Here is a 137,398-nt window from a genome sequence, read left to right on the forward strand (position 1 = left end):
AAGTTTCTCACGTCACATAAAATAAAGTCCTTAGTTCGAGGTGCGGTGCCAACTGGAAGCAAAAGCAGTTTGCCGCGGTGCAGTGCTCTCAGTCAGACGTTTGTGCTGCATTAATAAAAGCTAAAAGCACGCGCGAACGACGGGTTGCATCGCGCCAGGCGCGTGAATTACCTTGCTCCCAGGCTGGATTAATGGTCAATTACGGGGGGAGCGCGCGTAAAATTTTACAGCCGCAAATGCATCTTTGGGGATAAATGGCGCGGCTTATTCTTTTTCTCTCGCCTGTTCTTCCTATTTCATCCCTTGCGTGCACGTGTTTGTATCTGTTTTGCTGCTGGGCGAAGAAGAGGAAAGGGCTGCTGCCACAACCAGCCAGAGAAGAAAGAGAGAAAAATGCTCGGGCCGCAGCCAGCCATGCAAAATTGCTGCCGCTCATCCCCTAGACAGGTAAACTTGACGTTTTCCTGATGACAATCATAACCATCCATCGCACCCTCGGGATTCGCAGCGAAACGAGATTCTGCCGGCCCGTGTCTGTCTTCGACACACTGCACGCACCTCAAATAAATGACTCAATTAAAGGAACGCGGGGCGCGCCCTCCGATACTCGGAGCCGCCTTTTTCCCTTCCTTTCTTCTTTCCTAGAGAAGGCCAGGTGTGCGAGTCGACCTAAAGTGGGTCTTGCCTTGAATTGCTTGCTTAACTCGTCAGGACTTTAGTGCCAGCTCACTCCTCCAGACGTGCGAAAGGGTGCGTTTCCCGCGCCAACGCACTTTTATGCTAATGCGCGCCAGTAGTCTGATGGAACGAGAGATAAACTCGCAGAATCATCTCCCACGACAACAAAACTAGACGCACAATATGGCCACTTTGTGTTTCAACTGGCAAATCAACATTTTTAGATAAATAAAATACACTTGAGCGGGAAATAAGATAGATAAGATATAAATAAAAAATATTTATCTCTGTAAAAAAGGCAACCCCCATTTTATTATTTTTAGGTGGGCCATTATTGGCAGCATTTCCTACTTTGTTTCGTCAAAGAAATCTGAGAATCGCATGCTATTCTGCAATCTATTTTTAGGTCAAAAAATTTACCTAAATTGGTGTTTTTAACTAACCCGATTTTTCTAATTTTCCCCATGATTATTTGCTCTCCATGAATCTAATTCTGAACCCTTTCCATAATTTTTAATGCCAAATTTAGTCTCGATTTATACATATATTTCCTTCATAATACTAGCCTTTCAAAACTAATTCTTACAATTTGGCCCATCTCCTATTTTTTCTCTTAAATTAGCATTGTTAAGTGGTTCATTCTTGTCTCATTCCCTATCATTTTACTTTTAATTATTAATTTTTCAACCTTTGCTTAGCATACCCCGTGGACTATGAGCTCACCGGGTCCCAATAACACCGCCGAACGGATAACATATGGGGCCCCGAGTGGTCGCAGAGGAGCTTTTACCCAATGTGACCATCTTTTCGCCTCTCCGCACCGATTGTATTGAAACACCAGACAGCTGGAAAGATGCGAAAACCAGCAAGTGGCGAGTCGGCGCCGGTGCGCCCCCCATTTGGAGCGATTATTATAAATCTAAGAAACGTTTTATACCTTCATGTCCAATTTATTCCGAAAAATTAGCCATAGTTACGTTAACCATCGTTTTACAGTTAGAATCTCGTTTCCTATTTTTTATTCCTAGATTTAAGAACTAAAAATCAGATTCTAAACTGGTCATTAAATATTTGCAGAAAGTTGAAATAAAACCTCACTGCATTTAAATGTAATATTTTCTAGCCTTATTTCAAAAGCAGTCCTAAATTAATCAATCGACAGCAAAAAAAATATTATTTGATTTTGCCCAAAACAATAAATATTTTAGGTAGCCGTCTAGAGTGTGTTTAAATGACAGCTTTTTTGTTTTAAGATGCTTCTGTGTGGATAATTAGAAATTTTCCTTTCCTTGATATGACCCTGTCTCAAGGCACCAAAGCAAAAACGAGCAGTAAACCGTGATATCCTTATTTATCTTCTCTTTTGCACACTTTCGTCAGTGTTTAATAAAGCTTTCTTTCATTTTAATAAAATAAAATTATTTTTAGACATTTTAACGATTGAAGCACCAACGACCATGGAAAATATTTTTGCAAAGAAACGATTTGCAATGTGCAGCGATAAGTAATTAAATCTGGAAGTGGCGGTGGCAGTTAACAGCGTGTCAGGCTGTCGTGCAGGTGGCATAACAACAAGGCAAACAGAACGCACGCAAATTAAGCAGCGGCACACGCGATTTCGGGTGACGAGCGTGCGAAGGGGCAAGTGTGCGTGTGTCCGCTCGCTCGCTTTATGCCCCGGCAATAAATGGGCACAATGCGCGGGGACCACCTGTTAGGGGTTAATTATTTGCATGTGCCGCAGGGTTTGTTCTCTCCGCCGCTCCCTAATGAAGATTTAATAACGCCTGAGAGGGCTTTTGTTCGCTGAGTCTCAAGCATTAATTTGGTCCGCCTCTTCATTTCAGCAAAATGCTCCTCTCGTTCGTTTTCGCTCGCCTTTTTCTTGCGAGATGCAAAACAAAGGCAAAAGACGACCGAGACCGGGAGAAAGAGAAAGACAGAGAGAGAGCAGCGTATATCAACAGTAACGATCGCCCCCCGCGACTATTTGCATTCGCTGGTCCACGCTTGTTTGCTTTAGCCCCTTTGCGCTTAATGCTCCTCCATTTGGGGCTGATCAAACAGACTTTTACCGTCTTGTGTACGCCTCTATTTCCGTGCAAAAACAACCAAGTCGATTTCACAGCGGACTGACTTGCTTTTACAAATTCACTTGCCTGCTTGGCTCACTTCATTTTTTGTTCTTTAGAGACAGACGACTCGTGTATCAACCAGGATCAATTGAACCTTTTTTTGCGGCAGAAGAATATCCACGGAATTGTTTAAAATTTTGCTAGCAGAAAATCAAGTTTTTGGCCACTAAACTTTTGTTAGTGATATTTCGACATCTACTGTAACAAATGTTCGGACAGTATACATAGGAGATTGTTATAACGTTCTACCGGATATGTATTAAAATAGAGTACAATAATTAATTCCAAGTCCTAAAAGTATGTCTTGTTAACAGAGCTGTCATGTTGGCTATTGAAAATTTTAAGTGTTTCGCCTATATTGGTAAATGTTGAGACATATTATTTTCATCATTATCAATTATATCAATTATTGAGCCTGCGAAAGGTGCTTAGATGACAGGCTGAATTCTGTGACTGGGGAATGTGGAGAATTAATTAATACCATCATATTGAACAAAACTGGTTCTTTTCAATGCTTTTTTGACAGGTTTATCATGTAAAAGAAATAAAAATCCAAACAGTGTCAGTATGCAAAATCGTTTACAGTCAAAATCAGTGTCAAATTAGGGTTGCAACAATTTTTTGCTCGAATGAGCGGCAAACGGGGCTTTATCAAGCGTGACAAGTGAGGGGCAGCCTAAGGGCGCAACTCTTTCCCTCGCTTGTAAAATAATTAGCACCGAACACACATTCACATTCGCCCTCGTCTGACAGATGAATATTCATGCGGCCAGACAGTTTTATGCTCTAATTAGCCGGCCGGCTGCATTTGTGTGTAACACGCCGTGTGTGTTTGTACTCGCGGGGGCGAGCGAAAGGGAGAGAGAGAGAGAGAGAGAGAGAGAGAGAGAGAGAGAGAGAGAGAGAGAGAGAGAGAGAGAGAGAGAGAGAGAGAGAGAGAGAGAGAGAGAGAGAGAGAGAGAGCAGTCCATTAAAGCCGCAAAATAAAAAGCAGCTCACCTGATCCGTGTGTGTCGGTGGCGGCGCACGTCAAACGGCCGGATAAATACATCCAACTCCATCATTCTGTACAAACGGGATGCTTCTCTACAATTTCGAAAATGGATTCGATGGCCGTGTGTGCATAAATTATTAATATTCGAGTGCATTGCATTATTTGACTCACTCGCGAAATATATGTTTGTCGACCAGCAGGAAAATATTGTAAATATGCTTTTACAATTATCATGCATGATTTTGACCAACCTTTTTCAGCAACAATTTATGACTATAAAAAAAATCTGTGTGATCTAGAATAAATAATTGTAATAATTTTGTAAATGATCAGCTGCTAACAAATTAATAAATTCCAAGGAGGACATTTTTATAGTTTTTGTAGGTACGTTCACTGTTGTTGTTTATCTCTTTGCGCACTACTTAATTAAAATTTTTGATGCCTTACCGTACAAGTAAATATAATATTTAAACCTCCTATCAAGGAATTTTCTTAATTTGTTACTTCATTGTTAATCGGTCGAGGCATCTTTAATTTAATCCCGCGTGAACGGGTGCACTTCGAATATCAGCTTCAATTTAATTCCTTAAAAAATTAATACCTGCAAATTTTAAAATAAACAACAAAAATTGGGGGAAAACAGGCTTGACGTTGAATCGACCCGTTGTTTAATTCTCAACTGTCAAAAAGGGTTAAAATTCAAAAGAAAAATATTCATTTCCGGGACACTTTGGTCTTGTTACACATTTAGTAACCAAGGGATTGTTTTGTTTTTCCAAAAGTGCTGCCAAACTGATCAGATTTCACTTAAATAGCTCAGATTAATATAGTTTTTTTTTTTAGAAAATTTTAGGACATGAAAATTTCATTTGTTAAAAAATGGAGCTAAAAAATTTCTGCCAAAAAGGGACCAACAAAAATCAGCTTCGCTCTGGTATATTTTTAAAATAAAAAAAATCATTATATACCCTGGGGAGACCAAGATGAAAATTTGCTTAGCCATGAAAAAGGTTTCAAAATACTCCTAAACATGAATACAATTCGAACTTTAGTAAACATTAAACAAAATCCTCACAAAACTTGTAGTCAGCATTTTTTTTCTCTAAATCTCTCCTTCCACCTTCAATTTTGGCTTTCAGGCGAATGAGAATTTTACTGCCTCAGTCTACAAATGCAACAAATTGACACGACCAGAAAAGAAGATTCAGCAACCGCTGGCAGTGAATTGGAGGCGAAATAAAAAGCAGCCGACTCTGGCGAGCCAGCTCTGACAAATACAAATTGCGCTCGGGCACATCTGACGCGGTGTTTGTTTGGAGTCAATAACGACGTCGGCGCTCCCTTGAGTATTCAAAATCCACTTGATCCGTGCAACTGGAGTATAACTGCTGCAGTTAGGTCGGTCGGCAGTGCTGTGCTGTGCTGTGCTGGCAGGGGCGGCTTCGGATCAAGTCGTAAAAGAGAGGTCTCGTCCACTGACCGCCAGCCCAAGTGTTGATTGCTGCGGCACGTTCGCACCTTGGCTAGATCAATCTCCCGCCGCATCTGCTGCCCCCAGCCCCGACCGACCGACCCACCGACCGACCACCTTCGGCCCAAAGTGGCCGACGATTGACTCAGCGAGCTGCGTAGCTCTAAGTGAATTAACAAGCAATTGGACCAATTTGCGGTCCGTTTCACTCCAGCTGGATTAGGGGATGGACCGCAATATTTGCCACGGCCCAATTCATAAGCTCTTCACTAGACCTAATGGGATTTCGCCGCACACGCATTGGCGTCTTCTTCTTCTTCTACAGCGGCCATGCACTCCAATCACCAGGAACATAATTATGTTAGCAATCGGCGTTTTGCAAATAATAAACTCGTTGAGTTTTTATGCTGTTGTCTGTCGTAATGTGAACCAGTTTACCGATCAAAATGTTTACCTTTGAAAAGTTTTCATTTAAAAATTTATATTGTAACTCAGGCTTTGGTTGCATGTGGGGAAATTAGGTTATAAAATCATTTTAATACGAAAAATCGGTTCATGGGCCAATTTTGAACTGTACGGAGGAAAAATACGAGTTTTTAAACTAAAACTAAAAAAAATTGTAAGCTTACATTACATTCTTAAGTTATTTTTCATGATGACTATATTACTCGGTTTTTGTTGCAATTTTCTTTCTTACATTTTAAAGTTTAAATAACCATAATGCTAAATTACTTTAATACATTTCTTGTCTATTTTGTTCTTGAACTAATTTTCCTGTTAGTCAGCTAATTAAAATTTAATAAATTCGTATTTTCTGTCTTCTCACAAAATCTCAGCATGTTTGAATGAAAACTGGCTTTAAAATAATCCGATTTCAAAACCATTCTCGTGTTGAGGACTTAACTATTTATTTCATTCCTTCACAAATAACACATTTGAAATGGTGATTATGCCCCACGGAAAGTGCTCAAATTCTAAGGAGTTCATTGTCAGAGAAGTAAGGAAGGCAGGAGGAATAAAATCCATAGCAGTATTGAACATGTAATTGCATCAATGCTTGTTTATATTTATTGGCATCAACGGTTTGTTTTTCATGGTAATATTCGTAATTTATCATATACACAACAACACCGACTTTTCTGGCAGCACACACACTTAAGTATTAAATAACCTGCATCGTAGTATGTATATATGTATGTATAGTGTTACACAGAGCTACGCGCGTGTATAAATCAGCTCTAAACACCGCAGCAGTGCATAATCTTTATTACGCAGCCCCAGCAATTCGCGAACCATGTAGTATAGAAGTATGGCCTAAAACATCAACAGGCGTATCACAAGTAGCAGAAACAGTTGTCCACATAGTCGTGTGGAGTTGGTTCCTCGGGAGCCGAGTGTGCCTTCCAGGGTGTCCCTGGTCATCTCGTTCGAGCAGCGGCCGATCGTGTCCAGGTCGAGCGACTCGATAGTGCGGCCGTTGACCTCGAGCGGCGAAATGCAGAAGTTCCTCCGCTTGAAGTCGGACGTGTTGGCCAGCGAGCTGGCCAGCAGCGTGTGCAGGTGGCAGTCGCACGGGAAGTGATTGTTGATGACGCTCAGGTGCTCCACGCCGTCGATCACCAGGCCCGTCAGGGTCGGCGTCTCCAGCAGGTGGTTGCCGTGGAAGCGCAGCGTGCGCACCTTGCTCGCAGGTTTAATCACCAGGCCCCGGATCGCGTCGATTTTGTTGTTGATGATGTTCAGGTTGGTCACCAGCGACAGCCCGTCGAACGCCCCTTCCTTGATCACGCCAAGGTCGGACTCCTGCAAACAGAACCAACAGGAAAGACGGTTTAGAATAACTAATGGGTTTGTACAGAGTTCTTCAGTCAGGTAAGGGCTTTAAAAGATGTTGAAGAACACTGAAATTTTCAAAATTGGATCCAGAAAATGGCCAACTACATCGCGAACAAATAATATGGGCGCACGGGCCTCTTTGGAGGAGGTGCTGTCCAGAAAAGGACCAAAATTGTTGTGGAAGCTTTTAGTCATTTACCTTGTCATTTTTAGAGACCTAAATATTTCCTTCAAATACAAATATAAATAGTGGTTTTTATAAGCCCAAGTCTGGATTTGTCCACAAATTTTTAAATCTCTTCAAACTAAGACAGTTTGCTGGGATGCTGCCATTTCTTAATTGATTGGTTGATTTTTAAAATCTAATAAACCGGCCGAATCTGTTTTCAATTTTTTTTTTTAAATCTGCTGAAGGTCTACTCTTCTTACCTGTATTGTGAGGACGTGGACCCTGATCAAGTTCCGAAAGGTGTGACTCTGCATGGCTTGCAGGTCCATGAAGGCCATCTTTAAGAGGCCCACGGTGTCCAGCCCGTTGAATGCATCGGGTTCTATCACTTTCACACCTTCAAACAGAATTCATTCAAACTGTCAGTCACGAAGGTTGTAAACGATTTGTTTAATATTCGGTAGTCACAAAAAAACCTTTATTGAAATATTGATTAAATAAACTGTTAAAAAATTAGAATAAAAAATATTAGGTTGCAATAAACACGTCAATTAAATTATGTTCAATAATTTCAAAAATTTTATTGCAAAATTTATCTCGATTTTATAGACACAAAAACAACTCTCAATCACAACTATGCTGATATATTTGCATTTTTGTGGCTGGATATTGCAATGTATGGGGCAAAACCTGCAGAACCAACCACAAGAATGTTAATTTTGAAACTAAATCATTGCACTTTATTTTCAGATTTTATTCAGCATTCATGTAGATATTAACAGCAGAAAAATCTAAATTTACTGTGTCACACATTTGGCGTTTTCATTATTGCATTAAAGGTAGTGTCGATATCTTCTTTATATTAAAGAAAAATTCATTTGCTTGAGCACGTGAAAATTTGTTGTTGCTAAAATATGGCTTCCATTTCCCTACTCGTGTACATTAAAGGATGAAAACAAATTATTTTTGTTAAAAGGAAATAATTCGATTAAATAATATGGCTTGACTCCTCTCTGGCTTTAGGAAAATTGCACTTCCTAATTTCAGGTTGGAAAACACTCACCCGACGGAAGTATGATGTGCTCGACGTGGGTGAGACCGGAGAAAGCCGAGGCTTCGACCCTTTTGAGCGGGTTATTGTTGAGGAGCAGCAGGCGGACGTTGGACGTGCCTGCGAACGCGTATCCCTCGACCTTCTCAATCTGGTTGTGGCCGAGGAAGATGTGCGACACGTTCTGCAGGCCGGCAAACGCGAACTGCGCGACCAACCTGAGCGGCGTGTGCTGGATGGAGATCTCCTTGAGGCGCGGCAGGCCACGGAATGCGAACGGTTTTATGACGGAAATGTTGTTGCCGTCCAGGTGCAGCCTCGTCAGTCCCTTGAGGCCGTTGAACGCGTCCGTCCTGATCACGGGAAAGTTGTTCTTGGTCAGCGACAGGTGCTGCACGGTCGTGGGAAGGTCCTTCGGTATTTCAGTCAGACCCCCAGTGTTGCAGAGGATCTGCAATCAATGTTGAGCAAGGAAATTAGCTGTCTTTTCATTTTTAACTTGGATGCAGCTGCAGTTATCTTAAAATAGATCAAAGATAAATAGCGCCTATGTCACTGCGAATCCCTTATTGTACAAATACAGGATTTCATTCGAAATTGCTGAACGCTCTTAGCGTAAGAATATTTTTCATTGAACACGCTATGTTTTTGGGTAACAAAAGAAGAGCCCAAACACATAATCCTCGACCATCTGTATTTCATTTCGTAAGGATGCTTTAAGTGCTCATGTAAATTGTGGTGAAACTATTGCTCACTGACATACCCTTCGGCCATGTTTTCCTTCGGGCGGAGCACCAGCTTGTCTCTATATACCTGTGGACAAAATATCCCTCGGATCACGTGAGAGTTGTTTTGCCACACGTTACAACGGGCAAGTGTGGGAGACGTCCGCAGACATAACATCACGAGTTAGGCAGAGTGAGTGGTGAGACAAGTTTTCACTGAGCTTAATTTCAATTTTTTTCTTGTCAAGTAATTAATTCCGAACAAAAGTCCAATTCAATTTGCTTACTCCGTTCCTATTTATATTTTAATTAATTCAACAGCGTTCGAAAAAGAGTCAATGATTTTGAGGGAAACATTTCATTTTAATTACACACAATATGATTTATGCTGTATCATTTAAGTTCTTGTTTACAATATAATTTAGATTGTTAAATATACAAATTAGCCTCTATCATTGCTTTGCCCTAGTAATTAAAGAAACTACGCGATCTTAAGCCGCTCGTCTCAAATATATATTTTATCTCAATTTAATTTCATTTTCTAAATTAATAAATTAAATATTAATAATATTTAAATTCATTTTAAGTTCTGAGAATAATTCTTTTAACGTAAGTTTCAAATCTTCCATTTCCAACTTTGGGAACTAATTAAAGTTGGTGGTGTCAGAAATAATACTGGAAGGGCACGGCTTCACCGGGAGGGTGACTACTGGGAAGTTCTGTCCTGCGGCCCGAATTAATGTCTGGGTACGCGAAGGTTGCAACGTAATTCTAGATAAAAGGCAAATTTTTGAATAATTAATCAGCTAGATTACTCCTGACTAAGTTGCAATTCACATCACTAACTTTTTTTAGCAATCTTTTTGCGTTCTGATTTTTTTTTATAATTATGAAAAGAAACGGTTTAGAAGTAAATCAACAAAAATATTTTATCTGCATGAAAAAGAAAATCTGTTGCATTCATAGTTCATAAAGGGCTGGGAATTCAAGACGTTTCTTCCGGTGAAAATGATGGTTGTCGGAGATAAATTTTATCAGAATTATTTACTTGTAAATGAACTCACATTATGAGGGGTTGCAATTTTGTTTAACGATTTTTGTTTTAAAATATTGCTTCAAGGTCAAATTTAGATGAATATTATCATCGAAAACCACTTGCAGAAAACTAGGAGCATCTAAAGCAGGTTAAAATCAACGTCAAATATTTGTTGTACTGAAAAATGCCGAAGCAAAAGCGTAATAAAGATGTTATAACTTCAAGGAAAATTTCCGATATTTCAATTTAACATGAACATAATAAATGTTTGTTTCTTGGTAAAAAGGCGGAGAAAAAACCAGACTTACTTTTCACATTTTATTAATTTCATCAAAGAAGATTTGTTACCACTTGTACTGAGTAGAAAACTTGTCATTAAATGCATCAATGCGTGCTTGAAAAAAAACTCTACTCATTTTTACTTGCAGTTTTTAAGGTTTGACGAGCGCTGTAAGCGAACGCTTGATATAAATCGTGCCGCCGTGCATGCACTGTTTATTTTACCCGATGTTTATAGAAACGTCGACACCACGCTATATAAATGTTACGGCTACTAAAAAGGGCTCCAGGAAAGTTTGACTGGGAGAAGTTTGCAGAGGCAGATTGACACCCGTGGGCATTTGAGCCTGTATAGCAATTCGCTCGCTGGTCACATCCGAACGACACAATTCAGTCTTTCACGCCGCTGGGGCCAAATCGGAAATATTTAGTTAAAGCTGGTCATAGGTTACGAATACAAATTATATGCCCAGGTCCAGGTGTTCCTACTCTTGTTTGCAAGGAAGCCAAGGGAAAAAATTCACAATTGAATTCCAAGTATAATTAAAAGCACCCTTTTTATGGCGCTGCCAGTAAAATCTCGATATCATCGAACCACCATCCTCGCCGGCCAAATGAATATTTTAACAAACATCACTCGGGCTGAGTGGAAATTCAACAGGAGCGGGACGTGTAATCTCCTGCCGGCAGATTGATTTTGGGGGCACGGCCGACTAGCTGGAGCAGCCTTTTTTGCGCAAAGAGGGAAGCGGACGGCGGGAAGCTTATAGCACCAGGGAAATGACTGCTGCGAGGATTGTTAAGTGGGCATGCAAACAAGCGAATATGTACACGCGCCGCGCGATGATGAAATATTCAGCCATCTTTTGATTGCGGTGGCCGCTTTGCTCCTTTGTGAAGCGCACGCGGTATTACTTCATGCATATATGTCCGCTGCTTGCTTTCCAATGCGTGAGCGTGGCATTGTGCGCTGAAAAGTAAACGCCCTGGCATTTTCGAGGCGGAAAGCTAATTTCATCAACTATTTATCACAAAACATCAAGCTCGCGGACAGGAGATTAAGAAAATTGGAGGAGCAAGCAACTTTTGAGACAGGGAGTTTCCTCTTGTTACGCCAACTTTTTAAGAAAGTTGAAAATTATGAGTAAAATAGACCATTAAAAATCGTACAACAAGATCTATGTACTTTTTTACGCTTAAATTAGGAAGCAGTAGAAATGGATCCCTTTGGTATGGTAATTAAAGACGGATTCAGTCAGATTTTCAACAAACTAGGACATTTTAGCACTTTTCGAATGAGAGGAATCAAGGTCACATATTCGTGATTTTTTGGAATTGATTTATTTTCATTCCCAGGTTAAGCCTTGTCGGTCCATGCCCTTTTGCAGTTCAGAAGTCACTGCCCTAAAAATATATATGGTAAAAGAGATTGATGGAAGTAGAAGCAGACAAAAGTTAGTTGATCATTTAATTTCACAGCATCATATTTTGAAATTTTTTTATAAAACGACAATATCGGCTGGATTTCCGACTTTTATAAAATTCATATTCAGTCGTGGTCGTCGGAAGTGCCTAGCGAATTAAAATTAGAAAAAAAAAGCGGCTCAAAACTGACGGTCTGCCCGTTGGCAATTAAATAAATTACGCGCGCAGCAGACGCACGCACGAGGGCGCGGATGAAAGAAGAGCTGCAAATGAGGTTAGCGCAGGATCCGCTCGCTTTTATTTTTCCTCTCTCTCATCCTGGCTTACGCACGCTGGGCCGGGTCACACATGCATTAAACATTGCAGCGTGCAAGTGCCGGCAGCCAGATTATCGCCGGCGTTCGCTGCGAACAAACTGATTTTTAAACACCTTGCCGGTAGCAGTAGCAGCAGCAACGAACGTGTTTCGCAAAGAGCAAGCCGTAAGCCGATCTTCGATTTTTGACTAGCAAAGTGTGTGATTCCGTACCTGCGACTGCGACAAGCAGAGGCACTCCTCAGGGCAGTTGGGCACCAGGCCTTGCACCTCCACCAGAAGCAACACCAACAGTGCCCACATTGTTTTCAGTCAACCTGCGAGCAGAAAACAAGAACGGTCGGCTTTTAGAAAGCAATGAAATTCATGACTTGTTGTGGAAGTAGATGGAATATTTCAACCCTCGATCGAGTTCAAACGGTCAAGCGATCGAACCAGCACCGAAATTTTTTTCTTTGAATGTTGATAAAATAGAAACTGTCCAAACAGCAATTAAATCGCACATAAAATAAATTGGCAATGAGGAAAGTTTTTCTTAAAATAAATATTAATACACTTCTTCCGTTATTTAATCCCTTCGAATTTTTCCTCGTGACGCGCATAACAACCAACAAAATACACCACAAAAATCTGTTTAAAATGGGTATTTCCTTATGCTAAAAACGGATGGGGAAATGAGGAGAAACTCATGCACACGCTTACAAACTGATTGTGAGTAGAAAGCTTTATTCGAATTTCCCTCTTACCACTTTATCATTTTTTTAAATTACAGGAGAAGTCATTTTAAAACCAACTAGCTTGCAGTATAAATTCGCCCTCTATAAGACTATCGTTAAAATATCTTGGAATTCCAGAACACTTTTGTTGGCAAAAATGAATTTATTAACAGATGATTTTTTCACGGGTGGGCAGAATTTTTCATTTTCATGGAGTTTTTAAGAGTGGTGAGTTAAACCTCATTGGTTGGGTCGAAATTAGCTTGAGCTATCAACTTTTTAATTACAAAATTATTGAAAATCGAATTGATTTCGTCTCTAATTAAATATGGTGAATATTTGCGCAATATATTATTAATGTGACGTTTTCCTAGACAAAAAATATAGGCCAATAAGTTGCAACAAACGTGCATTCGAGTTGGGGTTCTTCTGTCGTACGTTATGAACATTCAGACCACTTTTTGGCTGACAAAATCGCAGCGCCCCTCAATTTTTCCGAAAAATATACACATTTTGAGAGTTGGCTACGAGTGCACTACAAATTGTGAATCTTTCCATTGAGTATGTTAATGCAACCCATTCAAACGCGCGTTTATTTTTAACTTAATAACACATTTTTTCGTTTAGAAACATTCTCATTGATAATATATTCCGGAAATATTCACCATTTTGAATGCCAAACGAGTGCAATGCGATTTTAACAAATTTTTTAAATAAAATTTGAAGGGTCAGTTGAAGGGTTGAGCTAATTTTTGGGCGCCCCACTGACTCGGATGATGGGCACCACGCCACAAAAGCAAATATTTAGTTTCGTAAAAGCCAGGAAACAAACATATTTCCGCTGAATTCGCGGCACCGAGCGAGCATGAAATCGAATCAGAGTGCAATGCGAGTTTCACAACAAGAGCAATCGTCAAACTCGCAAATCGGCAGGCGCGGAACATTGATTTTTGCTCTTAAAAATTAATAAGGGAGCCGCGTTGCGCTTGTATAATTTGTGGGCGTTATTTGATTAACAAAACGCGCCCCCCGGCGTCGGCACTTAATTTCGCCCCTCGCGCCGAGGTGTCATCATCATCATTTTATTATTGCCAGCACGCGGCGTCATTCGCCGGCGGGAGGCCATTCAACAGCAAGCGCGCCCTGAATAAATAAATAATCCGGCTGGCGGTTCTGATTTTATTGCAACGTTCGATTGTATTGCCGCTCGTTGATCACCCACGGATTGCCAAAAATGTTTGCACGCCGAATGGCTCACGGGGGATGAGTGGACATCACGCCGCTCAACCTCTGGTCCAGCCTGCAGGCAGGACGTGTGTATCGCTGTTTTATTCTGATCTGTGCTCGGCTCAAATTTTAGGCTTTAATTGTTCAGAAAAACTCTTGTAGCAGTAATTTTTGGCTTCACAGTATTGGTTTTAAAATTTAAGTGTGTTGCTCATTTTTATTTTTATCTCACTTCATTTTTACAAGATAAAGGGAGCGGGTTTTGAATGATACAAAAATATCCTTTTTGCAGGGGTTGAACGGATTTATTTACAATACAGCAATGTTGCATTTATTCAGCGGAAACGGGGTGAGTGCTGACGCATTTGAGTGGATATTATGAGCACTCAGGTCACAAAGGAACGCAGCCCACGCAGGATGAGTTGCCCTGGCATATGAGATACATATTATGTATTTGTCCCGGGATGCCTGAACTCAAATTATGGGAAAGGCTCAAACTGGCAAGTTAACGCGTCGGGTTTGCTTTCAAATATTTCCCGATATCCGAGATGGACTATTTGACGCTGTGCGCCGAGTTGAATTTATTAATTAACTTGCGAGCAGGTTTCCCACAAGTTACTCAAATATCCAATATCTCACGTTATTGTTGTTGTGCGGCATTATTTGCTCATTCCGATTTTGCTATGACTGGTTTAATTCTCGTCAAAGGGAAAATCTGGTATTCAATAATATTAAACATTTGGATTGTATCTATTCTGGTTGTTGTTGAAATCTGATCAGTTGTTTTCCGTGTAGTATTCTCTAATTCTCTGATATTTGTTACAAAATTCCGACTGTTAATTTTTCGTAAAACAAATTAAACACGAATTCATGGGAGAAATAAGGGCCAAACTGGTAAACGAGTTTATTAAAGCCTTTTGTCCGCAGAAGCGAGCCTAAAGTAATGTGTGTTAATTACCAAAGTAGCTTTTAATATTTAAAAAGCATGACCCGCTCTAGAGTTGTAACTTTTTAAAGCTATCCCGAATCAACTTCACTAATTTATTTTTTCCGGACAGAAAAGTAGGATTTGAACAAATGATTTACTTTGAACTTGACAGCGTACAACAAAGAGGAAAAACATATTTCAAATCATCACTGATATTTACATTTTTGAGTTGCGGAGTGTCAAATAAATCAAGAGGGAGGTGTTTAATCACAAATCAATATAGAGTAAAAATTGTGTTTTTTTTTCTCTCTCATGGTCGTTCGATATACCACAAAAACCTAAGTTTTCACAAGCTGTACATGCGTGAATTGAGATAAACTGACAAAAGGGAATACATAAATTAGTACTATTATTTGGGACTTAATGGGCTTGAACTACATTCTTCTCCAAATTTTAAGCAACCTATTTGTTTTAATTCTTTAATCTTGATTCTCGATAGATGCTAACAAAGGCAAAATTACGCGAGGCTGTCATTGTAAAAAAATGTGTAAAAAATTGTAAAAAGAAAAATAATTAAAAATAATAAATGTAGTTCCTTCGGTGTGTAGCAAGCTCTGACCGTTTTGTTATATTTAAATACGAAAAGTCTGAAGCTATTTTATTACAATTTTCAAAAACGTGTCCCAGGTGGCAACATAATAAAATGAACCCCATGCAGCAGCAAATAATGGCGCAGAATAAGGACGGTATAACTAGGACTATGGCGGACACCGCCATTTTTACAGACGGAATATTTCCCCTCTCTCGGCTATATGGCGCTTGCACTCTGCGGTAAGGAGAGTAACCTTTACTTTCCTTACGCCAGTCCTGGTTATCCGGCGATTGCAGCGCAACAAACGCCCGCACAAATGTCGCAGCCACAAGCTATAGCCAAAACCAGCCAACGCCGCAAATTAATGTCTGGCATGCAAAACCAACCACTGGACCAGCCGCAAACCATGAACCCTCAAATGGCCCAGCAGCAGCAGCAACAACAACAACAACTACAGCAATTGGGCGGAGTGCAGGCCCAAATTCAAGACCAGCAGGCGCCGGGCCAGCTGCTGGCTGGAATGCAACAGCCTGCCTGTGGCAGGGAGAGACAGACCATCTGGTCTGGCTTGTTGGAATGGATGGAGAAAAAAAGGAATTCTGACGGGCAAAGGACGTCCAGAAGCATTCCCTGCCAGGTCTCAGCGTTTACTACAGATGACGAGCCTGAGTTGTGAGTTTTTACAAAATAATTTGGATGTATGTATATTTTATTCTTCATTGTTCAGGCGAGCGGATGATTGGCCGTCCGAGCTTTGGATGCAGCTGATGCCTAAACATGTGATTGGAAGTATCGACGAAGAATATTTTTTGAAGAATTCTAAATCAGTTTTATTAAACCCGCAACCCTGTGAGGCTCTGGACGCTTTAACTAGAGTCATGAGTTCTGGTTTTGTAAGTTTATGACTGATTAATTTTTTCACTCAGTCATGTTATGATGACGCTGAACGGATATTTGAAGTGGGTTTGAGGTCCCATTCTCATTACACAACCTGAATTGAGCCATCAACCGCTTTTATCACTTCTCTAATATTCAGTGTTTTAAAAATTCAACTATAATTCATAATTCCAGGATGGATGTGTCCACTTCACAAGCCAACCAACAAATGCATGCGAACTCAAAGTTCTCATTCTGCTATACTCTGCAGAAGAACGCGCTTATTTGGGCATCATACCGAATGACCAGACAGCCTTTGTGGAGCACCTTCGCAAAGTAATTCTGCACCAAAGGTCCACCCAAGGCATCCAGCGGGGGCAGACTGGCGGCCCAGGAATGGCTCCTGTGGGGCCATCGCCTGGACTTGGCCCCGCCATGAGCCAAATGCAGGCGCCCATGCAACAGCAGCAGCAAGCACAGCAACAACAGCAGCAACAACAACAGCAGGGCATGATGACGACTTCGCAGACCAATCCAATGGTCACGGGAGGCGTCCAGCTGACTCAAAATAATGTTCCCGGGCAGATTCAGCCGCAGATGACAAATATTGGACAGCAGAGGCCGCAGATGAACGTTCAACCTGGATTGGAGGTTAATATAAGCATCATCTTTTAGGAACTAACGTGAAAATTGTAAAACTTCTAGTTTAAGGTTGGCCTGAAAAATCAAACAGTTTTGTATGCGTTACATATTATGCACAATGTTTTAAGGCAAAATATGACAGCTTTCATAGTTTGAATAGTCAGGTCAGGGGGAAATAGGAAATATTATATTTTATCGTAACCTTAAATCTTGGTGTGGTCACAGAAGGTGGTACAGAAATAGTACAATTGATTGTGCATGTTGTGTCATTGTACAAAATAGAGTAGCTAAATAAATGCAACAAATCTTATCAATTTCAGGCTGGCGTAATGTCTACAGGACAGCAGCCTGGCGTGATAAGGACTCAGGGTATGATGCCCACGCAGCAAGCCGGCCTGGTTATCGCAGAAGCTATGCAACAGCAGCAGCAGGAGCCATAGGTGTTGAAATTTGGAAATTTAAGTATTTTTGTTCCTTGTAATTTTCTCTAACTCTCTGATATGAGTTACAAAATTTCGATTTCTGTATAATAAAATTTCAAAAGTTATCATAATACAAATAAAAATCGAACGTATGGGACCTAGAGTAAACGAGTTTATTAAAGCCTTCTCCGCAGAAGTCTTGCAGAGTAATGTGTGTTGATTGCCAAAGTAGCTTTTTATAATTAACAAGCATGACCCGCTCTAGAGGTGTAACTTTTTAAAGCTATCCCGAATCCACTTCACTAATCTATTTTTTCTAGGCAGAAAAGTAGGATTTGAACAAATGATTTGTTTTGAACTTGACAGCATATAACAGAGGAAAAACATTTCAAATCATCACTGATATTTAAATTTTTGAGCTGCGGAGTGTCAAATAAATCAAGAGGGGGGTGTTAAATCACAAATCAATATAGAGTAAAAATTGTGCTCTTTTTCTCTCATGGTCTTTCGATACACTTAAAAAATTTAAGTTTTCACAAACTAACATGCGTTTCTTATACATATTTTTAAAAAGAGCGCTTATGTTGGGGTATAAAAATCTGGATCCATCATGGATTTATTCAAAGAAGGGCAACTTCTCCATGGCTCTAATTGTCAGTTCATAGACGAGAAAACTTAAGTTAGATTATCTGCCAAGAAGATGAAGTTGCATAATTTGTTTTGCAGACTTGATTTCATGAATGTGCTTAACGAGAGTGCCTCTATTGTGAATTTCTTATACCACTGATTCCATTATATTTTCAATATCTCATGATCTTTAGTAAAACAAAACTGGTTTATGACCGTTTGCTAAAATTCAATTCAGTTTGAAAAAAAAGATAACTTACAAATAAATAATACTGCACCGTCAATGTGGGCAAAGACCGTCTTGTGTTGACTTCTGACCTAAAAAAACTGGGGATGATTTAGCTCTATTCGTTTAAATAAAAAAAAAACAGAAACTATCCGACAGAGCTGTTTTAAATAATTAAATGAAAGGAAGCAAAACCAGTGTCTTATCTTCCATTGTCTTCTCAGGCAGGACGGCAGAAGGTCGCCTTAAAATATGGTTGTGCGCGACCGGCACGTCACTACCGATCAACCGGTTGCATATGCCGTCCTCGCGGGTGTTGCTGCAGATATAAACACGGGGAGGGCGGGGGAGGGGGGACGTCTCACTTACTAATCTGCATGTGGCCAGCGGTCTCGCATTCTAATTACGATGGCAATTAGTTTCGCGCTGCGCAACGATAGTTAATTTCGCATTACTCACACTCCGACACTAATTTTAATCACAAGCCGAGATCACAGCGCGCCGCGCCCAAGCCCCGCGGGGCGGGGGTGGTCCACGCGGAGAGAGAGAGCGAGCGAGCGAGAGAGTCTCTGGCCGGGGCCTCTTCGATTTGCATACGCCGAATTTGCATAAATTAAAAAATCTCATCAGCAGGTCCTTTGTGGCGGTGGTAATGCGTATGTCGCTGCATGCCTGCAGGCCGCAAAATAACCAGCTTCCTGCCTTTGTGCACGCGCGCTCTTACACTGTGTGCTAATCCAATTCCACCTGCAGCCGCGCGCTTCCCTGCCTGCCCGCAAAATATTTTGCTACACCGCACAGCCCGCTTTTTGCTCTCCGCGCGCGCACACCTTTATTTTCGTTCCTACCGTGCAACTTTAGATTACAACTTGGTCTTGTTAGACTTTCAAATCCGGCCGCCACTCACTCAAACACACACGCTGGCCAAAAATTGGTCGACCACTTTTCAGTTTTCTGCTGCTGTACGCGTTTAGCTAAGCCGCCACTCGTGCACTTTCGGCTTCAAGCGGCTCTCGTGAGCTTCATCACTTCCGGCACTGCTTTTCGGCTAATCCTTTTTGCGTGCATGCTGCTCGAGATAATTCTCTGCGACTCTAACGAATCCTAATTATTTTAAGTGAAAACGTTTCCCTAAACAAATGACATTATTTGCAGGTAAGATTTTTTAGAAATTTAATATACTTTTCTTGTTTATTTAGTTTAGAGAAATAGCTTTGATGAAAAAACTGAATTTGGGGGATAAGCAATAATATTTTCATTTTATGCCTGAAAAAATAAATTATTCGCGAGACGGAATAAGCTACTGAAAAGATGTTTGCCTTTTTTTTGAAAACTGTAGGAATTTTCGAATTAAAAATAAATATAGACCACCAAATGGACTCCATCAATTAAGTACTTTTTTATCCTCTTTTGTTGTCTCCGTTCTTGTCATTTTTCAAATTAATTAATTAATTTCCCATAGCTAAAATTGCTTTAACATTTTCGTTTTCGTTGTTTATGCAAAAAAACCGCAGTAAAAATATGTTGGGAAAAAACATGCACGAACATTGACAATAAGTGACAGACAGGAACTGCATAAATGCGAGAAACGAAAATTGAATTGACGGTAGCATGTGCAAGTAATCAAATTAATCATATTCCAAAACACATTAAAAATAGCACCACAAGAGCAGCTTGCACTTGAACAAAAACTTGGACGCGTGTCACAGTTCTTTAAACTTTGTTATAGATCATTCCAAGGACTTTTGAGACGACTCAAAAGTGACAAATAAATCTATTTAACTTTTAGTGTAGACTGTAGACTCAAACTTAAATTCCAGAAAGCATTTCCTAGATATTTCTCTTGGGTTTTTTACCCTTCAATTCAATATGTTTAGTGAGAAATATTCAATTAATAAAAGATCATTTAATTCCCTTCCTGCCCTCCAAATCAAAGTTAGTTATTTTTTAACCTTCAGTCTAGCACTAAAATGATGCATATCCTTAAGTATTACTATTTCCTTTTTTTCAATTGTGGCTGCGTAAACCTGTTTTGCAGGGGCCACGGTTGAATGTTTAATTCAGCCAAACAAAGCATCATCATTCTTTTCAATATTTATTCCAATCCGCAAGAATGGCTACATGCGCGTGTACACACGCTTAAAATTTCACCGCCCGCTGAATAAAAAAGTTTATATGCACGCGGTTGTGTAGAGAGCAAAGTTAGTTTTTGGCTCTGCGCCACGCATTTCCTTGCTCGGCGTTCGCCGGTGAGAGTGAATGTGTATGCCAGCGCTTATTAAATATTAAAAGGATGCTAATAGCGCGGCGAACAATAAAAAATTTCGCGGAAAGCGCAACCATCTTCCCATTATCGTGCGGGCATAAATCTTAACACGGGAGCTGTAAAAAACGACTATTTTTCTCCGTGAGAGATTCACTATTCAATTGGTTTCCCCATCATCCTTAATTTTTTTATTCAATTGAAGACAATTGTTTTCTTAATAGCACAGATTTAGTGCTAGTCGTTTTTGATAAAAAAAATCACATTTACTCCACTCAAAGTAATTTGGAAATCCTAATTTCCACTATAGAAATTTTAACATCTTTTTGTTAATATTTACATAACCTATTTTACAAATTCCTCCGTTATTCGTCAAGAAGAAAAGCAACCGTTTTTCGTATAATGAACTGCTTCGCTCGGGTGAATTAATCCTTAAATGCACATTCCACATTTCTGGGAAAAAGGCAAATGTGTTCCGCGCGAGGGGAAATAATGCCGGCCTCTTTTATTGGCATTCAAATTCGGTCCGTTGGGAAGTCGCAGTGGCGGCACAAGCGTAATAGCGATAATTACATTTCCATACTATGCGCGCGCGTGTGTGTGTGGTGGTGGCTTTCTGAAGGGCTCTTTTTGACTTTAAAATTAGCGTGGCACACGGTAGTGAAACGGTATTGCCAAAGAGAGAGAGAGAGAGAAAGCATCTGCGCCAGAATTATCTGCATTTTGCTGCTCTGAAGGAGAACGTGAAGCAGAGCTTTTAATATTTTCATTTCTACCACCGAAAAGTGTTGCTGCCAGAAATGGTCGGATTAAAATTTTAAAGAACACGTGCTAACTGATTTAACTTATTAACACTTAAAAAGACACGTAGCTTCAAATTAAATTTTCACTTCATTTTTGAAGTGTTAAATCCCCTTCAGTCATAATATTAAATAATGGGATTTTTAAAAGTTAAATTTGTAGGCTATGAAAAAATTTATGGGTTCATCTGTTTATTTTACAATTATTACTATATCAAAACTTCCCAAATATGTATATAGGCAGGAGTTTAGAATTATCAAAATATACTCTGATGAATATTTAAAGCTTTGAAAGTGTTAGTTTGGTGATGATGAGGATCAAAGTTTTTGAATGAGCAAGAAACAGGATTCCACTTCTTCATTAATATTGAAGTCTTATTATTCCCATTTATTGAGGTTGTTTGTTTTTGCTTGATTTAATTAAAGGACTCGATCCGGTTGAAGACACGAATGCATTGCGATTGTTAAAATATGCAGACGTGTCTAATGAATGAGCGGCGGTCGTAATTATCATTAAATTTCGACGTGTCAGTCTGTTTGTGTTTGCTTTCTCTCTCCGATTTCAATCACAATACAAATACCCACACACATACTCGGCGCGCACCACGGCAGAGGAGGCTTTAGGCTTTTGTCTGCTCCGACAATTAATTATTCGGCAAGAATATGCAAATGATGCCAATATAAAGGCGGGCGGCGTTGTTTGATTTGTTCTTGATACCTCATGAATAACTCATCTTATTGGCTTTGATGTGGCGCGCATTCGTTTATAAAAGTAGTGAGCCTGTTTGTGCCGATTTGCATAGAGCGTCAACAGTTTCACCTGCCATCAACAGCCAACCGAGCTTCACCAGCAAATTTTCACCTGACGCTTCAGATCTCAACTGATTTGCATGCAGTGTTTATTCAAGGAGGAACCGAATAAAATCGATTCAGCAGCCGTAAATTACAATAATTGTGAAAATTTAATTTTCAACTAAAGCTAAAATATTACTCAATGGTTTAATTAGAAATGAAAGGGGAGCAAAGGTGAAAATTGGATAACAAAATTTTTATCACACGCAATGGGCCTTAAAAAAAATTAACTCTCTATCCAAAATAAACTAACTATCCCTTGCTTTTAAAAATTGATAAAACAAAAATAATTGAGAACAATACGTAAAATAATCCTAAATTTGTATTTCCTAATGATTATTAGATTAAGACAGCATATAAGTGCCGACAAACTCGACGAATGAGAATTTATTCGCTGGCCAAGCTCAATTTGAAAGCACAATTACACAAATCCCCAGGCGGATACTCAGCAAATCGTGAAATTAATCCATCACGCAAGTCCCGAAGTGCAAATAGCCTGCTGGCTTTCGTAATGTCGGGTGATGCGTATTCCGCTTCACTGCTAGTTTGTTTGCTATCAATTGAGCTGCTCAGGCTCGTGCAAATTTGATAAATTATGACGGACGCTTGAACAATCTGCGCAGCATTATCGGCGATTGCAGGATCAAGAGCGTTGGTAAATGTACGATAGAAAGCGTTTCCTGCAAATTTAATGCTGGATATCGTGCTCAAACCCAAATTTCCGTCAGCATAAATTCAAATTAAAAGAAGAATAAACAATTTGGATTTATTTGTTCGCATCCAGGTTTCACTGTTGCATGGAAATCAACAGAGCGCAGCCACGGGTCTTAAAGGTCCGCACGCATGTTCTTTCGGAATATAAAAATAATCGTTAGGCAACTCCATGATCGCACTCGTGTTGCCTGCTGCAACCTGGATATGGGCGCCCATGTTGCTGCTCCCCTTTTTATGAGTGTCCATCGTAAACTTTTAAAAAGCAGCGAGCAGCGAGTGCGTTCAAGAGAGAGAAAGAGAGAGAGAGAAGCAGGGGCAGAATGGGTTTCTTCGGCGTGTGCGGCGGCCGAGGAAGACCATAATATGTAAGGCGGGCGGTTAATTGAATTTAGTCTGCATGCTACTTAAGGGAGGCAGATGATGCTGTGACGAGGGGAGTGGGACTCGCCTTAAAGGGTGTTTACGCCCGGAAAACCCACCTTGAAAATCCTCTGCTCTGCAACCATTCCTTAACTCAGTAAACTAAATATATGAGAACCCCTTCTTAATCCCTGAAATTATCATTTTAAATTTTTCCAATCAGGACTTGAAATAATTTCTAGTTGCGAAAATTTGATTTTTCTTCTCTGAAAGCGGAACTTTTTCTTGAGGGAAAATTAACAAAAGTTTTCAATTGATAATCTCCTTGATGGCGTCGTAGAAAGAGACGATTCCAGGTGAGGCCTGATACATTTTCCATGAAATTCGATTTTCACTGCGCTCCCTTCTCCAATTTGGAGATTGTCTCGTGCGCGCTTTTATCCGATGTCTCTGCTAGCTGCGTGGCAACTTCATTTATACACGCACCGGATATCACCTTAACTTTTATCTTTGCGACAAAAGGACTCGGCAGCGTGCGCGCCAAACAACTTCACACTGTGTGTGTGTGTGTGTGAGAGAGAGAGAGAGAGAGAGAGTCCAAGTTTGCCAAGCCGCTGTTTATGTGCGTAGAAGAAGGCGGAGGACGAGCTGCGCGCGGCTGCGAAATAAAGAAACAAGTGTTAAAGATTTAAGACAATCAGAAGAGGCTTTTAATTTCCGCTCGCCCTGTCAGCAAATGTGTGTAGCGCCGCGCCGAGGAAAAAAGTTAGTTTGCCCAGAGATGCTGTTTGATAGCGGCGGAGAGTTGAGAGCTGTGGTCGCACGTGACCCACACAAGAATTGAACCAAGCTTCTTTTCACTCCCACATCACCACTCGAATTCGGCGCAGCATTTATCATGCAATTAAATTATCTGCCCCCCGGAACAGACAAAGAAACCTTTTCTGTCGCCGCGCTTCTGGCCCGGAGATAAAGAACCCTAAAAGCTGGGGTCAGCACAGTTTCTGGATCCAATAACGTTGGACCGCAGAAATTCGTATTTTATCAACGGCTCAATTATTTAAATTAAGATCTTTAACAGATCATCAAGCTATATAACAAATTTTTGTGTTTTCAAATAATGTGGTCAATTTGGTGGATTAAATGTTGTTGCTACTCATTTCAACCGCCAAAACCCATCTCGTCCAGATGTAATTCATTTGGTTAAATAAACAAGAGTCAAGCATTAAAATATAATATTTTCAACAGTGAGATAATGAAGTATCATCGAAATCGCCAATATTGACAGTGATTTTGTGTTTTTTTTACTACTTTTTGGTTTTTGCTTGGAGTGTCAATGCATAATTTTTTTTAGATGATGTTGAAAAATGTAAATTGATTCTTCCCTCCTAATTTATTTAATAATTATTTATCAGCGGACGAGCTGTTTTTTCATGTCCAGGATCTGCTGAATTAAAACTAATTTGCCTACGTTGATTGTAATGCCCAAAAATATTAAACTAAAGATTTTAAATAATTAAAATTATTTGTCCCCCCCCCCTGAAAAAATAAAAAAATAGGGTCAAGTTTTAAAGAATGTGTCGTGCAGCTAACTTTGTAAGAAGCTAGACTATATAGTCTCTTACCTATTACATACAAATTGGACACAGTTTATTAATTAATGTTATAGTGGCTACTCCCATAGGTTGGTTGGTTGAATTTTTATAAAAACAAAATAATATTACACGTTCTAGTACCGTACATCGGCTGTTACTGCCCCGCAGGCCCCCTCAGCAGTACTTTAACTCCAAAAGAAAATTCATGGCAACGCAGTATTAGCTGCATTCTTATTGCCTAGGAGAAACCATTGTAAATTAAATTAATAATTAATTTGACTGGCCCTGTTCTCTCTGCACTTCTTTGGAAATAGGTTGATATTATACGTCAACCATTTACAAATTTTCAGCAACAAAAATTCAAAGTTCTTTCTAAAAATTAAATGGTGTCGTTGGTCTCAGAAATTTCCATTTTATTTAGCAACATCACCTATAGGCCAAAATAAGGCATATATAGTGAGAGTCAAAATCTTTGCACGTAACCCAAAGGAAAGAGCAGGTTTTTTTGCTTCAAGAGCGTGAAAGTCCCGTGACGCCCATTAATTTAGCGGTGGTATCATATAAAACGGGCTGCAAAGTGCCTTCGGCAAAACAAAAAGCTGTTGAACATCGCAGCTGCAGGCGGCAATTGTGTGTTGGCACTGACAAAAGGCGACGCAGCGGTAGAGTTATTTTCAATTGCTTCTCCTCAAAAAGATATAATTTCGATAGAGATGAGGCGAGAAACACGGCCGGGAATGGATTGTGGAGCGTGAGAGGAATCGCGATGGGCTGCGCCTCTCTTTTTCTGATTTGCAGCAGCAGCAGCTCCTCCATCCACCCTGCCGTTACAAAAGAGGAAAGAAAGGTGCGGGGTGGCGGTGGGGCTTTTGCTTAAAATCGGCTGCTTGCTGCTTTTCTCTCGGCGCGTCGACCATCATCTGCCACACCAGCAGCACATAATGCAGCAGAAAGCCAGAATAGACCTCAAAAATACCATAGTAAAATCGTTTTTGAAACTGTAGCAAGTTTATTAATCGTGTGAATTGATTTGCTAATGGAAACTAAATAGGACGATAAATATTTGTATTTTATTCATTGCACGTAAAATTGATTGTATTCTTTATTAGTTATTAGGATTTAAAGCATCTTCCCTCTTCAAGTTCATTTTATTAAAGAAAAAAATCCATACCGGATTTTCTTATAAAAAGGTAAATTTATTTAAAAATACACGGGCTTCAATTTCCATGGGAAAGATTTTGACAATTACAAAATGATGCTGCTTTCAGCAACATAAATGAAAGATTTTCCACCTTTCAATGATGCTCGATTGGGCCTTATTCTTTTCGGACCGATTGAGGACCTCCAACCAAACCGCCCTTTTCTCTTTCTCTGCCAGCTATATGCTGCTACTTTATTCTCTTCACCTATAGCGGCAGCAACCCTGCTCCCGCCTGTATATCAATCTCGTGGAATTGGAGTCAAATGGAGCAAAAGAGAGTGTGAAATATAGCTGAGCAGAGAAATATTGTCCAGTCCCTCGCCTCATAAATATAAAGCGATCGTTATTCATGCGAGCAGCGCCGAGTTGATGGCTCACTTAAAACAAATAGAATAACCGACACTCGTCTTGTCGAAAGAACACAGCAGCTCGCTAAAACGATTCGATATTTCAAAATCCACTGTTATATTTCACTTACCGTGGACACAATACTCGGGTAAATTCATTTCTAGCTTAAGATTTACACTTGAGAAGTTTTGATGAGTCGATCAATCTATTTTACTGAATATAAATTTTAATTGATTGTATATAGATTGAACAAAAATGCATCAACCAATATTACGCTTTCTGCACAACATTAACTTTCGAATTTTTGAAAGATCGTGTCTGTGAGGAAATTGTATACATTATTTGTTTTAAATGCCCGCTGGATATGGAAATGAGGAAAATGTTTCGAATTTTAAAGGAACAGCGAATTCCATTAGCATCAAACACGAGACTTGCTGCTTTGCTGCTTGTTCGCCATTTCTGTTGTTTCTTTGGAGGAACAGCCCCAAGGGCTGAAAGATGTCAAAAGGGCGAACGAATTAATTTCACCCGAGCTCTTCAACCATTTGGCAACTCGGATAAGCTAATTAGCACTCCATCCGACACACTTTTCCAATAAATTGAATTTCTGTTCCTGCTCTTGCTCGCTGGCTGCAATTGAATCATAAAGCTCTTCAAAGACTTTTCACACCACGACCTCTTGCTTGAGAACTCTAGCATAAAGTAAAAAGGAGTAATTATACTTGTAGTTCTTTTGCGATGGGTCACGTTCAATATATAAAGCTTATCGGTTATCCTAGTTTGTTGATGGAAGAGAAGAATTGTAAATCTATTTTGACCCAAAAAAAATGGGATGGTTTTCAATTTAAATTCAAAAAATTTGAATTTAATGAGCAAATTTTCAAATGCTTTTCATCTGTCATGAATTGCATTTCAGGCTTGCAATTTTTGCAGCCAGTCTAGAACGAGTAGCCGCAGAAGAAAAGTCCAGGGGCTATTAGTGCAAATCGCAGTTTAAAGGCGAGTTGGAGCAAATGAAGCGGTCGGCGGCGCAAGCATGTTGGCCTTAAAACTTTGCACGTTATTTCGAACGAAGATGATGAAGAAGACGGAGGAGAAGAAAAACAAAAGGGGGCAAAAATTTGTGCATCGCTAAGCTCCTTTGAGAGGCTGAGTAAATAATTTGCGCAGAGAGTATAACTCCCTGCGTGCTACTCTCCCCATGCATTCAGCCGGTGAAATTGAGTTCCTTCCCCTGCGCTCCATGTACTCGCTCCTTGCGCAGGGAAAAAGTAATAATTCAACCCGCTACTCCCCCTAATGCACACACATAGAGACTTAAAATGAGGCTTTTTATGAAGGTGGGAATTTATTAAACTGAATAATGAGTGTATTAGCGAGAACAGGACAGCACCAATATATTTCACCCGCTGTTAATTACAGAACGTTATTGGCTATGTTAACAAAGTAATAAAGATACAGATATCTGCTTGCATAAAAATAATTTTTGATTTGAAAATTCGTTTCTCAACGTGGCTGGGATGTTTTTTCATAATATAAATTCTAATTTCTCTTTAAGCTTTTCAATTTATTCCAAGCATCAATATCAAATTCAAAAAGTCAGTTGGGTGCAAATTCTGCTCCTTCTGCCTCGCTCCCTTTTGCAGCGAAAAATAATGCGCCTCTGTTGCGTAGCTGTTGTTATTTTTTGCGTCGGTTAGAGAAAATTATTTTTGTATTATTGCCCGAGATTAAAACGGCACGGCAGCGCTGTCACGAGCACGGGATCGGCTAATAATTTTCACCGCCGCACGGTGCAAAACAAAAACCTCTCGAGCAGAACGCCTCCTTTGATTTATGAGGCTATTTTTGCGCCCGCGCTCTCCCTCTCTCTCTTTTGTTTGCCGCATCTCGCAGGCCAGAGGACAATTTGTTTTAATTATCAAAAACCCTTTATAGAGCTGTGTTGTTTCCTCTCCGCTCGGCTCACCGCTCGCGGGCGATATTAACTCCAATTACCAAACACACGGCCCGCCAGCGTCGTCTGCGAAACAAACGCACACATGCGCGAGCGCGTTTAATGCGCACGCGAGCGAAATTACTTTATGATTTTGATGAAAGCATGTGAGCCTGGCCAGCATCATAACGATGACTTCTCATTATACGCCCACCAAATGGATACAAAGTGCACTACTTCCAGGAGACGGTGTCTCAAATTGCAGTTGCACACGCCGGCCCCATACGGACGCGGGGACGCTTTTCTTGCCAGCTGTCGTTGTACCAATTTTAAAAATTAAAAAATCTTTCAATGAATTCAGGTGGAGATTGACTCATTCTTTATGTGTCTCAAAGTTGATGGGCCAAGAAACAAAACATTTTAAAGTGCAACGTTGCATTGCTCAACAACAGAAATATTGACCAACAAATTTAGCAGAATAAATGTGCTATGTTTATTTAGAGTTATTGGCTTTCGACTAAATGAACACTTAAATTAATTATTCAAACAGACGGGATTTAAATTTTTGTAATTTCTGGAAGGTGACGAAAGGGCCAACCCTTGTGGCCACTGGCCGAGGCTGTGACAGAACCAAAATGCGTTGGAAAAAGTTTGTTTCTTTTAAATCCTTGAAACATTCGCGTTAAGATTTTCATAAATCTTTTTTTTCTAAGTGATACTTTTATTCAATTAATACAAACTGAACTGGGACATGGTAAATTCGGTTGACTAATTAACGTGACAATAATTGAAAAATTGCACCCTCTTGTTCCTTTACCACCAAAATCAGATTATTGTTTCTCACGAAATAAAAATGATTCCACCCCAACTCATCCTAAATGTGTGTAGTAAGTGACAAAAAAAATGAGATCTCCTCGACAGCGGCCAAACGAGCGTGTCTCCCTTTTTCTTATTCAATTCAGCCGAGCACATCTTTTAAGTGAATGAAATTTTGCGGGTCACAAAGAAAATCCAGATAAAGAGACAACAGCCTCGCTGGCCGCCGCCGCTGGAGCGCTTCAACCCCATTTGCCGGCAATGTCTGTTGCCTTTGTAAAAAGGAGAGAGAAAAATACAAAAAAAATACACACATAGACGCCGGCACAATATTCCACGGAGAAAACCGAGTGCAGATCTGTTTGTGCAAAAGCGCTTTTCCTCTTTACGACAACTTTGTAATTTCATTTCCGATTAAAATTGGAGGCCACGCGAGACTTGCCAGTCGTGTAAAGTGCGCTGCTGCTGTTTTTTATAGTAGACTCGATCATTAGGTGCTTTATTATGTCATTTGACGTCAGGCCCACCGAGCGACACGAAAAGAGTGGGTGTATGTGTGCCAGTTAGCCAGGCAGCCACCGCTTTTACGATGCTGTCACATTTGTGTGTTGCAGACCCAACGCGTTTGCGCTCCGCTTGCAAATTTTTCAATTGCCTTTAAGGCCTGGCGATTTTTATAAACACCATTAGATTAGTAATTCTAAAATAAATCAAATCATTTTTCAAAGCTCTGACAGTTTAAGGCAATTAGCTCGTTAGTTTCGTTTGCACTCATCTGTATGTATGATTGTCATGAAGCCTTTTCTCTGTCAGATCATATTTTGAAGAAATATTGACAGGGCTGTAAATTTCAGACGGTTTTTCCGGGAAATAGTCGACTATTTTTAGACTGTTTAATATGCGTTCAATTAAGACAGTTCCTGGGCCGGTTTAGACTGTCTTTCGAAACATCGTTTCAGCTCAGTTGACTCGTGCTTACTGTCAAAATATGGTATTTTTGCTGAAAAATCTTAATTTTTGGCCCATATGTTAAGATATTGTCATTTTGAAGAAGGACGTACCAAATTCACTAACGAAATTGAGCTATTTTTCTTTCCGTCTATACTAAAAGATAGTACCAATAAAATGAAGGGTTATATTCCATTTTTTTTTTAATGGATTTGAACACACTTTTAGCTGAACCTTTTTTTAATAATACCTCGCTCTCGCGTTAACGCTTTTGATTTTGACTAATTATGCAAATAAACAAACATACACACATACAAAATTATTGTATAGCAACTTAAATTGCAACTTGCAAAATGTCTCTGCATCATCATTTCCCCAAACCTCCCAATAAACCAAGGCTTTACTTCACGTTCGGTCCACAGCATTTTGCGCGCAAGTGAAAAGTACAAGCTCGTCGTTAACAAGCTCCTTCGCATTTTACTGGCCACGCCGGCTCATTTTCGCCGTTGCAGGAGAAGTACCGTAATTGTTGTCATTAAATTATAATTACCCACTATACAGAGCTGTGCGCGATTCAATTAGCCGGTGAAAAATTGCGAGAATCCATCTGTTGGATTAAGCTGCGCTCGCCCTCCTCCATCCCCTTCCCCTGCGAATAAATACGTTATATTATAATCCGACTGTGTAGTGAATTAGCGCATTTTGCTAATGAATAATCTGACGTGCGCGTGTTGAGCGGCAAATCTTCTGAATCCATAATTCAAACGGCTGCAAGGGAGAGCAGAGTGACTCTGACAAATGCTTCTTTACGCATTTCTGCGTGACGCGAAACGCACTTCTTCGTGTCAAAGTCTTCCTTTCCTTTTTAAGAGGGTTTGATACTACAAAAAGCCTTTTCCGTACTTCATTTCTTATGTAACCAATATAAATTAATGCATGCAGTTAGAGTTTAAGTCAAAATTGATGTTACTTTTTGTAACGATGTGTTGTAGATTGTGCAATGTGAAATTAGCAGAAAAATGTAAATTAGGAAAATGATTAACTCTTTCATTATTTTCTTAACACTAAGGTGAACGTATCAAGAATTTTTACCGCCCCTCAGGAATTGTTTTTGGGGCGGAATAGGCTTGCGCATTATTTCGCACTCAATTTTTTATTTATATATGTTTGTATATTCTCACATTTAGTCATAATAGATTATGTAGCACAGGTCAATTACAAAAAAAGAAAGCATGTATGAATGGGCGACACTTCTGTTGAACACGAAAGTGTTAAAAAATATTGAATAAAAGTTAATCATTTCCATCTTCAATGAGATTTAAACAAAAACCCCATTGCGACGTTACAAAACCTGTATATCCAAACTCAACGATGATTCTGCACTTTTATGGAGTGACGAGGTGCATGCACAAAATGCATTTTCCAACTCCCCGTGTTGAATTTTTGAGCTGTTGCGTATAGTACTATCGAAGACGCTGGAGTGCGTGTCGAAAATCGAGCACTTTTCCACACTAAAAGCACGTGGTGCACTCATTCATTCAGGGGGAGAAAGCGCGCGCGCGAGGAGTGAGAGAGCGATTTGTTATTTCAGCAAAGTGTTGCCGGCTGAGTGCATTTAATTTCACGCACAGGGATATGACAAAGCGCATTACATTTACAAGTCATGTCGGCCGGCTGTCCCGGCCCGGAGTCTATGGAAAATAGAAAAGAGGACGTGTACGGAAATAGAAAAGCCAGAACCGCAGCAAAGGGCGACTACTTTTCGGGACTGCCTTTCACCGCGATTGGAGCTGAGTAATGGATTGACCATCAGCCCTGGGCCTCCAACTCAAGGGACCCCACCGCAACAGCTTCTCCAGACATTTGCAATAAAAATATAAGCCTCTTAAGGAGTGCAGGCTTAAATTAGAAGTCAACTAAAACGGTGTTGCTTTTTTTAATTTTGCCTAGCAAAATATTTATTTGATTCTGATGATGGTAACAAGTTAAATCTTTGGTAATGGCCTCTTTCATGAATTTTCTGGAGAATTTAATAAAACATTTTTATTTTATTCTGAAAAACAGGACATGGATGGCGAAATTTTTTATGTTTGGCAAAATACTATCTGAGTGCAGTTGGCAATTTTGAAATTGGCCTTTTTTCTTTCCTTTATTACCAATTTTATTTAGATTCAAAACTTGTTTTTATGGCAGGAAAGCAGGGTAACTTTACCCCATACTTCCCCATACCCAAATTAAGTTTATTTATACCAAATAGTCATGAAGGCAACAAATGTGTCCTAATCTTTGCCAGCCCTAACGATGTTGAGGTCACAATGTACCGGCCGTGCTCTTTTTATCCAGCCAGTATTAAACTCTCTCTCTAACGCGGTGACCAGTTCAAAAAATTCCAACGATGCCTCGAAATTTAGATTTTTTCTAAACAAGTCAGATATATTTTTAAGAGAAAAAGGGATAATTCCTTTATGAACTGGAAACGACACGAGTGCATTTTTATTTAAAAAAACTGCCTCGCTTGGAGAGGGTCCGTAAATTAAAAAAAAAAAATCCACTACTTTTAAACGGAATGAAGATAGCAGGCAACATTATTCAGCAAGCCTGTTAGGATGAGCGAAATGCCATTACGTCACACGTGAGTCTTCCGTGGAGCCAGTAATGAGAGCTATTGTGCGCAATGCAGACACACAGAAACGAACGACTGGGACCGAGAGAATCGAGAAGAAGTCCTTTCCTTCCCTCACCCAGCACAACATTTCACTTGCATATACGGCACGTGGTTACCCGCTCATTTCCACGTTGCAGCTGTATGGTTTACCTCACTTAATGATAACTACGCCCGAGCTGTGATTTATTTTGCACTAACAACGTTGTTGAAACTTTCTGCTCTGCTGATGTGCACGCGTGCATTACTCGCGGCAGATCCTCCGGGGCTTTGTTTTCGACTGAATTTCGTTAGCTCGAGAGATGTCTTGAGTGCCGGTGGCTCTTGTTGAGTGAATTAACTCAGCTCGCCCTCGCCATGTCTGCTGGGGAATTTTGTGTCATTTTTTATACGAGGGCTATTATATTTCTCGCTTCAGAGAGTACACAAACGCAGCAGAGAGGGAAATAGCTCAGTGGATTTTTGTTAGAAATTTCTGGCTCCGCAGATGCGGCTCTCGGAATATTTCATTTGGTCCGGTAACTTTATTTATTTATATTGTTTTGTGTTACTAATTAAACAGGCCTCAGCAAGAAACGATTCCACGGAGAAAAATACAAAAAAACTAATTATATTTGACATGACATGTTGAATTTAACGGATTTAATGTTGGATTAATTTAATTTTTATAAGCATGACATTAATTTCGAAGCTGCAAATCATACAATTTTACTAGCAATCAATAAACGCATTAAAATCGCAGGTAAATTGCCTAGCACATCTTTGGACGTGCTCTTAAATTGGCGCTTTTGTGACGAGGAAAGGTAGCTAGTAAAAATAAAATTAAGGGTTGCACTAATTTTGAATTAAGAAACAAAAACGTGCAGTGCCTGACAAAGACGCCTGCGGCAAAGCCTTTTCTTTCAGCTTCAGCAGCATCCCATTGTTTGATTCGAGGGGAAGGCCGCGCGTTTTCTATTATATGCCTTTTCCACGAGAATCTTTCCTTCCACTAAATTTATTTTTCGATCGCCAGCCGGCCCGAGTGCAGAATCGAAATGCCGGTGTGTCGGCCAATCGGTGATGGCTGGTAAATGCGGCTGTGATTTGCACAATACTAATTGATCGGCAGCACACGCGGCCCGCTTTGATCTGTCTGAATCCGGCGCGTCCTGGCTGATTAGTATGCGTGCGGCACACTCTGCACACCCAGCAGCTTTTGCTCCTTTTTTATGCTTGACTAACGTGCAGACGTGCCTACCTGCGCGCCCCATATCATTTCCACGCGGCTTTGTTTTTAAATAAATTCGAGCAGGCAGCCAGCAGCCGTCTTCCGACACCCCAAAATGACATTTTGCCGCCGTTGGAACAAGAAACCGAGAAAATGGAAGATGTACATTTTTGAACTGTTGTTGCAGTAATTGGGAATTTCGGTTGATCAACAATATCCTTAGCATAAAATGCTTTTAGGATTAATTAAAAACGTGAGTCTGGTCAAATTTAAAAAAAACCCTTCAAGAGAGATTTTTAGCTAAAAGTCCGATTAAAACCAACTGGATAGGATCAAAAAGCCCTCAAATAGATCTCTAACCATCAAAGGGGCTGGATTTGTAAAAGATTGAATTAAACTGAATGAAATATTGAGAGTAGGGTAAATTTAGGGAGCTCGAGAATAAAAAAAAGCATTTTTACTCATTTTGTCTTTTTTGGAAACAACCAATCCAGAGAAAGATTTATCGATAAAACGAGACTATTGACCTAATAAGACCTAAGTGTAGATCAATCGAAGTCAGTTAATTCTTTTGCTGTTCTTGATCTCACAAAGGACACATATTTTTTTTATAAAGGAAAATGCATTTGTCAAAATTGAGAGCCTTACACGCAATAATTGTTTTGCAAATCTTTCAAGCTGAGAGCACGCATTTCTAAGAGGATTTCATTGGATAGTTTATTTGTTGTGCAAAAGCAAAGAGAAATATCCTGAACGGAAGCATTTACCTTTGGCACCGAGCAGCCTCTCCAGTTAATTCCAGCTGGCCAAGCGGCGAGCCGTTTTCAGCCAAGATTTACACCTTTTCCTATGCACCAGAGTTAGTGGTGTTTTCTCAGATGTCCGCCCTCCCTCGGAACATAATTCTTGCAGTCGGCCGCCCGCGCCGTGGTAATGACCGCACGCAACCCCTCCAATTTCAAAATAGAATGTATTATGCCGAAAAGAGGTCCCAAGGAACATAAAAACTAACGCTTTAAACGCGCTTTTGATGGTCAGAGAACTTAATTTGAAAGCTTTCAAAACCACCATGCATATTGAATATTTTTTAACTCAGTAATAAGATATGAGGATAATAAATATATGTGTTTTGAGGGACATAAATACATTTTTTTCAGCCTTCCGTGCCTGATTTTTTGTTTGCCATAGTAAAATCAGAAGAAAAATACAAATTTGAAATTTTAACTTGAGGGAGGCATTTACTTATCATCTCTTCTGAAAAAATAATAGTTTTTTTTAAGTTTTAGCGCAAAGCTGCAATTAACTTAGTATTATTTGACGCGTTTATTGTCCTTGTAAATTATATCTTATATTTCTATGCTTACGTAATGAACTTCTGATGAAATTGATTTATTAAAACAGGTTAGTAAAATTTTTAAACAACGACCAAAAACGAGGACGAGTTTTTGTTGTGTTCCTGTCAAGAACGACTAAAATGCTGCCTATTTTGCATCGCAGAAGAATTCTCCCCTGATAAAAAGCGAAAATAAGCCATGCTCTTGACTTGATGAGTCTGGAAAGCTTGTTGTTACTCTCAAAAACATGGTAGGGAGCCTTCGAATCCAAGTGAATTCGTGCTTAATTACATTCTCGTCTCGTTTCCGTGTTGAAGAGCAGTAGTTTAAGGCTGAAACTAGCGCAAAATTCACGTGGAGCACGTAAAAGGGAAGAGTGGCTGCAGGTGAAGGACAATCCAAAAGCCGCTTTCTGCCTGAGCACTCGTAACTCGGGTGTCAGGCCACAATTAAATCATCAGTCTCGCTGCAAAAGCTGCACAAGAACGAATTTCACGGCGCGTTAGCCAAGTGCCGGCTGCAAATTCAAATTGGTGCATGCATGCGTGTGTGTTCGATCTCACGGCAGGTTCGCTCCTCCGCGTTCGGTGACGGGCTGATCGATTTTGCAACCGAACCAAAAGGCACAATGCGGTGCGTGCGTTTTAATTGGCGCAGAGGCAAACATTGCCGGGTAAGACGACAACGCCGGCGACGATCTCTTGTTTTATTCACCGAGATGGAGTAGAGAAAGCCGCCTTCAGAGTGACACTCGCGCTGCGTTTGACGCGTCGATCTTAAACTGACACGCGCCGCCGCGCACAGCCTTTCACGCGATAAAACACAAAAGGTGCCAAAAATTTGACACGCCGCACGAGTGCCGGGACGATGGGTCGCTTCCAAAAATAAGTTTCACTTCCTTGTGGCGGGGAGAAACTCGAAACGGAAGGTGCAAGTTGGAAAATAGCCGCGAGCTTAAATGTGATGGAATATATTTTGTGTAGATTGTTTTGTTTGTAACTCAACGAGATGACAAAAGAAGTATTGCTCGATGATTTTCTCTTATATATCAGTACAGTAAAGGTTTATTATTAAATTTATGACGAGCCCACGCTGACTCAATTAGTAGGAAAATTGACTATTTTTCATTCAAATTTAATTATATGAACTTTCTCACGGCAATTCATTGATTGATTCTCAAAATTTCTTGCTAAGCAACTCATCTAGGTTTCTTAACTGAACCAGGGGGTTGCAACCAGAATTGTAGAGAGGCATTCTTTGTTGATAAGACGCATGTTCACGGAATGGAAATGACTGTGAAAATAAATATAAATTTCTGACATATTCAATTCAATTTTTGAAATAGGCGACCACTCGAGGTTGTGTTCACAATGGCAATAAATTAAACCAGGCTTCATCCTCGTTGTGAAAAATTGTCGTCTATAGTTTCGATGTCATCCAGTACGTCCTATTGATGAGGCCTGGTTTAATTTATTGCCATTGTGAACACAACCTCGAGTGGTCGCCTATTTCAAAAATTGAATTGAATATGTCAGAAATTTATATTTATTTTCACAGTCATTTCCATTCCGTGAACATGCGTCTTATCAACAAAGAATGCCTCTCTACAATTCTGGTTGCAACCCCCTGGTTCAGTTAAGAAACCTAGATGAGTTGCTTAGCAAGAAATTTTGAGAATCAATCAATGAATTGCCGTGAGAAAGTTCATATAATTAAATTTGAATGAAAAATAGTCAATTTTCCTACTAATTGAGTCAGCGTGGGCTCGTCATAAATTTAATAATAAACCTTTACTGTACTGATATATAAGATTAAATTTGGTCAAAATTGTCTCAACTAGTCTGAACCTAAAAAATTAAATATGTATAGCAAAGAAATTATGCCATTCTTGACAGAGAAAAAATAACTAAAGGTTGCGGTTGCATTTTTAGAGCAAAATGTATAACGGGACTTCACCTTCGTTGAGTTCAAAGTTTTTCAAATAAATTTGAATCCAGTCCGCTCGATTTCATAAAGTATGCCACAGCCGGCTCCATACGACCAATAAAGAAAGAATAATATTTCCACTCGTTCTATGTTATTTATTAAAAGAGCGTACTTGTATAAAACAGGAAGAGTACTGCTGCTGAAGCCTGAAGGGCCGAAACAGCCACTGCACAGTACGAGAACAAGCAAGATGATTTACTTTTTGAAATTTTACTCGTAGCTGCCTTTCCTTTATTACGCCCACACAGATTAGAGCAATATTTGCAAAAGTTTTTAATCAAATTCCCTGTTCGTTGTTAATTTTCTTGTTGTTAGGCCTTATTGTTAGATTGTCTGTGTGCAAAAACACAACTAAACTATTTTGGGGAAATCTTCTGCTTGAAACTCATGATTGAATTTTTTATCTTTCGCTTTAAGCCAGAAACAAAAAAATCATCAACGTTTTTCAACAAGCAGTAGAATTTTAGCTCTTTCCTTTATCAACTCCCGATGCATCCAACGAAATGCACGTTACCTTATTTTTGCCGGGAGTTTTGAAAGCATTCAATCAAGCTAGCTTGGTTGAGAGGCTGCGTGGCTCGCCTTGGGCCTTGGGGTGTAAATCATATCGCTCGTAAATTAATTTCGAGCCCACTGTTTGTTTTCCTCTTTATACACCGGCGCGCGCGTGTGTAGCCGAGCCATACATACTTGCAAGGCCGTGTTCTCCACGTTCGCTTATTCGCACGCTCCATAACTTTTTTATTTGATTAGGACCGTGCTGCTGCGCTTGTTTGGCATATATCAGATTAAAATAGACACTGCCGCATCGCAGATCAGCGCGCAGGTTTCCACCCGTCCATCCGTCCGCCGGTGATTCCATTTTTCTTCCTGGCTGACTGCTCGCGAGCGCCCTCGGGGGCTGCTGACACTCAGCAACCCCGCGGGACCCCCGAAACTAACTTGACTAAGATACACGGTCGCATCAAGCTACACAAACGCGTCTTAAATATTGATGCTCCTGTCGTCGAGGCGACTATGCAATCCCGCTCCCCAGCGCAGTCACGCAGGTTGCATACCCCAGCCACGCTTTGAGTTTCTCGAGTTTTTCAAGCTAAAAAAGGCCACGGGTTCAAAATTAATTTTATTGTTTAGAAATAAATCATCTTCGTTGGATTTTACATAATTAAGCAGCTAGGCCACTTTTACTAAAGACAATGTAATATTTCATCCCGTTTTTAACAGTGCATTGTTAGCGTAATAATAGTTTCCCAGCACTATTACAATTTCAAGCAGTTCTTTTAGACCTGCATGGCTAGCAAAAGGCATGAATTAATATGAATCAAAGCAAAGTAAGACAGTTAAATTATTCTACGGCAAAGTTAAGATGTCGAAGTGGACACTCAAGGTTGGTTTGTTCTGATGGTAAATTAAAAAGGAAGCTATCCTCGATGTCGTTGATAACATTTTTTGCATAAATTTATTTCGACAAGTTTCCTCATCACAGTAACACCCTATAATTTTGTAGCAAAGAGGATCAATTCCGTTTTAATACATCGATCCGCAATCCTGGTGGATGTTTGAACTCCGAGCACTTGATTCATTCTGGATAATTTTTAATTAGAAAAAGCGAAAGGCTAAATCGGGATAGATCAGATATTTGAAGAAACTCCTGAGACGGCTTTTCAAGCGAGTGAATGTTGGAAAACCCCGCGGCGCACCCCGTTGCTGAGCATTAATTTGATGGATGTTTTGAGTTGTTCGTTTGTCTTGAGGTTTTGCGCGCGGATAATAGAATTTTGTGTGTCTCTCGCCCTGTCTTTTTCACGTCACTCACCCGGTTCCGCGGACTGGCACACAGGTAAATTAGGTTTCCGGCCTCGGGCAGTTCTTGAAAAGAAAATAATTTGTGTTGCCTGGCTGTGAGTAATGAAATATTATCTCCATCTCGCTCAGGGCGGCTGCTGCAATCTTTGTTGCTTCTTAGCTGTGATTTCGCGAAAAGTCACGATTGCTGGGGAGGATTTTGAACGGCTTAACTTTCTACTCTCGTATCGCGAGTTAAATTTAATACAAAATCTTTGGTCTGGTTAGTATAAAGCTATATTTTTAAAACGCAACAGAGAAACTTGTTACTTAGAGTGGTTTCATTAGGAAGTGGAAACTAAATAATAATTATTATTGGTAGAGGTCTTAGCCAGCCGTGTCAGCCGGCAAATTTTGGGTCGCGTGTGCAGCCGCCAACCGCCGTGAATAGATAGAGAGAGAGGCTTTCGATAGTATCACATTAATTTATTCTAATTCATGACCAACGAGTGTTCATGGTAAAGCGAATTTTCTCCCTTATATTTATTTTACTTGCATAATCAAATCATTGTTTAAAAATCTAACAAATAAATTAACGCCCTTGTTAACATTCAGATTTTGATTACTGATTTAATCGGAAATGATTGAATATCATATGTTTATTTGTTTTTGTTGCTGAATGTTTGTGTGCTGTTACCAAAATATTTGGCTAATAATGCTTCCAAACCACATAATTTTAGAAATGACCACCTTTGATAAATTTGATTCCCATTTTTAAAAGTACTGTCAAAACTCACCTGTCATTTATATTCATCAATATAAACAAAACTGGATGTTACGCTAAATCCACAGAAATCGGATAAATTATTTTATTCCTCGAACCGACTCAAAAATATTTGCGAACTGTAAAGCGATTTGCACATATGCAAAGCAAAACTAGCAGCTATTAATACCCACGTGCATTGGCAAGTGGGAGGCTGTCTGATCATCAGCGGGATCGGGTTTATTTCGGTCAGCACCCACCTACAACACAGCACGCTAAATGATCGCAGTCATTATTTGCATGTGCAATCAAATGACAACTCATTTGGCTTGCATGCCAAGTCAATTACGCCAAACAACGCTGCTGCCGCTCTCTGATAATTACCAATGCAACACATGAGGCTGGTAAATTTCAGCCGCCGCTTTCCATTTCAAATTAATTCGATTTTGTTCGAAACACCAGTTCTTTTTCCACAACACCCATTTGTCTGACAGGATTAATGCGTATCCCTGGCAATGAAAAACTGAATAATATTGTAAGCAAAAACCAGTAAAATTTCCACATTTGCATTTAAAATATTATATTTATTCTTCATAACATAACGAGGCAAAGAAAAAACACTCATATGTGGGATTAATCTTTAAATTTCAGAAAAAACTGAATGATTTAACACTGTGGAAAAATTAACCGTGGAAGTTCTGTGAGGAAATATTAGATAACACATAATTGTTGTACAGCTTGTAGATAACTATAATTAATTTCCCACATGGAGTAGAGCCAGTCATTTATTTTTTCTCAAATTTAAATTACAATGAGGTTTTAAGAAATTCCAGAATTACTTTGTAAGTTTTGAAAACGACAAGCACATTTTTACGAGCACTAAATGGAGAGCGAACTGCCTGCTCTCTAAATATTTCTCAATTAGACGAGCAATTAAAAATACCTAATATTGTGAAAGACATCAGTGATGAAAGCCTTGTTTGGCTTTTGTTCGTGACAACTGTTAACCCTTCTTAAGTTTCAAAAATTCTGAAACAAGATTTCCAGGATTTTCCTTCTAGTTTTTATAAATTGGATGCAAAAAGAGGTCTCAATTATTGAAATTAACCCATTAATTGACTTATATACAGATTTTTAAAATTTCGCTTAAAAAGAAAATAGAATTGGTAAATCATGCGAATTGCAAAAATGACACTATGCATTTGCGGAGACTTACCATGCTGTTAAGGTTTGCTCAGGAGCGCGGCAAAAGGATGACTATCTCGAGGGCGAGGGTTGAGAGAACCGCCCTTGTGCGCGGGCCAACCCTCCTGGAACAATTGTGCCGCCCCCCACGTGGCGTGTTTGGCACCTGGATAGAGGGAGAACTTTAGCAGCCACTCTAGCAGAGTCGCTTTGAAACAATCACGCTCACGCTAAAGACCGTTAAATGTACTCCGCAATTTATTATTCAATATCGTGCTTTTGAGTCATTTTTGCTCCTTTCGCTTATAATGCAGTTTGGTTTGATTTATGCCGACATAGGAAACGGGAAAGCATTCGATAAAAATATACTGCACTGATGATAGTGCTCAATTTAGTATAATTAATAAATTTCAGTCTTTATTAGCATTTTATGAAGCATTAAAATAATTAGAATTAGCCATCAGTTTCACAAAAATTATTTTTTCTGGGCACTCACCTTGTTGAATTAAATTTTATTCAGATTTTAGCTATATTTCCCACTACGCATAAAATAATGCGAATGAAAAAACATCTGATATACTTATATTGTGGTATAATACATGGGGAATAATACAGATCTAACTATCTTCATGATAGTAGCACATTTCATTCATTGCTGTACAAAATAAACATCAACAAAATGCACTATTCTGGAAATCCTCATTCATAGACCTGCATTCTCCGGCATTTTCAGCTACAAGAATGATGAAATGGTGCATTTGTGATTTTGAGAAACATTGCTTCATGTAATTTCAAAATTTATTTTGACATATTATTGCGCAATGCAATTTACGCAATGTATGTATTAGCTCACAAGAACCGGCTGCCGGCCGGCAGTGATCTCCAAACTTGAACCTTAAAAGCCATCTATTATTCACTTTAGGAACTATTTGGTCAATACTGCTGCATGCGCAGTAAATTTCAGTGTTGGCAACTTTATGGATTTTACATTTTAAGAAAATTTATTTAATTTGTTTCATTTATAAATTAATTTTGACTGAAAGTTTAACTTCATCGCTAAAAATGTTGTTTTAGTGGTATTTGTAAAAAGTTTCTTCCAAAAAACAATAATTTTCGTATCTAATGTATTAGCAAACGCTTACCCGTTTTAGTGGCTCTACTCGGTTGTTTTGGCAGCATTGCGTGAAATAGCTATCGCCATTTGCACCGTTCTGAACATGGCTCCAAAGGGTAAGAAATTCGCCTCTATTTTTTCCGAAAATTCTCCAATTTTCTAGGTTCACTCAGCTTTTCTATCAACTCTACGCTGTTGCTTGTATATTTGACAACAAATTTCCAAAATCTTACGTTCATTCATAACGAAATAAGTCGCGTAAATTGCTTTCGGTCAGAGTCTGTATCGTCGGCCTCCCCTGGAGGGCACGTTAGATCTTCAATAATTCGCAGCTTTGAATTTGCCGGTTCGTCTTAAGATTTAACTTCATAGTTGTGTTTTCCTGTAATTAATTTCATACACGCTGATGTGCGGACAGTGATTTTATTTTTACATTACGAATTTTCGGGACTGGCTCTGTGCGGTGGTGGTGGAAAGGGGGCAACCAATTGGTGCGGATAGTTATGCGGCACCGAATGGCCTCAAGGACACGTCTCGAAATTCGACTCTCGCGACTTTTCGCTGATTTCGCTGCCTAAAGCGCGTCGTTGTCGCAGCAATTTAGCGATTTCGTGCCGCATTCCGTGAAAAACGACTTTTCTGGAATTCAAAGCATGGTCTTTAGGCTCCATTTTGGATTGTGACCTATTTAAAAAATGGTGGCGACCCACAGTAGCTCAAACCGAACATAGGCAGTCAGGTAATCTCATTCCTGCGGAACGGCCGTATTTCAAGCAAGTGCTATCTTGTTCAGAGTCGTTGCGTCGGAAAAAAAAGCGAACGAGCCGGCATGGATGGCTAGAATTTTACAATAGCGTGCGCGTCTTCTGACTGAACTTGTTCGCCCCTGCGCTGAGTGAGGGGAGCAAAACATTCTCAAGCCATAATTCACCATTCAACATCAGTGAGTGCAGTGCAGTGCAGCGGCTAGCAGCTCAAATATTTTCTTTCCAGCTCTACTGTGTTACGTTACATTGCTACGCAGCAATTTTTTTTTGGGAAGCGAGGCATTAGTTCGTGACAAGATTTTATTAAATTTGTCTGCTCAGCGAAAATTCCCTTGTCAGTACAGCTATACATTTTCATGCATCAGCACAAATTTTTCTAGAATTCTTCTCATTTTCTCGACAGATTTAAACAACGAAGGCTCTCTTTTTATTCTTGCAGGTTGAGTTGTGGCCCCGAAAGTAAAGAACTTGCGAGCGATAGTTGAATCACCGCCCTCGGCAAATAACCGGCAGAATCCGTTCTAGCCCGCCATCGAGAAAATGACTGAGACGGAAGACCTAGACCTGTTCAAGGTGGGGAATGAGGGCGTCGAGGCCTTCGAGGATGACGAGGAGCTCGGATTCACAGGCCTTGTGGACTTCGGAATGAAAGGCCTTGTGGAGTCTAGTCCCATGGAGTATGTGTGCCCCAAGTGCAGCGAGCGTCTGAGCGACCCCCGCGTCCTCAACTGCCTGCACGTCTTCTGCCTCACGTGTCTTGAGAGATCGGTCGAGGAGGGTGCGTCTCATGTCAAGTGCCCCACGTGCGAACTGCAAACCCCGCTCTCCACTTCCGGGGTGAAGAAACTTCTCTCCGACCACGTGTTGGCGAACTTGATGGACGTCGCTGCGATTACGGCCCAAACGGCCCTCTGCACCAGCTGCAAGTCCAGTGACAAAGCTGTCGCTCGCTGCGCTGATTGCGCTAATTTCCTTTGTCCTAACTGCAACAGTGCCCACCAGGTAAAATATCCTTTAATTTTTTTTTTTATTCTTATATGCATCACATAATTTTCTATTTGGCTAACAAATTTATTATCTTGCATTGTCTTTAAAAAAATTAATCTCAAATTGATAATGTACGTTTCAATAATTTTAATGAACACGATTAAATTACCATCGCATATTTCATCTATTCAAGTTTCGTTCCTGACCCTGAACTCTTTAGGGTCTCAGCTTGTGGTCAAGAATGCTGGCATAACAGTAATTTATTAAATAATTGACATTCATTTCTGAGGGGTAATGTGGGAAAGAAAAGCCAAGTGAAAAAGTTTCCTGTTTATTATAGTAATAGTCATTCAAGGAGAGCTATGTCGAGTTCGTTAGCCTCACCACCCCTCTCTCAGGTAGCCCGACCCATAGACCACCCACATACTGAAGCTTTGGGTGAAATTCCAGAAAATTCGTGCGTGAGCATAAACAGCTTTACAATTCCACCCCCACAACTCATCCTTTTGCCTTGTTCAACGAATCCACCTGCGAGCCACCTGCTCAGACCAATTTTTCATTTGTGCCTGCTTAGTTCTTTTTTGGAAACATGACACATGTTTCCTTGATTTTTGTGTGAACTCCCCAAGAGAGTTCAACATACAATGCACAAAAGATTGGAATGTGAGTGCGTGGGGGTCCTCTGAAGCGATTTTTCAAGGGGGTGATAAAATGAAAACCAAATATTGGTGGTGTACCACCAGATGGCGCTACTCGCTCATTATTTGGCTTATATTGAATTCCTGAAGAATTACCTGGTCTTTATTAGGAGACTGAGAGGATCGACTATTTTTAATTTAGCTTTAAGAAAGGGAGAAGTTCGTTATCAACAGAGAAAGTAAATCGCCTGTCTAATTTATTGCTATTTTTCTGTTAAGGCGAAAACGTATTGTGAAAAAGCAATTTTTTATTCATTATTCTTGTATATTTAGAAGTTTGTGAATTTGAATCAGCTCTCCAATGATAAAAAACTTTTCTTTATGAATGTTTCATTGCCATATTTAACAAGAATCCGTCTAATTTGCACGGAAAATGATTATAAATAGGTGACTTTTTCCACACAAAAACGTCTATAGTTCACAACACTGCTTGTTTGGAATGGTAATATATTGATACCATATTTAAACTATGTGTGATGTGTGAAATTTAATTGTTTTGGGACGGTTTGTGCTGAATTTAGTTTAATTAGCTGCACGCGTATTTATAAATCTTTCAGAGGTTTCTGCCGGGAGATTTAAGGCGGCAGCTGGCCATTTTCACCGGTAACTGGCGCGGCTGCCAATACTTTAAACGTGAAGTTTGATAGTGCTTATCGAAGGGCCGGAAGAGACATTTTTTTATCCTGCGCTACTTCGTAATTTTTGACCCTTTTTTACCGGCGAATGGTGAAGCTCAGACAGATTTATGGTGGTTGCCCACGTGACCTAAAATTTACCGGCTAGCGCAGCGCGGCTGGCTGAGACCTTAATCACTCACAGAAAAATGTCTCACTACGAGTACCAAAATGCGGCTCTCAAATTGGTTATTATGCGACTTCGAGTCTCACAGTGGCCGGACGCGTCTCATACTCACTGTGAGATTGAAACACTCGTTCTCAGTTGATACTGAAGCGAGCGAGCATTTTGGTCATCATAGTAAGTACGAGAAGCGACCAGGCGCTTCTGGTTCTCACTGTGATGACCAAACGTTCGTTCTCAGTGGAGACAGAAGCGAGCGAGCATTTTCACCATCACACTGAGTACAAGAAGCGGCTTGAACGTTTTGGTCATCACAGTGAGACTGAAAAGCGGCCGACCGCCTATGATACTCGCTGTAATGACCGAACCGCTCGCTTGCTTTTCAGTCTCACTGTGCGCACATCTCTTTAATGTACTCACAGGCCCTGCAGATCATGGTTTCAGTCATTTTTAATCATTTTATAATTCATATGGATCAGCCCTCATGAATTTACACTAAGCGGCATCCATGTTTGCTTTGATTGGCATTCTCGAGAGTAGTGTCAAGGACAAGGAAATTCGGACAAGCATTTAATTCAGTCGCTAATGAACATTTTTATTGTGTTTTGGCCTGTATACAAGTTACCTCAATTACGCATAATCGCAGCCAAAAGAGGCTTGAGAAGCTTCAATCAGTTAAATTTAGCCAAGAAATATTGGTAAATGAATGAAAATAAATAATGAACGTGAATGTTCCAATATCTGATGAGCTATCTCCTTTCTCTACATGCATTGTTTTAACGGCTGAGTTTTAATTTTGATGTACACGCGCCTCTAAAATATGTAAAAAAAACTCTAATTTTGTTACGGAAAGACTACTGTTTCCGCTGGGCTAGTTCTTATGAGAATCCCAAGTATGGGTGGCGAAAACTGTAATTTTTCCATATTTATTTGCTCTATATCTGTAGCACCCAATGTAAATCTTGTACACTTAATATTATCAAATGATAAATATGTTGATTATAGCTAAATTTTTTATATATTATCTTTCTTTATGCAAGGAAAATTAGAGTTTTTTTACATTTGGAGGGGCGCGTACATCAAAATTAAAACTCGGGCATTAAAGAATGCATGTAGAGAAAGGAGATAGCTCATCAGATATTGGAACATTCACGTTCATTATTTATTTTCCATTCATTTACCAATATTTCTTGGCTAAATTTAACTGATTGAAGCTTCTCAAGCCTCTTTTGGCTGCGATTATGCGTAATTGAGGTAACTTGTATACAGGCCAAAACACAATAAAAATGTTCATTAGCGACTGAATTAAATGCTTGTCCGAATTTCCTTGTCCTTGACACTACTCTCGAGAATGTCAATCAAAGCAAACATGAATGCCGCTTAGTGTAAATTCATGAGGGCTGATCCATATGAATTATAAAATGATTAAAAATGACTGAAACCATGATCTGCAGGGTCTGTGAGTACATTAAAGAGATGTGCGCTCAGTGAGACTGAAAAGCGAGCGAGCGGTTCGGTCATCACAGTGAGTATCAAAGACGGTCGGCCGCTTTTCAGTCTCACTGTGATAACCAAAATGCTCGCTCGCTTCTGTCTCAACTGAGAACGAGTGTTCCGATCTCACAGTGAGTAAGAGTAGCGTCCGGCCGCCTCTGATACTCACTGTGAGACTCCCAAGTTGCATTATCAATTTGAGCCCCATTTTGATCCAGTGAGAAATTTTTCTGTGAGTCCAAATGTACCAGATGATTTTACATATTTGATGGGATGTTGTGACGGCACCCTCACCATGCGTTGATTAGAAAGGAAAACGTGGAAAGCAATCTATAATTAACATAATTATTTATAAATTATCCTATTAAGTCGCGTAATGCTAATTTTGAGTGATTGTGTGATTGCAGCTGATGCGGTGCTTTGAAGGACACCGTGTGGAGTCATTCGATGAGCTTACCAAGTCAGACAAAAAGGTGCCAATACATAAGCCTATTCTTTGTGCTGAGCATCATTTGGAGAGCCTCAAATATTTCTGCAAAACTTGCCAGGTATGTGTTTTGCGTTATCTATTTAAGAGTTAATCCATGCACTACGGTATCTACCCCTCCTCCCAAATGGGCGAGGGGATCGTAATCGGTGCTATAAAAACGAAGAGCATCGTTGGTGTGGACCATATTTCGTTACCCCACACCTGGTTATATCTCTTCAACATTTATTAAAATTAACAGTAAACTGAAACTAGTATAATGAAGCAACTGGAAAATTAAAGACTAATTTTACTTTGGATAATGTTTCGCACAGGTGCCCATCTGCAACGAGTGCATCCTGGTCAACCATACTCAGCCTATCCACAAATTCATAAGACTTGCTGATGCTGAGGGTGAGCAGCGCAAAGAACTGGAGGATCTGGTCTTGAAGACCAAAATGAAATTAGCCGGTTTTGATGAAACCAACGCTCAACTCAGCAACGCCCTTTCAGAGCTCGAAAATCAAAGAGAAAACGCCAAATCGTTGATCGAAGAAACCTTCCAGGTGAGTGGCTGCCACTTCTATCAGCCTCTGCACATTGAGACCTTGTTTGTCGGGTGTCTTAAATTTAATGAGGCCATAGAGAAAGTCAAACTTTTTAATCCGTGACTCTGACCATTGAGTTGCGGCTACCGTGTTTGAAACAAAAATGAGTTATTTGAAGGTGAAAACAAATTAATTTGATATTCCACAGAGCTACAAGGCGCTCTTGGAGAAATGCAGAGACCAGGCGCTGGACAGACTGGGATATCTACATAGCGCCCAGGAATTGCGCATCATGGAAGGAATCTACAAGCAGGAGAAGTTCCAAGACCATACCGAGGAAGCTTGCAGGTTCACTGAACGTCTACTTGAGAATGGAAATGCTGCGGAAGTCCTGTCTCTTCGCAGAATCATTGGAGAGCGGCTGCTCTCTCTTACTGAAGAATCACCTAAGCTGGACCCCAACGTGAACCTCCACTTCGAAACCAATCTGGAAAAGTTTGAGACCGCAGTTAAGGTAGGGAGTGTTCTTTCCTCTCTTTAATTTATCTTACTTAGCATCCTGAATTGCAGGAGCACTTTGGACACTTTAGTTCAAACGAGCAAGAGGCCAAGGTGGACAAATCAGATAAAGATGAGAAGCCTAACCAAGCTGTGCTGGGCCCCATCAAAGTGGATGTCGGGGACAGCCCTTCGTCGCTGCCCATTTCCATGCAGTCCTCTTTCGGCAGCGACTTAGTTCCCCTGCCAACCAGCACTGTTGAGTCTCCAGCCTCTGCCTCCACTGAGCCGCACTCATCTCCACCTGTGCTGTCAAGCTTTTCCACAATCCAGGAGTACAACCTCGCGCAGCTCGCCAACCTGGCCACCGGCCCGGCTTCGCGCAACTCAAACACATCGCCAACAAATGCGTTTGCCATGCCGGAACTCGACCTGGGCACCATGAGCCACGCTTTCAATAACTTGCAAGCACTCGCCAAACTGGGTGGACTGTCCATCGACAACCATGGTGAGCGCCCAGAATCGGCGAGAAATATTGATCGAGTTGGCTCATGTTACCCATATTCAGATCTCACAAATGGGCATTTGAATGGGTCCAGCAATGGTGGAGGCTTTGGCAGGCCTCGAGCACCTTCACCAGGCTTGGATGCTTCTCTGCTTAACAATGCTGTGTCAGCCCTCAATGGCGGCTTCCACTCATCGTCCACTTCTCCTATGCAAGGTAAGTAATTTACAATGTTCTTGCTCTTGATATCAGGCTTGCACTATTTTTCCTGCTCTTTTTTTTCTTTTATGCAAGTATATGTTGGCTTCATGCACCAAAGTCTTGTGCAAGATATTATTTTTACATCCAATCTATTTGTTAGTTTCTGGTGAAAATCTATTACACTTCATTTACAGACTTAAATTATTCTGAAGTGGCTTTTTATAACAATGATAAAAAGCCAATCTTCTCTCATTGAAAACTCTTGTAAACTTTTCTAATATGTTTGACTCGTATAGGAAGAATAAACTATTTGAATATTTATATTCCAACCTCCTATCTGAAATAAGAATATAATTTAAACTATGTCAAAACTAATTATATAATATTGTCGAATAATATTTGAAACAGCTACAAGTAAAATCAGCCTGCAGTTAATTATGTGGCAGTTAATTTTTTTAGATTTGATGGTAGAGCCGCATTTTTTTACTGCTCTAACGACTACTTTTGAAATCAATATATGCTGCATATTTTGTAGGAACTTGATTATTGCTTTTTCGAAACTAAGGTTTTAATCTGTAATCTTGTAGTGTGTGAATGCAGGAAATCTCGGAAAAAAACATCGAATTTTCTTCACAATTGGAAATCATTTGATCTCTTACTAAAATCGGGATATTTGAACACAAAACAATTAAATTATTTAACAAAACCAATTCGTACCCCAAGGATGTTCTTTGCAATGCTGCTATATTCAAATTTGCGCTCTAAAACCAAATTTTTAATTCTATTAGATGATATGGAGCTGATTGGAAATGGGAACAACTCAATGTCCGCTTTCTCTCAACAAGTGCGAAACACAGGCTCAAGCAAAACCACTCCGATGCAAATCCGCTGCAAGTTTGGCCAGCTCGGTCCCAACAAGGGTCAGTTCAACTCGCCCCACGGCTTTTGCCTGGGCAATGATGAAGACATTGTAGTTGCCGACACCAACAACCACCGCATTCAGGTGAACCCGCCGTTTCCCTACTTTAGCTGTTACCAACTATTTTGAGTTTTGATTAGACTAATTGAATGACCTGCAAGGTCTTGATATATTATTGCTCTATTTTAAGATTAGAAGACATCAAATATTTGTGTTTTGTCTATTCTCTTTATTTTCAACAGCAAGCATTAAATAATATTGTTTATTTTTCACTGCAAATAACTTGAGCACCTAAATGACCGCTTGACGTTTCAGGTATTTGACAAAACCGGCAACTTCAAGTTCCAGTTCGGAATACCAGGCAAGGAGGAAGGTCAACTGTGGTACCCACGTAAAGTCGCAGTCATGCGCAATTCTGGCAAGTTTGTTGTGTGCGACCGCGGCAATGAACGTTCGCGCATGCAGATTTTCACCAAAAATGGTCACTTCATCAAGAAAATCGCTATCAGGTATGAGCACATCTACTTACTTAACCCTTGTTGACTGTTACTGCTGCTGAAAACAGTTTGGAACTTTTATGAATTATTAATATATATTCTTTGGTCCTTCTTTGATCCTGCAGATACATTGACATCGTAGCTGGACTTGCCGTCAACTCAACTGGTCAAATTGTTGCCGTGGACAGCGTCTCTCCCACTGTTTTTGTCATTGCTGAAACTGGGGATCTCCTCCGCTGGTTTGACTGCAGTGACTACATGAGAGAACCATCTGATATTGCTATAAGTGGTAGGTGCAATTCGATTTAATTTCCAATCAACATCTCACCGCCTTTGAAATGGCAATGCAGGCAAGGAGTTCTTTGTGTGCGACTTCAAGGGCCACTGCGTTGTGGTTTTCAATGAAGATGGACAATTCTTGCGCCGCATCGGCAGTGAGAGCTACACCAACTTCCCTAATGGAATAGACATATCAGATGCTGGAGATGTTTTGGTTGGCGACTCGCATGGAAACCGTTTCCACGTTGCCGTATTCACTCGCGAGGGCGCCTTGCTCTCAGAGTTTGAGTGTCCTTATGTCAAGGTTAGTTAGATTTTATACTCGATTTGAAGTTTTACTGTACACTCTTTGTCTTGTTTCTCTTGTCTTTGGTAATTCAGTCAATCGTCTAATTTTTTCATTAAGCTGATGAACTGCACAATTTTCTCAACCAATTAATATCTTAATTTTTAATGCATCTTGCTCAGTTAACTGAAAAACTAATAATATGCTGGAATCAGCTGGAATGATATTTATTTCATCAGACTCTCATGTTTTGTTATTCACTGATGGGCTCCAAAAATTCAACATGTTAATATTTTGGGGGTGAAACAAATTGTTGATTTTATTCCTCTTAATAATATCTATGTGATATTTAAATCATGAATAGGTGTCGCGTTGCTGTGGTTTGAAGATCACATCTGAGGGCTACGTGGTCACCCTTGCGAAGAACAATCACCATGTCCTGGTGCTGAACACGCTGTACATCGTGTGAGTCAGCGGCGGCAGCAGCAAAATACAAGGTTAGGCCACTTCAAATGATCTCTTGTGAAAAGTGAGCCTACCACAAACCAATGGTAGAGCTTAAGTTTGCATTTAGCAAAGAATACTAATTATTTACATCACACAAGTATTGGCACACATGTTCCTATTTGAGTGCGCGAGTGTCGAGTAAGCAAAAGAAAAAGTTGAAAAACTCAGGTTCTCTCTCTAAAAGAAAGAGTGTATTGTGTGAGCGATAAATTAGTAATCATAATTCTACACTGCGTTAATATTCAATGGTGCCATATTACTAAGCTGAAAAGCTACTTTGTTTCATCTCTTTTAATTCTACACGTTGTACACATGTTTTAAGTCAGTGAAATTGTAGAGAGGAAATGTGAAACAATGTTGCAAAAGAAAATTATTCCATTTGTGCTGCACTCGACTCGGTTTAAGTGCCTACACATTACAATGTATGCTTACTTTTGTCAGATTGCTTTAGATTCTGCTCAATTCAGTGGTTTTTTGTTTTAAACTGGTTTTTTTTATTCACTACTCTATAATTGATGTCAATCAACTGGTTGCCGAGGCCAATATTAAAAATATTAATTCTTGCCTTTGGTACCCTTTGTTCCTTTCGATCTGCTTATATGTGCAGTACATCAGAAAACATCACAGACTCATTGTTCAATGCTGTGAATAATTTATGTTAATCGCGACTTTTTCAAATCATAACTGTGATAATATTTTATCTTCTCTTTTTACCAGTAACCGCGCTTGGCTCACAAAAGGATTTGCGAACAAAACTCAACACCATAGCCCCATTGTTGCCTCCTCGCGCACAAACTCACAACACACCCACACTTAATCCACAAATACTTGAAATGACACTAAAAAACAACACCCTGTCAGACGTTAAACTTACTGGAAAGTCTTGTGTATCATTGCTCATCAAAGGCCTTTAGTGAAATTTGTGACATGCAAACACACACACGTTTTCTTCACTACAAACATAGTTCTTTCCTCGGGACGCGCGATTTTTCCGTTTCCCAACTCAGTCACCGATTCAAATCAAAAGCAAAAGAGACCCAGCCCTGAGGTCAATTATTCAATTCCCCCCATCGCCATTAATATTTATGAGATGAAATGAAAACACTATGCTCCTCTGGCCTTAATGTGTAAAGTGTTGCTGTCAAAGTGAATGTCTTTAATCTAACTGTACTTGTCGTCTCATCAGTTTTGGCTCTTTTGGTCGGAACACAAACCCTTTGCACAAACAACGAAAGATCTCGCGGTCACTTTTCACACACTCACACTTGTTAAAATCAAAAAGTTACTAACTAACAAACTCCCCAAAAGAAATTCCTCTCTTTTGTGAGCCAAGATCATTATAATAATCAATATATTCGCAAAGCAGCAGAGTTTCCTTAATATTAAAGCAAAAAACGCGTTCTGTGTATTTTTTAAAAACATGAAAAAGTTAGCAAGCAACATAGAGAAACAACATTGCAGTTTTAAAATATGATGTGATGCTGTATCTTGATGAGAAGCAAACAAGGAGAAAAAATTTAACAGAAAACCCAAAAAAATGTTTAGTTTATCATATACATATATATGTGAGGGAGTGATATACAACTCTTGTTTATTTTTTATTTTCAGAACTGACAAGCCATAATGTTCTAACTACTGAAATTATTGTATTTGAGTGGCTCATACTAAAGTGGTTTAATAGATTAATAAACTAAGCTAAATCATCGGTCAGAACCTGGCGCATTACTTTTCTCGCTCGGCTTGTGTCAGGCAGGCAGGCAAGAGTGTGCTGCGCCAATTGCGATTGGTTTATTTCTGGAAGCAAAAACAGATGAATTGATGGAAAATAGCGCGTTGTTATTGTGATAGACATTTTCGATGGTTTTACAATCAGTCGTGTGTACAAAGCAGTCGATCGAGTACACCAACAATTGTTTTTTAATTTAGAAAACAAGCGAAGACAGTCACAGACTCTTACACTAACTAGCAAGTACACTAAAGTTTTGGCTGCGCCTTGCAAAATTGACCCCACACACGGCCGGCGCCTGTATTACAAACAGAAATCTTCACCGTAATAGCAATAATTAGTTGTAAAAAACAAACATGTGGCTGCTAAAATTCGGAAAATGAAAATATATATCACTTCTTTGCGACGTAAAAAAAAATGAAATCAGTTCTGGCTGCCATTTCTGAAGTTGTTTCTCTAATTGTCATTCTATCATTCCATCCATAGGTGAATTTAAAAATACTCCTTTGGCGAGGCCCCTTGGGCCCAAAACTGCCCCCGCTCCACTCGGCGTCGCGCCACAGCTTTTTTTGTTAATTTTTCCTGCCGCTGAAGCCAGATTCTGTCGCCTCCTCCACACTTAATCTTTTTGACGGAAACGCACTCACAAAATCAATTAGCAGCGTCCTGGATGGCCGGCTGGCGACTAATCGCGCGAGTGGAGCGGCCGCCGTACCTTTCCCCCGAGGGGCGTGTCGATAATAATAAATAATGTTAATGAATAATAACAATGTAATAATACTTACGAGATAATATTGGATTGCTGCCTTTGTTCTTGACGATGATGAGAAGAGAGCTTAGGTTCTAATTTTGTACGCCTGAAGCTCTTTGCCCCCGTTTTTGCGCGCGCACCCCCTTCACACACACACACACACGTCATCCACTCCCTGATTCTACTATACTATTGTAACCCTTATTTTATATTATTAGTGTACGCTTAAAGACACAAGGTGTTTTTGGTATTTGCCTTTGAATCTTACTGGTGCTATTGCACCACAAAGACCCCCCTACGAAAAAGAATTTTAATTAGAGACTTGTATTTAAAATGGAGTATATTAACACAGAGAGACACTTGAAAACATACATATATTGTCTTCCTAGGCTAAAATGATTGTGGATGTATCAAACTTTTCGGTTCCATCGTTTCCTGCTGTTCAAATGCATACGAAATCGCAAATCTTTGGAAAGGTACGTTAAGAATAATCGTTGTTGACTCAAATTGTACTGTAGATATTTTCAGCGTTTTACTATCAGTTCTTGTGTCTCGTAATTCACGATGATGAAAAAGCAGAATTGCATTTGGAATTCCTTTTTTTGAAAATTTTTAGAGATTATTGTCAAAACTTATCGATTTTGCAAACACTTGTTTCCCATCATATATTTACAATGTGGTGTGTGTTTTCGATTGATTATTTTTTAAACATAGCTATTGCTATCTCTATAGAAAGATGATGAAGTTGATGATAATGATCATGTAATATGTGCTTTGAAGTGTTCAGTATTCAAACAGGTATTTTTGCTTTCCTTCCTTAAATATTGAAAGCGAGAGAGAAATGAAATTGCAGAAACCTAGAGGCGACATCCGCTCGCGGGGCGTTCCAGCTCATTCGACGAGGCTATTTGCTGCAAACACGCGCGCCCCCGCGGACCAAAAATTAATCTTAGTGGTCATTTGCATGTTTTTTATGTATCTGCCACTCAAAAAATGACGATGAATACAAATATTATTGATAAAAATACGTATTTTAAGGGGATTTGTCCTTAAAAACTAGCCATCGTTCCATGTTTACGATACGAAAAGAATTATTAAGCCGGAGAGAAAAATTTTACCCTAGGGATACACATTTTGCATTGAATCCACCAACAACCACACACACTCGCGGAACACCTCCGGGGATGTGAACTCATTCAATTTGAAAGGGTCGAGTGAAACAGCGGTGATATAATATATCTGTATATTTAGCTTTGTCAAACAACAATTAACACCGAAACACTTTCAACTTGAACTTATTTCGAACTCTTACACCCACTATAAAAGTAGCGAGCAAGGAAGGAAGGAAGTAAAGGGGCAGGTTTGAATCCGCCACCCGCCCGTGCGGGTGGGGAGTAATAATATTTAAGGACTCGTTTAAATTGTAGCTGACTTGAATGTAATGCCAAACTCGTCGTGTAATGAAACCGTAGCTTTTAGCCAAAATCACCGTTTTGGGCCGCTCTTGAGATAAAGGAGGCCTGTGCCAAAAACAATAAATTAAGCGAGAGAAACCAAACTCCGGAATCAGTTTGGGGTGAGGGAGGTAAAGAGAGGAAGCCACCACCGCTTTGCGATTGATTGAATTAATATTATTATTATTGTACTGATAGTTAATTGAACATACACACCTACACACACACACACTCACACATACACACACACTTAGGCTAATGAAACACCCGAACCGCGTGTAGGCTTAAGCATGTAATATTGAAGAAAATATTATACCGTAGACAAACACAAGCTAGCGAGTGTTTACAGAGATGTACATAAGAAAGGTTGTGAGTTTTTCCGAGTTTTCCTGCTGTTTCTTGTTTGTGTTTGTTGAATTAAGTGTTAGTTGCTGGGACTCTTTCATCTCAAATCGAGTGCAATAAACATGTTGGTAGACGTAGGTCGTAGGTAAAATTTAATATTCTATATTATAATATATCGATTCTAGAGAGACGTGGTAACAAACACTCACAGTAAAACGATAATGAAGCTTAGTCTGAGAGGGCCGCCTCCCCTCCATTCCCCTGCCGGCTGCGCAAATATGGCCGCAGCCGGCACCGACCGCTATTGGTCGGCAGAATCCCGCACCCCCCCGTATTTCGCGGAGGCGGCTTATTGGCGTGGCTTCGTAGGAAAAGAAAAGTCGATCCAGATTACCGAGAGTTGTAATTACTACTACATTAATTAACGTTTACTGGCCAAATCGTTCGTAATGTTGTTTTTGGCGATATTAGAACCGTAGCATTCCATTTTGCTCTTTTTGTTTTTTGTTTGTTTTACATAATTATTATATATATTCACCACTTTTTTGAGTGCACCGTAATTCAAGCGAAGTGGTCATTTACATGATGTGTCTCGTATCGTCTGTTAGTCGGTTTTAAAGTACAAATAATATTCAAGAAAAAACTGCATAAAAAATTACAAAAAAGCGAGAAAACGCATGTCCCGTCGTCATCGTTCCCTAATTTTTTATTTCACTGATTATTGACAACATATCATACGCCAATTGAAACTTGGTTGGTTTTTACTTGGTCGGACGAAATTTTTGCATTATACACACATGCATACACACAACAACAACAAAACGTTTAAAAAGGAAAGATTCGAAGAAGACGCTGAAATAACAAAGTGAGAGCGAAACAGTTGTTTTCACACGGGGTCAAGCAGTTGCCTTTAGTCCTTTTGCTAAATGATAACAATAAAAACAATTTTATTGAATTGTCGTCGTCGTATTTTGAAGCGGCTCGTACGGATAGCTTTTCTCATCTGTAGAGTCGTTGTCGAATGAAGCCAATTTTTGAGCAAAACTGAAAATGAAGCCGCCGCAGTCAAACATGTCTATACTTTTAGATTTGGCACGCGTATTAACAGAAAAGAGAGAAGTTCGTAATTTCTTGTTCAAGAGAAGTGTTTTAGCCCTTATTGGCCTTAATGTGATCAAAAATTATTGTAATATTACTACTAAGAGAAACATTTCAAGCATAATAATAAACAATTATACATTTACCAATTCTAGCCTTTACACAATGTTTTCTTTTTTTTTTGGTTTATAGACGATTATTATACAATTAACATTTTGTGTTTTTGCGCATCATTTAGTGTTCCTTCTCCACGTAGTTATTTATTCGATCACATCGTGGACGATTTATGTTTTTAGTGTCGTTGCTCAAGGCATAATTTTTACTATTATTAACAGTAATGTAATTACTTGGACTATATATTGCACTTCAACTGCTATGCATGCGTAATCGTTACTCTCGTAAATGAATGGTTATCATTTCCAGAATCGGTGAAATATAACTGACGAATTATATACACTCTCACACACACACGTCGTTTGAAGATTTGTACACACTTCACACAGCTTCCAAAGGAGTTTTATTGAAAAGAATGAAATCACGAAATAATTGTGCTAGTCTCTCGGCACTGATTTGCACTGTCCTCTTATTAATTAAACTAATTATACAAACAAATATTAAGCTTCTTTGTAAATAAGTGGTAGCGTGTAAGGACTATCATTATATTGAAATATATCGATTAGTTGGTTGGATTTCGTCACCGTCATGAAAAAGCAAACTATTGCCAATGATTGAAAGGCTTTTATTGACCGATTGGTAGTGTAAATAAATACCCAATTCAAATATCAAAGCACAGATCAGCAGTGAAAAATGCACACACAAGCTCTTCGATTTTTTACAATATTCTCGCCTATAAGTACTAACGCTTGTTTTAATTTTATGATGGGAAGGTATTCTTTACTATTTTTGGAATCGAGTTACTCTGATGACGATGATAATGATGTATTTTGTTTCCTTATAATAAATAAAGGTAATCATTGAACAACTGACATTTTATTGTAACCCCTTAATCTTCCATTCCACAGACAGGAGTTTTCCAAGTTTTTCACGGCTATTTGCCATTTTAATTTAATAGTATCATTTATATTGCTGTTTAATCCAAAATGAATTAAATGTGATTTTGAGAAAATACCTAAAGAAAATATAGAATATGAAACACTGGACTTATAGCTCGTTGTACCTCAATTTTGCAAAGTAGAACTGGCCATCCACTAGTATACTAATAGCATAGGAAACAAAGAAGATGAACAAGAAATGCCTGGTCTTTTCTACGAAAAAAAAAATCCTCTCATGCCTCCTTCGCCTACAGCAATGGGTCAATAATTGAGAAAATAGATAGAGGAGGGCAGCAACCATCAGGATGCTCGGCATGCTCGCAAAGATGGTGTGAAGCTGCCTCCCTAAGAAATGGTTATCACAGGTCACACTGGCTAAAGGTGGTGAGACGCAATGCTAAGAATTATTCAGTTTAATTTTCAACCGGCAGCTTCTGCGGTTTCCCTGTTCTTTTAAAGACCTAGCATCCGAGTATACTTGAACAAATACGTATTTTGTCATTTTTCTGTTCTCCTTATGTTGCTCTCTGCTCGTCTCAATTAGAGAAATCACTTATTGCTTTCTTTAGATTTCAGAAAGATGACGACAGTACCAAAGCAGCGAGAGCACTAAGTACAAGAAGGATGCCATGGACCAGCGCAACTTAAAAGACTGCCAATATCTGCCTAAGAATTTAAATACTCGTCAACGTTTTTGCATTCCATTTTTCACCACCATTATATTTACATTTAACAGGAAATAAAGATACAAATCCTTTCAACCAGTAATTTGGCATTTGCTAATTAATTTCTTAAAGGCGTTTAGCCAATGGAGTTTGTAGTATTAAACTGAGCTGACTGAAGCGATGTAAATTAGTTTAAAATTATTCTTTAAGACGGTTCAGCAGGGCAAAGGGCAACTCTGCCTCAGGCAAATAATTGCGTATCATGTTCAACATTAGCATTAAAAAGGGGGTTAAACAATTAGTTTAAAAACTCTTGAAGAACTATTCCTTAAAAAATTCGTGGAAAGCACTTAATTCTTCTTACAGGCACAGATTTGGCGGAAGATGCTTCCAGAGGCGGTGACACTACTTGGAAGCTGTTTTCAGGCACTTGGACACAAAAGGAACCAGCGTATGTACTCTCGTCCTGCCAAACAAATTAACATCATGCATTGAGGTCTGTGGTCACCAAGAAGCTCAAATAAGGTGAACTGTTTTTTTACACACAATTTTGTGTCTGCAAATTCCTTCTATGCATTCCATTTAATATTTGACATTTTTAAGGAGAGCAGAAAGCTTCCGTCTAGAGGGCTCAGCCAGCCGCGCGCTGCGTCAGTCGGCAAATTCTGGGTCTAGTGGGCAGCCGCTGCACCAGCCACGCCAGCCACCAGAGAAAGTAAAAAATTGAAAAGTGCATGAGAAAATATGTCTTGCGGCCTTTCGGGCCACTAAGCACTATCAAACTTGACGTTTAAAATATTGTCAGCCGCCTGTGAAAATTGGCAGCCGCCTCTGCTGGGTAAAATTGGGCTAAATGAGCTGGTCCCTCCAGCCACCGCCTTAAATCTCGTGGCTGAGACCCCCCTACTTCTGTCCATTTTTAACGTTTTCGTTTAAGCAAATTACATTGTTCTGCAACACTTTTAGCTTATTTAGTTGACAAGCAGTGACATTGCAAAATACAATATTAACGTCGTCAAAATGAGGCAAGCTCTTTACAAGTAGTATTCTGACTATCTTTTGAATTTTAGAAAGTTTTCTGACACACGGATAGTCTTTTTCCTTGTGTGTTTTCAATTGATAATAAAAACAGTCAGCTTTTAATATCTCTATTTTAGTAAGTAAAAAATAAATTTTCGCAGTAAATATAGAATGGATAGGCAATCAAGTTGATTAAACGAAAAAATTGAGAAATCAAACTCAATACTCATGCAATGATTAATGAACATCTGTGGCGACCTGTTATATAAATACCATAAATACAAAACAACTTGGTCAGCCAGAAAAAAATGATTTATCTTGGAAAAGTGAGAGACGGTGAGAAAAACAATGTCTCAATGTGCCTCCCTTAAGGAAGATCTATTTACATTTAGCTAAGACGGCGGTCAGATCTACACATTCAGAAGTGCTTTTTCCCCAGAAACACTTGTTTTGTATTTTTAAAATTAGAAATTAAAAAACTCTGTAAATTTCAAAGAACCGAGTTCCACGCACACATCTGGTTTTCCGTATGAACAACAATAACGCAAATGTTGATTTATAACTGAGAGAGGGTAATTGACCTTTTAGTAAAAAAAACCTCGGGTATTTTAAAAGTACATCTCCCTGCATATACCTTTTTAACGCAATCATCACTTTTTGTTTTTCTTAACAAATATCCTGCTTAATCTTGCGCGCTTTAATTAACTATCAGTAACCGTCTCGATTAGTCAGGAAAACTAGATGAATAGCTTGCTTCAGTTTTTTAAATTTCATAGGTAGTTTACCAATCAACAGAGAGAGATACCTAGCTAAAAGAGACATTAATACAAGTAGCTCCACAAAATTGATAATTATTTTTTACCTTTAAAAAATATGATTATCAAACTATTAAAGTTAAAATGTTTTAAAATGAAAATATGTAAATCGATGTGTGAAGAAAATCCTAAACATACCGCAATTAATGCTGATTTATGTAGTTTTTATTGTCTTCCTAATATTCAGCTTTTCTGAGAGCCGCGCGAGAGCCCATCTGATCTCCCGCCACAGTGGCAAAATCTATTTCAACAGAACAAATTTTGCAATAGTTTTTAAATGAACTCAGTTCAAGCTTTCTGAACCATTCTAAAATTATAAATTCAATATTGTATTTCAGCATTAAATATTTGCAAAGAAACAAGCTTGGATAGTGTAAATATTAAGGAAAATTTTAAAATCATTCGGAGACATAGTTGGCAGCCTTGCAATCGAACTTGTCAGTGGCGAACGTCAGGCAAGTAGTGGCAAACAATGACCCTGCGACCCGATTAAAATCTTCTAAGAGTTGGCCCCAGCCTCGCTTTCGTTGATCGTCTGCGAAGGTTGCTGCAATGGATTCTCGCCTTGTCCAGTTTGTTAACTGTCGCCTCCTGCGCGACCACAGCATCGTCAAGGATGACTTATGGGTGAGGAACGGAAAAATCGAAAACCCCGAAAAACTGTTCTTCGACGAAAAGGTGCAGGCCGACGTCCGGATCGACTGTCAGGGTGCCATCATCGCGCCTGGATTCATCGACCTTCAAATAAATGGTACATCTGACACGCGACCCAATTTTCATTCCGACGATTTGGCATTGTTTAGCACTCCGAACAAGTAATAAATTTTATTGCGACAGGTGGTTTCGGGATTGACTTTTCGCACGATATTGCGAAAGTAGAAGAAGGAGTGGCCAAGGTTGCCAAGGGCATTTTGGCACACGGAGTTACCTCGTTCTGTCCGACCTTGGTCACCTCGCCCGCAAAACTGTACCACCAGAATTTACCCAGGATCAAATGCAAGGAGGGAGGAGCACACGGCGCCACTGTCCTCGGAGTGCACCTCGAGGGACCATTCATCAGCCCGCAGAAAAAAGGTGCCCACCCTATCGAATACATCAGGACCCTAGATGAAGTATGGAATGCCAATCTAGTTAATTTTAGGCCTGGGGGTGGAGAATTATTAAATATGATATTTTAATAGTAAAAAGTTATTTTTATTTTTTTTTTGTCTTCATGCTGGTGGGAGATAACAGCCTTTTAGTCATATCAGAAACTCCTTAACAAATAAAAATGAAAAGATAACTTTCATGTACGGTCTTTAAATGTTTTCCGTATTTTTATAATTAAATTTCCCCTTGTAAGTTTTAATGGTATCATGTTTGTTCATGTTACTAATTTAGTTAATTATGTAGTTTTTTAATTACAGTGATTTGTCATTAATTTACAAATGTTTTTAACAAAACGCATGTTTTTCTGGTTTTTCTGACTAGTGGTTTCATTACTAAACACTTGTTTCTCTGTATAACTTGCCCAAGGAGATAGTATTAAGTCGGTTTCTATTTTTTGTTAAGCATTTTTCTTTCTATTATCACATGTCAAAAGAGGGATGCCAAACCTAAAATAGGTTAACTTTAAAATTTTCAATTGGAATGCGAAATTTTTAGTTTTCCTCTTGAATTTTCTCCAAGGTCATTTTTTTGTTAGTCAGGCCCAAAATGAGTTTTTTTTTTGTTATTTTGAGAAGTAATTCAAAGAGACATTTTAATTTTAAAACTTTAAAGTCAATTCTAAAACTGAAAAGAAATAACTATTTAAATTCATTAATTGAACTATTTTTTGTGTTAAAAATAGTACAATACAATAGTCTACAAATCTGTGCGCAAATTGATTTCGCAGGGATTCCAAACACTGATGGACGTGTACAGCACCCTGGACAACGTGAGCATTATTACCATGGCACCTGAGCTTGCAAATGCGCCGGCTGTCGTCAAAGAGCTGTCAAATCGCAACGTGACTGTCTCCGTCGGACATTCCATGGGCGATCTGCGTCAAGGAGAAATCGCGGTCCAGCACGGCGCCACCTTCATCACGCATCTGTTCAACGCAATGCTTCCGGTAATTTGGTTATTGCAAACGTTTCCAGCCTATTCAATGATTGAAACCTGCTCGCAATTCAGTTCCATCACAGGGATCCTGGCCTCGTTGGCCTTTTGACTTCAGACGCCGTGCCTGAAGGGAAGACGGTGTTTTTTGGAATTATAGCTGACGGAATTCACACACATCCTGCTGCGCTGCGCATCGCGCAAAGAACGCATCCTGCTGGTAATTGGCATTTTGTTTCTAATTTGTTTGTAAGTGGCCGGCAATAACTTCAACAAAATATCGTCTTTTTACTGCTTTGTGATTTTTTTAATAGTGGTCTTGCCTACATTCTAATATTTAAAATGTTTGATCAAAAATCATGTATTTAAATGTATTTTTTTCTGAAAAACAACCCCTCAAATTCCAGCGGAAATACTCACATTCTGTCTAATAAGTATTTTTTTCTATTTTGCTCAAGATCATATCATTAAATTAAATCAAATATTCCAGCGACGCATTTTTAACAAATCGCTGAAGAGCAGCAGCAGCAGCTGAAATTTTAGTTTTCCATTGTGTATCTCGCGCGGTGCATATTATAAAGAGCGCGTGAGAATCTGGTCGACACAAAGGATCCAGCTTCTCCCACCCCTTATGCAGCCTATTATTCCCGGCAGAGAGTAAAAGATCAACTGTTGTAATAGGTCTGGTTCTGGTAACGGACGCGATCTCAGCCCTCGGCTTGCAGGAGGGGACGCATCAGTTGGGGCAGATGGTCGTTGAAGTGAAAGACAGCCGCGCTTTTGTGGCTGGTACCACCACCTTGTGCGGCAGCATAGCGAACATGATCGAGTGTGTGCAGCACTTCGCCAAAGCCACTGGTACGTCTGCCGCCCGCCCCGCGTTTTTGTTTCCACTCTCATCATGTTCGCCTTGTATGCGCAGGTTGTTCCATGGTCACCGCTCTGGAGGCGGCCTCCCTGCACGCAGCGCAAACGCTCGGCATTGAACGCAAGAAAGGCACTTTGCAATTCGGCGCCGATGCGGATTTTGTTCTGCTAGAGGACGATTACACAGTCAGATCGACTTGGATTTCCGGCGAATGCGTCTACAAGAATCCTCAGTACAATAAATGACTTAAATTTGAGTCTTTCACCCAGCCTTGAAGGCAGTGTTGTGCCAAAGACTGACTTGGGTTCGCAATCGATATTGCATGTTCATTTACATCATCTGTGATTGTTTTAATGGAGCTTTGGTAATTTACTGTTGAGGTTTATCAACGTTGTTGGTATAATAAAGTTTTTATGTAGTTTGAAACTGAAAGACACGTTTTGAAAATTTTTTCTTTTATTTTCTATGAGATACAAAACAAATACTGCCTTCACTAAGTCGATTTTCATCTAGAAATTAAATACAGAGCATATCATCGGTCATCAGTTTACTTTTTCTTTGTGTAAATAAAAAAAGAGGGTGAGGCGCGGTGACACTTTCTTAAAATGACGCGCCTCTTCTCATTCAGTAGTAGTTTGTGGTCTGCAAAGTATTAAAATATTCTACAGTATTTTACAATCAGAGTAGTGTAATTATTCTTTTAAAATGTTTTTCTCCTTAAAATGATGATTATTCTTAATTTACTTGCTTCTTCTTCATCTCCTTGTTTTTAACTCTTGTAATTTTTCAATGATTCATCCTTGTTTGTTCTATCCTTCACGTGAGGAATGTGTATAGACATGAACACGAGAACAAAATATATTATGTATAGAGGAGTCCTTATGGCGGCCGGCCTCACCACCAATTGCACTTGTTAAGCCACCAGGAGGATTTGACTCCAGCCAGCAGCAGACTGAAGCAGGTACCAAAAGAAAAAGATACACACACTTACACCTAGGAGAAAGACAATGCGCCTAACAAAAATGAAAACCGACTGCATTGCGTGCATCAGGTCAAACCCTCCCAGTTGTATGAAAAATTTTGATACAACAGTCGTCATTGGCTAAGTACAAACCTAAAAATGAAAACTCGTCTGTGTGTGTGTGAATAATTCTTTAAATGTATGTACACTGGGGGGGCGATGGTTGTAGCACAGTCTCTCAGCAGCATTATTATTCTTAAGTTTTATTACTGTTTATTCGTCGTCATCTCCATCATCATCATCGTCGTCGTCAACCTCATCTTCGGAGGCAGGCTTGGCAGGCACTCCAATCGGCATCTTGGCCTTCTTCTTGTAGGCGGTCATCTCCTGCGAAACAGAAACATTTCGAATTCAGCAAATGAAGGGGCAAACGGGGGGCAACCTTGGCTTGAGAGAGAGAGAGAGAGTGAAAAGGACACTCACCCTGTCGTAGCGAGCCTTGTCCTTCTCGGCCATGGCTTCGTACTTGGACTTAGTTTCCGGCTCGGCATCGGACCACCTGCGGCCCAGCTCCTTGGCAATGTCCCCGACTCCGTACTCAGGGTTGATAGCCTTCACCTTTGGCCTCTCATCATTGCAGAACCAGAAGAAAGCAGACCTGCCGACAAGAAACAGAGTGCGTTAGTTTCTCAGAAAAAAAAGTAGCAAGAACGCCGATCAGCTGGCAGATACCGCGCACACACACTTTCTCGCGTCAGGAAAGGAAAAAAAAGAAAAAGAAAGAAAGACAGATATACTCACAGAGAGCGCTTGGGTGCGTTGGGGTCCTTCAAGTGCTTGCGCTTCTTTCCGCGGATCTTCTCACCCTTCGCAGGCTTGTAGTCCTTCATTTCCAGCTCATAGCGCTTCTTGTCCTTCTCGGCCATCTCGTGGAAGCGCTTCTTTTCCTTGTCCAACATGGTCTGCGGACAGAATAGGGCGAAACGTTGAAAGGTCGGCCAAAATTTGCAAAGTGGCAAACAATTGGGCGGTAAGTGAGCGGCATGGGCGAAATTCGAGACGGAGCGAGATAAAAGCGGCAATAAATCGGCCACCGTGTACTCCCCCAGGCGCAGGGCCTCGGGGTCAGAGATGAAAGAAACTCCAAAGTTCTTTTGATTAGCGGACGCGCGCCTTTAGCCCCGATTTGCAGCATTGTGCGCGCGTGAAGAGCGAGCAGAGTGGGCCACTTCAAAGAAGCAGAAGAAAAAGGGCGAAATACGGAGCAGAAACAATATTTGTTTATCGCGAATTGCGCAAAATACTCTCAGCATCCACCGCAGCGGCGGCGGAGGGCGAGAGAGCGGCATCGAGCCAGCCAGCGAGCGAGCGCTGGATTTCACCAATTTCCATTCTCCCCTATTTTAAAATCAAATTGGTGGCGGAGAGCCGCATATATGCGAGTGAGAGAGCGCACTAGAAGCATTTAGAGTGGATCAATATGTGGCAATATATCTGCAGGCACCAACCCCTTTTACATGAAACGAGAGATGCTGGGCAAGAACAGAACACACACTCGCGCGCGCCGCTCTCTCTCTCTCTCTCTGGTGGAACAACTCTAGCGCGCCCCATAATTGATTCAATTTTCCATCTCCGCCGCGTTTAATTCTGCAAAATGAATTTACTCGGCGGCGACGACGCTGGGGCGGACGGCCGGCAAAGAAAAAGCAGCGTGATTTTGAGTGAAAAGTTGCACATTTTATTGAGGTAATCGATAATTATAGACCGAAACAGCGCTCCGGCGGCGGATTCGATAGCCTTGGCGAGCGGTCGTAAAGGCCGGAATAATAATTACAAGTGGAACGGTAATCAAAGTCCTTGGAGGAAAATTTTGCGCAAAGTCGCTTTCGATTTCGGCAGGGCCTATCACGTGCGGCGTCGGCCGCGTTTTAATTTTCTAACATGCACGACGAGCGAATTTAAACTGCTGGCGGATCAATAGAGGAGGAAAGGGGGTATTCTAATTTCCTCCCTGTCCATTTCCATAGCCTGGGGTGCTGCAGCAGAGCTGCTTCGGGGTGGGGGTGCGCCTCAATCGTCCACCGCACTCTGGATGCCCCCGCCCGCCCTCCCCGCGCGCCCGGCCCAATGTAAACAAAGGGGTCAAAGTGGTGAGCCCGAGCCGCGGGGCCCGCCGGGGGCCCAAAATGCGCTGCGTTACGGCAGCGGCGACGGACGCGCCGCGGCGAAATTCGGTCGGAATTGATTTTCGTCAAGTTATTAGTTTGGGGCACAAATGCAGCAGGCAGGCACCCCTAGGGTTGGGGAGATTAGACGAGGGGAGCAGCGGGGTGCGCGCGCACCTGCCAGCCAGCCTTCGTCGCTGCTTGCTCGCTCGCTTGCCGCTTGCTTGGCCGCCGCCGCCGCCACGATCTCCATCCACAAAACCTGTATTCCCACACACCGAGGATCCGGTTCTCTCTTTCTCTGCCAGCCAGTTTATTAACCAGGTGTGGACCTCGGCCAGCTAGCTAGCTAGCTTCGAGAGACTCGCACAGCTCGGCACGAATTATCAAACTCCAATAAACAAAATCCCGACGGCAATATCAAATTTCCCAATCGAAAAGAAACCACCCGAGCGGAAAAATTTAGTCGAAAAAAAGGCTTAAGCTGTGCGAGTCAGATTTTTTTATCTTTCAAATTTAAATACGCAGGCGAGTGTTAATTAGGAATCCAGCGAGCGAGCCAGGAAGAATATAAAAATTAAAAACGCGCGGCTCGCCTCGAGGTTCAACGTACAGATGACCACCGAGTGAAAAAACCAAGCGGCAGAACAAAGCGGGAGAGGGGATGTTGTGATTGTTCCGAGCCGCGCTTTCGAAAGATAAATTCTGCTTCGCTCGTTTGCGTTGCGCCAGAGTGCAGGGCAAATTTTAACGCGAATTATGTGCATTACGCTTTTCACGATGCGAGGTACCACTCAGTCCAGCGCGGCTTCTGAAATCCCCAAAAGCGATAAATCAAGATTGTCCAGATGCCCCTCGCTTTATTCATGCCGAAGCGAAAATCGAAAACGGGATATTTCCAGGAGGCTCGGCGAGGGTAAATGCACGAGAACGAGCATTTTACCGCCGCATCTGAATTATAAACAAAATGGCCGATTCAATTTCGATCGAAAACGTGAGCGAGGATCTGATTATCATGGGATATACTACAATAGCGTGGCTTTACTTCAACGCTGTTCGGAAAATAATGCCAAATAAACGGGTTTTCTTCGCCAGACCGGTTTAAATGAACCAGACGCAAAGAAAAATGGGAAAAACAATTTCTGGCCGAAAAGATCTTTTTCAAAATTAAATTGGTCCGAGCTCGAAAATCCCTAAATTTAAATAACGAGTGGCGGCTGAAGCGATGGCAACGCGGCAATAAAACGCAACATTTTGCTTTCTAATAGGCCGCTCGGCCCCAAGGATTTATAGGCCGCGGCGTGTTATCTGCCTGTGATCGAGAGCTAGCAGCGAAGCAAGCGGACGGTCGGTCGGAGTGGCCGCCGCAGGTCTCGACCTCTCCCCACCCCCCTCCCTCGGCTCGTTCATTGTCAGGGGGAAAGCCGCTACTAAGCGAGCGGGCATGAAACCGGGAAAGGAACGAGAGTGAGCGCACCCAAAGGGAATTCAAAGGATTTTGACAAGAATAGCTATTGATCATCGGCGTGGGCAGTTGCGATTGAAGGTATTATTGGCGCTTTCAGGTTAAAAGGATGCGGGGAGGGTGGGTATTTCAAGTGGATTTAAAAACACCTGGCAAGTAGAACCTTTTAAAAGAAGCGACACTCACCTTCCACCGTTCAGCACACTTCTTCGAGAACTCGGCAAACACGACCGATTCTTCAGGGTGCTTCTTCTTGTGCTCCTCCCTGCAAGTCTGCACGAAGAAAGCATAGGCAGTCATGCGACCCCTAGGCTTGCTAGAGTCTTTGTTTCCACGCGGCATTTTGCCTCTTTGTTGGTGCTGTTGATGCTGTAAGTGGAGTTGCTGCTGTGCTGCGGCCTGGTGCTGCTGCTGATGCTGTTGCTGGAACTGATGGGGTTGGAACTGCGGCTGTAACTGTTGGTGTTGCTGATGTAGCTGGTGCAGTTGACTTTGCTGTTGTGAAGGGTTTTGCGGCTAAAACAGAGAGACACACGCTCACACAAACTGCTAAATTTCGCGCCCCGAACACAGCATCTGCGCTACTGCTTGCTACTCTGCCAGAGTTTGCCTTTCCGTTCGTTCTAATTGCACGCACGGCAGGGGCAGGTGGTTGCTTTTGTTTCCCGCTTTTTGGCGCGCCAGCAGCCAAACGACGCTGGCGGTTTCCTTCGCAGCCGGTTCTCTCGCCCGCTCTCAGGAGAGAGATGGAACGGCCGGCGACCCTGAACACGCACGAATTTAATAAGAGAATAAACTGCGATCGAGCGACCAGATCGTCGCGTTAAACCTTTGCAAAGTACGACATTAAAAAGGAGAAAATATTATAATAATTGGTAAAAATAAGTAAAAAAAGAGATTGTCAATAAAATAAAGTTTTATATGAAAAAAAAAACACGAAACAGGAAATGAAACCATCACCTTGACTAATTTCAAACAAGGATTTGAATATATAGGAAATTAGGTAAATTTTTGAATAATTTTAATGTTAACCTATGGAAGATAAGGGCGCCGTGTTAAATGATTCAAATGGTGAAGGAAACACAGGGAACGTAAATGTACAAGAGGCAATACGTGAAAAACGTGCACCAAATCAAATATGAAAAAAGTAGCGTGATATATATTAACTCCGTCGCACTTGTTTTGATTTAATCGGGGGACAAACAAACACAAGCGGGCTGGCGCGTGATAAAACGAGAGCGCACGCGTATATAAAAAGAAAACTCATTACGGCCGATTCTGATAAATCATTAGCCATTAAAAAGCGGGTTAATATTTAAAAGCGCGGCCGGCGCTGCCTGCCTGCCTCCCTCATGGGCATGGGTGAATTCTTTAATTTATAGTCAAAGTTTGGATGCTGTGGGGACCAACCCTTGACTTGGCTTTCTAATCAATATTCTCCCCCTCTCAACCCTCAAACCCAGAGCGAACGAATGAACACACACGATATTCACAAAAGGAGGGCTGCTGCCACGGCCGCCGCAGCAGCAGCAGCAGCAGTGGTGGCAACATTCGTAATTTAAAAAATTGAGGGCTGGCCGGCCGATAATGGGTCGAGTTGGCAGGCACGGCCGAAAATTGGGGCGAAAAGTTGTACGGGATCGGGAGACGCGGCAGGGAGCGCGGGCCGAGTAATTGGAGGCGAAAAAGAGAGAGAATAAGCGCGCGCGGCGGCAGCGGCACAATGGCCGCGGCGTAAATAAACACGTCGGTCTCATTACACGGCGGCCGAATGAGAAAAAAGGTCTGTGTTTACATTTGGCGGCGCGCGCGGCGAAAACGCCGCTGCTTTTCCGTCCGCAAGACCAAATCGAACAACTGAAGAAAAAGAAGAAAAGTAGAGACTTTCGAACGAGAAACAGAGGAAGAGAAGTGAGAAAGGGAAAGAGAGAAAAAAAGCCGCCGTCGTCGTCGTCGTTTCTGTAGAGGGCAGCGAACGAAGCAAAACAGGTTTTCGCGCCAGCCAGAGGTTAATTAAGAATCCAATTAAAAAATTATCGATCGGGATCGACGGGCCGGGCTGGGCCGGGGCGACTCCTGGGCCCCGTCGTCGGCGGACGCGCGTGATTCCCCTCCGCGGGCGGCTAAATTAGCGCCATCCGGTCGGCGGGCCGCTCCACCACACGCGACGAGCGAGCGCGGGGGCTCCGGGGCCCCGCGGCAGCGGCGCCTGTCGACAGCTCCCGAGCAACCACCACGTGCAGCGCAGACAAAGACGTCCTCGGGTCGGGGGGACTTCGTCGGGGGCCGAAACTAACCACTGAGCCCGCGTTGGTCATGCCACCGTCCATTCCGGGGTAAGACGGCCACCAGCCGGGGGGCGCCACTGAGCCGTCTGGCCTGCCAGGGACCCCGCGGTAGTCAGGGTAGCCCCTGACGCACGGGGCAGCACTAGGGGGTGGGAAATTTTTGTACGGGAACGAGTCCGGGGCTCTGTTGTTCTGGTCGGGAGCGGGCCACCAAACACCCGGGTCCTCCCTCCAGCGTTGCTCCGACATTTTCACAAATTACACACACACACAACACACTACCAGAGCCTCCGCCGCCTCGTTCTCTACTGCCAAGACGCACTCGCCAGCAGACAGGCTTGCCAAGCCGCCGGCTGTCGCGGCAGCCTTTTCGCGGGTGGGGTGGCCGGCTGTCGCCGATTCGGCAATCGGGGGTCACGCCCGGGCGCGAGGATGCCGAAAAGCGGCTTTTCGGCAGGGCTTCCACTCAGAAAAGTCGAATTCGGCGGGCCGATCGGCGCTCGGGCAAACTGGCAACTGCGCTTCACGTTTTTTAAACGGTCCCTGAGCCAGCGCCACTAACGGAATGCCTCGCAACCAGCGCTGGTAATTTAGTGCTAGCCTCGCGCGCCGACCTCCCGAAATGACTGCGTCAAGCCGCGGTGGGTAATTTGTGAGCCGTGCCGCACCGAGGGGGGCCCAAGCCGGTCAATAGCAGCAGCGGCTGGCGTCGTGCTCGCCGCGCCCGTGCCGTGTCGAGCCGGGGTCATGCAAGAGCGCGCCAACCCGAGGAAATAATCACCCCTGCAAATCGTTGCGTCTGCGAGTCGGCCGCCGAAGCGCCGAAAAGGCGCCGACCCGGCCCATTTTTCGACGGCGTTCGATCCGAGCGGCTCTTTTATTCGTTGCTCCAGGTTTTTTCGGCTCGAGCGACGTTTCCCGCAGGGTCGGGAGGAAAAATGAAATTAGGCGAATATTGCATAGCCCCCTTGCGAGGCGGGGAGCTCTTGAGCAGAATGGCTGCTTGGCAGCTGCTGCAGAGCGTGTAAGGTCGAATAAAACTATACGAAAATGGTGAAGGCGAACGGCGTTGCTCGAGTTTTGGGGCTGCGGTCGCGATTTTTGCGAAACCGCGTCCGCCGGTTACTTATTGGAGCAGGATTCGCGCCTCTTGTCAACAAATGACGCACGAGGGCGCCAAGGCAGATGCAACTTCGGGCACCTCAGTTTGCCGCCAATTCGGCCGGATAATATTTACGTTAATATTCCGATTCAGGGGGAGGGGACAACAAACCGTCGTTTCTGGGCCTTGATCACTGATAAATAAATATATGGCTAGACATTTGGAACAAGTTGCCGCTTAAATCGGCATTTAAAATCGCAACTTTCACTAAACAATACGTTTAAAAATCGAAAGCCAGGTTGCGATAATATTGAACAAATAAATTTACTGCTGTTCAGTTTCGCTGATATCAAATTTGGCTCGATATTAACAAATTAAGTGAGAACTTCAAAAGAGTGAATTTGACATGGCAAGCCGGTAACGCATTTCCTAGCTTGTTAACAAACGGAATGAGAAACATTAATAGTGAAAAAACGCAATGTTCGTTAACTAAAGTCGAGTATACCTGAGCCAACAGTGATGCTTCCTGACGTTTGGCAGTTGGCTGCTTACTTAAGGCAGTTGTATGCTCCACAGGTCTACCGCGTCATGGCGCCTCAATTATAAAATATTTCAAGAACCGAGTCGGAAACCGCGAATGCGACACCTACACAGTACTAAGGCTTGTCTAGAGGCCAGATTGTGTATTTCAGAAAAAAATTTGCGCCAAAATAATTAGCCCTTTACAACCCCTAAAGGACAAAAGTGCGTGCCGCTAATTTGTAATTTATATTTTTGTAAGTTCGACCTTCAATTCTCCTCGCGCCATCTTCTGACACGCCATTTTGCTAAAAATAACAAAAATCGGGGGCCCCTGACGGTATATTCGGGCCCCCCGGCTTACTGGGTTATCGTGTCACACGAGCCCCCATGCTAAACTATGGCAAAACTATTTGAGCCGATAAGTGGGCCCAGGGGCCCCGAGCGGGGGTCCCATGAAAGAAAGTCCCGCTCAATTGGGCCGCCGGGCTGGGTGGGGGCAAGAGGCGCGAGGGCCGTGGGCCCTCGGCCCGGCAGGAGACGAACTCGCCCTAACCCTACCGTGTATATAAGGGATAGGGCCATAAGGAATACATGGGCCTGCATATAGCCTCGTATGCTCGCCATTGCGAACCAAGGCGACCACAAATGTTCAAGTTCGGCGAAAATTCGGCCAACCCGCCGCGACCGCGCCGCACCAAAATTCGAAGCAAAATTCGGTCGAATTTTTGGCCGCAGCAGAATCGGCCGCGAACGCTTCCCTGCCGAGCCCCGGGCCGAAACTCGGCGGCCCATGCAAAGCTTATGGCAGCCATTTGCTGGGACGTTTGTATGGAGTGTATACAAGGCTGCGGGACCCGAGGACCGGTGACATCGGCCCCGTAAAAAGGGAGAAAGGGCCCGGCCCGCAGGCCCCGCCATAAATTTGACAAAAATCAATCACCCCGATCAGCATAATTTGCAAACTCTGACAGAAATAGGAAAAAAGGAAAAATGTCACTCACCTCGTAAACGGGCTGCAGTAGATTATACGAATAGCGCGACCCACGCCACTCGTGCGGCCTATGCCAGTAACACGGCTTGGCGCTGATTGGTTGCATTCAGATCCACCGCGGTACGTTAACCAACAGTCGCGCACCTTAATGATTGTGCGTGACGTCACGGCCTCTTGACCAATAGGCGGCCGGCTTCTTTCAAGTCGACGTTATGTTTTACGACACAATTACTCAACAACCGATGCCGATTCAATTTCAGAGTCACTTTCTTTCGTCCTCAAATTTAATATTACGGGCTCTTGGGTATTCTGCAAGGGCCCAAAAGCCCAAATAATCCTATTTTTGGGACTGTTTTGCCTTGGGGGAGCGGGTGGTTCAAATCGACCAATAGCAGAGCGGTATTCCTCTCTCTGAGCGAACCTTTTAGGACATCTAGTGAAAGACCAAGGAATTAATCTCTACGCCGGGCAAATTTTCGCCTACCGGCAATGAATGAATTTACTACGTGAGCTGCTGGCGTGGAAATGTAAAAGGCGCGCAACTGCTGAGGAAACGAGCGCGGGTTTTCGTGAACATGCGCTCACGATTGCTTTTTAACTACCTCTGAAATGATTCAACTACATGGCACACGTTGATATCATAGTATCACAGTACAGTGCTGCACATGGGAGAATGATGCATTCTTTGAAACGTTATCAAATTTTTATAATATCTTGTTTGCCTTTGTCATGTTTAATTTTAAGCATTTTTAGCTATCGTTTATTAATAAAGTTTAATTAATACATTCATTGGATAACTTTATCGACCAAATATATCGACTATCTGCGTTTTTTTAATTCCATTATTTTCTTTACGATCATATTATACATAAAGAGAGTATTACACTATTTTAACGTGATGATGATGTTTCTGCTATACGCAGCTTCTAAAGAATTTTAAATTCCTTTAACACTTAATAAAATCATAGCTCACAGAACATTTCATTTATATAGTGAAATATAAATAGATAAAAACAGGAAATATGTATAGTCAGGGTGATAGGTGATAGGAATTGTCTGCACTTAGTTTTTGCATCAAACTTATAAGATCTCCATTCTCCATATCTGACAAGATTATACTTTTTCGCTAAATCGGTAATTAAATTTAAAAATTGTGGTGGTTGACGAAATTTGTATCTCATCTCACTCTGTAGGCTTCATGTTGCCAAAAATACTTCATTATTTTGTAACAACGGTTTAATACCATTCAAATAGTGAACTAAATATTAAATTCATTAATTGGCTGGTTATTATAGCATTTTAATTTTAGAAGTGAAAATATCGTAAAATTAATAATACAGAATTATCAGGTAAAAAAAGGTTTTTTGCTCAGATGCCTTCCAGGATAATAGTAGGAACTTTATTTGAAACAATTTTAATATATTGGCAAACAATAATAATAATTCCTCTAGTACAAATGCATCCGCAAAAAAATTATATTTAATACTATTTTTCATTTTAGCGCAAATTTTGCTTCACAAAAGCGATAAATTTAAAGAAATTGATTCCGTGAAGATAATTTTCATTGGTTCAAATATTTATTGCACATTGATTATGCAGTATGCAACGTATGCAATTTAATTTATGCGCATGACTTTGAATTAAAACCATTTTTATATTTTAGGATAAAGACGTCCTGTTTTTTGCATCAATTAGTTTAATAATACTGTAAAATAATATTTGAGATGATTTAATATCATGCAAATATTTAGAGCTGGCTTTTATGCTGTTTTCTGTGAAGCCAGCAAAAGGAGAGCATTAAACAGAATAAATAAAGGAAAAATGGCAAACTCTATTTGCTTGAGCTTATATTTGATTATTTTAATGAAATTTAAAATTAGCAAAATTGTTTTCTCCAAGATTGGAACGAAAAAGTGATGCATAAAATATATAAAAACAAAATCTTAAAATTCTTGCTCCCTATTGCTCTTAATTATGTGTACAAAAAACCACAATCGCGCCTTCCGGTGCAAAGGCCATTGCCGTCCGTCTTAACAATCAGAGAATAGGATGTTTATGAGGCTTGAAGAGTTTTAATTAAAGCATATTTTGGTTTCGGTTATTGTGGCGAACCAACTTCTTGTTTATCGGCTGCTGCGACGGGTCTGTGGCTGAAGACTTGGGCTGGGTTTCTATATAAAAGGATCGTCGCGAATCTTGGTGAGAAGGAGAGTGAATCAACGCTCGACACCATGAAGACTCTCGTTCTGCTGTTCGCCGTTCTCGCCGTAGCATGTAAGTGTATATCAACTAATTTGAGTTCCATGTTAATCATCATCGAATATATTTTCGCATCACAAGACGGCTCACAGTACGTTGGCCAACAACAGCATAGGCCTGTGACTCTGCCTGGACAACGACCCCATGCTGTCCCTAGCCCTCGCCGTCATACTATCCCTCCTCGCCGTCTGCACGGTGAGTTTCGTTTCTCAAAACAGTTGAAAAATGTAAAGAGCAAATTTTTAATTAATTCGCTTTTCAGGCGGAGTCCACGATAATGAATGGAACCAGGGCAAATGGAACAATGGTCACAACCGCCCCGCTGGAGGACAGACGAGACCCCAGATCCCCAATCACCAAGGAGAAAAATGGAACCAACACAACGGCAACATCCAGAATCGCCCAGCAGGTGGACACGCCAGGCCCGCTGTGCCATCCTACTCTAACGGAAAATAAGCAGAGTTTTTCCTATTTATATATATATATATATATGTGATCTAAATATTTTGGAACTCAGTGAGCATTTCTGTACTTAACGCAGTCGTCCAGGACTTTAAACCTTTTTGATTAAATATGTGATTATCGGTCTTAGCAAATTGTGATAAAAATAATTTAATAAAAACACTCTTTTGATTCCAGCTTAAAGATAGCAGTTTTACTGTTCAGAGCAAAATTTCATTAGTCAAAGACAAGATTAGAGTTAAGGTCAGAGACAGAGCACCATAGAGTGGTGTGTAAGACTTTTCACTTAATCGATTTCACATAATATTGAGTCTTATATGACTAACATCACTACGCCTTGGTCAGCAGGCCACGGCCTACACTTCGATAAATATAGTACATTTAACAATCAAATTTAAAAGTAGAGTTGAGCAGGGCAGGTGAGCTAATTTTAGGCAGGACTTGGAGGCTCCACTCGAAGACGGCCTCGCAGCTCTTCCAGAGACTTGCTCTTGGCCTTGTTGATGCGTTTGTACTTGACGTCCTTAGGCTTGGTCACTGAACGGTGATTGTTGCCCATGACTCTGTTGAATTGATGCTGCTGACCCCCCGCGGGAGGCGCAGGTATCCAACTGGGGGGCTCTTCCAGGTCCACGCGACTCGTCCGCAAGGGCGGCTGCCGTCTCAGCTTTTTCTCGCTCCCCTCTACCGATCCGCTGTTGTTGTTGTTCAGCTGCAAATTAATTAAATTAAGACCATGGCTGAAAATCAACGCATTTATTGTTACCATCTCTTCTTCCTCGGAAATTAAAGCTTCATCATCGGCAGTAGGAGCGGTGCAGTCATTGGAGACGTTGTTCTGCCTTTCAGGGGTCAATTGCCTTGGAGGGTCTTCCGAGTCTTGATCTTCTTCAACACTATACACAGTCTCTAAAACCTCTGGCCTTCTCAAAAACGAGTTGCTTCCACGCTTCCCACCAGCACCTATAAAAAAGGACAGTACATAAATATATATCACTATAGAAAATAACCCTGCATAATATTTCATTCCCACGTATATAATACATATATGAAAAGGTAAATGAACAAATCTCTAAAATGAGAAGCAGAAATTAAAATGGAAGAACGCACAAAACTTTCAATAAAAAAATCAATTATAAATATATCAGCAAGACCAAAGTTGAAAATTTAACTGCGGAAACAGATTTAAAAAATAATCAGTTTAGTAGCATTATTTACCATGTTCACATTAACAATGACTTGGATGAGAATAATCAAAATAATTATCAATGTAAGACAGGATTTTAAAAATTAAATTTTGCTATCCATTTCCGAAGTTTTAGCAGTACCGACCTGAATATCATAATTGTCTAATTTGTCAGAGCCAACAGGAACAGTAGCCCAGTGACACAAATAATTCTTTTGAGTTTTTATGTCTTCGCAGTGCCACCGTTTCAAACCCATGTTTATTGGCACAATATACTACTTCAAACAAAGCGGTTGTTTGCTCACCTGAATTAGAAAATTTAGTTGCATCTGATATGCTTCTTTGAACAGCGGCGGTGGTGCTGTTGTAACGGAGCACGGAGGACAAAGGCAGTGCCAGCTGCAGGTCCATCGCAGACCCGTCCTCGAGCACCACCGCGCTATCATTGTCGGCGGCAATGTCAACATCATTTGTGTCAGGCAAAGACGAGTCGAGGCCAGAGTCGGCCAAGCGCTGCTGGAGAGCTCGGATGGTTCTCGATTGGCGCATCACACATTTGTCTCGGTTGATTAGGAGCGTCCGTATTTCCTTTTGTTTCCTGCACAGCCCAGCCTCCAGAAGCAAGAGCTGAGATGACAGGCCCTTCAGCTGCTCGGCGTGTTCCCGAGCCAGTTTCGCCATCATTTCCTCCTGAATTGTACAAATTCAAATTAAATATCATTATTTTCAAATGAACAAAAACTTTTATTATGTGGTATCACTTTTCATAAATTCTTGAACTTAAATTTCCGCGGTTCAATAAGTTCTTTAAAACCAGGTGGTGTGGAATTTCGCTGCTTTTTAATTAAATAATTTTCTACGTACACATGAACGCAGGGCTTTTGTAACTGGATATCAAAGACAACAACAGAGCCTAAAAATCGATTCGCAACGAGAATTTCAAGAGAGCACCAGCAGCAGCAGCAATAAAAGGTGCGATTGAAACCTGAATCTGCGCGTCTGTCCGTTCAGTCGGCAGAGAGCAAAAAAGCGACCTTAGTGTGTGTGTGTGTGTGTGTGTGCTTGTTAAAATATATACCTGAGCCTTAGCGCGGCGGCGCCAAGAGAGAAGCTGATGTGCTTGGCTGCGATGCCTTTCCCTGAGGTCGTGGATCACCTGACATGCCTCCTCAAGGGTGGTTGGCTGCACATCCATATCTCCTGAAGCACACGATTAGATTTTTATTTAAAATAATGTACTTATGTCAAATCTTTTTATGCCATGTTAATATAGATTTTGATTGAATATTTTCGACTACATTATCGCTGAAGGATTTTTTCAAATAAAGAAAACATTCATTGAACTGATGATAATTCTGCGTAAGTCGTAAGGTAAATTCGTCTTTAAATAACAATATTTTTGCAGTTTTTAAAAATATGTTGATTGTGCGCTTTCCAATTAAAGTCCTGATCAGCTAGAACACAATTAAAAAATGTAAATGGGTATATAAGCCAACGTGGCAGCAAAAATTGGAATCAGCTCGCTAGAGAAAAGAGAACAAATCGATATTCCCAATGACAAGTGCAGGCGGAAAGCAGGGCATTCATTATTTGCGAGAACGGTTGGGATTAGTGCATCTAGCAACCAGAGTCAGAGAAAGCGTCGGCTCTCATCTGGGAAAAAGCGGTGGCGATTTCGCATCGGCAAATAATGAGAATGAATGGGCTTCTGATTGAAGGGCGGGCGGTTGCCCATCCGAGAGAAAAGCAGCAGCAGCAGCACTCGGAATCGTGTTAAACTAGATTCAGCAGCTCTCAGACAAAAGAGAAGTTGAGTTGTGTGATGCCGGGGCAGAGGAAAAAAGCTAGCGGTGGTGGGAAATCTGCAGGCGGCAGGAAAATAGGTCGATTTCCCGGCAGCGGCAACAAAGCTAGGAGCATATAGACATCTTTTATCACTGCCTTGAGAAGTTGTCAAGCCAAAACGGCGTGCTTGTTGTCCGGACACTAGCCCCGCTGGGAAATAATGTGTTTGTGAAAAATGGCTTGATCCGTGTTGCGCGCGATAAAATCTTGTTGGCATTGCCTTCGCTCTTTCAGAGGCTATTTTATGAAAGATGGTGCACCGGCCTAATACGACTTGAAGAAAAAATAGGCTAAAGGGGTTAGGAGAAAATTAGGGTTGCGTTTCAGCGGGTTATTTCATGAAAAAAAACATCACATATCTGAACGGTACGTAATTTAAAATTTTCAATATTTCAACCGACATGTATATTTATTTAATTTTACCTTTAAAAATTCAGCGATTCGATTAAGGATAGTTACATTCTTTTGTTTGACAAAACGTGTTATGGTTGTAAAATGGATTCCGGTGCAAATATGGCTTCCTAAAATTTTAGTCAGTTTTTTTCTTGCTTAGTGTCCGCTGCGACAAAGAACCCAGTGAAAATGATTATGTATATACGTATGCTTCCAAATATTCAGTGGAACTGTTTGGCTCAATTTAAATTCTGTGTTTTTTTAACATCAAATGAACAATTTGAAACAACAGTTTTTTACTGCCACATTTTGTCATGTTTTTAAAATAAACGAAACTGTTTTGATAAATAAGTAATGGGCATCATATTTCCTTCTATATTTACAATACTTTGCATGTAACTTGCTAGCAACTGACTCTGTTTAGTACGAATGTTTACACAGAGTGATCTCATTTTAACTTTGTGTTTTGCGGTTGCTTACAAACTTTACAATTTGCACAGAATTCAGCTCCAAGATACCTCAAAGGCTTCTTCCTTAATGAGCGTCTGAATGCAAAGCTTGTCAACAGTCACATTAATTGTAATTGGGTTCGTGCAGGCAGGCAAAGACATGTATAGAGTTAACTCATTGTGCATTGTACATTATTTAAGGCAGTCGGCGGGAGGCTAGGCCTTCATAAATTTAAAACAGGAAGTTGGCAAAAGTCATCTGACGCGCGCGCGGCCAGCAATTCCAGTAGCTCGACGAAATTTTGCTTAACTTGGCGAAATAAGAACCTCAAACGCGCCCGCGGCGCACTTTAACTAATGCAGAAAGCGCGAGTCGCTCTCACGTGAGAGCTAGTGTGAGTTTCCTGCTCTGATTTGTTAATTACCGGATTTTAATTCTCCAGTAATTTCCCGCGGCGTGTGTTTCAGCGCACGCGAGGCCGCAGAACTTGTGCGGCTGCGGAACGTGCTCTGGGGCTTCCCGCCAGGGGTGGAATGCACCCTCGCGCGGTGCACGTTTGCTTCATCAGCAGCCTCCGCGCGCGAGCACATACAATTATTCTAAAAGGCCAACGGCCCGCGACGACGAGTACAAAAATCACTTTCGCGTGTTTGTTCTGCGAGCGCCGAGCAGCGAAATTAAGCCGGCTCGTGATTAATAGCGGAAAGAGAGGCGGCGCGGGCAAAAAGCTATTCCAGCAGCTCTTCGCCGGGGACGTGAAAAATGGTCAAACTTTTTAATACCTCACAAACTTGATCAAAACTATCTTCTATGAAGGATAGCGTAAATTGTGATTGATGAAAATGGGCTTCTTACAATTTAAAGCGCCATTTGTCACCCGGTAATAACATTTAAGGCATGTTAAAGAGTGATAAATTCAACAAACAAAATAAATTTGAGCAATACATTATGCACGTATGAGGGTGTCAAAGAATGATGAATCTTTCTTCGTCTTAATAAGATTTGTTTAAGCATAATTTATAAGCATATCATTATTTATTGTTTGTGCATCGTGTCTTATCCTTCTTAATCTAAATAGCTAAATATCAATTTAAAAATTTGAGAAGTTTTTTCCCTTGAATGATGACCAAGATTTGCTCGATTTAATTTTTCAGTATCTACATACGCAATTTTTTTTTTAAATTAAAATCCATGACATTTGTTAAGTATTTATACAGGTTTAGATTGCCCTACAAGATATCCATTTTAAGTTCTCATTAAAAAAACAGTATAGTTTTCAGAGAGACGCAATTCTGACTAACAATGCAATTTATAACATTCGCTCATGGAATCCAGCCAGTTTTGGCAATTTTCCTTGTAACGTAATGCCATTTTTGGCATGTTCTCGTGGTTCCAACTGACAAAATCAACAAATGAAAGCTATTAAGTACTCACACTTGCTCCTGTTGCTACAGTTTCTCACGTCCCCCTGTACGCTCCGCATTAGCATGTAGGGGGATAGGGGTGTGCCTCCCCGTGTGCCGGGCACGTCGGTTAATCTGCGAAAAGAGCGCCAATTTGGCTCTTTTGTTTGCTACAAGAAGCACTCAAAGCCTTGAATAATGACGCACACGGCACACGGCAGGCACCGAACAAAGCCAAGGCAAATCACTCCAGCTTCTGGCAGCCAACAATGCTTGTTGCGCTCTAAACAAACAGCTCGCGCAAAATGACGAGTATCAAAAGAAGTGCGCGCAAACAAGCGGCAGAGTATTAATCTCTGATGTCTCTTTTGTCCGTAAATTTCGACTGTATTTTTGACTCGCGGTTTTAAAATGAAAAATTCGTCCAAAAATATTGAATTTGAAAAGTATTTACTAGGCAAATTATTGCGCTCATTAATATTTAAAAATAATTGTTAATTTTCACCATTTTTGATTTCATTATCTCAGTAGAAAACCGAGTTCAACGTTCAACACCATAATTTGTGTAAACTAAGTCACCTTTTGTATGTATAAAAAGTATTTATTCATCCTGTAGGGATTATCCTAAAAGCAACCCCTTTCCACTATTCATGTAAAAGCTCTGAGCATGGTTTAAAATCCGTTCTGTATAATGCAGTACGGTATTTTCCTAAAGCTGCGGCTAAGTTGAAAAAATACACTTGATGAAATGACAGAGCCAGTGTTTCCAGCGAGTGGGAAAATGGAATGCGCGCTGAGAATATGTGATCACGGCACTTTTCCTTTTCTCAATGTTGGCAAATATCGACCAGACAAAAATTCATTACCAACTCTGGCAGCTGAAACAGTCCCTCAGCACCTCAGAGGATGGAAGAAGAAAAGCAGCAACGATCCATCTTGGTACGCTCGAGCATGTATCATTGCCAGCATTCAATTTGAAGCTCATTAACATCGGGTCCCTGGAGCGGGTTGCGTCTAATTTCTAGAGGGAGTGGGATCGATCGCGGGTCACCCAACTTTGATTCCACCGCTGGGAAAAGAAGCAGCCGCGATGTGTTCAAACGGAGCTGATGCAACATGTGTAAATGTAACAGGGTCGATAATTTGAGTCTTTTTTAAATGTCTAAAGAACATATTGTAATATTTTAAATTAAATAAAAGAAAAAAACTAAAAGGATAAAACCTACTATATTACCAGTCCGTTGGCTCGCATTGTTAAGGCATTTTCAGGAGTGTCAAAGCAATGTGAGGTATTTGAGCAATTCGGGGATCTGGCTGCCCAATGTCAAGTATGGCAAAAAGTGGTTAATTTATTGACTCTTGAAAAAATTTAGCAATAACTTTTGAAACATATTTTCAAAATAATGCCTGAAATAACTGATTCGTCTAAAATTCGCGACCCAGAACACATACGTTTGCCCTTAGCTGGCGCAAATAGAGCCAACAGATTGCAGCCAACCGTTTCCTTCTCATCTCTGCTATCATTTTATTGATGTTTTCCAACTACATATCGGAAAGCAGCGCGGCGCAAAATTGAGCCCCTTTGCTCTGTGGATATGATGCCACTTTTCAGAAGCGAAATCGCCCTCGTGCTTTTTCTGCACAGCGCAAAACCAGGGCGTCTCGGCAAGCTGCCTCAAAGCCAAACTTTGACAGCGCTCGTCGAAACTTCTCTGGCGGGCAAATAAATGCTGCCATTGGAGCAAGGCGCGTAATATAAATCAGAGCGATAAAGGCAGCAAGCTGTTTACGGGAATGCGATATTTATTCAGATTGTTTGTCAGCACTGCGAAACGCTGCTGCCGGCAGCCGTGGACGCTAATATTTGGCTGGATTTCGATCAAATCCAATATTGCGTCGCGAGAGTTGCTTCATCAGAGCAATTGTGGAAATACAGCGCGCAGTTTAGGTGTGCAGTGTGCGTTGTTTATTTTCGATTTGCGCACTCGGAGATTGATTTTCCCCTCACATAATTAAGCGTCACATCGCAGCGCGCAGAGCCATTCGTTTAATCATTTTCCATGCCCATTCAAATCGGCTTATTTACGTTATTTTCCTGGAAATTTTCAATCTGCTCCTCCATTTGATGTGATTTTCGGCAACGTGAAATTTCCTGTTTGCATCCGTGTGCTACACTGCAAGTCAGGGGAGAGAAAATGTCACTGCGCTGCATTGAGAAAATCTCACCTCGCCGTATGTCACTATACCTGGGGTGTCAAAGGTGGGTTTTCCCCCCGCGCATCAGTGATATGCGGCGGGGTGAGAAAATGTCACTGCAGCGCAGTGATATTTTCTCACCCCTGACTTGCAGTGTAGCATTGATTTTAACCTAATTTCTCATGGGAAACGTCGCTCGTGCCCGTTTCGGAAATGGAAAATGACTTGTTGATGCGTGATCTAATTAGTTCCTCTGCCACTAAACCCTTAGAGACAATGGTGTGAGCAACAATGTGAAATATCTGCAGTCTCTTAACATGCGACTGATTTTTAACGGGAAAATACATATCGAAAATAACTTGTGATAGCTGCACCTCAATAAGTCGCTGCTGATGCGATATTATATATAAAGTATAAATACTATATGTAAGTGGTAAAAAGTAATAAATTTAATGGCAAGTTTGAATTATGTTAGTCGTGTAATTTATCAAAAAAAAAAAAAAAAAAATACAAAATGAGCCACTTTTAACAGTGCTCTATTTAGTTGAGCTTGGTGAAAGTAATTAAGTAGTTTTAGAGTGATGTTGCAAACAATTTGAGAGTTTTTAGCAAGAGTATAAAAACAGACAAATTTTAAGCTTTGCTTGGGTCCGGCACTTTTCCCTAGCTCATAATGAAAGCGGAGCGGATGAAAGATACACTTTTTTAAAACAGAAACTTGAATTTAGCTAAAAGGCCGCCATCATCAACAGTTTATTGACGTTTTAAAGTCATGAATTGCAGAGCGCATACAAAGGCTCGGGAGGAAGCTGCGAGAGAAACGACTTTCGCTTTGATTATATAATGTCAGGTAATGGTGTGGTCGTGTACAGAGGCGAGCTGCACGGTGACAACGAGCTGCTGGATGAGTGACAAGGCACACAAACACCCTGTGCATTTTCCAAGAGCTGCAGGGAGGCGGTCCTTGACCTGAATCTTCATTTTCTACTCTTCATATTTAGGTTCTCTATGGATCGAATTTATTTGCATGTATTTTTTGGAGTCGGTTAATGCATTAATTTGCCGATTAACATAATCAAACTTAAATTTTCTTATAAAAACTGCGCAGTTTATCGTTTCAGCTCTAATGACAACATTTTAATATACAAATATCTCTTTTTAGGAGACCACAAAATGTTCACTAAGTTATTCATTTAAACATCGTGTTTTATTACGGTTTGCCGCGACATTTTGATGTTCGTTCCTTATTGACACACTTGTTGCCTCCTGTTTACCTATAGAGCCATAATGTCATTCCACTTTGAAAGCTTCATTATATATAGATTTCTAAAATTGTTCGTATTTCATCAGATACGTTTTGCACACCTGTGGCAAAAGTGTCTTTAACTGGTTATCATCGATTCAATTTAATATGGTTAGTGAATATTTTTTGCGAGCTCTGTAACCTTACATAATTCAATATGATTCGCATAAAATTGCGTGGCAAGTAGCAAGAAACAATTTAAAATATATATTTTGTTCGGAAACTCAATTCCAATAATTTTAAGGAATATTGTATGCTAACGAGGATGATATTGTGGTGCAGCAAGGTAGAAGGCGGCTCTGAATTTCGTCGTCGCAGGAGCGAGAATGACCAGGTCACTCGAGCTCGCAGCTCGCTGCAGAATCTGGTTTGCAACAAAGGGGCGGTGGCGGCGCGGGGTGACCTCGAAAGTGAGTTTCACCCCGATGTTGCCCTCTTCCCCGTTGCTTTGCTACCCAACAAGTGCTGCAATGCGGCATCCGACCGCGCCGCTCGCCTCCGTGTGTGTGTGCAGTGCAAAGGAGAGCCGATTTCAGCGAAAATCCGAGAGCAAATATTAACACGACGCGTCCAAAACACGGAGGATCAATTAAATGCGCGATTTCTGCGGCCTGCCAGCTCCTCCGGCCTCCGGCTGGGCCCATTGTTAATGCAACAAGTTTGGTTCGCGTGGACGCACGGATGGATGGAGTTAAAGGGGCCAATCGATATATGCTTGTGTGCGAGTGAGAAGAGAACGAGGCCTCCTGCGAAACGGGCTCGAACGACCTTTCAAACTTATAGGCCAAACCAGCGGCACGCGCCTCCTGCTTTATTAATTTAGGCGCCAAACTTAGTCTTCATGATCGAGCCTTTCCCTGAAAAACCGCCGAGAGGTAACAAAACAACTGCGGCTAAATATCAGCTTAATACCAGACTGCACAAATAAACGCGGGCTTATTTTACAGATCGCTACGAACGGCTAACATTGACACAAAGTAAACGCGCGCCGATTGGTGATCAAATACTGCCGCATTTGCTACATTATTTGCACAAAGTGAGAAAAGACCTGCCGACATGAAATGCTTTCAAAAGGAAAATCGACGTGCTCTTAGCGTAATTGAACAAACGTTTCCAGGTATTCGATGAGAAATACCATTGAAATATAAGTAAGCGCAAACAAATTAAGTGCAAATTGCAAATATTTTATCTGTCGATTTAAACTCAAAGATAAAACAAAACAAAGTAAATGAGAGCGATTTTTTTAGCATCAAAAATATCTTTTCTGTCCTGAAAACCCAGACTTATTTCTGTTCAGTTTGTGCATTCTGAAGAACAAAAAGCAGTGTTACAAAGAAAATTGGCCAGTCGTTAGAACAATAAACCAGGCCTTTTCTTAGTGTAACTTTATTTATACAAATGTAATTAACTAAAAAAATATATAATTTATTGCTCTAACGACTGGTCAATGAGGGTCAAAATACGCGACTTATGGTAATAAAAAATCTAAATCAAGATTTACGACGACGTGGCCCCTTTTGTCGAGGCAGCCCCGCACACGCCACGCGTTTTGTATGGTGCAGAACAAAAATCAGCGGCCGCCGTCACTCAGTCGAGCCAGCCAGCATCCGCCACTGAGGGAGGAAAAAGCTCTGCGGGCTGCAAGTGCGAAAACAACACAACAACCTGTGGGGGTGAATCGTGCGAATAATTAAAAATTGCAAAACGAGGAGCGAGTGCGCGGCAGACAAAACCGCATACGTTCCCCGCCAGAGAGCAAAAACCCTTTCGCTCCCGCGGCGCGCAAAATGAGATCCCGCTTTTTCCTTGTAGCAGCCTACCCTCCTCATCAGAAGCAGCTGCTGGCGAACAGGAAGACGGCGATTTTGCTCTTTTGTACGGTGCCAAAGCGGATTATTAACGTGTAATAATTTCATCTCCCGCTTTCCAACAGAAAACACCCGAGACTTTTTCGGTGCCTCCACCTTCTTGTGCCAAAGGACGCAGTTCCTTTGACGTCAAAGTGGCGCGCACAAAAAATCAATCCCAAGACACGCTGCTTTTTGCCGCACTATTTTATTTCTTATTTTTCTGACCACTCACAAAAAACTCCGGGTTCTCTAAACACAAGATTTTAAAGAGAGTAATATTAGTTTGCTCTGAGTGAAATATTTTTCTTTTCATTCCTGAAAGCTTCAGAGCCTGCTCTCGTTTCTTGTTCAACGCGCAGAGAAATTAAGTCAATGATAAATCATTAAAACTTTCCCGAGTAAGACGCCAAAGTGAAGTCACTTAAATTCGGCTGGTTTGAGTGCAAAACTAATCGCAGGAAAGTTTGAGACCGGTGCTTTCATGCTGCCTCAATTTGTCTCTTTCCTCATTCAAGTGGAAAATGACTCTTGCGAAGAGAGTTTAAGGGCTGCCTGTGCAAATGAACTCGATTTTTCCACCCTACTAGTTCAAGTGCGGAACTGAAGAGGTAGAGACGGCGGCGGCTGCGTTGGTGCTGATAAAAACCTCAATGATGAAGACATTAAAAAAGGTTCTTTTGCTATCGAACGAGTTTTTGATCCGCAATTTCGAAAAAGCAAACAATTCCGCTGAAGTTATCAAAACAAACGGTTGCTTAAAGTCAAGCAATAAATTTGTAGACGGTTGGCTGTCAGCGAAGCTATACAGCGACTTGTTGATTTTCAAGCTGTTTTTATTGCTAACAGCTAAAAAAATTGTGCTGAGATAAAAAAATCGTTTTGATTATCATCATAATTAGAATGGAAATGTTTCCTCTACTTCCCAACTGAGTTGATAAAGTTCATCGAAATTTTTTATCGAAATAATATGAAAGCAACATTTTCCAGGAACTGCTGAGGTAATAATTATAATGTTTTATCATTAAACAGATAAAAATCAGCTTTTAATTCACTACATATTTAAACGTATCCGAAAGACAGCTAGCTAAAATCAGTTCGTATATAGAATGACAAGGCTTTTCTATACACAAAGCGGAGTGTAAGCTTTACGAGTGCATTGTGCGCGATTGTAATTGAACCGCTACGTCGGCGCACGAATCGCCGAGGAGAACGAAGCTGCATCTATATATCATCTATCTTCTCGTTTTCAATGAGTATATTTTTTATTTTGGCCGCTGCCGTGAAAGTAACGAAATCGTAATGAAATGATCTCCCGAGATTGTGGGAGGTGCGCGTGGCCTTGCAGGTGAGGCCACTGACCCCTCCACCCCCTCAGAGCAAGGCTAAGAAAGGCGAGCGCAACACACGCCGTGAAAAACAACACTGAACTCACTCAATTGTATGCGAATTTACGGAAGAGTATTGCACACGGAATCGGTTCGGTGCGGGAGAGAAACATTAATGCGGGAGAGCGGTAGCAGTTGCGGAAATTTTTGCAAACAGGAGGAATTCTTAAGGAGACAACTTGTACGAAAGGTAGCTGGCGTTATGGTGAAAAAAGTGGCGACGGTTGCTGCCGTCATATGATTATAAAAGGTAATAAACTCTCCTTACGTATAATACGAGTTCAAGCAGCACACAGCAGCGGCGGCGGCGGCAGCGAGACACCGCCGTGCATACGGCAGGTGATCGCAGCCCGGCTTATCGGTACCAAGGCCGCGCCAACACCGGACTCGGGCGGACACGCTCGCGCAAGGGTTGCCGGGTGGCTGGGGCTACTTTCGACCAGCGGTTTACTCACCCTTCAGTCTCTCATGGTCTGCAAAGTCCTACTCCGACAGCAGGGGCTCCGCTCCGTTCCTTTCTGACCTGCCACTGCTGCCAACCGAATTATGGACACGCGCACTGCACTCGATCGATGCACCGGTGGGGCTGCGGCTGGCGGCTGCTTTGTGGCTCGGATGGGGGTCGGAGTTAGGATTGGAATTATTCCTGCGTTGGAAAGGAGGAAGGTCGGAGAGTTGAGGTGCCGCGTTCTGCGTGCGAATTCGCGTGAAAGGTTGGCAAAATTTGTCCGCACCTGCTCGTTCACCACCTGTCAAGCACCAGAGAGGGCAGCATCTTTACACACGGCGCAGCGCACGCTCGCTCACTTGGTACTGCAGGCGTATTAATTATTCACTCAAGTAGTGCAATTACCCTGGCACTTATATTCCTTTGCTCCATTAAGGCTGAATAAGCGCTGCAACGAACTAGGAAAGCGCATCTCACGACTTAATCTCATTTAGTGCACTGTGCTCTTTTTTACTAGGTTTTTATAATTTGCGCAGAAAGTTGAATACGTTCATTATAATTATATATATGGGGGACATTGAAGAAACTAGAAATTAAATACTTAATTCAATCCATTATTACGATTTATTTAACATATTTATGCTTTATTTTCATCAGATAGTAGTGCAAAAATTTAATTTCAACACGTTCTTCGCGGTAAAAGAAATAAATTCTTGAGGTATATTTTTTAATCCTAGTTTTTCTACCTAATAAAATTAAAGCACTCGTCCTCAGTATATATGCACTAGAGCACTAGATTAGGCAGGTAATGACTTTTATCAATCTCACAAACACCACTTCCTTCCCGGGCACATGGCCCAACCTTCAGAGGTACGGTCCTGACCAGTATTTGATTGATCCATTAGAGAAAGTCCTGTTTGCTTTACTGCGGTACTTAATGTCTCTGGGTTTGATCACTGAACGGTGGCTATTGAGTCTGCTGGGGGTGAGAATTGACTTCTGGGACAGGCCGGTGGCCTCGAGGAAACCCTCGTAAGACCCCTGGGTCAAGGATTTGAGCACTAGCTGCTGCTTTTCAGCACCGTCGCCTGATTTCCGATTCAAAATTCCTTCGTCGTTTTCATCAGAGTTGTTTTCAGAGTCAAGGTGGAACTCCTCAAAGTTGTCGTGGAAGTGGTCTATGGGGGTGTCAGGACTAGCGGTATCTGTCGAGGAAGGAGGAGAAATGCTGGTTTGCATTGGCTCACTGAGGCACTCTTGGTGTACACTGAAAATGTTAAAAATATTTTAGAAAATGGCATATTATTAATTTTATAGTCTTAAAAAGTAATACTTGGCAGATATATTAAGAATGTGCATTTTTTGCAATTTAGAACGATTTTTCTATCCACAAAAGAGCTATATCGGCGAGTATAAAATAAATCTCGCATAAAATAATGCAATAAAATAGCTAATTAAATTGAAGGAAAACCAATAATAAACGAAAATCAATACTTGTGGAATTATAAATTACACCATACAGAGAGGGACATTATTCTATTATGTAAAAATCATATTTACAAAATTTCTAAGAATTTCTTTCTGAGTTATTTCTTAGCCAATCCATACACAGATGAAATTTTAACATATTAATTTATTTCTTAAGTGCTTCAAATTCCTCACCTTGGTGCACTATTTGACTGAGGTTGCACATTTTCTTCCTCTGGCAGCTTTTCAAGCTTTTCCAAGGCAGGCTTCTTTTTGTACTGAGGTGGTAGACTAAGGGTGAGTCCAGGGGGTTTGTATGGGGTGGGCGGCTTGTTGCAAATGGGTGCCAGAGGCTTCCTTGGAGCAGGCACCGGCGGCGGAGTGGTTTTCGGCGGCTCTTGGCTCAACCGCTCAATCTTGGTACGCTGCTCGCTTATCTGCTCATCTCTCGTGGCCAACTGTTGGATTATTTCTTTCTGTTTCCTGCAAAGCAACAAGTGGTTGGTTCACACTTTTCATTTGCAAAAATCGATCATCATTCATAAAAGTACATGTGTGAAGGGGATAATTATAATCTCTGGCTTTGATGGAAGAAGCTTTTTACTGTTCCAGCAATTAGAATTTGTTATTTAGTTTAAAAGCTCTAGAAATATAATTTATGTATTTTGAGTTGTGTTACTTGCTATTTGTCATAAGACTATTTCTTAAAAAAAATCCAGTTTTACGGAATAACTCTACTTTGCTGATTATTCAATATAATGGTTTTATATTGGATTTATTTTTTTCTGCTATTTAATGCAATATGTTGCTATGATTTAATTAATTAATATGTGCACAAATATTGCTTTGTTGCAGCCTTCTGAAATCGCAACGATGTTATATGATAAAAAATATTAGGATTTGAAGCGTCTTTTTAAATTATTAGAAAAAAGCAAAGCCACCTTCCCCTATAAAAATGTGTTGAGTGCAGGAAGGCTTTTAAGTTCATCTTTTCATTAAACTTGCAGGTGAATTTGGAAATATAACTCTGCATCTCTTTTGCAATCAATATAACAAGCTGCACAAGTTGCAAAGGAGTAAACCATTTAATTAATTGTAAGAGATAATAATTGTAATACCATAATAAATATATTTGGCATTTACATAATCTCCAAAAATGCTAATGGGTCAGAATTTTCTCTTAGTTAGTTATAGTTAAAACTCTCAAATTCATCTGAGCTTAAATTTTTGCTCACTGAAACTTTCGCCTCGCACACATAGAACATGTTAAAAGCATGGGTTTTCCTGATGGCTGAAATAGAAGTGAAAGGGCCCAAATCAATAGCACGAAAGCCCAAAAGCAAGAGAGGAGGAAAATAAAACGAAATAATGTGTGCGGTCGTGCGCGCACGCTTTCGGCCTTAAGAAATGTAACGATCGGAGCGTGCTGGCTGTGTGTGCGTTTAATTGAGATGCAAAAAGTCACCTGCGCAGGCTGGCCTCGGCGCCCATGACAGCTCTGGCCAAGTACGCGAATCTCTTTTGGGACAATTCCTCGGCTTCCTTGAGCTTGCAGTTGGTTGCATGCAGTTTTGCATTGTAAGCAGCGACCAACTGTTGCGAGCGTTGGATCTGCAGGCGGAGGGCGGCCCTGCACGCCAGCAGCTGCTTCGTCAGGCCTTCGACATCCTCAGCCGGCTCTTCCTGAAATCACAAACGAAAGCGTTCCTTTAATTAACTGCTTCCGCTCACAATCAGCACTCGCGTCTTTGGGCACAATTCCGTAACCACTAACTGCTCTCAGAAAAGCGTCTCTTCATTAATGTGCAACTTTTACTTTTTTTGTTTAAATTAATATTGAATTGGGTTTATATTTAATTTGAAAAATTATTAATCTCCCTTACTGTTCTTGTAAGTGTCATATTTAATGTAACAATATTTTTAAATAACTTCGCTTGAATAAGGGCAGAAAATTGTGTTGTTTTGTAGATAGAAGTTAATTAGAGAAAAGAAAGTTTTTTCGTTTATTTCCTCACTCCCTTTTCTGAAAATTGAGGCCCGGGCAGGAGAGGCGAAGCACGCCGCGGGTTGACAAGGGTAGCAAGAAAGAGAAGCAACTCCGAAATTAAACAGATGTTACAAACAGCAGTGTAGCAACAGAATTTATGACTTAAAGAAAACACGAAACACATGGTTTCGAAGCGTATGAAAAGAAAATATAAGTGAACTATTATCAGTCTTGTTATTTTTTAGTGTTTTATAAGGGTTTTTTTATTTTAAGTATTGGTTTTAAAACTCTAAAGATGTCAGACAGAATCAGAAAAATCCGCGTATTGCTTTTTTGCAAACACAAGAAATTTAAATGAAAGTGCAGTCGCTCACTGAGATTTAGGCCAAGCACACGTTCAATTCAACAGGTTAATTTCACGCACAATTATTTAACGACATTATTGCAAAAAGCTTTTACGCGTAACGAGAGAAGAAATGGCAAAGTATGAAGTTTGCAGCACGAATCTCATTTCACGAGAGATACAATCCGCTCCTTCCTTCCTTTGTTCTGTCGACCCACGGCAAAAAAAAATCATTGCCTCACACTCCTTTGTAAAATGTGCCATTATTGCACTTTCAAAACAGGCAAAGTAAAATTTCGTGCCGTGGCGTGTGAGACAAAACACGCGCTTCCTCTCCGCCCGCACTTTCTTCTTTTCCAGCGCGCGCCCGGGACAAAAGCACCGCACTGACAGCCGATTTTCGACGTTTATTAATCTTGAAAGCCGCTTCCTGCTGTCCAAATTAATGAGCATCGTTCATCTCTTTGAGCTGCTTAATGACGCGTGGGCTCTAATTACTATCGCACTGACCATATTCCACGCAAAAGCAAATAACAATAGAGCGCCCAAATGCGGGTCTGGGTTCTGGCGTTTTTTGTTTACGAAGTATGGGTGGCGATATATTATTGTGTCACAGCTCGAAAATTCTACAAATTACTCGCCACCTTTGACTTGTCTGACTCATTCTCGCCGCAGTGATAATTTGTTAAAGCTCATTCAATAGACCGCGGCTCTAATAGTTTAGGCAAGCGGCAATAGTACGAGCTTTTGTGTGTTTTATAGCACCGTGTTGGATTTCCAGCAGATGAAAAGGAATTTGTAGTGTTCGTGGGAAAAGACGTTTTTTGCCGATCGAGGACAAAAGAAAAAATCACAAGTGCGCGTGTTGCGTGTTTTGTTTGTTTTGTGCAAGCATGCGAGAGCACGGAACTTCCTTTGTCTTGGGGCCTAATTTGCATAACCACCAGGTTCAAATTGGGCAAATCAGTTATAACACACGTACCAACTGTGAAATAATAAATGGGAATCAAAATAGAGAGAGAGAAGAATTTGGGCAGCTGAAATAATTCACTCAAACGCAACCGTCACACACTCCAGGAAGCAGCTGTCTTTGGTCATCACGTTTCACAAAGAAGTAGATAAATAAATCTTAAAATGCGAAGGCTACGAACAATTCTTTGATTTTTTGATTATTTTTTTATTTTTGGTTTGGTTTAAAATAAACATACTTTGATAGTAGCATTAAATAAATTCACTTTACTTTTAAATTTGTTTTCAAACGTCTTTATATTATGTTTGGATTTTGATAGCTCACAATGTGCCTGAATTAATTTTGCCCAAATCACTTGTCCGAATGAAAAAATCAGAATATCACCAAAACAGACAGATCAGGAATAAATAAATTCGGGCCATATATGGCAACCCTTCAATATTTTCTCTATGACATCGTTTGGAATATTCTAATTTTAATATTTGAAATATCACTGTGTTCTATAAACTTGGCTAATTTGTAAACACTCGGACATTACACGCTTGATTTCGAAGTAAATTGAGTCAAAATCTAACAAAGAACAGTTTAAATTTGTATTTAAATTAAAAATATGCACTCAACGTTGATGTGAATAAGCAAATAATGTGGTTTTAGTATAGCATACATTTCAACCACACGTAATTTTCCTGTGGTTATGCGCGTGCACAAATGAAGAATGACGAAAAGCACTATTAAATATATAGCACACAGGGCATCGCGTATCGCAATACTTTTAAAATCTAGCGTTAGGACGAGATTTGTAAAGCAATAAGTAAAAATTGAGGTACGAACCAAGTTATTCTTGCGCACTCTTGTGTGCAAAATATTTTATGATAAAAGAGAAGGCCGAATTGTGTAATAAAACCTTATTATCAGATTTGTTAAATTCAGTTGCTCAACGCCTACTTCCTTTCGCATTATCTCTTAGGGAAACCCTAAAATAAGCATTATGTTAGCGATTGCTAATTAGATTTCAGCAAGGACGTGTTGCGTGAGCATGATAGTCAAGTTGCAAACGACCATATGATGATATAAAAATACTATTTTTGCAAGATTGGCAACAATTATCTTTTACACCGTCATTTATAGCAAGTTTTTGTCGGAAAATTAAGCATTACGATTTGTGATTCTAAAAATAATTCATACATGGACTGGAAATCAAAAACATGAACACATTAGAAAAGGCATTCCTAGACACAAAATCATTCGGATAATTTTTTTTCTTTTATAGCTATTAATTTTCGAGACATATTGCCATAGCAAGCATACGAAGACTATTTGTTATCATTGTTATTATTCACTTAATTTTAATAAATTATTCAGAATAATTTTAATAACTCTCAGGGTCGACTCGAGAAGAGCTGGGAGTGTTGGGACGTGTGGCCAAGAGTGAAACCCAAAGTGCTGGAAGCCCCGTTTGCGTTGAAAAGTGATGAATGTTTGGTAATTTGGACGTTAGCAGGCAGCAACCGAGAGTGTCTGCTCTGTCTCTATTGGGAGCTATTGGTGGCACAAATATCCAAAGAGAAGATCGAGGCCGGCGTGTCGACCTACTGGCCTACAAGCCGCAGGCGCCTGCGAGGGAGCAGACGGTCCTGCTGGAGACTTGAACGCACGTCTTTTGGACAAAATCTTAGTATCAATTTATTTTGCTTTGCAGAGGAAAAAAGCTGTGCGATCCGCACGCAGGTATTGATAGCAGGCTAGCGCAATCGGATCCGCGCGCGGCCAACGGCTCGGGTTTCGTATATATAGACTTTACACGCGCGACGGGCGATCGAGCGGCCCTTTTTAGGGCTTCTCAGGTGCCCGAGGGCGCAAGGTCGGGTGCACACGTACCTCGAGGAGCTGTTTCGACGGGGTTGCGAGGCAGACCAGACTCATGGCTCACGCATTCCACTCGCAGGAAACGAAGGAAATAGTGGTTACTTTTGTTGACGAGCCACCGCCGCCGACCGCTGCAGGAAGAATATATAAATGAAAATAAGCAAGCGCGAACGAGCGGCCGCGAGCCGCGCGAGAAGCAGGGGAGGTGGGCCAGAAAGGAATCCGTTAGTGAAGAGCCCCCTCTCGCCTGCCTGAAATGCCTGTTTGTAGGTAGGCAGTCGCGCAGATTTCGATGAGCAAACGACGAAAAGAAGCATAGGGGGGACTACAAAACGCATTATTATTATTTTTATTTTTCTCTCTCCTCTGGCCGCAGCCGCAGATGCCATTCTTTTTCATTTCTTTTGAAGGCTTGTTTGTGGTGATTTTATGCAATAACCACGCGGCGGATCGATCATTATAGATGGATAGGTTGCAGAAAACCTATATTAGTTCTGGCGCCGGGAATACAATCACTCTTGCGTGTAGGATTGACGCTTTTCATGTGGGTTTGAGTGGAATGCCGGCACACTTCTTATTAACTACAGATTTTATTTTCTTGTCTAGCCACGATCACTTCCGTGATTCTAGGTCGCGTCAATTTTTGGAACTAGCAAGAAAAGTTGTTGGAATAATTCGACCGGCCCACATTTATTTGAGGATAATTTTCCCAACAGCACCAGAGCTAAAATTTGATAATTGTAAATATAAATTAAAAGATGAGGAGGAAAAGTGCAATTATTTTGAAATTCTAGGAGAAAAATTTAGTAAAAAATATTGCTCTGTTCGCGATGATTCAGAACTACTCGTTTGACAAAGAAAAAGAGGCAGTATTTGTCACTCTCACTTCTTAACTGGAATTATTTTGACGGATGGAGCGCGGTTGCACTCAATGTGCGCGAGTTTGCTGATACGGCCGGGATTTCTCCATCCTGTGAGCACGAATTTGTGCGAGCAGGATATTCTGTTGATTAATGAGGCACGCGCGGTTTTGCCAAGAATCTCAGAAATGGAAAGTATGCTGCCAAGCGGAGTATTTTTTAGAATTACAAGATGACTTCGGTAATTATGGAAATAACTTGCAATTATTGCAACACGTCGCACTTTCTTATTTACCATAGCAGGCGCCGACGCGTTTTCTCTGCCTCAGAAATAATGTCAAAATTGGTCTCCTATTTTTGGATTGGTTTGAAATCACCAACGGTTGTTCTTTCCTTTCAAAATTCATTACCACTCATTGCGTAAGTGTCATTCAACTCTCTGAAGAAATTTTACAAATATCTTTGACCTAAAAAATGTTCAACTTCCCGCCCGGTAAAAATGTAAAAAATCTGAAAAAGTATTCTTCATGATCTCGCATATATTTTGTATTCATTCTCTTTACCTTCCGCATTTGAAATTTCACGACGCTCGAGTAAAAGGACTCGCGTTTCAATCATTTTATGGCATGCTGCCTCTAACTTGTTAATGAAAGAGTTGCAATTCTTCATAAAAACATTTTATTGTTCTTAAGCAGCACGCCTCATGAATTTCAGTTGCAACACCGGAATATCAATTAAGCACGACGGAGTGAAAGAGTGCCGAGCCTATTATTTTTATTTTCTGCGCTCGTGACTCTGCGTTTCAAGTAAATTTGCAGTATTTTGAAACAATGCGAGCTACAGCTAGGCTGATCGTGATCAGAGCGTAAATATTGGACTACATAGGCATATGTAAAACATTATTGCTATAAGTAAGAAAGAGAAAACGCAAATAAAGCAATTAACATTTCTAACGTTATTTGTTCCAAGGACTAAAAAATTATTTTCCATTCGATATTAATAATTATGTGTTTAATGAAAGATTACTGTAATGTAATCTAATTGATTCAATTCAAATATTTACTCGATTTGGAGAGTGATATTGTTAAGTTAATTGGTGAACAACAAATTGAACACATTAATACATATTACCTTCCGCTATGACTTTCATCTAATAGGTTTAGTCATCTCTGATCTAAAATTGGAACTTCATAATATATATGCTTAATTTTTTTTGTAAACATTTTTTTTTCGTAAAAAATAGTGCAATTTAATTATTTTGTTGGCTCGCATTCTTAAAGGCATTTTTCAGGAGTATATATATCAAAACAAAAGCAGACATTAGAGCATTTCGGGGATCGGGCTGGAAGGCGCACCGCGATTTGTTTCTTGCTGGTTTGCGCACCTCTCGATCCAGTTGCTTTAGGGACCGATTTCTGGCGTATCATTAAAAGATCTTCGTGCGGGGAGGCGAAAAGATGGTCACATTTGGCTCAAAGCACCTCTGCGGCCACTCGGTGTTGTTATTGGGCCCATGTGCTGAGCAGAGGCTATTTTCTAAAATATATCATACATCTTTCATACTTTTGTACCATTTTCTATGAAGTAAACCAAACGATTTATCCTTTTGAATGATATAAATAGGGTTAAAAATTATTTAAATGTTGACTAGAAATCATCAGATGGTGAAAAAAACAATTATTTACAGTACATTTTGAAGCTCCTGAAGCATATAGAAGCAATTAAATCTAATAATAAATAAAATATCATTTTATCTCTCTATAGAGGAAGAACAACATACTGAAAGATCGTTACACGACGTTTTGATGAGCATCAGTCCACGGCAAGTCGTGTCAGACGGGAAATAATTAATGCCAGACAGATCTCAACAATAAGAGAAAAGCACGCATTTTGATTATGTTATCCCTTTGTAAACAGCTTGGCCTGCTTCTGGTGATTTCATTGATTAAGCCCGTCTGCCAGCATACGGTGATTATTCGCGCGCGTGGCGTCGGGTCATACGGTTCGGTGTAAGTGTGTATTACGGCCGTTACTCCGACTCGAATGGTAATCGTGAGTGCTATCGCGGAGCAGCTGTTTTTATTTTTCAGAACTGAGGGTGGCAGATGATGCTTTCATAATGCAGCGTGCGTGCGCGAGACTCTCAATTGGGAACGCGCCGCAAGACAATGCGCCTTTTCACTCCTTTTTTGGGTGGCTCGGAATTTATGTAATACGCTCCAGATGGAAACTTTATTTGAACGTTGCATGATTTAATGGGCACCATAAAATAGTCGTTGTTCCAGTGAGTGTGTATAATTTTAAATTGAGGTGCACTCAAAAAGGAAAATCTCGTTTCACAATCTGCAACCATTGGCTTAAAAATATGCTATAATTAATGTGTTAAAATTTTGATTTTTTTTTCTTGTGAATCCTTTGAAATTTTTAAGAATAAGCAGTCATAGAGAATAGAGGCTCGACTTGCAAATCCAGTAGTGCGTTCTTCGGGAGCAAATAATTCTCCCTGGAAATTCATCTTACCGGAATTTCCTGGTGGCCTTACCAAATATTTTTCACGGATATTCCCGCTCCCGACTTTTATTTCCCGATTCCTCCCGCTCACGCTTCCTTTCTTTCTGCAAAAATTTTAAAATCAAAAGTAGACACCATATTATGTGCGTTGATAACTTTATTCTTGGCTCGCATATTTACAAATACAAACTTACTATGCTCTTATTATTTTTCTGTGTCGAAAAGTTGAAAATTATAATTTAAGTTGTAAGCTTAAAAATTCACGAAGGCAATTTTTACTGGGTCACGTTAAATGCTACGTTTTAAATGAAATTAAATTTGTGAAGAAAAGCAGAGATTCTTAAAAAAACCATAAAAAACCGCATTTTATTTAAATAATCATTTTATTTTAATTCCGAGAGTCCCGAGACATTCCCGTCCCGGTGAATGCACTAAAATCCAGCCAAAAATAACATATTATTAATCTTTGAATTTAATTTTACCGAAACTAAATTTTACAAAAATGCTATAAAAGAGAAAAGTGATCATTTTAACTTATTAAATAGTGTGCATTATTCAGATTGTTCTGAATTAATATTTATTCAATCTTAGATGAAGCAGATATATCGTTATTTATAAGCTATTAACCCAAAATTCAACATTATTAATTTCAACAGTTAAATAAACTAAAATTGAATATAGAATTAATTCAAATCTAACGATTTTTCTAGCAAAGCGAACCCTTCCACACACAAGATGTTCTTTAAATACTTTTTAATAAGAAATTTACAATTTTTCTGAGAAGCGTGTGTTGAATTGGCGCAGAGGATGGTTGGCCTGGCTGCATGGGGATAGAAGCATTTTTATGTTTTCCAACTGCACTGGCTGATTACAACATCATCCTAGTGCTTTTCTGTGGAAATAGGGGAGGTATGCCCTCTGTGTGCACATCCTGTCAGCAGCACCAGCGCAAACGAACGCAAAGCGTGGGCCGAGCACAGCAGTTGAAAAGGCGAAAGAATAATGCTTTGCAAGGTGGTGATTGTGATTTTCGTGGCCGTCGGCCTCAACCTGATGGCCGCCGCGGAGCACCTCGTCCCGATCGGCCACAACCTGATCAACTTAAGCCCCCATCAGGGACAGTACCACTTGAAGCAACAGGTGAACGAAAGCAAGCCCAACCCCGAGGATTGTCTGTGGACCGAGGTGAACGGCACCAGCCTCGACGAGAGCGTCTTCCTGCCGGTTAACGCCACAACGCTGGACGACGAGGACTACTGCAACCTGATCATCTCGAACTTCAGCGCCGAAGACGATAGGAAGTTTATCATGCTCACATACCGCGAGATAAAGTACCTTCTCTTGATCTTTGATGAGAGTGTCCATTCCGATTTCAATGCCAAGATGTTACTCCTGTTGAGTGCCTTGCTGGGCGTCATCACCGGCATAGTCAGCTCCATGGCCTGCTATATCTACTGCAGGAGGAGCAACAGTTATGCACACGCAAAACTGTTGATGATGCCTTCGTAAGTGGCCAAGAGTTCATCAAGCTGCTTTTTATTTTTGTTCCTACATAGTACACATACATAAATCACTGAATTGATTTCGCGCAATAAACAAAACAGATTTGAATGTATACGCCGGATCTCACATACATAAATCATAATAATATACATATTATTGCTGTTGGTTGGCTATTTACGCACAATATTGAAGTAAATTTTCAGCTCCTGGCGATTTAGTTTGTTTAAAAGAATGAATAAATAATCAAACTTGTTATGATGGAAATTAAACTATGTACTCAATTTTTAATTTTAATTCAATCTCCTTAAAAAATAATTGAGGACAAAATAAACTGACAAAAAATATGAAATCTCTTGATTAGAAACGTAATTTTCAATTAATTCATCCCTATTTTTGACGAAACAGTTTCCGTGACATATTTAAAAGGTACATGATTCAAATGAATTTTTTAGGTGGTGTAAGTTTCATAACAAAAAAACAAATTGTGAGAGAACTGTGGAATATTGTCTTCCCAATCCTATCCAAAATCTGAGATCCAAAGCCAAAGCAGTTAGAAGTTATATTACTAACATTATTTTCCAAAAAAAGTAATATACATAAATTTTAACACGACTGCATCTGATCAATATAATATTATTATAAATTACTGAGAGTCAGGTTCAGGATTTCATCGAGAGATAATCATAATTGTTAATGGTCTTACACGAGACTCAAAGATGGAAAGTGGAAAGACTTGTAAATTCATATAAGATGTGAACCATATAGTTAGAGCATGACTATGTGAGTGTCAGGAAAAGTGGGAAAATATTCTGTCCGTAGCAGTTTCACAAAGCGAATTTATTATTCGCATTTTTAAGTTTTAAACGCACGAAAAACTAAGAGACCCATTCACTGAGAGGATCGACATTTCTACCAATCGCAGAGCCTTAGAAGTAAAAAAAAAACACCCACCGTGTTTGCAGAACTTGAAATTCAATGAACCCTTATAATTAAATTGGTGAGTTAAAATGAATTAAATTATCCACATATTCTAATGAAAAGTAGACAAGCTTTTAATTTCTTTTAGAAATCTCATTCAACAATTATATTGGTTGTAAATGCCTGATAGTGTGGCTCATGCACATGAGGATAACATTTCGTTTTGATATTGAATCAAATGTCAAATGTAGCTACCCTGGAGAATGTACGCTGTTATTTTTTCCCCAAAAACACCACACAAATTTTGAGTTCAGTTATTGTTTCAGCTGTAGTTGCTCGCGTGAGCTTTCTCATCTCATGAAAAACAGTCTGTTATATTCACTGCTGGTAGCTGCAATGAATTTAACTCAAAATCTTTTAAGAATAAATGGAAGACCAAAACAATGCCACATCAAATTCAAAAATAGATCAAATTTGTACAAAACACTAATTGCCTTAGAGGTTGCTAGTGGGGGCAGTCCAGTTGCGCAGAATTTCAGCCGCCTTTGCAAGATTTTCGTCTTTCTGTAAATTTTAGAGCTGAATGAAAAGCTGAAATCTTTGTTTGGTGGAAAGACAAGACCTTGAAAAAGCAATATCGCACAAGGTGTTGGGCCAGATTTTTGTTTTCGGGCCCGTAAAAGGCAGACGGCGGGATTCCCTGAAGCTTGACGTTCTTGGTCATCCACTTGGTGAATTTGTAGTCCAGCTCAGGATCTTTTTCTTCCTCCAGCCTCACTTTGCTAGCTGAATAAAGAGGCCAATTAATTGTTTTTGCTCCAGATTAGAACGTTATTTTTTCTAACTCAGAGCAGACCAATCGGCGATCATGAAATAGCCGCCATCAGGCACTGTTGGTTTCATGCCAACATCGGACAGGAACTTGACCATGAAATCTCGCTTGGGTCTCAGCTCTTCTGCAAGAGAGGATAGATAGCAATCTGGCGAATCTCTCCTGCTCATTTCCAGCTCCAGGCCTCGGGCCACAGCCTCCTACTCAGATTAAAACGCAAGAAGTTATATTGCCACCTTTAAATCAACTTGCTGCAACTTGCCTGAATGGGAGTGGGACAAGTGTAAACAGTATTCTGGTGAACTGTCTGCAAATTCTTCATGAGGTAATCAGGTCCGTACGCCCAGCCTAACTTCCAGCCAGTGACACTGAAGGTTTTGCCTGCAGAACCGATCGTCACGGTGCGTTCCCACATGTCAGGCAAAGAAGCTGCATGATTAAATAATTATTAACGAATTAAAAAAGAAATTAGAAACTTCAGCACCGATTCTGATGTGCTCGTTGGGCTTGTAGACCATCCACTCATAGACTTCGTCAGAAATGACAAGGACATTGTGCTTCTTGCACAGGTTGGCGATCAGCTCAAGTTCAGCACGGGAGAAAACCTTTCCCATGGGATTGTGGGGAGTATTAAGGATCAGCGACTTTGTCTTCTCAGTAAACATGCTCTCCAGTTCACGTGCATCCAAGACCCAATCAGCGGAGCTAACAGGGCCCGATTTTCCAGCTCCTTCTCGCTGGAGTTATTACTTTCATCACTTCAAGGAACGCAAATTGAACTCAAAGCTAACCAGTCTCAGAGGAATGAATTTGGGAATTCCGCCAGCAGATTTAACCATAGGGACGTAGCAGTCGAAAAATGGTTCAATAATGATGACTTCATCTCCAGGGTTGGTGTTACCTGTGTAATTTAAATAGATAAGTATAGATTTAAACTGTGTCAGAAAAATATATATACTTCATTTGCAAATCTTAAAATCAATGAGGCGTTGCACTGATGGAATTTGTTTACAATAAGATAAGTTAAAATGATTTAAATATAAAACACTTAAGTGATTAAAATTGTTTGTATTTCAGCTTAATGTGGCAAGAGGTTATATGCACGTTTTGTTGCATTTCAGCGATAATTTCTGCTTGCAGGTTCAGTCTTTTAGCTATCAACTTTAAATTAAAATGAGTGAATTCTAGGAAAGAATAAAATATTGAAAAATCACAACTCTGGTCCACATGCACACACTTCGAGGCCGAATAGGGAGCACTATGTTAATCTTTGGAATAAACACGAGAAGTGTGATAGAACGGTTATTGTGATTTTTGTCAACACATTATTTTTAAGAATTAGGTTATACCCTGAATGGCACAGAAGAGGGATTCATACGCTCCGTCAGTAACTAGAACTTCCTTTAGAGGATCAATATTTCTGCCTAGCTCAGCGGAATAGAGCTTAGAAAGAGCTTGAACAAGTCTTGGATGTCCCTGTAATCAAGATAATAAAACGCATTGCATAAGAGGTCACATCAATTAATTACAAATCCTCGAGTGTACTGGTTGAGCAGCGTATTGTTTCCATTAGTGGCGTCGGACAGCGCCTCAGTGACGTAGGAGGGCGGAGCGTAGTCAGGAAATCCCTGGCCGAGATTCAAGGGTTGGTGCTCCAGTGCCAGCTGGATGTACTCAACCCTTTAAGAAAAGGTCGAATTAATTTATTTCAAGATCGTGATTTGTCAGAATACTACGACTTACCAGACACTCTTCTCGGAGCCGCGGTACCTATCAGGCAAGGCGAATTTGTCTGCAACAGATGCCATACTTCTGACCGATCTTTGTCCAACGACTCGTAAACCCTGACGGCACAGCAAACTCGCAAGCATCTGCAATTGACAAAAGAAAAAATATTGTATAAATATACAAGGAACGGGGAGGCCACGAGGGTGTATGTTAAATAATTACTAAAAGCAATGAGGGCGACATTGTAATGTGAAGGAGTTAAAATACTAACACGAATGACACGCAGAGGGACAGGGTTGCAGGAGCCGAGACCACGAACCGGTTCCTTGCACTTTCACTCACCTTGAACACCAGACGTCAGACGAGAAGATAGGAGATAGATAGACGGTCGCAAGCTGCACCACCCCTGGCGACACCTGTTGGAACTTGTTTTACCAACATGATGAAATAGATTGAACCTTTTATTTGAATAGATTTTTAGTTTTTTTATCAGTTTTTTATTAATAAATAATTAGAAAGTGGAGTTTTCTACAGTTTTGTCACCTTTAAGTTTCATATTTCATAGAAAACAGTTGATAATATTGACTTAAGAAAACCGTTTCAGGTGGTAATTAAAACGCCTATTTCACAGCTGCTAGGTGTATACAGTGTGGTTTCGAGGAGAGAGTTGCCCTTAAGAAGTTTTACATCAAAATGTGAACACGACAGTGTGTTTTAGAACGAAATTTACAACCAATTAACTTGATAATGGTGAGTGCGTTATAGTAATGAAATGCATGATTCATTCTTTCGATGTTTAAGTAATCTATTTCGCTCTGACTGATGATAACTAATATAATACAAGATGTGTGAGCTAAATGTTTCCGCCCATTGCACTTCGCGACAACGGGAATTTTCTCTCTGGCTTTTGACTTTGACTGTTGATCATTACACTTACGGTTTAATTTTTCGTTGAGAACCTATGACATTTAAACTTACGTAAATCCTTTTGTGCAATATTTGCTCGATGTACAGAGTCTGCTTTTTATCCAGCATTATTTGTGAAGCAAGGAAATTTTAATTTTCTCATATTTCACATAATTGACATAATATGTACATGAATGTATTATATGATTTATAATTTTATATTGATTTGTAAATGACAGTGTGTGCCATTAGGCTTTTAATTTTTATTAAAATTCATGCAATGCGTATCATACAATGAATTATTATAATATTATTGTGCGAGCTTCTTCATAATATTCATTTGAACACCATTTTCCTTATTCAACGCTCTCATGGGAAGGAATAATTATTTTGTGTTAAAAATATTGGTAGCGAATAAATATAATTTCGTTTTTTGGTTTCTCTTCGAGTCAACAACCACTCTAATCCTATAATTATTGGGTATTTGTCAAAAACATCAGTCCTAGATAATGCAATCTACTAAAAAATCATTATTAAAAAGTATCACAACAGGCTTTCATGTATTATCTCGGAGTTATGAATTTTTGGTTTTAAGTCGTGGGATGCCATAGCCAGAGGCCTAGAACTGACATGGAAGCATATTAGAAAGAGAGAAATTGATGAATCAGGAATGCAAGACAAGGTTTAAGGCGCAGAAATGATCCAAATTAAAAGAGCTAAAGCTCGCTGCAGTGCTCTATTATACTTACCAATTGCAGAGCTCTATTTTTACTATAGTATTATATTATTGGCATTCCTTCCTCTCCTCCATTTAGTAATACTTTAGTAATACAACAGGGGTGCTGATTGCATCACAATGATAAACATTATTTCACAATTCGTGCTGCAACAACTGCAACGCTGTGTTAAATTTTAAATATCGATCCACAAATTTGTTCCCATGTCATCCATAATGCTGAACGTTCGTTTATTGAGTAAATTTGTTACAACAGGAAATGACGACTTAATTATTTTAAGTAATAATTTCGCTCATTTCAGGCGGCGATCGAGCTCGAGACCAGGGGCGAGGAGCGGATCCTTCGCTTTTCCTACGATGGTGAGTTAGGTCTTGAAAGAATAGTAGTATCTTATCTGTCATTCGCCTCAAAATGAGGACTGGATTAGCTTCGCTTTATCTCGGTTCTGATGTAAATCCAAATTTTTTTCATTCCTAGAGAAATCTCAATTAAAGCAGCGGTGCCTCTTTATGTGGTCCAAAGCAATAATTCCTGCAATCTAATTTAATATTTATTACCTAAGCGCTGCTGTCTTATCTGGGTGTTAAAACTTAATAACATGGTTTTTAATGGTTATCACTTTGTCAAGAGCACTTAGCTTATTTCTTCAAGAAACACACCGTTCTTGGGATGCGAAGAATGAGGTAAGCAGGAAAATTGCTTGATAATGGTACAAAAACGATTCGCAACAGTTGAATTATTGTATTTATTATGAGAGGACAGTGTGCTACTTATCACCTTGAGACCGTTTACATTGCGTTTATCACCCACTGCCCACAACCTTGACAGTAGCGGTTTGTCTCTTATAAAATTTTCTCGTTCTCGCCCGTATTTCAGAAAAAAAACTTGAAAACTGTCACATGTTATTTTAGATAACATTTTTTAATGTGAACTCAGTCTTCTATTCTTACCGCAGTTTTAAAAACAAAGCTCTCATGTAAGCGCATTTTTGAGCACATCATGCTTTGTATGCACTTACAATGACGAGTCCATTCGGATTTGGGAGGATTGCAAAAGATTTGGGACTCACTACGTACTTGCTGGTTTGCACCTTGCCAGCATGTGCGAATTAATATCACGGGACGGAGTGTCTAGCGTTAAAAATAAAATACCCCGGTGCGGTGGCAGGAACACGAGCTAGTCCTTTTCTGGACTGGGCCTGTGCGTCCATGGAATTCGTTCGCGATGTTTATTATTGGAACTTTGAGTTTTCGCAGGTTGTTTGCTATCAGGGGGTCGCCCATCTCAAGAGATGTAAAATAAAAAAAATCAACGTTACTCAAGTATCTTAAAGTCACTGAGAGTGAGATGGGTGGAGTGATGATCTTACATTTATGTGAAACATTTCAAATAAATTGCACTGGATAGTACGAGTCCAACTACTATTCAGTCCACTCATCATTAAAGCCAAAACTGACGTAGCTGCATGAAACGTGCAAACTTTAACACAGCTATTTTATGTATGTCTCTCTATAGCTTCTCAAAACTACATTCAAATAAATAAAAGTGATCTGGCAATTTGCAAACAAAATCGCAAAAATAAAAAATGGAAAAGAGCTAGTAAATGGAGTTATTTTAGTCTATAAAATTTTCAAGGTTTTGGTTCCTTAGAACTAATTCTAGTAAATTGATGAAACTCCGGACAAAGCTCAATGCGTGATATGGTTGGAATGTTGGAAAGAATAAAATTGCACCTGATATGGCATTCCTTGGCATTCCACTTGCGTGGGCGTGGAGAATTATGCTCTTTTTAAAATACAACAATAAAGTCAAGCCTTTTGCTAATTAAATTCAAGGCTGTCGAACATGCTGCCAGAACAACAATCAAAGCGCTCTCTAGGACCATTCAATAGCCGCCAGATTCAATTCATTACAAAACTCGAGCTGGTTAGAGAACAAAAGAGATGGAGGCTGCAGCTGCTTTCCATTTGATCTTGTGTCTGGCTGGAGCGGAGTTGATGAATCTGTGCACGTCCCACCTCGCTCGATCGCATTACCTCACAAGAAATTTTGGGCCGAAAGAGAAAGGAAATGTATACTTCCTTTGCCCCTTCCACCTTGACGGAGTGTCTCTTTGCTCGGCTGGATCATTCCTCTATTACATGCTCTAGTTGTTCGGTTCTTAGGTGCTCAATCCTTATATATACTGTATATCCCTGTTTATTATTGCGTTGAAAACGACTTAAACGTGTGAGCTTTGCTCCAGTTCATCGGGGGATGATCAATAATGAGAAATTCCAGTCATGTCCTTTTGGAGGGATCTTCCAGTTATTGCATTCCTGTCAGACGCAGGAATAAAGAAATTTGATTGCGTCTGGATCTTGGTGGGAGAATACTGAACGCGAGCATATTGCCGCCGACGACCACTCGCTGAAATGTGTTAGTCTGTGGAGTTCCTCCTTGTTGTGAACAGCTCTATTAGAGCCTCTCTTGCGGCAGTGAGTGTTTAGTTAAATTTGAGATTTTTCGATCAAAGGTGAAATGAATATTGGCAATGAAATTTGCTTAACCAAGTTGAGAGTAAAATTTTTGTTATTTTTAGCGCCATGAAATATAAAATGATTTCGATTTTGAATAACAATAATTATAAATTATTAAATCGTGAAGTTAAACGCACTTGCAAGTTGCACGAAAATAGCATATTGGTCTTTTCTTTTTGACTTTGACGCGTTGTTTCTGCTTGCATTAGTAAATTTTTGCTCCCGTGTGATCTCTACTTATTTGTGGCTTATAGTTTCTGAATAACAATTTAATGATGTCGAAGCTTCAGAGGTCAATTTGAAATCAAAAGTGTTGTAGTTCACACAGTTCACGGAGATCACTGAAAATTGCGTCTGCTTGAGATTACACAAGTTAAACAACGTTTGAGCTTACCAAATTATATATTTGAAAAAAAAAAACTTAATTAAAGATTTACAATGCTTTAACGCCAAAAATAACGTGACACCTGTATTTTTCAAATTTAAATTGAAGTACTTCAATCATTTATTTATATTTCTAAATTATAACATGTTTTTGTTCAGCGGCCAGTCGAGGACGAATTATTCGTCTATCTGTATTACTCCAACGTACAGTATAAAGGCTAAAATTGTGTGCTTTTATCATTTGCCATTTTTTTATTAACGGTGGTAAATGTTGGGAGGGGACTTCCATAAACGAGCAAGTGAATGTCTTTTATTTTATGCAGGCGCAAAAACAAGAGAAAATATACCGCGGCGCTGATGTTGAGTGATCCACTTGTCCGTCGTTAATTTCTCTGCTCCACATTTGGACACTGAAACGAGCTGACCGCTGAGGTGGTGCAGGAATTCAATTTAGGATTTATCTTCATACTATATAGATTTATGGTTAGTTAAGTTGAGGTGAAACGTTTTCATTATTTGCTCTTTTTACTCGGCTTTTATCACTGCATTTCGCTTTACAGGTTGTATTCGTTGAGCAATTTTCATTTTCCATTGTTTTCACAATAAAAGATAACTTATTTATTATTATTTTTATTTTCTTTTGAAATGCTCGTATGGTATACAAGAGAAAAGATACCATGGACATTATTTTCCCTTTGGTTTGAAATACTAAACCGTGTTCCTCCAAATACCGATAACATAAAATGTTCTTTAAATTTTTGTGTATTTCTCATGTTAAATATTTTGTGTTTCAGATTCAAAGAGCAAAGACATCAGCGATGAGTTTGTTTTGAGCTCTCTGCGCGAAAAGGTCACACCAGATATCAGTGGGGTTAGCCGAGAGGTCGCCAAAGGACAGTTGCAGGTCTGCTTTAGGGGCAGCATCCACGAGTCTGAAATCGTTCCACAAATAAGGTAATATAAATTTAAACTGTGAATCTCGGTCTTATTGCTAGAATATTATTGAAAATTCCTATTCGCCTACAGTAGAGTAATGATTTCTGATTACTATGCGTAGGGAATTCTTTTGGGAAACTAGTTGGTCACGAGACGTGATTTTTTGTGCAGAAGAGCACTCATCATTCACCTAAGAGATATCTTTCACCAATTATAAGACAAGTGTAGAAATTTAAGATAAAAGTTAGCACAAGGAAGAATCAGGACGGCGAACACAAACTGAATCTTCCTCGTTCTTGCACTAACCTTGAATTGCATCAGTTTTCTCTCCGAATTTCCTCCCGTCCGTGATTATGTCTGAATTCCCAGATAATGCAAAATGCATGTTAAATTAAGTGTGTGTAGTATGGGCTGTAGTTTGGCTAGTGGTTGAATCCGAAGCAAATTTTGCTGCTATTTTGATCATGAGTCTCAGCGAGTTGATCGCTATAATGCTACTAAAAGCCTTATTTCTCCAAAATGTGAATGTGATATTTACTATTTTGATTGATTTTAAGTTTATTATGACTTGTTTGGAGAAATAAAACTAAATTGAATTGAGTGATAGAGCAGAGAGATACTGACCTATTTTTCCATATTTTTATGCTCAAGTGAAACGATATTTAATTAAATAATTTTATTAAACGAACATATATTAGTGATATTCTCATAATCAGTTGTATAAAAAATGCAAGATGGGGGTAGGAACCCCTTTCAAAATAAACACTACTTTTATATTCTTTAGTTGCATTCCTTTGCAATGGGGTCTCTTTGGATTAGCTCATATTTTTTTCCATCAACCAACCCATCAGTGTAAGAGGCTCCTATGCATTGATAAAAAATTCCCCGCCACCTTGGTTTTATGATAAGTGGAGAGCATAACATTGTTTTCAGTCCCTGCGTCTCTGAATTCACCTCTCATTGAGGCATATCTCTGTATGCATACAAGTCCAAAAACTATTTGCCGTTCGTTTGGCTTGATAAGACTGCCATGATTTAGATAATAATGCACATCATTTGTTAACATGGAGCGGAAACCACTTTTGAGTGAAAATAGCTATGGACTTTCCAAGCAACAAGCCCTTGACAGGCTCAGGTTTCCGCTGACGAATTTCCTGTTTGTTTCTTTGACTAATTCCGCTTAAATTATTGTTTTGCAGATCCACCCTGGATAACTTGGGCTTTCTAGTTGACCTCGAGGATGGTGCCTCCACCTCGGGGTCACTTACGACCATTGTTGGAATCGATGGAATGACTTGCATGTCTTGCGTCAGGAACATTGAAGGAACAGTTGGTGCTAAAGATGGAATTCTCTCCATTAAAGTAGGAGTTCTTTATTTTGTTTTTACTATAAAAAATAATGTAACAAAAATTGCAGGTTGATTTGGGTAGAAAAATGGCCACCATAAACTACAACTCCTCAACTCTTAGACTGGATCAAGTGTTGGAAATGATTGATGACATGGGATTCGACCCCTCAGAGCCCCAACCCTGTCTATATTTTTGTAAAGAACTAGCCGCCAAAAGGTCACAAGTAGAAAACTACCTCAAAGAAAAGCTTTGGATCATAAGCTTTGAAATAATCGCCGAAAGAAATCTCTTTTACCTGGAAATCAACAAAGCTTTCTCCGTAAACACGTCGCAAGTGTCTTGTGATTTGAAGGAAGTCGGAATCGAAGTTCTTGAGCAAGAGAAGATTACACTGCGTTGCTCGGAGCAAGTGACTGAGTATTTGTCACGGACAAACGGTGTTTCTGAAGTGAGGCAGAACGGCGACTGTGTTCACGTGTTTGTTGAGCCTGGAGCGGTGTCTTCACAGCAAATCAATGCCCTTTTGGACGTGGGAGGCTACAGTGGATCAACGTCCCAAAGCACAAGTAATTTGAATATTAAATGATTTGTTGTAATGCTAATTTTCTCCTGAATTCAGCACCTGTTGGGTCAAAAACTGGAAGCCCCGAAAAGGATGTCAAAATCACTGTAGAAAGTGACGATGTTGTGGTTTTTGAAAGAAAAGACCTTGCCAAATGTCACCTGCATGTGCAAGGAATGACATGCGCATCATGTGTAGCTGCCATTGAAAAGCACTGCATGAAAATCTATGGTTAGTTGAATGAAAATGAAATTTATTATTCTCATTGATATATTTTTATTTAAATGTGACTTATCATTGATTGTATAATTTCGAATTCGCAGGCGTGCATGGGGTGTTAGTGGCTCTATTGGCTGCTAAAGTGGAGATTAAGTATGACCCCACGGTTGTGACGCCCGTCACTATTGCTGCTTCTATCACAGACCTGGGCTTCACGTCTAGTGTCATTGATGAGGCAGGCAGTGGAGATGGACAAGTGGAACTGAAGGTACGCCCTGGTTTAAAGTTTTAAAAGTGCAAAACTAACAAAGCAACAATTTAACAGATCTCTGGAATGAGCTGTGCGTCATGTGTAAATAAAATTGAAAAAACGGCACTGGCCCTGCCAGGAGTTACTTACGCTGCAGTTGCGCTTACAACACAGAAAGGGAAGTTTAAATTCGATCCGGAGACCACGGGACCCAGAGACATCGCTGATGCTATTACAAAATTGGGATTTGAAGCTGAGCCAGTCACGTCTTCCTCTCAAAAAGATCACTTGGACCACTCACAGGTAAAAATGATTATTTTTTTGTGACGAACATTTTCTAATTACTTGCAAACACCAGGACATCAGAAAGTGGCGGAACACGTTCCTGATCTCCCTTATATTTGGAGGACCGTCCATGGCGGTGATGATGTACTTCATGATGGCCATGCCAGCCCACCACCACGATTCTGGCCTCATCATGCCAGGTCTTTCTTTGGAAAACCTGATCCTCTTTGTTCTGGCAACACCCGTCCAGATTTTTGGAGGCTGGCCCTTTTACTCTCAGGCGTGGAAATCTATAAAGCACGGATCATCCAACATGGACGTGCTAATCGTGATGGCAACGTCGGTTTCCTACATTTACTCAGTGGCCGTGCTTGCAGCTTCAATGGCTCTGATGCACTCAACCAGTCCAATGACCTTTTTTGACACTCCACCCATGCTCTTCGTGTTTGTTTCGCTGGGCAGGTGGCTGGAGCATATCGCTAAAGGAAAAACCTCAGAAGCTCTTTCGAAACTTCTCTCTTTGAAACCGACTGAAGCGCTTCTTGTGCAAGTAGGACCTGATTTTGAAGTGCTGTCTGAGAAGACGATTGGCGTAGATCTGGTGCAAAGAGGGGACGTCCTCAAGGTTCTTCCTGGGGCAAAGGTATGTGAAGGTTTTTTCTAATGTCCTGAAATTGGTCTATGTTGGAAAAAGATTTGTTAGGGCTTAAGCAATTAGCCACATATTAAAACTAATTCATCGCTAAATTTTCTAATATTCATGTTTCCATATATTTTTAATACCCGAATTTTATGCTTCAAAATTTTAAAAATTCAATTTGATTTCATAGTTAAAACTCCATTTTATTCAGCATTAAAATTTTATTAAAACGTTGCAAATTTGATAAATTTTTAACAACATCAATGTTGATTAAAATTACTAATTTAACTCAAAATCCTCATGTCCATTACACGTTGATGAACAGTCTTAAATTTATTAGACGTTCTGGATACACAAGGGTTTAAGTTTTATTATCAATATTCGTTTAATTTTAGGTTCCTGTTGATGGGAGAGTTATATCTGGAAAATCAAGCTGTGACGAGGCTCTGATCACTGGTGAATCCATGCCTGTGCCCAAACAAACTGGGTCGGTGGTGATTGGAGGATCAATCAATCAGAACGGGTCGCTTCTGGTGAGGGCCACCCACACCGGGGAAGCGACCACTCTTGCCCAGATCGTGCGTCTGGTGGAGGAAGCACAAACCTCTAAAGCCCCAATCCAGCAGCTGGCCGACAAGATCGCAGGATACTTTGTACCTTTTGTAGTCGCGGTTTCAGTTACTACTCTCTTAGGTTGGATCATAGCCGGATACATTGACATCAACTACCTTCCTTTATCAGTAAAATCCATGCAAATGTTATATAATATGTGATTAATAATATCAACAATCCGCAGGTTGAGGCAAAAGAAGGGCTGACCAACGACGAAATCATTCTTCAGTATGCATTCCAGTGCGCATTAAGCGTGCTCGCGATCGCCTGTCCTTGCGCCCTGGGTCTCGCAACTCCAACGGCTGTGATGGTTGGTACTGGAGTTGGAGCCCAGAGTGGCATTTTGATTAAAGGCGCCGAACCTCTGGAAAACGCGCACAAAGTGAAGGCGGTGGTGTTCGACAAAACTGGAACCATCACTCACGGCAAACCAATGGTGGCCAGGATCAGCCTGTTTGTCAAGGAACAGACTTTGAATCTTGCCCACGTTTTGGCGCTTTTGGGCACTGCTGAAGCCAGCAGCGAACATCCTATTGCGTCTGGTAATTAAAAACATAAATATTGAAAGAAATTATTGTTACCCCCAATATTACAATTTTAAAAACAATTATGCTAAATTAAAATTGACAAACAAACCATTTTAAATCAAAGTCTTCATCCTTACTTTGCAGCTGTTGTTAAGTTTGTCAAAGACGTGGTTGGACCAAACGCCCACCCAGGAACTGCTGAAAATTTCCAGGCTGTGCCTGGCTGTGGACTGAAATGCACCGTATCCAGGATTGAAGCACTGACTGAGACCGCACAAAAGTCGGAGGGCGTAATTAATTATGCAAATCACACAAAGTAATTACAATGGGAAGAAAGAAACCTTTTTTACCTAAAAATATTTCTTATATTTAGATCGGGAGGCACTCAGATTGAAATATCTGGCGTTTTGATAGAAGATGTTCCCTGTGAAATGGCATCAACTGAGAAAACTGCAAAGGAATTGCAGCAGCTACTCAACATAGACGATCGTTCGGCTCAGTTGACAGGGCCTTTTGATGTTTTGGTGGGCAACCGGGAATGGATGAAGAGAAATGCCATTGAAATACCCACAGAGGCAGACATGAGAATGATTGATGAAGAGGAGAAAGGCAACACAGCCGTGCTTTGTGCAGTTAATGGTATTTTGACCTTGGCTCAATCTCGCTTAAATCTTTACGTTACTTTAATTCTTAGGCATTTTGGTCGCCATGGCGAGCGTTGCAGATAGAGTAAAGCCTGAGGCGCATTTAGCGGTTTACACACTTAAGAAGATGGGGCTGGAAGTTATTCTACTGACCGGCGACAACAGGAAAACTGCTGCCACCGTCGCGAGGCAGGCCGGCATCACTCGAGTTTTTGCTGAAGTTTTGCCATCACACAAGGTAAAATAATAATAATAAAAAATACCTTATTCAAATTAATAATGCTTGGGCGGTTGATGTAGGTCGCCAAAATTCAAAGACTACAAGAGCAGGGCATGAGAGTGGCTATGGTTGGAGACGGTGTAAATGATTCACCAGCTCTGGCTCAAGCAGATGTTGGAATTGCAATTTCGTCTGGCACTGACGTTGCTGTTGAAGCAGCAGACGTAGTCCTTATGAGAGTAAGTGATGCAGCAGACCTGTTAAATTTTAATCATTGAATTTATTTCCCTGCTGTAGAATGATCTGCTAGACGTGATTGGCTGCTTGGACCTGTCCCGCAAAACTGTCCGCAGAATCAGACTGAACTTCATGTTTGCCAGCATGTACAACGTTATTGGAATTCCAGTAGCTGCAGGCGTGTTCAGCCCATTTGGTTTCCTGCTGCAGCCTTGGATGGCATCAGCAGCAATGGCGCTGAGTTCAGTTTCAGTGGTGGCATCATCCCTCTTCCTAAAAACGTAAGATCCTGCAGTTGCTAGTTGTGCAATCTCATCTACTGATTTTCTATAGGTACGTTAAGCCTACAAGAGGCACTTTGGTGACCCCCGAGTATCAAGCGGCTGTCGCACGATCAAGGGAATTGCCTGAGGATTCAATTTCGCTGCACAGAGGACTAGACGACAAAGACAAAACATTTGCCAGGTCTAACAGCTCGACGATTGGAAGGTACAGTTTTCTTCAAATCAACCATCTTTTTTTACTTCAACGATTATTTTTTCCAGACTACTGAGCCGAGGGAGCAGAGCTGAAGGCAAAGGCCGTCTCTTGTCTGAAGAGGAGGACTGTCACGATCAGCTGCTTGCTCAAGCAGGGTCATCAGTGGTATGAAGATATCAAGAAATAATATTCTTCAGAAGTAGAGGACAGATAATGTATTTTTCATTTAATCATTAATCAAAGTTAAACACTGCGTTAATTTTGATACATAATTTCATCCACCCATCACTACGCAAAGATCATAAAAATATTTTTTCAAACAATAACTACAGTAATATTATTACACTCAAAACTCCTGTCAATATCGTCAAACTTATTCTTTCTTGTGGCGCCGCGTTGCGTCCGTTCAGCCAAGAATTAAGGATTCCTTGATGTTTTGGTGGCTCATTTTTTACGTTAACTGTTATGTTGTGAACAATTTGATAAGTTACTTTATCTTTGTCTTTGCCTCCATTTATCAGCACAATCTTGACAATATCGTGAATTAATATGGTATTAATTTTAGTAATATCATTTAAATTACCGTATTATCTGATACGTCAGGTCCATCGTCCAAGTCGTTTGGTATCCAATCTCCACATTTCGGGAATCCCTTTGGTGTTGGTGCGAACTGTTCAGGTTCTCCTACCTGAACTACAAATGCCATTCCGATCTCGACGTGAAAACCTATGTGGCAATGGAAAAGCCACACTCCTGACAAAACATGCACTTTGAAGTACAGCGAAAAATTTATATGTAATCAAATTTACCAGGATTTGCCGCTTTTATTCGCAACTGGGCCAGTCCTCCATCAGGAATGGACACAGTGTCTTTCAAAATAGCATGTAGATTCACCTTCTTATTCTTCTTGCTCTGTTGCATGAATTTTTTCACTTCTTGCAAATTCGTGCTCATGCCCAGTTTTTTAATTGCCATGACATGGAAGGCATGGCCGTGCAAGTGGAATGGGTGGTTGGCATCAAATCTATTTCCTATTTAAAGCACTAATTTAAGTACCCAAAATTAAAATTTCTTAAAGTTTACCTTCATCAAATAGAACAAAATCCACTATGTCGTTCACGTTGACCTTAATGCGGTGCAGGCACTTGCAAAAATCTTTAATAGCGCAGTCCTTCCCTTGCATCCTCAGAGATGTATCATTGCAGCCCAGAGCGTTTAGCTGCTCTCCTGACTGCATTATCAAGGGGGTCGGGGGTAACATCAAAGTGATGTTGTTTAACTGGGGCGTAGTGAGACTTTCTTCCTTTCTCAATACTAAGTGCAAATAATTTAAATTAATTACATTCTGTCGTCAAACGCGCAACATATACCTTCGTGAAATCCGTACTTGCCAGCTGGGTTTGTAAGTGGGTTGTCTTTAGGGTAAAAATCATAACCTATATAAATTGTATGGTCTGCGTTGGCTGTCAAAGTTTTCACGTCTCCAGGCTCAAGAGAATGAATTTCAGCCACTGTGAATTTACTGATGTCCTCATCAAATGAGTCCAGGTTCAGCGAATTTAATTGCTATAAATATGTGTAAAAGGAAAATCATATTATAAAGTTACCACTGGGACAAGCAAATCATAAGGTAAAATTATAATTTATATTTGGGGGAAGTGTCTTCTGAACTGCAAAAGGGCACAGACCAAAAAAGCTTAACCTCGCATGGTCCAATCCAAATAAAAATATGCTAAAAATAAATAAGTCATGATCAAACCTTTCCTTCCCGATGCGCATTTTTGTAGCTGACGAACGGCTCTGGCTCTTTACTCATGTTAGCGCCTTCATATGTTAATATCGCCGCTTGGAAAGCAGACCGAAAGCGTTCATCGCAGTCCATCAAGCCTTTAATCCTGATCCAGTAGCGCCCGATTGATTGGTTTGCACTGAGGACGAAATCAAACCGTTCGCCAGCATAGGATACCACAGAGTCAACTGAAGCGGTAGAGGTTAATTTCAGAGCTAAAAATATTAGAACCTTCTTGTGAATTCACCTGGAATAGGTTGGAGGTTTGATCCGTCAGTTGAAATCACGGTGATTGTGTGGTTGTCAACTGACAGCTCCATCGGGCAGTTGTTATATCCAGAGTTTATCAGACGGAAGCGATATTTTTTGCCCTGCGCACCAAAACGCATTGAATACTTGACTAAACTAGTTTAATTATTATTACTTTTTTCACGACGAAATTCTCAAGTGGAGCCGCGAATGAGTTATTTCCACTCTCGTATCGGCCCTTTCCATTCACCAGGATGTTGTCGGGCTTGTTGTCTCCTGCTGCAAAGTGGTGCGCGATGAGTTTGCTGATGGTCGACTCGTGCAGCCAGTCATTCAAAATAATCACATGTTCTGGTAGGTCGAAGTCATAGAGGGACCTGTGCGGGTCCACAGGGTCCTCGATTATCAAAGCTCCGAAAACGCCGTCTCCCCTCTGAACGCCTGCGGCACCGTGGTGCTGAGTTCAAATATTCAAAGCGGGGAATAGCGCAGTATACCTGAATGCGAATGCCAGAAATGGGTGCCTTGGGTGTCTGCCTTGAATATGTACCTAAAGGTTGAGCCGGGAGATATCGGACACTGGGTGACCGACGGCACGCCGTCCATGTGTGGCGACCCTTTTTGGTGGTGGCCGTGCCAGTGCACTGAGGTGGTCTCGCTCATCAACGAGTTGTGCACATCGACGACTATTTTATCGCCATAGCAAACCTTGAGGCCAAAATTCAGTCTCCTGAATAATTGGATATAAGCGCCCGCTTACTCTTATTTCTGGTCCCGGCAGTTGCCTGTTAACGACAGCGATGAGCCTTGCTACTCCGTCTCCCGCAACGCAATCTTGCCGCATGCAGTCTGTAACATTTCCAAAGGCGCAGGCATAGCAAGCTTTGCTCAGCGTTTGATAGGGCTCCACTTCAAAGTTGTAGTAGCAGGTCATAGGTTGGGTGGAATTGTTGCATGATCTCCGGCAAGGATGGCTGTCCTTTGCAGCAAATGCTAAAAATTCTCGTGGGTTAAGAACGTACTACTTAGTCAAAAAGCAGTAAAATTTACCTGAAACCGCATAAAATGCGAGAATAGCCGAAAAAACCAGCATGTTTTTCTGTAACATGAATTTTGATTAATAACTATTAATAGAAAATTAAACAGTTTCCTCCCTACTGGTTAAAAACAATTAAACGGCACTTCCAAAGGAAGATAACGCGTTCATGAAACATAATATACTCTTATCATCAGTTTGTTTTGCATTGATCCCTTTTCGCCAAGACTGTCAGTTTGAGTGAAATAAAAAAAACTCACGTGTGATGCACTCCAACAATGTTAAATTATGCAGATGAATGATGACGGAGTGCAGCACCAAACAACACGCACCGACGTTCAGCAGACGTATGAAAAAATGTGGGACTTGTGAACGAAAACTCACACCACGAGCTCGTCAGGTACATGGAGGAGTAGGGATTCATCAAACTATCAAGCTTGCATTAAACAAATGTTATGTAATGTTGGAATAGGTGCTGATTGTTGAAGGTTATGGCAGTAAGAAAGAAACAACATAATTTCAGCTATATATTAGTAATATTTATTGTAATTTACAAAACATTATTCAGTCAAGTCAGCTATATATTTGACATATACAACATATACAATTTTATGATACTGTAATATCTTTAGTCATCATTTAATGACTTTTACAACTGTTTTGAAAAATTTCAATCAATGCTGAAAGACATTTTCACTTAAATTTGACTATCCCAAGTTAAAGACAAAGTGGAGCCTTGAGGCAGCAATTTCCACACTCAATTGAATTGTGCTAAAAGAAGTGTTGCCAATAAAGCTATAATATAATTGCTCTCGTCAACTGGGATGCACAAGTGGTTAAGGAGAAAATAATAGAGCAATTTGCCTTGCACGTCGAAGGAAAAACTCGCCAGTCATTCAGGAATTAGTTGCAACGCTATTGTGAGGCGCCCGTTTCCGTCAATGCCTTTGTGAAAATCTACCGGCGCTTAATCAGGACGCGCGCGCGTCACTTTTTGCAACACTCATTTCGGTCCAACCAGTGCAGCTAATGGACGGATGATTTGAAAGGAATAAACCTCGCCTGAGGGTCAAGAATTGGAAGTGCATGACTCGGAAATTTTAAAGTGCCAAAAGGCAACACTCTTTTTGTTGCGGTGCTGACCAGGGCACTGACCTTTCTTCAATAAGTAGTGTGGATTCATTGCTTTACTGATGTTAGTTAATAGGTTCATAATTATTTTATAAAATAAATAAAACGTTATCCGAAAAAATCCACCAAGAAGGTTACCGGAACAAAATTGACCTAAAAAGATGAAGTAACACAATTTAAAAAGAGGAACTTACTGGACCATTATTATTTTTAATGACAATACTTTACAGGATCATCGCAGCGGGGGAAATTTTCAGGATTTCTCTCTTTTACGGACGTGATAAAAATTAAAATGTGCTTAGCCTTAACACTAGCAGAGGATTCGTGTAATATATTTAATAAATGTCAAGGAGTAAGTGAGTTTTTAACACTGGAATTTTAAGAAATTTTTCCTTATATCGTAAAGCTGTCAGGGCAGTGGCGCCAAGGAAAAAAGAATATCATGCATCCCGCGGTAGGAACGAATAATATATAGCTAAATAATTGAGTGCAAGGACCTTGCTGAAGCATTTTTACTGGGTCGACCAAGCTATGGGCAGCAAGAGGCTGCTGCAGGCTCTATTTCACTTTCACTGCGAGCGTATTTTATTCCCAGCAACGATTTTAACAATTCATTACGCAAATTCTGATTGAGCAGAACAAGTTTGCGGATTTGCATAATATATGTAGTGGTTGCGGAGCCGAGCTCCCATTCCTTTTTCATTTTTAGCCTAGGGTATTGTTATTCATGATTGTTAGAAATTCGTTAATGCAACAGAGAGAGAGATTTTTAATTTAAATTAGTTTTCGCCGGACACACGAGCCAACAAGTCGCATCTTAAGAGTTCCGAGCGTTTAATTGTGAAGGACCCGGCTCAATCGGGTAAATTCTTTTCTAATTTTAAATTGTTCTTCAAGACAAATCTCTTTAAATTGTCAATTCTAAGTCGTGTATCAATTTTGTTTAAAGGTCCTTGTATTCTGTTAGACTAAGTCGCCAAGTGACTGACGTTCATAAAGAGAAGAATTCGTTGAAAATCCCGCAAGGTTTAATTTCCACCTACTACCCCCCCCAAAGTGGTGACCCACGACGAAAATTGACACGAACACGCGCAGCCAGAGTGATATGATGTCGTTTGAGGTGACTGATTTTGGATTCCCTGGCGGGGCCAACGAAAATCTGAACAATCAAGAAGACGGTGAAGTGCTGAGATTAAAAAACGACAATGCAGCTTTGCAGCAAAGAATCGCCATGATGGAACAGCAGTTGCTGAATTTGAATTCGCAACAACGTGGTTCGCAACAGTCGACAGAAATTTCATTGAATGAGTCGATGCAACCATTGTTGATTGATATTGGAAATAATGCTGCTCAGTCAACTATGATTCAGCCTTCTCATTGTTTCAAAATGAACTACAAGCCACCAACATTCATTCCGAGCAATCCTGAGATCTTCTTCGCTCTTTTGGAAAACCAATTTAATTAATTAATTTATCCACCGCTTCAAGATGCGTACAAAACTCTGAAAGTTCAAATCCTGAAGAATTTCTCCCCTACTGTTGGACAAACCGTTCAGCAGTTTTTGAAGGGTGAAAGTATTCGAGCTAAGGAATTGCCAACTGCATTTCTGGCTCGATTGAGGAGCATGTGCTCTAAACTTAACCTACCGAACGTGTCGGATGCATTGCTCAAGGGCATTTTCTTGAAGGGTTTGCCCTCTGATGCCCAAAGCAAAATTTACCATCTAGAAAACCTTGATGAAGCTGCTACCATGCTGGACAGCGCCCGTGAATGGTCTTTGATGGGACATGAGTTGTCGGTTCATGCGATTGCGAAGACCGCTCCAGTCGAGAAGGAATCGGACATAACGAACGTGCTCAAGGAACTGCAGAAGAGCAACGCGCTGATAATGGAGGAGCTGATAGAGCTTAGAAGATCAAGGAATCGGTCTCCCACACCCCGTGGTACAGATCGAGAAAGAAGACGATCATCTTCGAGGTCGCGCCAGCACAAAAATGGTGTCTGCTGGTATCATTACAGATTTGGCGACAGGGCTTTTCAATGCAACTCCCCGTGCTTGCTGGAGAATCATCCCTTGGCCACCCCTCCTGAGATTGAGTCGACAAACGCCAAGGGCAAGCAGTAATTGCGGCCGCTGTTTGCCCACCTTCATCAGGTCGCCTATTCATCCCTGACAAGACTTCAGAACAGGTTTACCTAATTGACACCGGGTCCGATGTTAGCGTTTTCCCGTCATCCTATTTGCGCGGTACTAAATTAATTCCATCAACAATTTCTCTCTCTGCGGCAAACGATACGCCGATTAGAACATTCGGATTCGTTGAAAAAACTGTCAGTTTGGGACTAAAAAGGGATTTCAGATGGTCATTTCTCGTTGCCGAGATTTCAGATCCCATCATTGGGGCTGATTTTTTAACACACTTTGACCTGTTAGTAGATTTGAAGCAGAAAAAACTGATCGATAAATTGACCAATGTGGCTACCAGCAGTTTTAGCAGTCTGATTAATTCTAACACACCCAGTGTGCGGGTGATTGAACAAAACCACTCGTATTTCCATTTGATACAAAAATTCCCAGATCTCTTTTCTGCTGACAACAAACGGCGTCACATCAAACACAATTTTGTGCACGAGATTGAGACAGTTCCAAATTTGGTAGTGAAAAATAGATTTCGGCGATTAGATCCAGTCAAGCAAGCTTTTGCACACAAAGAGTTCCTTAGGATGTTAGAAAGTGGGGAAGCGCGCCGATCGTCGTCTAGTATGTCATCTGCATTGCACATGGTGCCTAAAAAGAACTCGGGTCAATGGAGATGTTGCGGAGATTATCGAGCACTGAATGCGGGAACAGTCCCAAATAACTACCCAATGCGTTCCATCCAGGATTTTACCCATAATTTGGCGGGATGTAAAATATTTTCTGCTCTAGATTTGCCCCAAGCGTATCACTTTATCCCAGTGCATCCAGATCATATTTACAAGACCGCTATTACCACGCCTTTTGGACTCTTTGAATTTCCTTTCATGCCTTTTGGCCTCAAAAATGCTTCTCAGTCATTTCAATCATTCATTGATTCGCTGATTGGAGACTTGGATTTTGTCTACGTGTATATAGATGATATTCTCATTGCATCCAAAAATGAAGAAGATCATCTATTGCACGTGGAAACTGTCCTTAAAAAGCTTGACGAAGCAGGTTTGAGGTTAAATGTGCAGAAATGCAAATTTGGCGTGCAGGAGATTGATTTTCTCGGCGTTCATATTTCAGCTGACGGCATCTCCGCAAAGAAGGAAAGAGTGCAAGCTATAGTTGATTTCCCGATTCCAAAGACGGTGGGAGAATTGCGTTCATACTTGGGCACGATTAATTTTTACCATCGTTTCTTGCCTCACATTGCCGAGATTTTAGCACCTCTGACAGCACTTCTTTCAGGACCAAAACAGTCTAAAAAAGACAAACTAAAATGGACAAATGAACACCAGAAAGCTTTTGAAAAAAGCAAAGAGTTGCTTGTTTCGTCCACTTTGCTTGCTCATCCGTTACCAGGTGCAAAATTGTCGCTCGTTACTGATGCGTCAAATTTAGCAATTGGTGGCGTACTGCAGCAGCAAGTGGAGGAAGACTGGCAGCCCTTGGCATTTTTCAGTAGAAAATTGTCAAAAACCGAGCAAAAGTACTCCACTTACGATCGCGAATTGTTAGCGATCAATGACGCGGTTAAAAAATTCAGGCATCATCTCGAGGGCCGAAATTTCACTATTCTGACTGACCATCTACCGTTGACTTTTGCTTTCACCAAAAATAGACAAGACTGCACCCCGCGACAATGCAATCATTTGGAGCGTATAAGCCAGTATTCTACCGACATTCAATTTATCCGGGGAAATTGCAATATTGTCGCGGACACAATGTCGAGACTAGCAGCGATCACAGCTAGATTCCCACTTCTGGAATTGGCGCAAGCTCAAGTAAGTGACGCAGAACTTGCTCTTGCACGCAAGGGGAAGTCTGCATTACAACTTCTTGATTACCCTCTGCCAAATTCAGATTTGAGAGTTTGGTGTGATTGCACCAATGGAAAAATTAGACCATTCGTCACTTCACAATTTAGGAAACAGGCGTTTGATTTGGTGCACGGACTAAGCCATCCTGGTATTAAAACCACTGTGAGAATGATAACTAAAAAATTTGTGTGGCCAGGAATGAAGAAAGACTGTACAGAGTGGTCAAAAGCGTGTCTTGCTTGCCAAACGTCAAAGATCCACGTGCACAATCGCACACCATTACAAAGTTTTCCCCTGCCTGAACACAGATTCTCATCTTTGCATGTGGACTTGGTCACTTTGCCATATTCAGATGGTTTTAAATATCTCTTGACAGTCATTGACAGGTACACCCGGTGGCCTGAGGCAATTCCGTTAACCGACATTACTGCCGAGACCGTTTCTCGAGCATTTTATGAAAATTGGATTTGCCGTTTCGGTTGTCCTCTGACTGTGGTATGTGACCAAGGTAGACAATTCATTTCTGATCTTTTTGAAAAACTGGCCGAACAGATGGGATTTAAATTAGATTTCACAACTGCTTATCATCCACAGTGTAATGGCATGGTGGAGCGCTTGCATCGCACGCTTAAAGCAGCGCTCATGTGCCACAAAGGGCAATGGACAGCCGCCTTGTCAACCGTTTTGCTAGGATTGCGAACTGTGTTAAAGGAGGATTTGAGGTGCAGCACAGCAGAGTTGTTATACGGCGAACAATTAAAATTGCCGGGTGAATTTTTCGTTAAATCCGAGAATGAAATGCCGCAACATGAGTTGTTAATTAAATTGCGCGCGATCATTGAAAAATTACGTCCGACTCCTGCTTCACACCATTCAAATCACCTCAAAACATTTGTTCATCCTGATATGGCTACTGCTTCACACTGTTTTGTGCGTACTGATGCGGTCAGAAAATCATTGCAGCCTCCATACACTGGTCCTTTCCCGATAGTAGAAAGAGGACCCAAGTTTTTCAAGTTAGAAATCAAAGGCCAGCACAAAAATGTCAGTGTAGACCGTCTGAAACCAGCTTTTATTTTAGCCACAGAGTCTGTCTCTTCAATAGAAGTAGTTAAAAGCAAAGTGGTGGAAGAGCAGACCGATCAAACTGAAACTGTCGAGAAAACTGCAAAGTCGTGCAGAAAAGTAAGATTTGCAATTTGAGTTTAGTTATTGTCTCTTAAAACTTCCAGTTTACTCCCCCCGGACTAAATGTAGTGGTTGCGGAGCCGAGCTCCCATTCCTTTTTCATTTTTAGCCTAGGGTATTGTTATTCATGATTGTTAGAAATTCGTTAATGCAACAGAGAGAGAGATTTTTAATTTAAATTAGTTTTCGCCGGACACACGAGCCAACAAGTCGCATCTTAAGAGTTCCGAGCGTTTAATTGTGAAGGACCCGGCTCAATCGGGTAAATTCTTTTCTAATTTTAAATTGTTCTTCAAGACAAATCTCTTTAAATTGTCAATTCTAAGTCGTGTATCAATTTTGTTTAAAGGTCCTTGTATTCTGTTAGACTAAGTCGCCAAGTGACTGACGTTCATAAAGAGAAGAATTCGTTGAAAATCCCGCAAGGTTTAATTTCCACCTACTACCCCCCTAAATATATATGGCAAATAATAATATTACTGCGAGACTGCACGTTTGCTTTTATGAGCAATGGACCAAAATAAAATCAAGTGGATGAACAAGGAATTATTAAAAAAAGGAATAACACGCATTCATACTATTTTAAGAAAAAATAGCTCGACCTCCCGATAATAATCGAATATTTTTCAAACTTCAGTAAATTTTTTGGACAGGCAAATAATAATAATAATTATCCTTTAAAGTAACGATATGAAGGCTTATTTAAAAAATCAATTTTAAATTCAATGAATGTCTCTGCGCGGAAATTAATTCAGAATGGTCAGGTAATATTGAAAATTCTGAGGAAAAAATTGAATAGCACGTTCTCGTACTCTTCTATATTTAATTTTGTCCTCTCAGATCAGCTAGGGTATTAAGCGGTTGTTTTTTTGCGGATCCGGTTTTTTGGGTTTTTTGCAGCTAGTTTCTCCCGCATTTTTGGTGCCTATGAAAAATTACATTATAAAATGTTTAAAAACATGAGTCAACGAAAATAAAAAACCCGTTCCCTCCCCATATAACCATATGAGGTGCAAAAAAACACAAAACTGGTTAAGTACCGCAAAAAACCACTGCACTGCAAGTTTGGGAATCTCCCTGGGAGATACCCAGCAAACCATCCAGCAGTATTTTCCGCGCAGAGTAGAGCCATTCATTAAATTACAATTTAATAACTGTGTGTATTTATTTCTTTTTCTGTTAAAAAAATCAACTAATACATCCGCTCAAATAATTAATTCATAGCTTGATAAAGGCAAGAAAGTTTCAAACTTGATGCGGGCTCCCCGGGCACACCCATTTAAAAACTTTCGGTGCAGCAGCTGGTCAATGTGTACAGACTCTGTTATCTAAAAGAAATACATCTTTCTCTCTTTGTGCAACCTGCTAGCTAATGTGATCGCAATAATGGCAGGCTTGAAATTCTGTGCCAATCTCAGCTTTATGTTCCAAGAGAGCACTTCTCTGCTCGAAAGGTACGCTTTGGCCGCGAAAGCCGGTTTCAAATGGGTCGAGTGCGCCTTTCCCTATGACCATCCCCTTGAGGAGGTGGTAGCAGCCAAAGAGGCGGCCGGCGTTCAACAGGCATTGATCAACATTCACGTCGGTAAAGTGTTTATCGAGAAAAAAGGATTGAATTAAACCCTAAATTAAAAGGCGATGTGACAAAGGGTGAACTGGGCACAGCGGCCGAGCCTGGTCGCGAGGAGGACTTTAAGAAAAGTTTGCAGCTGGCCGTCGATTATGCTAAGGCGCTCAAATGCAACAGGTGAGTTTTTGTGCGAGTCTAGCTTGAAGCTAATTTGAAAATTTCAGGATCCACATCATGTCTGGAAAGGTGGAGAAACCCACGGCCGAGAACTGGACCACTTACGAGCAGAATATTAGATTCGCCACTTCCCTCTTGGCCCAAAATGAAATAGTTGCGCTCATCGAACCGATCAACAACAGGAGTGTGCCTCAATACTTCATGAACAATTACGACAAAGGTCTTAAATTTGATAAAAAAAAGGAAATAATTGCAAGTTTATTTATTTCAGCACTGCACCTGGTTAAGTCCGTCAACTCACCGAATTTGAAAATAATGATGGACATTTTCCACCTTCAGCAGCTCAAAGGCAACTTGGCTCACAATATCAAAGAACTTCTACCTTTTGTTGGTGAGTCCCATTTTTATTGTATTCCCTAACCATACAATTAAGGTTGAGGCAAATTTATTAATTAATATTATTAAATACAAAATGTATTTATCCCTTTATTTAAAAATGTTAGAGTAGGAAATCCTGTTGTTGGAATTAAGTTATTTCTACTTTGTTAAATGTTTAACTGAGAATGAGTCGGTAGTTTTTGCCTCAAGCTTGTTTAGAATATCACTTCATATTTTAATCCATAATTTTAAACTTTCCTGGTCAAAACGCCAGGGCAAAATCTCTCATCCCAAAAAATTGTCATCGGATTTCAATTCACGAAAACAATTTAGCTCTTTTTGAATGAAGTCGTTATTTAACACATCATGTAGTCAATTGATGAAAAATACGCTTTTATCAGGCAAGAAAAATGATGTCCAACGAGCATGACAAGTTCATAATTAACACCGCCAGCGGTTGTTTTAGTTGCATAAATCCCATTGACGCAAAGCAACGCTTGAATTTATGTAGTGTAATTTAGTCAACTTGATAATCATGCCAATCGGATGTTTGTAGGGCATATTCAAATCGCGCAAGTGCCAGATAGACATGAGCCAGACTCTGATGGGGAAATCAACTACCAGTATGTGCTGCAGCAGTTGGAGAAAAACGAATACGACAAGTGGATTGGCCTGGAATACAAACCAAAATCAGACACCCTGCACGGATTGAAGTGGGTGAATGACTTTGGCTACAGTCTGTGATTTAAAGCGGCAATAAAATTATTAATTTCCTACGCGGTGGTCTTTTCCTTCAACGCAACAAGGCAGACGTTTTCAAGAGTCACGTTTTCTTTGACGTAATACATAAGTTCGGTGTCAAACCCTGACTTCATAAGATATGCAACCCTGCCCTGGTCTATTAAAAGTTTGCACTTTCGTCCAATCTCCTCGCGGATTTCCCTACTCAAATTGAGCCGGTCGTACCTGTCTTTGTGCGGATTGTCTTCTTGTGGATGCTGGGCAGGCTGCCTCTCTTCTGGCTGGCGACTCTTGCCTATTCCGCAAGTCGCCCAGCTGACCAACACGCACATCAGGGTAAAATCCTGAGAAGATAGACCAACGTTCTGCAAAAAACAAACATGAATTTTTTAATATACGCTTTGAACCTTCAATGAAGTTAGTCTCACCTTAAACAACTCTTTGCCTACAAAATGTCTCCACTCGCATCTGTGGTGGCAGCAGAGAGCCATCACAAGTCCCTCTTGCCGTGGAGAACTGCCAGATGAATCTGCATTTACAACGCACCTCAGAGCTAAATCTGAAAAATAAGATGAACAAATTAAAGTTCTCCCTCAAATTTAAGATCAATCTCGTTTACCTGTCGCCGCTCCACAGAGATGCTTGCTTATTGGGACGACATATCGGCAGCCCTCGCGGAAGTCAACTTTTTCCAGGCACAGGTCTCCAACGTTGGCCAGCACTCGGATGACCTCAGAATTGACCCCTTCCGTCACAAGCTTATTCTCACTTTTGTGTCTATAGGTGGACACATCGACCAGGGCAAATGTGCAGTTACTTAAATTTTTGGCAGCATGGGCAAGCCAAAAGGTAAATTTCCCTGTTAAATAATTGATCAGTGAAATGTAACCAACAAATTAAATGAAAATTTGTTATACCTTTCCCAGCACCTAATTCAACAAAGCAGGTGTCATTCTTGATCAAATTTTTGCTCTCCATGATTCCAATTAATGACGAATTTTGCTTTAGATGCTTCAAAGCAGGTGCACCGAGGTCAGGCCTTTGAATTTCTTCAGCAAGAGCCGGATGCTCTAAAATTTGCTCCTTGATTTTGATGTTGATTTCTGGACAGTAAAATAACCCATTGCAAAAAATATATAGGTTGTAATAATGATAAAAAATTATACCTTCATAGATTTTTTCAACTCGAGAAATAAGATCTAGAAGAGCCTCATCACTAACATCATTCAAATGAACTCTTGGAACTTCATCTTCAACAGGTCCGGCATTTATCGATGGATTTATGTATACTGGCCTTGTTTCTGAAGGACGAGAGTTGCATCTTGCCATGTGTTTCTTCAGGTGGCTTTTGTAGCAAGAGCTGAACAAAGAAATTAAATATTTTTTGTAATACATACATACATATTTTTTCGCAGGATATCTTTTGTACATTAATAAAATATAAACTTACTGATTGCTGTCAAAAGGGCAAGGGACCCTCAATCTCTCCTCGCCCGATTGAATTTCGATACAAGTCTCTGCACTTGACTGTGTATTGGAAATGAAAATTTAGTTTTTTAATTCAAAACGTTAACACAAATTTGAACAAACCTTTACGCTGTCATCTTTCATGTGGTCAATGTGTTCACCACAGTATTTTTCACCAATTCTTACTGTCATTCTACAAAGTCTCTTCTTCTTCAAAACGAAAAATTGGCACTGAACTCGCTCTGTCATTATTTTTAAAGTCTGGGAATTATGGGGCAAACACACTTATGAATCAAGAATCAAGCATGGATTTGTTTACTTCTTTGACTCGTGCCTGCTCGTGCCCTCCTGCCTTTCCCTTGGCTGTGCAAGGCGAGTTGGTTCTTCTCTCCTCCGTCAATTCTATGGTAAATTTGGCCATCTAGTGATACACCACTAAACCATTTTCCTTTCTTAAATTTGATGTTTCAAAATTAAACTCTTTTTGCTTCTTCAGCTTCAATAATTATTTTTTTTTTCAAATCTGTAAATGTTGAGGTTCAGAAAAAATAAATGTACCAATTTATTGGTTTTACATCGATCTCAAAGAGCAAGCAGCACACAAAATTTTCAAGAGCCGCGCCAACTAAAGTTTTATTGGGGAAGGCAGAGATGTTTTTGGGCAACTCTTTTCTCCTGATCAATTGATTCGCTTTTGAAACGTTGAAGTAATTAATATATTCGCCTTCCGATCCATTCATTAAAATAGGATAGCCATCGTAATAAGAAGAAAGTGACAGTGTGCGGTGAGAAATTTGCAGCTCCAGTTTCCCACAATGGTGAAATAGTGAGCGCGCGTAGCCGTACAGGCAATTCATAAATAATTTCAACTTGGACTTTTAACTCGGAAAAATTGCTAGGAGACTAGTCCTGCTGGCACGAAGCCGATGGAAATCCGTAGTTTTTGCTATTAATCATCAAATAAATCAACGAAAAGCGCTTAGTAAAGGCTTTTATCAGCGCTAAAAGCGAAGGCCGGTGCAACACAACGTTCTGAGGACTTAAGGGAGCTACAATGAATGCTCCCTAAGCGGTTGGCGCCACGCCGGTCGGCCAATCAGAGTGGCGGATTCGGACGCCGGGTGCGTCGGCTGCTGTAGCTCCTCGAAGTAAAGGGAGAACGCCATTTTATACAGTGTTGTCCGACTGGAGTCTTCGACTTGTGCAGATCCAGCTATACACATGTTGTCCTTGCAGCAGGGTGCCGTGTCTTCGGACGTGCTCGCAGCCGCGCAGCTCGAGTTGGGGCACAACCCAAATGCGTTGGCTCTGCGCCGTCCGTTCGATCCTGTGGCACATGAGTTGGACGCAAACTTCCGACTCACTCGTTTTGCTGATCTCAAAGGATGAGGGTGCAAGGTCCCTCAGGAGATTCTTATGAAACTCCTAGAGGGACTGCAGCAAGACGAGCACAGTGCCCAGGACAATGACCACGCCCATTTCATGCTGATGGCCAGCCCCAGGATCGGTACGTTCGCCGTCGAAGGACACCCACCTGCCCCTGCGGTTGTTGTCATGCAGCGCGGAGGGGAAGGCGGCACTGTCCGAACCGCAGTGCGGTCCATCCGCAGGGTGGATTTTTACTTTTTATGCGTTGTGGGTGCTCTTAGGATTTGAGCATTTTACTTCGGGGTCGAGGACCCCGTCCAAGGGGCCAGGGACGCCTTTGCATTGTTTCAAATAGCTGCGAGGCCTGTCTGTTTTTAGAGCCTCCTTGTTTCGAGAGACTGAATTTATGGGATATCTCGGGGCTTTATCTTTTCTTAAAATGCTACTTGTAACTTGCCATTCATCATTCTGTTGAAACATTTAAACTCCTGCAGAGTAAAAACAACGTGATTAGATTTTGGACTTAATCTCTTAATGATTAACTACAAAAATATTTAAAATCGAATTAATAACTTTTTCGAATTGAACATATATAGGCGACCCATCAAAGAACTCGGCATGAGAAATTCTTTGATTTACAATATATTTTACAATTTTTAATGACTTAATTTTCTAGAAGTATCATAAGACCAATAAAAATAGTTATTATACGGAATCTTCCATCATGTGATCCTAAAATAATGATCTTTTGAGAAAACAGGAATTGGCATGGATGCATCTGTGACCCCACTAAGACATGGAGGACTTTCCTTGGTTCAGTCCACCGACTTTTTCTACCCAATTGTTGATGACCCTTACATGATGGGTAAGAAGTTGCTTCTCAAAATTGCAATAATCGCTAAGTTTTTGAACTGCAGGCAAAATTGCTTGTGCTAACACCCTTAGTGACCTGTACGCCATGGGAGTGACCGAGTGCGACAACATGCTGATGCTCCTCGGCGTTTCCACAAAAATGGCAGAGAAGGAGCGGGATGTTGTCGTTCCCTTGATGATGCGGGGCTTCAAGGATTCTGCTCTAGAGGCTGGTACAAGTGTCACCGGCGGCCAGACCGTCCTCAACCCTTGGTGCACAATTGGCGGCGTTGCCACCACTGTTTGTCAGCCCAACGAATACATTGTGTAAGTTTGCTGTGTGCCGCCCAACAAAATTAAACTTTCTATATTTATTTTCTCTAGACCAGACAATGCGGTCGTTGGAGACGTCTTGGTGCTGACCAAACCCCTTGGAACCCAAGTTGCTGTTAGTGGTCACACGTGGCTGGACCAGGCAGACCGGTGGAACAGGATCAAGCTTGTTGTGTCAGAGGATGATATGAGGAAGGCTTATCAACGTGCCACAGACTCGATGGCGAGGCTTAACAGAATTGGTAATTGCTTCAAAATTGTCTTTCCTCTTTATTTTAAGACCTAGGTTTGAATCTCGAATTTTAGGCCAGTGAATTTTAAAAGTGAAGTTTGAAAATATTTGACGGCATTTAGGGCCGTAGATCTATTTTTTCCCAAGCACTATTTAAATTTTTTTACTCTTTCTGGCAGCTGGCGCAGCTTAAGTTAGAGTGACAACGACTGGCGCCTTATTACTTAACCTAACATTAGCTGCCTGGCTGAGACCTCCATGTTTTATTAATATTTATTTATCATATCATCCCTTCTTGTAAAATCCTGTTTTCAACTAATTATTTGACCAATGTGATTAATAAAATTTTCTGCGGATGCCTGTATTTTATTGAAGTAAAAAAAAACTAATAAAGATTTGTATTGTATCTGCTTCATTTTAAATTTCAGCCGCCCGATTGATGCACAAATACAATGCACATGGTGCCACCGATGTGACTGGCTTCGGCCTGCTCGGACACGCGCAGAACCTGGCGCGGCACCAGAAGAATGAGGTCTCCTTCGTAATCCACAACCTGCCCGTGATCGCCAAAATGGCAGCCGTTGCTAAAGCGTGTGGCAACATGTTCCAACTCTTGCAAGGTCACTCGCCAGAGACCTCTGGAGGTCTGCTCATCTGCCTACCGAGAGAGCAAGCCGCCGCTTACTGCAAGGACATCGAGAAACAAGAGGGTTACCAGGCGTGGATCATCGGCATCGTGGAGAAGGGCTCGCGCACAGCGCGCATCATAGACAAGCCGAGAGTCATCGAAGTGCCAGCTAAGGAGAAGGACGGCGAGCTCTGGTAGAGCGAGCGATTCCCAGGTGAAAGGCAGCCGGCCCCGAACTTGAAGGCACACAGCTCGGGGACGCCTCCCTTTGCCTCATTCACTCACTCTTCTGCGTTATTCCTCGATTGGTTGTGAGCCATCGGTGACACAAGCAACCTAACATTACATTTATTTTTATTTAACGAGAGTTATATAGATTCAGAAATTCCTTTTCACTGCTTGAGCTATTGGTTTTTTAAGAAAACTTGGAAAATAATATGTCTGGATCACTATTACATCTGAGAATCAATAAATTCTGGCGGTTTTAAGAAGAAAGCTTATGTTTTATTTCAACTGCACCTGATATATATCAAATAAAACGAAAAATTGGAAGGTGAGAAATTTAATCACATTTCGCGAATAGGTTCAGAATATGGGGGAGGAAATTTTTCATAACTTCCTACCAAGTTTGAAGTTCCGTGAGCTGTGCATTTGTGTTACGGTTATAAAAATTCTTGGATATATACGTGCATTAAAGGAACGCGGTCATCAGAATCAGCAACTTTGAATGATTCAATACTCTGTGTCTTTTACATCATCACGGTTAATCATAACTGGAGGGAAACACCAGGAATTTAAATTGCGTCGCAACAAAATTTCCATCCACAGTTCTTTGCGTAACAATTATTATATAAATTTTTGGTCCAGGAGGTTAAAAGCCACAGCTGCTGTTTTCACAGTTGAGTAATTGAAGCCAGCCGCCGCAGCGAAACCGCCAAAGTGAAAATTTTCGGGAGAGAAACGGGAGCTACGCGCTTGCTGGAATTTGCTCTTCCTGAGCTTTAAAACAAAGTATACTGGAAAGTATCATGTGCATGGAAAGTTTTCACATCAACATCTATTAAATAGGTATTTTAAATGTCTAGTTTTGACTTCAGATTGCAGAATTAATTCATGAATTACAATTTTAGAGTTTGTTGAAAATTTCCAGACATTAATGCCGAGCAGGACATTTGTGCAGAAATATTCAATAATAAAAAGCTCACTATACACCGGTAACACCGGGGAAGCTGCTTTTGATTTCTAAATTCGAAAAAGGAGTCGTAAATATTTGGCATTATGCAACTGGCACGAGTTTGATGAAATTTCTGTGCAAAATTTCAGGTGCTTTTAGTGTGATTTTTTCAATATGATTTTAAAGAGCCTTGAATCATCTCTTGTTATTTATAATGTTCCATTAAAATAATAATTAGTGGCAAGTGATTTACTCTGACCCCATTTCTTGTGCTCATATTGTATAACATTTCATCTTCAGCTGAGTTTGCCTTATTATAGTCATATTTTACAACACTCGCGTGGTTTCACTCTTCTGCTTTCCTCAAACAGGAAACCCCTAAAAGTTTCACAAGTCATTGATGTAAACTTCGAAATACATAAAATAACCTTCAGCAACACTCAACCCGATTCGAAAAGGTATATATGTGTCACTATAAACACTTTAATTAAAATTTGGTTTGATTGAGCGTTTCCACGGTTATTTTGAGCAATTTCTAGCAAATCATATGTAATATATTTAGCGTGTGCGCCACTTGGAAGACTTTGTTTGAGCGTAAAGCAAGCGAAAATCGAATAAAATGAAGATGTGCGCCCCGCAATTCCGTAAGGGTATGTTTTTACGCGCGCAGTCACTTTGAATAATCGAGAGATGTTTGCTAGTCCAGCGCACGTTTGCAATAAATATTAAAGCGAGCATTTGAATGCTGATCTACACATTTTCCCTTGAATAACTCCATTTAAAATCAATTTACACGGTGTTGCTTGGATGGTAATCTCCAGCTCTGGGGCGGACGGAGCGAGCTCTAGGCTGACATTTATTTCGGTATCAGCCTGTGTGCACTTGAGATGACAAGCAAACAAGGTGGAAAGTTCTCCTGATGCTCTCGTGTCAATCAAAAATAAAGTTGTTGCCTTCAAAGCGTTTTTATCGGCCTCCTATACACATGCTCTATCTTCCTCTCTGCTCGTGTCGCAGATAAATTTCCGAAAACAATTTGCGCGTATGAGCGTTGCGTGCGCACAATGTTTTCCTGGTTTGCCTGTGCAAAAATTCCCCGTGAGTCATCAGTTGTGATGCCAATAACATAGGAAAATACATTGAAATGCCACATGACTTGCAGAGGTGAATAAATTGCTGTTTGAATTCGACTCAAAAATGGTTTTTGGGTTGAATATTAATTAAATCTTTCATATTTTTTGTGTCTAATTTGATTTCCTTGTGTGCCATTATTCCTTTCTATTTTCTGATCCCAGAATTTAAATTTTTTACAGGCAACTTAAATTTGTTTGTTTACCCTAAGATTAAAATTAATTTTTTCCGTTCAGATTTGTTCGAGTAATTTTAGCACTGGAATTGAAAGGTGATTTGGCTCTGGAAATGAACAGAAATTTGTCACTTAATATGTTTTTTGTTGTTGTTTTCTCTTCAGCGTGCGCTATGATGACTGCCGGTATATTTAAAGGATTTTTAAGATAGTTCCCGTGCGTTCATTTATTTTTCATTTTGACGTAGTTCGTCTCCGTGACAGATTTCGAATTTGAGAGTGTCATCAGCATTAGCGCCGAGTTTGAGCCATTTATGCTTGTCAATCACTTCCAAGCGCGCCGAAAAATATTATGAGCAAAATCAATTATTTTGCTGTGCCCTGCCGCACCGTGCGCGAATTTCGGGCTGCCACTGCTCTTATGTGACTGCTTCGAATGCTGGATTACGCTGGATTAAGGGAAACAACAGTCCTGCTGGGTGTTGTCGGAAAGTCCGTGGAAAGGAAAAGCAGGCTCTGCCTACACTTATGCGTTTGCATCTCTGAGAACTCTCTTTTTGTTTTTCTTCAAATCTTACCGCGGACGTGCATCTCTCATGGTTTCATAATTTATTTATTTTGTGCTTGCTATTTTGCACGTCTGCCAGTCATATTAATTAGATTTGCTGGTGAAATGAACGCAAACAATTTTAATTAAGAGCAGTGAGCGATTGCTCGTTTTGTATATGTAAGAGAGCGTTGATGAAATCAATTTTCTTAATTAAAGCAAGGAAAGGATGTTTCAGCAAGTCAAGCTCCACTTTGGGGAGAAGGGTAATCAAGCTCAACACATAAACGATTATTCAACTATTTGTTTTTGGTTTTATGACCCAAATCAAAAGTAAACCAGACGAAAACTCCCAGAACGTTACTTAACGAACAAATTTATTGACTTGCGCTCATTATTTCTCAGCGTCTTGATTGCTTATTCAGATGCCCTTTTCCTTTAGTCCCTTTGTTTGTTTTAACTCCGATGCGTGCGCTAGTACGGAGCTGCAATAACATTATTATTGATTAATTCCAAATGAAACTCAATTAGTACTTATGAAGCCTTGCTGGGAATTGATTGGCTTTTTAATTTTAGCATTAAATCGAATCGAAACATTTTTACTGTTCAGTACATACACTTTCATTAAATTAATTGTAGCCTGAATAAGAGAGAACATATAACTAATAAGAGCAGGAACCTGCAATTAAAAAAAATGCGCAAAATTCAATGATATAAAAAATGTTGCCGCATTGCAACGTGAGCTACGGACTAATCAATGAAACATTGATTTTTTTGTAATTAGCAGACGATGGACAGAAAAATACAGATATTTGTCGTGTAACCAGATATGTAATGCTCTCTGATTCCACGTCGAAAAGACATAGTGTGTGGAAGCATCAATTTTAAAACCTTATGTAGCCTCCGCAGCTTTTTCTCTGGCATTGGATTTATTTGCTCTTTGTTCAGCGTTTTCCTATGGAATTCTTATTACAATCAGACCTGCGGCTCATATTCGGACAAGTCAGGAGTTGTTAATAAGCGATAGCTTTGAGCTTTTGTCTTGATGTATTCTCTGACCACGTATTTATCTTTGATTTTCCATTCACAGCTCTTTGGTTCCAAATCAGGCATGATCCCGATTTTAAAATGCTGATCTTGTAAAAATGACATCTTTTTAATTTTTACATTTATATTTAAATCTTGTACTAAATAAATCACTAATATCATTGAATGTATTTTATATGTGGAAGTAAATTTTACCTTCCCAATCCCCCAATATACACAATGTCGTAAGGTGGTCACAGACTCAAATGCTGACCGAGCGGCGCGTCGATTTCTGGGCCGCAGCCCATTATTCGAAAAAAATAACATTTCTCAAAAAACTTACGTATGACCTGACTATAATACTGCTGACTATTACTACTAAAATAATGTAAAGGACATTTTAGGAGTTTTTATTCATCACTCAAGACTCAAGTTTTTTTTTAGAACCTCGGATCTGCTCAGCACTTCCCAAGCTGCTGAGCTCGCGGAATCCCGATGTTACCTAAAACGTTTAAGGCATTAAGCAATAACTCGTATCTAGAATATCAGATAAAGCAACTTAACAAATGGGTCGTAGCAGAGTTGTCTGAATATAATCTTTCAAATTTTTACTACCAAGAGCTCTTCGTCCGATTTTACTCTCGTGCACACAGCATACACCTTTATCGCAAATATTTGTATATTTTAAAGTCATTTATGAGTCCCAAAGCTTTCTCAATAGAACCAAAAAATTCTCAAAGGCAGAATTTTTCGGTCTAATGCAATAAATTTGGTCTAATAAGTGACAATTATTTGATCTTTTAAATCTCCAAAAGTCTATAGTTTAGTTTTCGGCATATAATGCCACACATTCGACCTCATTTGCTCGTCACACTGCAGCACGTCGAACACATGAGTTTTTATGAATTGGTGGAAACCCAACAGAGACAATTTATTTCAAACGGTGTTAATGGGGGACCGCGTGGCGGAGGCGTTCCTATAAAACGGTGTAATTACGTGCCAATAATCAGCGTGGCGCACGGTGGTCGGGAAGGCGCGCAAAAGAAGTGTTGGGCGGGTGGCATAATCAAATTAATCCGCCCCTGCATGACCTGCTGGCCTGTTGCGCCTCAGGTGGAGGGTTGGAACTGCGGGGGCTGGAGGCGGCAACGGCCGAGGGGCATGCGCCAGGTCGGCGTCAAAAGCGACGACCGAGCCACCGCCGCCTCACTCGCAACCGCGATGAAGAGGTCGCCGCTGCACTCGTTGTTGGCCGTCGTTTGCGGGCTGCTGCTCCTCCAGGGTGCACACTCGACACAGGGCAGCGCCTCCGTTCGCTCCATTTGCATCCAGTCCGACGGCCTCCCTACGCCCCTCAGGGGCTTCTGCAACTGGCTCTACTCCTCGGAAGAAGGCCTCCCCGTTCGCAGAGGTAAAATTTCCGCTTCTTTCACACCCGGGTCCCACCATTTTTTTTTTAATTTAC

At 40.7% G+C, this 137,398-nt stretch overlaps 16 protein-coding genes across 28 annotated transcripts in view; 9 read left to right on the plus strand and 7 right to left on the minus strand.

Moving 5' to 3' along the window:
* Positions 1–6,318: 6,318 nt before the first annotated feature.
* LOC135944146 (chondroadherin) lies at positions 6,319–41,262 on the minus strand. The gene is made up of 5 exons (XM_065490925.1): positions 41,161–41,262; positions 12,329–12,432; positions 8,347–8,785; positions 7,544–7,680; positions 6,319–7,081 (listed from the first exon to the last, which is right to left on the minus strand). Exons 2-5 carry the CDS (start codon positions 12,416–12,418, stop codon positions 6,593–6,595), a joined length of 1,155 nt encoding a protein of 384 aa, XP_065346997.1. The 5' UTR covers positions 12,419–12,432; positions 41,161–41,262; the 3' UTR covers positions 6,319–6,592.
* On the plus strand, positions 15,859–17,675 carry LOC135942893 (mediator of RNA polymerase II transcription subunit 25-like). Its single transcript, XM_065489232.1, has 4 exons — positions 15,859–16,250; positions 16,306–16,471; positions 16,650–17,105; positions 17,417–17,675. Exons 1-4 carry the CDS (start codon positions 15,895–15,897, stop codon positions 17,534–17,536), a joined length of 1,098 nt encoding a protein of 365 aa, XP_065345304.1. The 5' UTR covers positions 15,859–15,894; the 3' UTR covers positions 17,537–17,675.
* A 1,000-nt stretch (positions 41,263–42,262) lies between the features above and the next one.
* On the plus strand, positions 42,263–58,887 carry LOC135944398 (brain tumor protein-like). 3 transcript variants are annotated; one of them, XM_065491303.1, is made up of 13 exons: positions 42,263–42,359; positions 43,450–44,012; positions 47,395–47,535; positions 47,789–48,019; positions 48,210–48,515; positions 48,572–49,007; positions 49,068–49,220; positions 49,994–50,208; positions 50,440–50,633; positions 50,747–50,910; positions 50,972–51,204; positions 51,551–51,683; positions 58,689–58,887. In XM_065491303.1, exons 2-12 carry the CDS (start codon positions 43,551–43,553, stop codon positions 51,653–51,655), a joined length of 2,640 nt encoding a protein of 879 aa, XP_065347375.1. In that variant the 5' UTR covers positions 42,263–42,359; positions 43,450–43,550; the 3' UTR covers positions 51,656–51,683; positions 58,689–58,887. The 3 variants fall into 3 exon arrangements, with proteins under 3 accessions (XP_065347375.1, XP_065347373.1, XP_065347376.1); XM_065491301.1 differs by lacking the exon at positions 58,689–58,887 and having other exon boundaries at positions 51,551–58,053; XM_065491304.1 differs by lacking the exons at positions 42,263–42,359; positions 58,689–58,887 and adding an exon at positions 43,252–43,344 and having other exon boundaries at positions 51,551–58,053.
* Positions 58,888–61,038: 2,151 nt separating this feature from the next.
* On the plus strand, positions 61,039–64,001 carry LOC135944407 (N-acetylglucosamine-6-phosphate deacetylase). The gene is made up of 6 exons (XM_065491315.1): positions 61,039–61,370; positions 61,457–61,731; positions 62,496–62,714; positions 62,777–62,921; positions 63,383–63,559; positions 63,624–64,001. Exons 1-6 carry the CDS (start codon positions 61,172–61,174, stop codon positions 63,812–63,814), a joined length of 1,206 nt encoding a protein of 401 aa, XP_065347387.1. The 5' UTR covers positions 61,039–61,171; the 3' UTR covers positions 63,815–64,001.
* Positions 64,002–64,007: 6 nt separating this feature from the next.
* LOC135944408 (high mobility group protein DSP1-like) lies at positions 64,008–73,228 on the minus strand. Of its 2 annotated transcripts, none has more exons than XM_065491317.1 (5): positions 73,074–73,228; positions 68,347–68,676; positions 65,332–65,492; positions 65,014–65,188; positions 64,008–64,917 (listed from the first exon to the last, which is right to left on the minus strand). In XM_065491317.1, exons 1-5 carry the CDS (start codon positions 73,167–73,169, stop codon positions 64,804–64,806), a joined length of 876 nt encoding a protein of 291 aa, XP_065347389.1. In that variant the 5' UTR covers positions 73,170–73,228; the 3' UTR covers positions 64,008–64,803. The 2 variants fall into 2 exon arrangements, with proteins under 2 accessions (XP_065347389.1, XP_065347388.1); XM_065491316.1 differs by lacking the exon at positions 73,074–73,228 and adding an exon at positions 70,458–70,926.
* A 1,964-nt stretch (positions 73,229–75,192) lies between these two features.
* On the plus strand, positions 75,193–75,967 carry LOC135942714 (uncharacterized). Its single transcript, XM_065488991.1, has 3 exons — positions 75,193–75,337; positions 75,404–75,517; positions 75,585–75,967. The coding sequence occupies exons 1-3, from the start codon at positions 75,295–75,297 to the stop codon at positions 75,776–75,778; spliced, it is 351 nt and encodes a 116-aa protein (XP_065345063.1). The 5' UTR covers positions 75,193–75,294; the 3' UTR covers positions 75,779–75,967.
* Positions 75,950–88,403, minus strand: LOC135942713 (uncharacterized). 4 transcript variants are annotated; one of them, XM_065488987.1, is made up of 5 exons: positions 88,251–88,403; positions 78,049–78,170; positions 77,276–77,660; positions 76,551–76,747; positions 75,950–76,496 (listed from the first exon to the last, which is right to left on the minus strand). In XM_065488987.1, exons 2-5 carry the CDS (start codon positions 78,163–78,165, stop codon positions 76,215–76,217), a joined length of 981 nt encoding a protein of 326 aa, XP_065345059.1. In that variant the 5' UTR covers positions 78,166–78,170; positions 88,251–88,403; the 3' UTR covers positions 75,950–76,214. The 4 variants fall into 4 exon arrangements, with proteins under 4 accessions (XP_065345059.1, XP_065345060.1, XP_065345062.1 ...); XM_065488988.1 differs by lacking the exon at positions 88,251–88,403 and adding an exon at positions 88,064–88,244; XM_065488990.1 differs by lacking the exon at positions 88,251–88,403 and adding an exon at positions 81,928–82,165.
* Positions 88,404–88,848: 445 nt separating this feature from the next.
* On the minus strand, positions 88,849–95,070 carry LOC135943193 (uncharacterized). The gene is made up of 4 exons (XM_065489645.1): positions 94,889–95,070; positions 91,176–91,393; positions 89,906–90,193; positions 88,849–89,510 (listed from the first exon to the last, which is right to left on the minus strand). Exons 1-4 carry the CDS (start codon positions 94,931–94,933, stop codon positions 89,108–89,110), a joined length of 954 nt encoding a protein of 317 aa, XP_065345717.1. The 5' UTR covers positions 94,934–95,070; the 3' UTR covers positions 88,849–89,107.
* A 5,708-nt stretch (positions 95,071–100,778) lies between these two features.
* Positions 100,779–103,585, minus strand: Kyat (Kynurenine aminotransferase). Of its 3 annotated transcripts, none has more exons than XM_065491398.1 (10): positions 103,500–103,585; positions 103,244–103,371; positions 103,030–103,180; positions 102,850–102,976; positions 102,292–102,401; positions 101,985–102,237; positions 101,763–101,929; positions 101,514–101,700; positions 101,291–101,454; positions 100,779–101,232 (listed from the first exon to the last, which is right to left on the minus strand). In XM_065491398.1, exons 2-10 carry the CDS (start codon positions 103,369–103,371, stop codon positions 101,164–101,166), a joined length of 1,356 nt encoding a protein of 451 aa, XP_065347470.1. In that variant the 5' UTR covers positions 103,500–103,585; the 3' UTR covers positions 100,779–101,163. The 3 variants fall into 3 exon arrangements, with proteins under 3 accessions (XP_065347470.1, XP_065347471.1, XP_065347469.1); XM_065491399.1 differs by having other exon boundaries at positions 103,571–103,579; XM_065491397.1 differs by having other exon boundaries at positions 103,451–103,514.
* Positions 103,586–103,826: 241 nt separating this feature from the next.
* On the plus strand, positions 103,827–115,062 carry ATP7 (copper-transporting ATPase 1). Of its 4 annotated transcripts, XM_065491390.1 has the most exons (18): positions 103,827–103,978; positions 105,173–105,230; positions 108,569–108,728; positions 109,910–110,072; positions 110,128–110,626; positions 110,680–110,853; positions 110,946–111,109; positions 111,167–111,394; positions 111,450–112,019; positions 112,412–112,756; positions 112,813–113,170; positions 113,300–113,471; positions 113,529–113,794; positions 113,850–114,037; positions 114,100–114,258; positions 114,317–114,537; positions 114,590–114,745; positions 114,802–115,062. In XM_065491390.1, exons 1-18 carry the CDS (start codon positions 103,976–103,978, stop codon positions 114,905–114,907), a joined length of 3,990 nt encoding a protein of 1,329 aa, XP_065347462.1. In that variant the 5' UTR covers positions 103,827–103,975; the 3' UTR covers positions 114,908–115,062. The 4 variants fall into 4 exon arrangements, with proteins under 4 accessions (XP_065347462.1, XP_065347464.1, XP_065347463.1 ...); XM_065491392.1 differs by lacking the exons at positions 103,827–103,978; positions 105,173–105,230 and adding an exon at positions 105,435–105,554; XM_065491391.1 differs by lacking the exons at positions 103,827–103,978; positions 105,173–105,230 and adding an exon at positions 107,217–107,348.
* Positions 114,937–118,232, minus strand: LOC135944434 (uncharacterized). Of its 2 annotated transcripts, XM_065491396.1 has the most exons (12): positions 118,071–118,232; positions 117,825–117,873; positions 117,535–117,767; positions 117,272–117,482; positions 116,950–117,215; positions 116,773–116,896; positions 116,496–116,713; positions 116,107–116,302; positions 115,820–116,050; positions 115,546–115,767; positions 115,320–115,489; positions 114,937–115,263 (listed from the first exon to the last, which is right to left on the minus strand). In XM_065491396.1, exons 2-12 carry the CDS (start codon positions 117,865–117,867, stop codon positions 115,063–115,065), a joined length of 2,115 nt encoding a protein of 704 aa, XP_065347468.1. In that variant the 5' UTR covers positions 117,868–117,873; positions 118,071–118,232; the 3' UTR covers positions 114,937–115,062. The 2 variants fall into 2 exon arrangements, with proteins under 2 accessions (XP_065347468.1, XP_065347467.1); XM_065491395.1 differs by lacking the exon at positions 118,071–118,232 and having other exon boundaries at positions 117,825–117,962.
* A 1,817-nt stretch (positions 118,233–120,049) lies between these two features.
* LOC135942332 (uncharacterized) lies at positions 120,050–121,066 on the plus strand. Its single transcript, XM_065488384.1, has 2 exons — positions 120,050–120,215; positions 120,429–121,066. The coding sequence occupies exons 1-2, from the start codon at positions 120,050–120,052 to the stop codon at positions 121,064–121,066; spliced, it is 804 nt and encodes a 267-aa protein (XP_065344456.1).
* Positions 121,067–125,313: 4,247 nt separating this feature from the next.
* Positions 125,314–128,782, minus strand: LOC135944436 (tRNA:m(4)X modification enzyme TRM13 homolog). Its single transcript, XM_065491400.1, has 7 exons — positions 128,591–128,782; positions 128,451–128,527; positions 128,167–128,360; positions 127,918–128,103; positions 127,620–127,859; positions 127,429–127,559; positions 125,314–127,365 (listed from the first exon to the last, which is right to left on the minus strand). The coding sequence occupies exons 1-7, from the start codon at positions 128,714–128,716 to the stop codon at positions 127,033–127,035; spliced, it is 1,287 nt and encodes a 428-aa protein (XP_065347472.1). The 5' UTR covers positions 128,717–128,782; the 3' UTR covers positions 125,314–127,032.
* On the plus strand, positions 125,521–127,035 carry Gip (hydroxypyruvate isomerase-like protein Gip). Its single transcript, XM_065491401.1, has 5 exons — positions 125,521–125,719; positions 125,770–125,881; positions 125,929–126,101; positions 126,153–126,272; positions 126,816–127,035. Exons 1-5 carry the CDS (start codon positions 125,521–125,523, stop codon positions 127,001–127,003), a joined length of 792 nt encoding a protein of 263 aa, XP_065347473.1. The 3' UTR covers positions 127,004–127,035.
* An 810-nt stretch (positions 128,783–129,592) lies between the features above and the next one.
* Positions 129,593–132,375, plus strand: Sps1 (inactive selenide, water dikinase). The gene is made up of 5 exons (XM_065489500.1): positions 129,593–129,974; positions 130,596–130,700; positions 130,753–131,014; positions 131,072–131,262; positions 131,681–132,375. Exons 1-5 carry the CDS (start codon positions 129,689–129,691, stop codon positions 132,076–132,078), a joined length of 1,242 nt encoding a protein of 413 aa, XP_065345572.1. The 5' UTR covers positions 129,593–129,688; the 3' UTR covers positions 132,079–132,375.
* A 4,593-nt stretch (positions 132,376–136,968) lies between these two features.
* LOC135944078 (uncharacterized) overlaps positions 136,969–137,398 on the plus strand; it is a 5,839-nt gene continuing 5,409 nt past the window's right edge. Inside the window, exon 1 of the mRNA XM_065490790.1 lies at positions 136,969–137,344. Within this exon, the coding sequence (XP_065346862.1) occupies positions 137,020–137,344 (325 nt within the window). The 5' untranslated portion in view covers positions 136,969–137,019. The remainder of the gene's footprint in view (positions 137,345–137,398) is intronic.

This window comes from Cloeon dipterum, chromosome 4, assembly GCF_949628265.1.
Source record: "Cloeon dipterum chromosome 4, ieCloDipt1.1, whole genome shotgun sequence".
Taxonomy (NCBI): Eukaryota; Metazoa; Arthropoda; class Insecta; order Ephemeroptera; family Baetidae; genus Cloeon; species Cloeon dipterum.

What these genes read in the sequence shown, in the direction of transcription:
- LOC135942713 (XM_065488987.1), bottom strand. Translation starts at nt 78,165, where the DNA reads ATGGATGTGCAGCCAACCACCCTTGAGGAGGCATGTCAGGTGATCCAC. An exon ending in AACTAAATTTTCTAATTCAG is followed by an intron (nt 76,748 to 77,275) that starts GTGAGCAAACAA and finishes CCTTTTTTATAG; the next exon opens with GTGCTGGTGGGAAGCGTGGA. An exon ending in TTTCCGAGGAAGAAGAGATG is followed by an intron (nt 76,497 to 76,550) that starts GTAACAATAAAT and finishes ATTAATTTGCAG; the next exon opens with CTGAACAACAACAACAGCGG.
- ATP7 (XM_065491390.1), top strand. An exon ending in GCACTGCATGAAAATCTATG is followed by an intron (nt 110,854 to 110,945) that starts GTTAGTTGAATG and finishes TCGAATTCGCAG; the next exon opens with GCGTGCATGGGGTGTTAGTG. An exon ending in CGAACATCCTATTGCGTCTG is followed by an intron (nt 113,171 to 113,299) that starts GTAATTAAAAAC and finishes CTTACTTTGCAG; the next exon opens with CTGTTGTTAAGTTTGTCAAA.
- Kyat (XM_065491397.1), bottom strand. Translation starts at nt 103,471, where the DNA reads ATGTCGCCCTCATTGCTTTTA. An exon ending in GGCTCCGAGAAGAGTGTCTG is followed by an intron (nt 103,181 to 103,243) that starts GTAAGTCGTAGT and finishes CTTTTCTTAAAG; the next exon opens with GGTTGAGTACATCCAGCTGG. An exon ending in CCTCTTCTGTGCCATTCAGG is followed by an intron (nt 102,402 to 102,849) that starts GTATAACCTAAT and finishes TAAATTACACAG; the next exon opens with GTAACACCAACCCTGGAGAT.
- LOC135942714 (XM_065488991.1), top strand. Translation starts at nt 75,295, where the DNA reads ATGAAGACTCTCGTTCTGCTGTTCGCCGTTCTCGCCGTAGCAT. An exon ending in CGCCGTTCTCGCCGTAGCAT is followed by an intron (nt 75,338 to 75,403) that starts GTAAGTGTATAT and finishes TCGCATCACAAG; the next exon opens with ACGGCTCACAGTACGTTGGC. An exon ending in CCCTCCTCGCCGTCTGCACG is followed by an intron (nt 75,518 to 75,584) that starts GTGAGTTTCGTT and finishes TTCGCTTTTCAG; the next exon opens with GCGGAGTCCACGATAATGAA.
- LOC135942332 (XM_065488384.1), top strand. Translation starts at nt 120,050, where the DNA reads ATGTCGTTTGAGGTGACTGATTTTGGATTCCCTGGCGGGGCCAACGAA. An exon ending in TTTGAATTCGCAACAACGTG is followed by an intron (nt 120,216 to 120,428) that starts GTTCGCAACAGT and finishes CACCGCTTCAAG; the next exon opens with ATGCGTACAAAACTCTGAAA.
- Gip (XM_065491401.1), top strand. Translation starts at nt 125,521, where the DNA reads ATGGCAGGCTTGAAATTCTGTGCCAATCTCAGCTTTATGTTCCAAGAG. An exon ending in ATTGATCAACATTCACGTCG is followed by an intron (nt 125,720 to 125,769) that starts GTAAAGTGTTTA and finishes CTAAATTAAAAG; the next exon opens with GCGATGTGACAAAGGGTGAA. An exon ending in CATGAACAATTACGACAAAG is followed by an intron (nt 126,102 to 126,152) that starts GTCTTAAATTTG and finishes TATTTATTTCAG; the next exon opens with CACTGCACCTGGTTAAGTCC.
- LOC135944407 (XM_065491315.1), top strand. Translation starts at nt 61,172, where the DNA reads ATGGATTCTCGCCTTGTCCAGTTTGTTAACTGTCGCCTCCTGCGCGAC. An exon ending in CATCGACCTTCAAATAAATG is followed by an intron (nt 61,371 to 61,456) that starts GTACATCTGACA and finishes TTATTGCGACAG; the next exon opens with GTGGTTTCGGGATTGACTTT. An exon ending in TGTTCAACGCAATGCTTCCG is followed by an intron (nt 62,715 to 62,776) that starts GTAATTTGGTTA and finishes CTCGCAATTCAG; the next exon opens with TTCCATCACAGGGATCCTGG.
- LOC135944398 (XM_065491303.1), top strand. Translation starts at nt 43,551, where the DNA reads ATGACTGAGACGGAAGACCTAGACCTGTTCAAGGTGGGGAATGAGGGC. An exon ending in ATTTCTGCAAAACTTGCCAG is followed by an intron (nt 47,536 to 47,788) that starts GTATGTGTTTTG and finishes TGTTTCGCACAG; the next exon opens with GTGCCCATCTGCAACGAGTG. An exon ending in ACTGTCCATCGACAACCATG is followed by an intron (nt 49,008 to 49,067) that starts GTGAGCGCCCAG and finishes ACCCATATTCAG; the next exon opens with ATCTCACAAATGGGCATTTG.
- LOC135944436 (XM_065491400.1), bottom strand. Translation starts at nt 128,716, where the DNA reads ATGACAGAGCGAGTTCAGTGCCAATTTTTCGTTTTGAAGAAGAAGAGA. An exon ending in TGAAAGATGACAGCGTAAAG is followed by an intron (nt 128,528 to 128,590) that starts GTTTGTTCAAAT and finishes TCCAATACACAG; the next exon opens with TCAAGTGCAGAGACTTGTAT. An exon ending in TCTCTGTGGAGCGGCGACAG is followed by an intron (nt 127,560 to 127,619) that starts GTAAACGAGATT and finishes CTTATTTTTCAG; the next exon opens with ATTTAGCTCTGAGGTGCGTT.
- LOC135944408 (XM_065491316.1), bottom strand. Translation starts at nt 70,697, where the DNA reads ATGTCGGAGCAACGCTGGAGGGAGGACCCGGGTGTTTGGTGGCCCGCT. An exon ending in AGTGTGCTGAACGGTGGAAG is followed by an intron (nt 65,493 to 68,346) that starts GTGAGTGTCGCT and finishes TTCTGTCCGCAG; the next exon opens with ACCATGTTGGACAAGGAAAA. An exon ending in ACAAGGCTCGCTACGACAGG is followed by an intron (nt 64,918 to 65,013) that starts GTGAGTGTCCTT and finishes TCTGTTTCGCAG; the next exon opens with GAGATGACCGCCTACAAGAA.
- LOC135944146 (XM_065490925.1), bottom strand. Translation starts at nt 12,418, where the DNA reads ATGTGGGCACTGTTGGTGTTGCTTCTGGTGGAGGTGCAAGGCCTGGTG. An exon ending in GCACATCATACTTCCGTCGG is followed by an intron (nt 7,681 to 8,346) that starts GTGAGTGTTTTC and finishes TTCTGTTTGAAG; the next exon opens with GTGTGAAAGTGATAGAACCC. An exon ending in TCCACGTCCTCACAATACAG is followed by an intron (nt 7,082 to 7,543) that starts GTAAGAAGAGTA and finishes TTCTGTTTGCAG; the next exon opens with GAGTCCGACCTTGGCGTGAT.
- LOC135942893 (XM_065489232.1), top strand. Translation starts at nt 15,895, where the DNA reads ATGTCGCAGCCACAAGCTATAGCCAAAACCAGCCAACGCCGCAAATTA. An exon ending in ACAGATGACGAGCCTGAGTT is followed by an intron (nt 16,251 to 16,305) that starts GTGAGTTTTTAC and finishes TTCATTGTTCAG; the next exon opens with GCGAGCGGATGATTGGCCGT. An exon ending in GAGTCATGAGTTCTGGTTTT is followed by an intron (nt 16,472 to 16,649) that starts GTAAGTTTATGA and finishes TCATAATTCCAG; the next exon opens with GATGGATGTGTCCACTTCAC.
- LOC135943193 (XM_065489645.1), bottom strand. Translation starts at nt 94,933, where the DNA reads ATGAGTCTGGTCTGCCTCGCAACCCCGTCGAAACAGCTCCTCGAG. An exon ending in GCCGAGGCCAGCCTGCGCAG is followed by an intron (nt 90,194 to 91,175) that starts GTGACTTTTTGC and finishes GTTGCTTTGCAG; the next exon opens with GAAACAGAAAGAAATAATCC. An exon ending in CAGTCAAATAGTGCACCAAG is followed by an intron (nt 89,511 to 89,905) that starts GTGAGGAATTTG and finishes TAACATTTTCAG; the next exon opens with TGTACACCAAGAGTGCCTCA.
- LOC135944434 (XM_065491395.1), bottom strand. Translation starts at nt 117,882, where the DNA reads ATGTTACAGAAAAACATGCTGGTTTTTTCGGCTATTCTCGCATTTTAT. An exon ending in AAACCTCCAACCTATTCCAG is followed by an intron (nt 116,714 to 116,772) that starts GTGAATTCACAA and finishes CTACCGCTTCAG; the next exon opens with TTGACTCTGTGGTATCCTAT. An exon ending in AATAAAAGCGGCAAATCCTG is followed by an intron (nt 115,490 to 115,545) that starts GTAAATTTGATT and finishes ATGTTTTGTCAG; the next exon opens with GAGTGTGGCTTTTCCATTGC.